This window comes from Diceros bicornis, chromosome 26 (assembly GCF_020826845.1).
Source record: "Diceros bicornis minor isolate mBicDic1 chromosome 26, mDicBic1.mat.cur, whole genome shotgun sequence".
Classification (NCBI taxonomy): Eukaryota; Metazoa; Chordata; class Mammalia; order Perissodactyla; family Rhinocerotidae; genus Diceros; species Diceros bicornis.
This window is the reverse complement of record NC_080765.1, coordinates 31158359-31288613: the sequence shown is the minus strand read 5'-3', so window position 1 is coordinate 31288613 and position 130255 is coordinate 31158359. Positions and strand designations below refer to the sequence as shown.

General features: G+C 44.2%; 2 protein-coding genes and 1 pseudogene across 3 annotated transcripts; 1 reads left to right on the top strand and 2 right to left on the bottom strand.

The window, feature by feature from the left end:
• Window positions 1-19567: 19567 nt before the first annotated feature.
• Window positions 19568-31134, bottom strand: LOC131422014 (acyl-coenzyme A synthetase ACSM2A, mitochondrial-like; annotated as a pseudogene).
• Window positions 31135-42159: 11025 nt separating this feature from the next.
• Window positions 42160-72955, bottom strand: LOC131422582 (acyl-coenzyme A synthetase ACSM5, mitochondrial). Of its 2 annotated transcripts, none has more exons than XM_058569929.1 (13): window positions 72761-72955; window positions 68906-69116; window positions 66111-66318; window positions 63823-63966; window positions 61507-61660; window positions 61255-61334; window positions 59645-59768; window positions 58862-58942; window positions 58616-58717; window positions 45024-45151; window positions 44839-44938; window positions 42864-42983; window positions 42160-42461 (listed from the first exon to the last, which is right to left on the bottom strand). In XM_058569929.1, exons 1-13 carry the CDS (start codon window positions 72953-72955, stop codon window positions 42378-42380), a joined length of 1731 nt encoding a protein of 576 aa, XP_058425912.1. In that variant the 3' UTR covers window positions 42160-42377. The 2 variants fall into 2 exon arrangements, with proteins under 2 accessions (XP_058425912.1, XP_058425913.1); XM_058569930.1 differs by having other exon boundaries at window positions 42160-42445.
• An 8166-nt stretch (window positions 72956-81121) lies between these two features.
• LOC131422584 (protein disulfide-isomerase-like protein of the testis) lies at window positions 81122-112301 on the top strand. The gene is made up of 11 exons (XM_058569931.1): window positions 81122-81323; window positions 90434-90640; window positions 96707-96840; window positions 97753-97890; window positions 100818-100928; window positions 101011-101136; window positions 103951-104148; window positions 108048-108168; window positions 110377-110555; window positions 110975-111064; window positions 112074-112301. The coding sequence occupies exons 1-11, from the start codon at window positions 81122-81124 to the stop codon at window positions 112299-112301; spliced, it is 1734 nt and encodes a 577-aa protein (XP_058425914.1).
• Window positions 112302-130255: the final 17954 nt, after the last annotated feature.

Below are 130255 nucleotides of genomic sequence, written 5' to 3'. Positions count from 1 at the left end.
AGCCCTGCTGACACCTTGATCTCAGACTTCTCACCTACAGAACTGTGAGAAAATAAATTTCTGTTGTTTAAGCCTCTCAGTCTGTGGCATTTTGTTACAGCAGCCCTAGCAATACACCCCTCTTTTTTTAAATTTATTTTGTTGAGATCACGTTGGTTTAATCAAATAAAAAAGAAATGACTTTGACATCATCTTACAAACATGTTTGCAATTCTAATTTAATCTTCATCACATGAGAGGGCCAAACACAGTGCCCCGCTGAGCACTGTGGTAGCTGAGAGCCTGCCCTTGGGAGTCACACAGCACAGGTCCCAGTTCCAGCCCCTTCACTCACCACCTACGTAACTTTGGGCAATTTTCTTAACATCTTTCTGAAACATGAACATACTGGCAGCACCTATTTCCTAGAGCTGTGGTGATGAATGAATGACATCCTGTATAAAGCATTTGGCACAGACAGCACAGATAAGTGCTCCAGAAATGGGAGCCACTGTCAGTTAGCACTCTCTCTGAGGAAACTGCCATTGAACAACTAGGCCTCACAAAAAGAAATGGCTGCTTAACCCTTGGAATTAGAGTTTAAAGAGAAGGATCAGGGATAAATTCCCAAACATGGACACTGCAGGATCCAGCTTCTGCACTAATAAGTAAGAACCTAATCTCACAGTGTGTTAAGAGGACTAAAAGTCAGAGATATCTATGTCTATATGTCTATCCTATAGGTACATCTATCTATAGAACTATATCTATTTCTATATCTATATCTATAATTATGCCAATATCTATAGCTATATCAATACCTGTCACTATCTAATCTATAACTACATCTACATCTATATTTGTGTTTATATTTATAACTATACCAATATCTGTATGTCTATCACTGTATATAACTATATTGATATTTATAACTACGTCTGTATCTATATCTATATCTATTCCACACAATACCTGACACATGATAGGTACTCAACCAAATGTTAGATTCTTCCATTTTTGTTGTAATTCAGAAAACGAGAAGATGAAAGTTGGGGAGAGAAAAGCCAGTGTGCCTGCAGAATGTGAGAATTATAGAAAAATATATTTTTCATTTATCAGCTATTTATTGAGGATCTGGTATACAGCATGTATGGTTTTAGATAATCAGAGATTAATTAGACTACAAGAGTTTCTACCCTTTTGGAGTTTATAGTTTAAGGACACCCTATGAAATAGTTTTAAAGAACAATCTTTTGAAGTGTTTTAAGGTGCATTTTGTAATCAATTTGGCATTGTGGCTTTGAGAGGTGGCTAGGCTCGCCACTCTATGCCCAGGTACACAGCGGCTTTAAGAATTCCTGCAACAGAGCTTTGATTTCACAAGAATTCGCACTGAAAAGACCATGTGTTTTATGAGGCAACATACCTAGTGTGCTTTGGAGGATCTGAGAGTTACAGAGCGAGGTTAGGCTCCACTGCCTACCAGCTCGGTGATCTTGGCCACTGTTTATGTCCCTGAACTTGAGGGCACAGGAATAATACCCACCACCCAGCTTTCCACAAGGATTAGTGAGATAATCTACATAAACCACTTTGCTGGCCCTGTGTCTAATCCACAGTAAGGGCTCAATAACTGTTGAGGTGCTCTCTACTCCCGGAAAATTCTGAAGCCAAATCCCCCAGTGAGATATTAAAAAAAAATTTTTTTTTAATGAAAGACATTCACTTTATATAATGTGAACCAACTTCTGCATAATGGAGTTTCTTTCACCTTCTGGGCCTCTTTTGCCCCCCGCTGTACCCTCCTCCCACAGCCCACCACATTCAGAGTTGCCTAAAATGAAATCAGTCATCTTCTATGTGCCAGCCACTGTCCTGGGCATATCACATATATATTCACATTTGTCCCTCTCCCTCATTATCACCATCCTCACTTTGCTATTGAGGAAATGAAGTGTCAGAGAAGTTAAGAGACTTGCCAAATGTCAGCCAACCTGTAAGCAGCATTGCCAGAACTTGAAACAGGGTCTTCAGATTTTAAGTTCAGCACTCTTTACTGCCCTGTGGCAGATACACATGCATACACACACACCTACACACACACCTCAAAGAAGCTGTCACTTACCTCCCTCTTACCTGGTAGTTCTAGGAAACTGTTGGGTTAGGTCTTGGATTGGTCTAGAAAAGGGGATTTTGCATGTCAGTTCTCTCTGATCAGAAGTTCCCAGGAATGTGCACACAACAGAACTTGTCTCCTGGCACCAGCTGGGGTGGAGAACTTGGCAGGAAGTGGATGATCCAGAAGGGGGAGGAAACACTCAAGTACGAGAGGGCAGAAAGCAATCACAGGCCTCCATGAAGAGACAACTGGTTAGAAAAAACTACATGAAGTCACCTCCAATTCTTGTCGGATGACTTACAGTGTGAAGGAACAAAGTCAAATGTAGCACTTTCACTAGTTCCCTGTGGCTAATCTGCTCACTTTTCCCAGCCCTGTATCTCCAATGTTTTCATTTAAATGACAGCCAAGTGGCAGTGTGGCTTAGTAGTTAGAGCCTGTGCTCTAGAGGTAGAAAGATTTGGGTTTAAGCCTCAGGTCTGCCACTTACCATCTCTTTGACCTTCATTGACCTCCTTTCTCTATGCTTCAGTTTCTTTATTTGCAAAATGAGAATGATAATAGCGACACCTATATCCTTGGCTATTTTGTTGTTGTTGTTGTTGCTGTTAGGATTAGATGAAACAATTCATGAAAAGCATATAGCATAGTGCTTGGCACAATCAATGTTGGCTGTTTATTAATTGGGATTCTAAGAGAAACATTTTGGCGTACTAGCAAAATGCAGGGTCTTTGGAATCCTAAAGTCTTGAGTTTATCCTGGCTCAGCCACTTACAAGATGGCCCAAGGGCAAGCCATTTACCTCTTCTAACCTTGGTCTCCTCATCTGAAAAATGGAGGAGTGGGGGGTTGTTAATAAGATTTGTCCCATGGGATCTTTGAAAGGATTGCATAATATAAAGTCTGTAAAGTACCTGGTCCAGGCATGTAGACGCTGGTTGATATTGATGTTGCATTGGATAAGCCCAGATTGTCATAGATAGTGGCTTCTACTGGTAGTTTTCCCCTAGAGCCATTATGGGCGTATTTGTTGGGTGATGTGGAATCTCTAATGTGCTGGCCCAAATTTCCCAGCACTTTTTCCCTCCCAACCTCCACAGAACCAGGGAGAAAAATACCTCTGCTCAAAGTCACCACCAGACATTGCTGGAGATACGTAGAACATCCCTGCCAGGACCGAGGGACAAGCCTGGCTTCTGAGAAGTGGGTCTTGCTCTTCCTGGCCGATTCATTCGTGATAAACTTTCAGCTCAGGATAGGCTTTAATATTATGGAATGGAGTGAGTGAGGGCTAGTTGGCTGGCCTCAGTAAGCTAAAGATTAAACACCAAAAGTCTCAAAGTACAAACCCCCCTCCTTTTTTTTTTTGTGAGGAAGATTAGCCCTGAGCTAACATCTGTTGCCAATCCCCCTCTTTTTGCTGAGGAAGATTGGCCCTGGGCTAACATCCGTGCCCATCTTCCTCTACTTTATATGGGATGCCGCCACAGGATGGCTTGACAAGCAGTGTGTCGGTGCACGCCCGGGATTTGAACCTGTAAACCCTGGGCCGCTGCAGCAGAGCGTGAACGCTTAACCACGACGCCACGGGGCTGGCCCCAAAAACTCTTTTACTCAAACAGAAGAGGCAGTCACTTTGAGATGAGAATAGGGACAGGAGGAAGAGTCCACGAGACACTCTCTGGATCTCAGTAGATCTCTTGTGTGAAGCTGTACAACCAGTGTTGTGGTCAAGAAGATAGGCTCTGAGGCCGGGCAGCCTGGGTTCAGTCTAGCTTTCACCAGGTACCAGCTCTGTGACATTGAGCAGGTTTCTTATCCCATTGTGCCTCAGTGTTCTCGTCTCTAGTAGGACTCTCTGAAGATTCCACGCACACTTCTCTTTCATTTCCAAGCCTCTCTTGTAGTAGGGTGAGACTGTTGAATTCCAGTTCTGGACAATGAACTCCAGGTGCAAGTGACACAAGTCACTTCTGGTCTAGGGCGTTTAAGAGCAGGTATGAGTTCTCTCTCTTCCTCTGACTCAGTAGTCCTGGAAACCATGTGTGGAGATAGTAAATCAAAATATGGCAGGGATTCTCTCAGCCTAGTTCACTGAGTGACTTTGTGTAGCCAAGTATCCTGTCAATTTGAGTATTTTACACCCATTATCCTCCTTAATCTTATAACAAACACATAGTACACTCATTCATTCAATAGATATTTAATGAGCACCCTCTAGGTGTGAATATAGCTTTCTTCATGTCAGACAAGGTTACTGCTCTCAAGGAGTTTACATTCGCCTGATAGGGAAGCAAAAGACAACATGAAAAAAATAAATTAAACAAGAGGATAAAACATTATGTGGAAGGTACTATTATTACCACCACTTTACTAATGAGAATATTAATGCTCAGAGATTCTAAGCTACTTCCCAATGTCACACAGCCAGGAATGACAGAAATAGCATTTGAACCTAGATCCACCTGGCTCTAAATCTTTGACCCTTACTCACCATGTTCATTCACCAGTGCATGTCGATCCTGGGGATAACTTCTAACTGAAAGAACACAGAGTTCTTTGCTTTGTTTTGATTTTTCGAGTTAACCTGTTCTTGATTCCAGGTGCAAATACCCTGAGAACAAAGCTTAGCTTGAAGCATCATGTATACTGATTACAATCCAAAATGTTCTCCCACGCTGTTCTGGAAACTCCTAATGCATATTATCATAAAATAGCATTTTGTGGGTTAATGTTTTTAATTGAATTAAAATGTACACACTCACAATGAGTGTGGGTGGGAGGCGGAGATTAATCAAATCATTCACAACTAGGAACATAATTACAGATTTTTCATTTCAAGTATAGCGTAGTATACCATAAGACCAACTTTCTGACAGATACCAACCATAAACCCTGGACAAAATATAAAAAACAATGCCAAAATGTACTAGAGAGCAACCAAAAGCAGTCAGAAAACAGAGAGAGGAGATTGGAGGAAATGAATGGCAGTAGGCGAGTTTCCTATTTTTATGGGGAAAATTCCAGAAAAAGAACAAGAAGAGGAGATTCCCCGATTCTGTGTATACATTTTGCCCAAATTTCTGGCTGATCCCTGAACTACACAGAATCCTTTCAGTCTCAGGCTAAAAGAACTGAACAGAGTTTTCAGTTGCTCGACACTGCAGGGGGGACAGAGTCCAGAGTTTGAGTACTGCCAAGTTAACTGCCTGCTAAAACAAAGAAACAAACAAAACAATCACTCTTCAGAAAAATAAAACAAAGTCCAGAATCTCTACAACATATTATAGGCAGTGTTCAGCATAAAATCCAAAATTACGAGACAAGCAAAGAAATAGGAAAACATGACCCATTCTCAAGAGAAAAAGGGCATCAGTAGAGAAAACTGATAACCCTGTTGTTGGAATTAGTAGACAAGGATTTTAATAATTATACTATAGCTATAATAGCTATGCTCAAGGATTAAAGTAAAATATACTCATAATGAATAAAAAATTTAACAAAGAAATAGAAATTATTTTTTAAAATTGAAAATCGTTAACTGAAAAATACATTACTTTAAATTAAAAATTCACTGAATGGCCTTTAACACAGAATGGAGATCACTGAAAACAGTCAGTGAACTAAAGTTAGATCAAAAGAAATGATTGAGAGAAGAATATTGAAAAAGAATGAACAGAGCCTCAGTGAACTGTGGAAATATATATATATTTCCACATACATCTTTTAATATATATAATATATTATATATAGCATATATAATACATATTATATTATATGTAAATTAATATAATTAGATGTACACACACACACACACACACACACACACACAGCTCCACCTTGGCTGAATGCCTTTTTTATTGGGGTTTCCCTATCCAAACTCTGACCTGAAATCCAAGTTCCTCTAAAAAGCAGACAAGTTTTTTTCAACTTCTGAGCTCCCTGAACTGGAATTTTACTGCTGAAAACTTAATATAACACAGTGGGTTAATAGGAATTCCAAATGCTGGAACATCCCAGGTCTCGCCTGCAAGAGCACATCTAGCCTTTGGTGACAACCCAGTTGTTCGAGTAAATATCAGACTGAGCCAGAGAAGCTTACCCTGGAGTGAGAAGGAAGGAAGGCAGGAACCAACATCAGTGGTAACCTAGAACAGTTTCCTCAACTTTGGCATTATTGACATTTTGGACTTGGTAATTCTTTGTGGGGGGGGTGCTGTCTTGTGCATTGTAGGATGTTTAGCAGCATCCCTGTCCTCCATCTACTAAACTCCAGTAGCAGCTCCCCAGTCGTGACAATTAAGAATGTCTCCAGACATTGCCAATGTCCCCTAGAGGGCAAAATCACCCCTGGTTTAGTCCACTAACCTAGAGTCTAGGTACAGACACTTCTTCCCTTCAGCACCTGCAATTCCTTCCCGTAGCTACAGCTGAATCCAGGCTGCCCTCTTCCCAGCACTTGCAGATGCAGCTTCAAGTCATGCCTCAACTAGGAGACACTAGCACAGCTGGCCTGTGCCTGTCCTCAGAAGTCTCGGCCGGCCCACAGGGCCCCTCCCCCGAGCTCAGAGACACCAGCCCAGCTGAGCAGTGCCCCTCCTTGGAGTTCTGAGTTCACACCTCCGCCCACCAATGGGCTTCCTCCTCTGATTTTCTAAGTTTTCTCCCTTGTTTCTTCAGCTATAGGAGTGGTAGCTGCTTCTTGCAACTGCTACCTTCATGATGCCTTAGAGTTCCTTTTAATCTCTCAGTCACTTAGTTAATGATTTTGTAACTAAACAATTTTTTATGTTAAAATAACTGATTTCTGGGCTGGCCTGGTGGCATAATGGTTAAGTTTACACTCTCCACTTCAGCGGCCTGGGATTCACAAGTTCGGATCCCTGGCGCAGACCTGTGTACTGTTCATCAAGCCATGCTGTGGCAGTGTCCCATATAAAGTAGAAGATTGGCACAGATGTTGGCTCACGGCCAATCTTCCTCAAGCAAAAAGAGGAAATTTGGCGATGGATGTTAGCTCAGGGCCAATCTTCCTCACCAAGAAAAATAATAATAATAATAACTGACTCCTGACTGGACTGACTGATGCAGTGTTCTTTTTCCCTCCCCCTCCCTTCTCTTCTTTTCCCTTCCCTTCTTTTCTTCTTCTCCACCTGCTAAACTTCTACTCCCTTTTAGAGACCTGACAAATACCATCCTTTTCTGGAGCTTTCTTGGACTCTGCTAGGCAGAGCCAGCCACCCTCCTCTGGTCCCCTGGCACTTGGTACAGTGCTTCTCACCTGTGGTAGAGCCCTGTGTGTATATCTCTGTCTCTCCTACTAGACTGTAAACTCCTGAAGGTAGGAACCACATAACATCATTTCTGCATTCCTGGCAGAGTGCTGTGCACATATTCAGGCTTGGTAAATGTCTGTCAAATGAAGGAATGAAGGAAGGAATGAATGAATGAAGAACTGCATGCCACAGGACTTCTGTTTCAAGCCCAGTCTGGTGCTGTGTTTTCCCCCTCCTAACCTTCTGCCTAGATTGTAGTCTCAGTGAACATTGGGATGGACTCTCTTGCTTTCCTTCCAATGCTGGCCCATTGCTTTGCAATGACACCATTACAGCACCCTCACTGTGTTGAGTTTCTGTTAGCTGGGTCTCTTGCTCAGTAAATATGAAGCTCCTTGTGTATGATAGCGTTTGTTGGGCATAAAGGCGATTCTTACTAAATATTTTATTGAATGAATTGCTGAAGGGATCTAGGGGAGATTTCAGGGAAAGCCCGTGAAGGATGGGGATGGTGTTTATAAGTGGAGCCTTCATCCCTGGTAGTGGTGATGGAGCGGGAATGGTGTGGGGAAATGCAGAGAAATTGTTTAAGGAATCATTGACTGTTCTGGTCTGGTAGAATGCAGGGCACATGGAGAGGAAATCTGGGAGACAAGGCTGCACAGCTGAGTAAGATACAGATTTGGGGTACTGAGAACCAGGTTAAGAAATGTGTGTAGTATTTTGGGGGAAAGACCAGGGGTCCTGGTGTAAGGGACTGGCATCTCCAGACCTCCATTTTTGGGAAAAGCCCACAGAGTGCTAGAGGAGAGACTAGTGGAGGGGGCCATTCAGGCAAAGCTGTGTGCTGTAAAACCCAACAAGAGGGTTAACACAGAGAGCAAGGCTCCCACAACTCTGACAGTTCTATTTTGTAGGAAGTGAATTCTCTTTGTGGAGGAAGATGAATGAACACTCCATGCTATAGACAATGGAGACTAAAAGGAGGTGAGAAAGGGAAAGAATCAGAATGTAATAATTATCCCAGGTGAATGGTTCAGCTTCAGGGTTTTTTTTTTTTTTTTTGGTCTAATTATCACAGAGTTTTTCAGAATCTGATGTATTTTGTAAGATATGAAAGATAAAAAAAAAGTGTCTATCTTGGCTTTAAAGCAGATGCGTGTGGCTGGGCAACAGCAGTGTGTGGAATTCAGCTGGGTTCTGCTGCAGCAGGGAATATGAGTTCATTTTAATTCTTAAAGAAAACAACGTCAGTTTGGGTGTGACCTGCACATCATCATCTGTTAAATGCAGTTAATGATAACAGCTTTCCTTTATATTCCGGGGCTTTTTGGAAAATTAAATAAGATGAAGGGTGTAGAAGTACTTTGTAAATCATTAAGTGCCTACAAACTCCATCCATTCATCCAGCAAACATGTATTGAGCCTGTCCGATCTGACAGGAATGGTGACAGGTCCGTAGGGGTGCAGGCATGAATAAGACCTGGTCTCTGTCCTTCACATGTCTACATGAACCGATGAGCTTTGACAAAGACATTCGCCATGCCACAGTAGAAGGTTAACATACTTTACAAGGGATTGTTACTAATACTACATTCAGTAAGGTGGGCTTTGTTGCTAACGGGTGGCAAGTTGACATGTTCAGTTTTGCTAGAAGAGTACTCAGAGGCAATAATGCCATGTGGTTAGAAGGAATTGGGCTTTGGAGACAAAGGATGAGCTGCAAGCTTATCCTCTGCCACTTGATGGCAAGTCACTTGTTTCCTCACCTGTGTCACTGACATAACTCCTTCTATCTAACTCGGAAGGTTAGCGAGATCACTGTATCGGCCACCTTAGAATCTCTTGTTCTCATCCGTTTATTCATAAAACTTGCAACTGCAGGTGCTTCCTACCTGCTGACCAGAGAGACACAGAGAATAAATAAGGAGACAAATAGGCAAGGTAGTTTTAGTTGGTGAGAAGTGCTATGAAGAAGATGAAAGAGCTGACGTAATGGGGAGTGACGGGGCGGGGGCTGCTACTATCGTAGGGTGATCAGGCAAGAACTGTTTGTGGAAGGGACATTTGAGCCCAGACCTAGATGACAAGAAGCAGCAGCCGGGTGAAGAAGTGGGGGAGGAGCACGCCAAGCAGTGGAGCACCTGGCACCCTGAGACAGGAGAAGGTCCGTTTGATGATCGGAGGAAGGTTAGTGGTCTAGTGTCAAGCAGAAGGGAGAAAGAGGCAGCACAAGGAGTCAGAGAGGCAGGTAGAGACCAAATCACACAGGACCTTGAAGGCCACGGAGAAGAGTTCGGAATTTATTTTAAGAGAGCAGAAGCCGTTGGCAGGTGGAAGCAGGGGAATAGCATCAGTTGATACATGTTTTGAGAGGATCAGCCTGGCTGCCGCATGGGGAATACTCTGTGGAGGTGAGAGAGTGGGAAAGGAGAGCAGGTAGGAGACGGACAGTCGTCCTGGTGACAGGCAGTTGCCAGCTGGGCTAAGGGGTGTGTGGCTAGTGATGGCGATGGGGGTTGCAGATGGTAGGTTCACCCTAGAATCAGGAGTCCAACCTGTGCTGGTGAGGCCATTTCATTGATATGATGACTCCGTAACACTTTCCCTGGCTTCTTGAACTTTGAACTCTGCTTGTCGTTGGGAGCAACAGTAGTGGTGGCTTGCTTTCTTCAGCACTTTAGACTTGGCTTTTCTGTCTCTGGCTCCACTGGTTCTTAGTGAAAGATCACGGGCTTTGGAGTGAGACAGACCTGGATTGGGATCCTTGCCCCAACACTTACTAGACGGCTGACTGGGTAGCTTTTTAATTTGATATCTGCAATCTTCAGTTTCTTCAGCAGCAAGAAGAACTTAATAATAATGCTTGCTTCTTTCGGGCTTATGCTGAAGCATCAAATGAGATAATATTTGTGAAACTATCCAGCATACGGTAGGTTCTCAATGAAAACTACTTGGCTTTCACTCTGAATTATCTCCTTCAACCCTCTGCCTTCCTAGACTGGGATGGGAGGCCAGATGTTTCTGCTGAAACTCCAGCACATGCCTGGTGGCCAAGACAAATTTCAACCTCAGGAGAACAACAAATTCCCACTTGACAAGCAAGGTCCCTGCTAGCCCTTAAGGCGCCCTGGTGAGAATTTTTAAAAAGTGACTCTCTGGGAGGGTGCACTTCTGCTGGGCGTGACCTGTGCAACCTTGGGCGACAGCCTCAATGAGGAGAACTGTGGGCAGATCAAAAAAAGAAGAAAACTGCCAATGTGATTATTAATTGTGAATGTCAAGTCCCTTCTGGATCATTACCGGTGGGTTTGGGCAAAAATAAAGGAAACCAGATAGTAAGCCTGACAGAAACACCCCTTTCCATAAGTCAGTGTGGGCGGACAAGGAATGAGCCCCTTTCTGTGCCTCTCAGTGACCCTGCATGACATCCCAGTGGCCCACTCAACAGTCTGCAAGGAGATAGGAGTGGTGATGGAATTTTGTTGTAAGTCGTCAGAAACAAAAATTCTGCCAGAAGTATATGCTTCTCTTTACTTCACTCCAGATATTTTCTATCCATAAAAATAGAAGAAAAATGCAATCCCTCTGATTCTTACCTGCTTAACTTTCTCCATACCAATCACCACCACACATCCTAATCCATATTTTGCTTTTTTATCTTAATTATTGTCTGCTTCTCCCTTCCCCTTCCCACAACAACTAGAATGTGAATTCCACGAGGGAGGGGACTTTCGTTTTAAAGCTGTACCCTCCCTGGGTAGGACAATATCAGCACTAGTAATCACTTACTGGCTATTTGTTGAGTAAATGAATGCAAGGCTTTGAGAGCCACCTGGTAGAGAGACCAGCTGTTATCCACACGCAACTGAGCTCTTCTTGTTTTTCTTTTGCATGCTTCTTGGTTTGGTGTGCTGGGAATCTTGGGGGATGGTGGCGGTAAGAACTAGGCCACACCCTTGCCCTGACGACTGAGCCGCACTTATCAGGTCTGGCTCTGCCCAAGCAGCTCAGTCTCACTGGTGCCATCCCAGAAGGAAATGCAGAACTTGGAAATCAGCTAGTCTGATGCAAACAAGAAGCCCTATAGCAACAGGGAACTCACTACCCCCTAAGGCTACCTGCCTTCATGCCATGTACCCTCCCTATTCCTAGATAGGTCCTGGAGCCACATAGAACCAGCTTGCTGTCCAGGCTCTTCTTTATTTTTTCCCCAAAAGCCCCAGTAGATAGTTGTACGTCATAGCTGCACATCCTTCTAGTTGCTGTATGTGGGATGCTGCCTCAGAATGGCTGGAGAAGCGGTGCGTCGGTGCGCGCCCAGGATCCCAACCCAGGCCACCAGCAGCGGAGCGCGTGCACTTAACTGCTAAGCCACGGGGCCGGCCCGTGTCCAGGCTCTCCTGAACCCTTCTAGGCTCCTTGAGAAGGGAATGCCCCTGGGCCTCTGCCCTCCTGAGTGACCATGCCCAGGCAGGAGGACCAGCCCCTGAACACCAGCACAGCATCTGGCTTCTAGGGTAATGTTGGCTGAAATGCTGACCCACGTGCACAAGGCAGGACCACGGTGATGGAGGTGCCTGGGGCTTTTCCTGTTCCACCCACACTGCTGGGGAGATGAAGAAAGGATCTGAGAGAGAGTGAGTTCTCTCTTGTAGGGGGAGGCCAGAGGGAACTGCAATGGGGTGCAAATCACAGCACGATCTGAGTGAAGAGGGAGAAAACCAACTAAACTTCTACCATTTGGCTCCCTCCAAATCTCCCCCCAGATACCATTGGAAGGATTCACAAAAAATGGGCATCATTTACCTCTGGGTAAGAAAACTGTGATGGCCGGGGGTGGGGGTGGTTTTTATTGGATACCTTTTAACAGCTTTCAGAATATCTTTCAGGTATTACCTGAACATTAAATGATAACATTAAAATGATAGAAGAAAACAACAAAGGTTCTTTCAGGATGGTGCTGCCACCTCTGTAGGGCCCTTTCTGCAGGACAGGTTTCAGATATCACATTCTCTCATCTTCTGCGGGGCTTGCTGGGGTGTCTGGACCTCCCAAACCATTGCAGGATGGGCTCTTTATCCAGCTCACAGCCCCAGGGATGTGTTTGTCTTATCCCAGCACTTTCTTCTTTTTAGAGCACCCAGACCCTGGAAGGACCAAAAAAACTCATGACTCCATCAAAACACTGGATCTTCGTTTCCATCAATACCCTGCTCTTCTGACCAAATGCTCTTTCTCTGCTCACTCGTCCCCCTCTCTCTGCCTCTGTGGGAAGACTGGCTCTCTTGGTGGACTGAGGGTTTAGTTAAAGGTTTAGTTAAGGGGCCGGCCCCATGGCTTGGCTCCACTACTGGCGGCCCAGGTTCGGACCTGGGCGCGCACGGACCCACCGCTTGTCCGGCCATGCTGAGGCCCTGTCCCACATACAGCAACTAGAAGGATGTGCAGCTATGACGTACAACTATCTACTGGGGCTTTGGGGAGAAAAAGGGAAAAAAAGGAGGAGGATTGGCAATAGATGTTAGCTCGGGGCTGATCTTCCTCACCAAAAAAAAAAAAAGAAAAAAACCTTTAGTTAAAATTAAATAAGAGGTTACCTCTGATCAGAGTTCATGCAGCTGGGCTGCTGAGCCCAGCCTGACTGTACCCTTGCTTGCTGAGGCAGCACTCATTCTCTGGGCCCCCGTCTCTGCCCCTCACACCTGCACCTCTCAAACATTAATCCCTGCCCGGTGGTTTACCTGAACCCTGTGAGATGCTTCCTCAGGCATGATCTCCATGGATCTCTACTGCATCCTTGTGGTGATGTTGGATCCCTCCCATTCTTCAGATGAGGAGACCGAGGCTGAGAGTGGACAGGGCATTCCTCTAACAGAACTAGAACTCAAACTCACAACCTTTTTCTGTGAAAAAATGTTGTTGGAACTTTGATAGGGATTGCATTGAATCTATAGATGGCTTTAGGAAGTATGGACATCTTAACTATGTTAATTCTTCCAATCCAAGAGCACGGAATATCTTTCCATTTCTTTGTGTCTTCTTCAATTTCTTTCAGAAATGTTTTATAGCTTTCAGTGTACAGATCTTTCACCTCTTTGGTTAAGTTTATTCCTAGGTATTTTATTCTTTTTGTTGCAATTGTAAATGGGATGGTACTCTTAATTTCTCTTTCTGCTACTTCGTTGTTAGTGGACAGAAATGCAACTGATTTTTGTATGTTGATTTTGTATCCTGCAACTTTACCATATTCGTTTATTACTTCTAAAAGTTTTCTGGTGGATTCTTTAGGGTTTTCTATATATAAAATCATGTCATCTGCAAATAGTGACAGTTTCACTTCTTCCTTTCCAATTTGGATCCCTTTTATTTCTTTCTCTTGCCTGATTGCTCTGGCTAGGACTTCCAATACTATGTTAAATAGGAGTGGTGACAGTGGGCATCCTTGTCTGGTTCCTGTTCTTAGAGGGATAGCTTTCAGTTTTTCACCATTGAGGATGATATTAGCTGTGGGTTTCTCATATATGGTCTTTATTATGTTGAGGTACTTTCCTTCTATACCCATTTTATTCAGAGTTTTTATCATAAATGGATGCTGTATCTTGTCAAATGCTTTCTCTGCATCTATTGAGATGATCATGTGATTTTTGTTCTTCATTTTATTAATGTGGTGTATTACGTTGATTGATTTGCGAATGTTAAACCATCCCTGCATACCTGGAATAAATCCCACTTGATCATGGTGTATAATCTTTTTAATGTATTGTTGTATGCGATTTGCTAGTATTTTGTTGAGGATTTTCACATCGATGTTCATCGGTGATATTGGCCTGTAATTTTCTTTTTTTGTGTTGTCCTTGTCTGGTTTTGGTATCAGGGTAATGTCAGCTTCGTAGAATGAGTTAGGGAGCTTCCCACCCCCCTCAATTTTTTGGAAGAGTTTGAGAAGGATAGGTATTAAGTCTTCTTTGAACGTTTGGTAGAATTCACCAGGGAAGCCGTCTGGTCCTGGACTTTTATTTTTGGGGAGGTTTTTGATTACTGTTTCGATCTCCTTACTGGTGATTGGTTTATTCAAATTCTCTACTTCTTCTTGATCCAGTTTTGGAAGGTTGTATGATTCTAAGTAGACCCTTACCTTACACCATGCACAAAAATTAACTCCAAATGGATTAAAGACTTGAATGTAAGACCTGAAACTATGAAACTTCTAGAAGAAAACATAGGCAGTACGCTCTTCCACATCGGTCTTAGCAACATCTTTTCAAACACCACATCTGACCGGGCAAGAGAAACAATAGAAAAAATAAACAAATGGGACTACATCAAACTAAAAAGCTTCTGCACAGCAAAGGAAACCATCAACAAAACGAAAAGACAACCTAACAATTGGGAGAAGATATTTGCCAACCATACATCTGATAAGGGCTTAATCTCCAAAATATATAAAGAACTCACGCATCTCAACAAAAAAAAAACTACCAACCCAATTAAAAAATGGGCAAAAGACCTGAACAGACATTTCTCCAAAGAAGATATACAGATGGCCAACAGACACATGAAAAGATGTTCAAAATCACTAACTATCAGGGAAATGCAAATCAAAACTACAATGAGATATCACCTCACGCCCGTCAGAATGGCTATAATTAACAAGACAGGAAACAATATGTGTTGGAGAGGATGTGGAGAAAAGGGAACTCTCATACACTGCTGGTGGGAGTGCAAACTGGTGCAGCCACCATGGAAAACAGTATGGAGATTCCTCAAAAAATCAAGGATAGAACTACCATATGATCCAGCTATTCCACTGTTGGGTATTTATCCAAAGAACTTGAAAACACCAATTTGCAAAGGTACATGCACCCCTGTGTTCATTGCAGCATTATTCACAATAGCCAAGACTTGGAAGCAACCTAAGTGCCCATCAAGGGACAAATGGATAAAGAAGATGTGGTATATATACACAATGGAATACTACTCAGCCATAAGAAAAGATGAAATCCAGGCATTTGTGACAACATGGATGGACATTGAGGGTATAATGCAAAGTGAAATAAGTCAGAGGGAGAAGGTCAAATACCGTATGATTTCCTTCATTAAGTAGTAGATAATAACAACAATAAACAAACACATAGAGACAGAGATTGGATTGGTGGTTACCAGAGGGGAAGGGGGGAGGGAGGAGGGTGAAAGGGATAATTTGGTACATGTGTGTGGTGATGGGTTGTAATTAGTATTTTGGTGGTGAACATGATGTAGTCCATGCAAAAATAGAAGTACAATGATGTACACCTGAAATTTTTACAATGTTATAAACCAATAAAAAAAAAAGAGTAAAAAAAAAATCTATGAATTCCAGTAAAAAAAAAAAAACTCACAACCTTCAACTCTAAAAGTCGGCTACATTCCCCACTCATCCTTGGCTACTTCCTTTTAGGAAAGATGACACTACTTGCACTTCCTTTTGAGTTTTCCTTTTGGTCCCATTCGTTCTCTTCTCCTCTGTAATCCTGGCCCATTCTTACTCGAATGTTTCTTACACTTCAGTCATTCATGCCTCACCTGCATTGTCTTTTTTGCTATAACCATGCACTATTAGCTCTAGTCTTATTTACTCAATATTTTCCTTTACATTGATTCTCTTCGAAAATTAAATAAAAAAACAAAAAACATACCAATCCAAATGAAACTCTGTACCACTACTATCATTAAGAAATTAATTTTACTTGCCACAATGGAAGAAGCTAAAAATGAATACAATGAAAGCACACATTGTTATTGTTATTAAATCCCATTGGGATATAGTCACCTGCCAAATATTTGAGACTAGTCTGTTCTCTTTCTGTTAAAAAGGAGAATTAAGGTTTTATCAGTTATTTATTGCTATGATAATGTTGCCTAACAAACAGTCATCAAGTCTCTATGATTTACAGCAACACACAGTTATTTCTCACAAGCCTGCAGGTGGTCTGGGAGGCTCAGCTTCAGCTGTGGGTTTGGGTTATGTCTGCCCCATGAGGCTTTCATTTCTGAGACCAGTGGCTCTCCAGGGCCTGCTCTTCTCATGGCAGATGACAGATGCACCAAAAACCAAGGCCAACCATGTAAGCACACTCGAAACTTCTGCGTGCCTCAAGCCTGCTAGTATTCCATTGGCCAAGGCAAGCCACACCACCAAGCTCAACCTCATGGAACAGAGAACTGTGTTCCTCCCTTGAGTAGGGATGGAGAGGGATGAGCAGAGAGTGAATATTTGCTAAGTCACAAATAAACTCCACCACAAAGTAGTGGAGACACAGAAGGAGCAAACTGATACTATCTAATTGACTTAATTGAAGAGAACTGGAAAAGGACTGGCTTAATCCAATCATAATTCATGTGGTAGTGGTAAGCTCACTCTGATTCCACACAAAATCTGGGTTCTTTTAGCGAGGAAGAGGTGGTGTGGAGATGGTGGTGGGGAATGGCCATTGGGCAGGTGTATTTGTCTCCTAAGGCTGCTGTAACACAATACTGCACACCAGTGGCTTAAACAACAGAAATTTATTTTCTCGCAGTTCTGGAGGCTGGAAGTCCAAGATCAAGGTGCTGGCAGGGTTGGTTTCCCTCTTGGCTTGCAAATGGCCATCCTCTTGCTGCCTCTTACTATGATTGCCCCTCTGTGCACACACCTCTGCTGTCTCTCTGTGTGTTCTAATCTCTTCTTATAAGGACACCATCAGATTGGATTAGGGCCCACCCTAATGGCCTCATTTTAACTTAATCACCTCTTTAAAGGCCCTATCTTCAAATACAGTCACATTGTGAGGTGCTAGGAGTTAGGGATACAACATATGAAATTTGGGGGACACAATTTAGTCCATGACAGTAGGAGACAAGCAATGTTTGCCACACTTGTTCAAGTCCCTCCCTCCTCCAAAAGTTGCTTCCTTGATTTCGTATCTTTCCTTTTGTTCCTTCCCCTTTCAATTAATGTTTATTAAAAAGAGTAGACTACATTAGCTATTTCCATCTCTTTCCATCCCTCACTGGATGGAGTGATAACACACAGCCCTCAGTTTTCTACTCTTAATTACTCTATCGATTTTTTGGAAACAAGTTCTCTAAGGTTCTTGCTGCCAAATGCAATGGATCCTTTTCAGTTCCGACTCTTGGCCATTCTTGGCAATGATAATCAACTTTTGAATTGCTCTCTTTCATCTTTCTGTTATCATACCCTGCCTTTTCTGAGTCTTCTTTCTCAACATTGTCCATGGAATTCTCTTCCTCTTCCTTCTCTTTAAATATTATTGTTCTCCAAGAACTCATCCTCAGCCAACAATTCCTCTCATTCCACACACACTCTGCCCATCTCTCTCTCTTTTTCTCTTGATAGTTTCCTAAACCACATTTAAAAGCTTGACCTCTCCCCTGAGTTCAAACTTAAATGCCCAGCTGATTGCTAAATATATGCTAATCTTGATATTCCACAGATAACATAGATAAATTAACATGACCACAACTTAATTCAATATTCTTGCCTCCAAATTTGTTCCTCTCAGAAAGTTTTATAACCACCTACCCCAGTTTACCTAATCAAAAACCGAGACCTCATCATTCAGTGCCTCCTTTCCCTTAATCCCATCTGCCTTATTTAGTCACTAAGTCATCAAGTTCCAAGGAGAAGGAATTCTTCTAAGAATTTCTCAAACTCTCCTTTAATACATTCACCACTCAGCTACCAAGGTAATCATTTAGAAATGCATTGACTGATGCATTTCTAAATGTTGACTGAGTTCATTACTCTCCAGATGAAGTCCCAACTCTTTAACATGTGATATAATGGCCACCCCTTCTGTCATTTCACAACTGGAACCTGATGTAGAAATAATATTGAACGTTAACTGAAATGACTCCCCTTCTCCAGGGTAAGTTCCTCTTTCTATCTACAGATAATTGCAGCCAGCCTAGGACTTTTACTAGACTAAAAAGGCTTTTACTAGATGAGGACAGGAGGGATGAGGTGGTCTATCTTTGTCTCATCCTGAAAAAGACAAGAGGTGGTGATTTCATTGTAGTCGTAGTAAGCCAATCTTTCAGCCAATCTGAAAAACACTGGCTGAATATTGTGACTGCTTTATACAAACCATTTGGAGAAGGGGATGGAGCAGAGAGAGGAGAGCAAGATCTTATTCTTCAGGTAGGTCATAGACTTCCCCTAAAGGTATGGGTTCCCATCATCAATCATTCCTGCGCCTGGAGAAGGTGAGGAGAGTGTGGACTGGGCACTGAGTAAAGGGATGTGACCAGAAACATTCTTGCTATAAAATAAAGATAGCAGTGCAAGTGTTAAGATGAGCAATCTGCTAGATTTTAAATTCTTGGAAGCTCCCATAAGAGGACCAGCTCTGCTTAAATCCTGAAATGAATCCTACAGAGACTCTGCTGTCCAAAGGAGCAGTCCCTAAACGTGGCCTCCTCTGAAAGGCTGGAAGCCCTTGCCACGACTCCACTGTCCTTCCCCACATTTGCAAGTTCTTCCACTTCACAGCCCTGCCATGAGCCTTCTCAGGAGTTCTGCCAGGGGACCCCTTAGCCATAGAAGGATATAAGGTAAAAGAGTGGAGAGGAGGAGGCAAGAAGTCCTGAGAGTCCTGAGAAGAAGCACTGGGAAAGGAGTTGGGGGGAAGGATTCCCCAGGTAGTTTGGGTAAGCGGTATAGTGTAGAGCAATGTGAATCCACATCGTGCTCACAGGGCCCCAAGAGTTCCAAGAAGGTCTCTCAGTGGGTGAGGTGGGGTGCTGGCGGGTTCCTCTCCCCACCCCTCAATTCAATCTGAGCAGCTTAGTACAGTGCCTGCATGTTCGATAAACTCAGGTCTCTGGGGAAACATTACCCCATTACAGGAGACTTTCCTGACCACCATACCTGAAACACCAGCCCCTCATCCCTCCTCACCCCATCTCACCTGCTTGACTTCTCTCCACAGAACTTCTCACCATCTGCCATGTCATACATTTATTAGTTTATGTCTCTCTCCCGACTCCCACTAGAATGTCATCTCCGTGAGAGCAGGAACTTTGCCTGTTTTGTTTCTGCTGAATTGTCAACACCTATCCCAAGGTAGGTGCTCAATAAATATTCACTGAATAAGTGCATGATAAATGGTGGCTCATGTTTTTATTATCAAAGAGCCTTTCGAAGCCCATTCACCAGCCCATGGTTCTAGGAGCAGGGACCATTTCTGTCTGGCCATAGGATTCTCAGATGTCCAGTCCTGCCTGGGCCCTCGAGCTCTCCAGAGTGGCTGGAAGGAGAATCTCCCCTCCGCCGAAGCAGTTCTGTAGATGTGGGAACTTGTACCTGAAAACAGAAGAGAGGTAAGTGTTCCCCCTGAGCTTCCCTGGAACCAAACTCTGCCTAGAGCTGGATTCCAGGTGCTTTGACGATGAAGTTAGCTTCATGGGGCTAACCATGCTCGGAGTGCCAGATAGAAAGCATGTGTGTATGTGGGGGAGGCAGGAGGAGGCACCAATAGACCAGAGGCTCTTTCCAACCCCCAAAGCCCCATCACCTGGAAAGATCCTGTTGAACCAACATCCAGTAAATGATGGGGGCTCCTACCACATTGTTGACTGGGTAGCTGGACAGGGCCTGGAGGGAGAGAGCCAGCTGACACTGCCCATCAGGTCAGATGATGAACTAACTGGTAGGCACAGTGGTTATGAGAAAGAGCTATGGAGGTGGGCTCTGGATTTAAATCCTAGCTTCTTTGCTGTGTCTATTTCAGGCCACATGAGCCCCAGTTCTCATTCACCCTCAAGCCAAAAATGATAGAGAAATGACCACCTATCATTATAGAGAAAAGGTCCAGGACTAATTTGAAACATTTTTGTCAGATCCTGGCTGCCAATTTAATGACTTGCCCCTGGAAGTCACCTCTAGACACACCTCTAGAATTATGTAAACCCCCAGTCACCAAGGGAAACAGATCACCCGTTGTCACAAACCGACTGTGTCATCTTGGTTAAGTCCCTTAACCTCCTGGGACTAGCTTTATAATAGATTAATTCCAGCCCTATTATCCCAAAAATATTTTTGGGACATAATTCAGGTAGAAAACTGCTTTGAAAAGTTAAAATCGCATATAGACAATTCAGAAGAAGTGCTACTAAAAAACAGCCAGTACTGAATACTTGCCAGGCCCTGTGCTATCTCATTGAATTCTCACAATAACCTCACAGCTCCTTATCACTCCCATCTTAAAGAGGGGAAACTGTGATTCAGAGAGTTGAGTAACTTGCACAACCAGCAAGTAGTGGAACCAGTATTTGCATCCTGTACTCTTAACTGTTACGTAACACCAGCCCCATCCCATGCTCTGCTTTGTGCAGAATTTATTACAAAGAATGGTTTAGGCAAAAATGTCTAGAAAAAATGATTAACATTAGTGCATGATGTAATTATTTCCTCTGGGTGCTCTCGATGAACTGGTACAAGCTATGAAAGTCATCCCATTTCCCTTATTGCCTTGCCTTACAGAAAAATCAACATAGAATTACCTACTTATTTGTTGTACTTCTTACTTTCCTTAGTCTCCCCCTCCCACTTCTCCTGTATTTTCCTAACAGAGCTTATAATTTTACATCTGTTTTCATGTTGGTGTTTTTTTCTATTTTGGGGGCTTAACAAAAGCCACTTCAAATCCATTTTGGAGGGAGGCAGAGTAAGAATATGTTTAAAACAGAGAATGACGAATCATCTGAAGAGAATCTCCTAAGAGAACCCAGACCATGCCTGATCTTTTGACCTTTAAGGATGTCATCCATGCCTCAGTTTGCTCCTGGGGTCTCGGTTGCCAGCCAAACAGAAGTCTGGGTGGGCCATCAACTGCTACAGAGACCTGGAGGCCCCAGGATGTCAGTGACCCAACTTCCTATCATAAATAGAGTCCAACGTAGGGCATGACTTTGCAGGCAAAATGAGCCCATTTCCATTGCTTTCTTGCCCCAGGGTAATGTAGTTTATAGATTTCATTTAATGGCTACCCCATCAAGTTCCGCTAGAAAAACTCCTATTTATTCTTCAAAAGTTCTCATGGATAATAGCCCCAAACTGGAAATAACACTGATGTCCATCAACAATAGGACGGAAAAAGAAATTGTGATAGATCCACAGAATGGAACACTATACAGTAACTGAAGAGAACAAACTTCTAACACATGCAACAATATGGACAGTATTCACAGAGAATATGTCTAGTGAAAGAAGCCAGACACAAAAGATTACATATTGTATGATTCCAATTATATGAAGCTTAAGAAGAGGCTAAATTAATCTGGTGGTAGAGGTCAAAAGAGTGATTAACTTATGAAGAGGTGTGGACAATGGCCTGAGGGGGGATGAGCACTGTCTACCGTGGTGGGAATGTCTCATGTCTTGATCTGGTGGGGGTTACATGGGTGTCTTCTATGGACTGAATGTCGTGTTCCCCGCAATTGATGTTGAAGTCCAACTCCCCATGTGATGATGTTTGGAGGTGGGGCCTTTGGGAGATAATTAGGTTTAGATGAGGTCACGAGAGTGGGGCTTCCATGAAGGGATTAGTGTCTTGATAAGAAGAGGAAAAGACACCAGAGTTCACTCACTCCACCGTGTGGGGACACAGGGAAAAGGCAGCTTTCTGTAAGCCAAGAAGAGAGTTGTCACCAGGAACCCAACCATGCTGGCACCCTGATCTCAGACTCTCAGCCTCCAGAACTATGAGAAATAAATGTCTGTTGTTTAAGCCACTCAGTCTATGGCATTTCAGCAGTTTGAGCTGACTAATAAAGTGTCTATCACGCATAAATTATTTTCAATCTATACACTTAAGATGACTGCACTCTATGCACACACACACATACAAACACACATACACATACAGATGGCACCACCTCCAATATTCCATTCCTGTCTTTTACACTTGATTCACCACCATCTATCTGATACTTGACACCAGGGCAAGAGACCATTGAATATGTGTTGAGTGAATGAACGACCCATGATGCCTGTCTCCTGAATATATTCCTTTTATCTGTAAATGGATCTGTCTCTTTCCCTGGACCATGAGCTCTATGAGGGCAGGGACCATTTCCATCTCACTTAGTGAACACTGTCCATCTGTGTGACAAGGGTTAGTCAAAATTAGATGAATTGAAAGAAACTGTAATAAATTGGAATGTGCAAACCTTGGCCTCACTCTGACCATCTTTTGCAAATTGGATCCTCTCTTACCTTTAGAATGACCAGTGGGTCAGACTTTGGTAAGAGATGGATAAATGTGCATGCTCCTGACATCCAGGGTTCCAGAAATGAGGCCAAGAGGTTCACTATCCAAGCTGTGTCTGAGATGGTCCATATTATGTCAGAGGCTTTCAGGTCTATCCACACGCTGAGAACAAAAAGGAAACACATGTACATATATGTGAGTGCAAGCTGGGGTGAGTGGAACATGAGTGTGTGCGTACGTGTGGGGAGGGGTAGGAGTATGTGAACAGGTCCGTGTGGACCTGAGTGTGTTTGTGTATGTTTGTAGGAGTGTGTGTAAGTGTGAGCAGGCAGGGAGAAGGAGAGGTTTTCTATCCACACATCCTGTATCAAGAAGGGGCAAGTATTCACAAGGTGTGACCCCAGCTCCCATGACTTAGGTAATTGGGTCTCACTCATTTTATCCCCAGAACGTAGTACAGTTTTGGCATGTGGTAACCACCCAGGAAACATCTACTAATGGAAGCTATCTAAGTGAATATTCTAACAAGAGGTCTTGCTAAGTTCAAGTTTGGCTGGGTAGATCTTTGGTTCTCTTTTCTTGAAGAATAATGAATTTCCTGAGCACAGCTGCGGGTCTAGTACAGGGCAAAACTTGTTCCCTTTCTTCAGGCTAGAATAAAAGGTATTAGGCCTGTCTTAAAGCAAAAATGATTTAGGCCAGACATGAAGAACTTTCTTGTGGCTGGGAATCTCCATAGTATGTGTCCCTTGCTGAAGATGATTAATGCTTTCAGCTCTGTAGGGAAATTGGGTCATAGCCTATTAGGACCAAATTTTGGAGGGGCTGGGAATTGAGTATCTTAGTTACTTTGAAGTGATTTATCTTCCCATCTTTTAGAAACTGCATTTTACTATAGCTCTACTACTAAATAATTTCTATTAAAAATTTATTTTTTTGCTACCACAGGCTCACAGGTGGGACGTTTAAGTTTTTGAGGTTTTTTGCATTAAAATATTTTTCCAGTTTTAATAATAAAATTAACATGGTAAGCAGGATCCACTGAAAAAGACCCTGAAGATCTCCTGTTATTATTGCATGACAAACTTGGCGTGGTATTTCCTGATTCCACTGACAGGGTTGCTGTAGAGTGGAAGGACATTCTGAATCATGAGATCTGAGATCCAGAAATTCTGAGACCTCAGTTCATCTAATTAACCCAGTTACAGATTCTACTTCAATGGATTTGAAAAGTAATTTGCTGCTGACAAAAAGGCCCTCTCGGAATCTGTAGCATCAAAGCAAATTACAGGCATCCAAAGGACAAGATACAGAGCAGTCTGGGGAGAAACGCATATAAACTTTACGTTCATCATTCAGTCTAGTAGACACGTGGCTCAAAGCACTGAAGAGATGTTGAGATCCCATGTTATCTGAAACAGAAATGTCCCACCAGAGGTCACTGGATACCCAGCTTGCTAAGCCATGCTCCCTCGTGTCCCCCTTCCCAACCGTCTATCTCAGAAGCATCAGATGGTAGCCTGCCCCAGTAGAGCTGGATTTGTGCTCCGGCAAGTCTCAAGGCCTGGTCGTGTAGTTCTCTGTAAAGAAAGAGCTCTTCTTAACCAGCATCCATCTTGGTCTTGATGCGCAGGCTTGAGTGGGAGTGTTGTGCCATCTTGGGAAGGTCACTGGTCCCGCTGGTGAAGTCGATGGCAGCTGCTTCTTGGCTTCCAGTCTCCACACAGCGATGTGTGGTAGATGCTTCTCTGACAGAGACACAGACTGTCACCTTCTCAGATCTGCCCTGGACACCAGATGTCCTGGTGACTCATCTCTTCCCACCTTCCCCCAGGCTGGCAAGGGCAAGTCAGCCAACCCACTTCAGAGGGGGGCTGATGAAAGGTTAAGATGATGAGATTCTGAGTCACTCAGACTTGGGCTTGAAAAACACTCGGGTTTGGCACTTTGTTAACTGTGTAACTTTGGACCATTTATTTAACTTCTCTGAGTCTCACTTCCCATATCTGTGAAATGGGATCAACAATACCTGTCTGTTTTATTGAGTTATTGAGAAAGTTAACCATAATATGAAGGAAATGAGCAAGAACTCAATAAATGTTGATCTGATTGTTGTTGGGAGCCCTAGCATGACACCAGGTATGACTTAATGGTGAACAGAAGGTGCTCAGTTAGTATGAATTTTCCCAATACACCCTCTTCCATTCCCATGAAACATCCGCACGTCTCCCAGAAATCTCCTCCAGGGTCCTGATTTGGAGTCTCAAAACTGGTCTCACGTTGTCTACTTCTCTGACAGTTGTCTTAAAGACCATGACATTAGAAAAGCTTTCATTCTCCCTGGGGGTTTCCTGAGGTATGTGTCTCTAGTGGAGGGATTTCAGACATGTGACAGGGAAACGCATTCTTCCAGCCAGTCCTGCTATCGATGGCTGGAAGGGCACACAGAGTCCTCTGTCTTTGAAGCAGCCTGGCTTAAGGATACAGAAGGTGGGAAGAGGAGCCTGGAAACTCAGTATTCAGCCTGCTCTTCTGTTTTGCCTCATACACTCTTGGCCTTACCTCTGATTCCAGCAATGGTTGCAGTGAACAGCTCTGGGTGAGTTTCAACACATGTGGTGTTGCTTCTAGTGTGGATCATGGATGATTCACTTTGTGCCCCAGGGCTTCTCTGTTGCCACCATGGCATGGGACTCTGAGCCTGCTCTGCATGCATGTGCAGCCCAGAAGTGTGAGGTAGATAATGCCCTCCAGTGCAACTCTACACCACTGGGGATCAGGTGCTGACAGGTCAATACTCAGTCCTTTAGTGGACAATCCTGAGAGGCATTCTGTGTGCTCCTCAGAAACTTCCTGCAGATCAAGCCCCACTTATCCCTGCAGTGACTCAATAATAAACTCTTGTATTAGCTTTTCCTTCTTCCCTTCTTCACTCTCCCCAGTCCCACACTCTGCTCCCTGGACCTCCCCAATAAAGCCCCTGCACAGAAGTGCTTGGTTCAGCTTCCACTTTTGGTGAAAACTCAGGCTAAGACATGTAGATACTCAACACAGTAGTGTCTTGAGGTCCAGCCACCCATTCCAGCTTTTTTCAGACACCAGTAGCTTTGTTTTCAGAGAAGGGCAATCAGGTGCCACGGTGTCCACTGCCTGGGCCACTTTGTCCCCAGCCATGATGGCCCTGGCCTTGGACACCTGTGCCCTATAGAGAACATCTTTGGCTTTCATCTAGATAGTACTGGGCATGAAGACAAGGCCTGGAGAAGCCAAATGGCTTAGAGAGAACTGGAAGGGAGGATTGTCTTCTTCCCCCAGAGAAGACCGATGTAAACAGCCAGTGGGGAGTAAATGGAGGAGGGGAGATTGGGTAGTCATGACCAATGGGAGTATCAATAACAAGGGGACCAAGGATCAGAGAGTGGTTTGAACCCAACTTTCCCTGGGTTGTCAGAGCTGTAAGGGGTCCACTGAGACTAAGGAGAGAAATTGAGTTGCCTAATGTCACACCATTGACAGTCTAAGGCCAACACAACCTCCCCCCATCCCAAATGCCCTGCAGGAGTTTCCCGTATCCAGACTCACACAGTCACTAAAACAAGGGAAGGCGCCTGGAACCGTCCGTGGTCCTGCAGCACCGTGGTGCTCTAGGTCCCGACTGTTTCTCCCAAACCTGGGACCTTGAATGCACTTTCTTAGCCAAGAGTGCACTTAGTTTTTCTTTGTTTTTTTTTCTATCTTGATGAAGCTCTTGTGATTTTGTTTTGTTCTTCCAGAGAATAACTAGATTTATGTTTCTTTTACCTTTTATGAAGCTGATTTCACATGTTCCTCCTGTTAAATAGCTCTTACCCCTGGCTCATTTCTTCCCATTCTCAACACTTCAGGAACCATAGAAAAAATACTTTATTGATAAAAAATGCGAAGTGTCATCTGAGCCTTCAGTGAGTTGTAATCTTTTTGCTGGTGGAGTGTCTTGTAAAAAACACATCTGTGATACAATAAAGTGAAGCACAAAAAAATGAGGTATGCCTGTAATTTGACATATATGTATATTGTGAAATGAACGCCACAGTAGATTAGCATCCATCACCACATATAATTACAATTCTTTTTATTATGATGAGGACTCCTAAGATCTACTCTGTTAGCAACTTTCAAATATACAATACGGTATTGTTAACTATAGTCCTCGTGCTGTACATACATCCCCAAGACTTATTTATCTTATAACTAGAACTTCTCATCCCTTCTTGAACATCACCACGGGTACCCCCAACTCAACAGTTACCAAATTGAACTTGTCATCTTTCCCCAACACCCCCATGCCTGCTTCACCCTGTGTCCCTCACTCCGGTGAAAGAGAGCCACATCCACCCAGTTGTCTAAGTGTCTGTGACTTCTCCATCTCCCTGGCCTCTTCCTCTACCATACGTCATTCATCAGAAAATCCTGCTATCAGTTTCTTCCTCATTGTCTCCTAAATCCATCCACTCATCTCCACCTCCACCACCCCAGCCAAGTTGAAGCCACCATCATCCCTCGTCTCCCATCTGGGTTTCTCACCCCCATTCTTGTCCTCCTTCATCCTATTGCCTACGTACCACCCAGAGTGACCTTGTACAAACAGAAAATGAGCACATCACTCAATCCGTCCACGGTTTTCCATTCCTCACTGGATAAGGGCCAGAACGCTTACCACGGCCCCTAGGGTCTGCAGTTCAGCGCCCACCCACCTTTCCAGGCCCATTTGCCACCCTTCCTCCTCACTGCCTGGACTCCAGGCACACAGACGTCCTTGCAGCTTCTCACATAATTTTTAGGCTTCTCTCCCCTCTGCGTTCCCTCTGCTTGGAGCACTCCTCCCTGCCTCTTCTACTGGCCAAATCCTACTCATCCTTCAGATCTCAGCCCAAATTTAACTTCCACGAGACTTCCATGACCCCCTCAAATTAGTCAGTTCAAGTCTCTTTTATAGCAAGGATTGGTGAACTTTTTCTGCAAAGGGCTGAACAGTAAATATTTTAGGCTTTGTGGGCCAGACGCTCTCTGCTCAAGTCTGCCACTATCATGCAAAAGCAACCAGAGAACATGTGAGCAGGGCATGGCTGTGTTCCAATAAAACTTTACAAAAACAGGCTGTGGGCTGGATTTGGCCTGCAGGTCACAGTTTGCCAACTTTTCTTTAATAGATTCTTATAAAATTCTCATGTCATTTATCAAAATTGTGATTAAATAATTATGTGTGCAATTAATAGTTTAACAGCTATCTTTCTCCAAAGACCTGTAAGTCACATGAGTACATAGACCATGTTTTGTTCACCCTGTACTAGCAACCTCTAGCATAGCGCTTGGCACATGTTTTGCTTAAATAAGTGAAAGAAGGGTAGTATTTCCATATGAAGAGGGACGGCATGTTATGTGGAGGAGGCATCTTTTGGGAGTTGCATTTCTCTGCCATTAGTTTCCTTCACAAGGGAGACAGTGCCCAGCCCAGATGGTCAATTACCAACCTGCTTGCATGCAGCCCAGGGTCACCAGCCACCACTCAGACACTCGGGGCAGCACCACCGCCACATGGTCCCCACGCTGCAGGCCGCACGCCCCCAAGAGGACATCGGCCACCTGCTGGCTGAGTTCACGCAGTTGGCTGAAGTTCCGCATCATTTCATCCCCATCACTGCTCACCCACCACAGGGCTGGGCTGGGGGGCTGCTTGCCAGCCTGAAGAAAGAGAAGGCCTACTAATTAGGGTGGGCTGGTACGTGAGCATACAGAATAAATGCCAGTTTTGGGACTGCCCCATCAAGCTTAGTCAGCTTTTTAATCTCAGGACCCCTGCACATTCTTAAGAAGTATTAACAACTCTAAAGAATTTTTATTTTATATGGATTCTGTCATCAACATTTACTGTGCTAGAAATTAAAACTGAGAAGTTTTATAAATGTGTGCTTTTTAAAATAATGGTAATAAACCCATTATATACTACCACGAATAAGGTACATTTTGATAGAGGTGAGCATACCTTCCGAAACAAAAAAATAATGAGAAGAGAGGCATCATTTTACATGTTTGCAAATCTCTTTAATGTCTTCCTTAGCAGAAGACAGCTGGATTTTCTTTTCTGTTTCTGCACTTACTTTGTTGTAGGATCACCCATCATGGAGCCTCTGGAAAATGCCACTGTGCACTTGTGAGAGAAGGAAAGTAAGAAGGCAACTCTTCCCTTGGATTGATGTACTTATTTGTTTATTTCTTTCTCTCTGTGTTTATGTATTGATTTCTGTTTTCCTTTTTTATTGTGGTAAAACATGCATAACATAAAATTTACCATATTAACCACTTTTAAGTGTACCGTTCAGCGGCGTTAAGTACATTCACATTATTGGGCAACCATCACCCCTATCCATCTCCAGAATTTTTTCGTCATCCAAAACTGAAACTCTGTAGCCATTATACAATAACTCCCCAGTGTCACCTCCCCCCAGCCCCTGGCAACCACCATTCTACTTTCTGTCTCTGTGAATTTGACTACTCTAGGCACATCATGTAAATGGAATCACACAATATTTCTCCTTTTGTATCTGGCTTATTTCACAACATAATGTCTTCAAGGTTCATCTATGTTGTAGCATACATCAGAATTTCATTCTTCTTTAAGGTTGAATAATATTCCTTTGTATAGGTACATCAATTTTGTTTATCCATTCATCCATTGATGGACATTGGGCTGTTCCTACCTTTTGGCTATTGTGAATAATGATGAGCATGGATATACAGGTATCTCTTCAAGACTCTGCTTCCAATTCTTTGGGATATATAGCCAAGAGTGGAATTGCTGAATTATATGCTAATTATTTAAATTTTTAATTATTTAATTATTTTTAATTCTTTGAGGGACTGCCATATTGTTTTCCATAGAAGCTGTACCATTTTACATTCCCACCAGTGATGCACAAGGGTTCCAATTTGTCTTAGTTTTGTTTTGAAATAGTTTTGATTTCACGGGTTCCCCTGAATCTCTGGTATCCTCAGGGGTCCCCACATCATAGTTTGAGAGCAATAATGCAAAGTCAAAGAAAAATGTATTGGTAATTGTGTTATGTATTTCAAAATTCCTTTCCATGGGAGTTGTACCATTTTGCACTTTGACCAGTAAGGTGTGAGAGTGTCTATTTCTTCATAGCCTTGTCCACAGGCTATATTGTGAAACTTTTGTGTTTAACTAAACTGGTGAGTAAAAAATAGTATTTCAGTGAAGTTTTAATTTGCATTACTCTCCTTATGAGTGAGATGGGGCATTTTTTCTTACATTTAAGGGTCATTCGAGTTCACTCTTCTGTGAACTGTCCTTTCATCTACTTTGACAACTTTTATGTTGGGTTGTGTCTTTTCATTCTTGACTTCTAGGAGCTCTTTCTGTGTTAGGGATATTAACTCTTCTGCTGTGGTATGAGTTGAACATTTTTCCTCTGGTTGTCATTAGTTTTTTTATTTTGCTTACAGTGTTATTTGTCGATGGAGAGGTTTTTTGATGTTTATGTAGCAGATTTATTAAATCACTTCTTTTATGGATTCAGGATTTTGAGTCATGGTCGTAAAGGCCTTCCTCATTATTCCAAGGTCTTACTTTCATAGAAAAGTCAGAAATTTAAATTTTTATCTGAAATTTTTCAATTTTAAAATGTTGACCAAATTTTTTTAGGAGCACTCAGCACCACGAGCCATCTCCAGCCTAGAGGCCCAGCATTGGTGATTTCTGCACTAAGGTTGTGTCGTGGTGTTGGGACCACATGACAACACCATGGTTATGGCTCCCTTTGAGCGCCATTCTTCTAAGCCCATGCTGGCGGATCCACCTCTCTCCCCATCCCAGCCAAGATGAATCCTTCCACCCTCCATAAAAGTGCACAGAACTTCAAGTGAAGGAGTGGCGGGATCAGCAGTAAACGGGGTGGAATTTTAGAAGTCCAGGGCAGGAAAGGAAAATTAGGAATTTCCACATCACTCTCTTTCTCCGATGTCTCATGGTGGAGCCCTTTTAACAATCCCTGCCTAGTGGCCATCCTGCTTACACACCCTTGATGACAAGGACACATAACTTTCTGAGAAGACTGATGCAGTCTTTGGTCAGTGCTGATTTTCTCTTATTAAACCCAAATCCACTTCCCCTGTGACCCCAACACACTAGTCCTTGTTTCATTCTGGGAGGTCACAACAGAGAATGTGCAGTATGTGCAGGCAAACTGTGTGTCAGCTGCCCGGGGTTTTTGCTCCACTCTGCACCAGTCTCTTAGGCTCGTCTTGCTGCCAAGTTCATGCTCTGTTGCTCCCGCCCCGTGCTGCCTTCATGGAAGATAGACATCTTCATAGTTCATCCTAGTGCCTGACACATAAGTGCTCAATAAATATATATTGAATGAATGGGTGATTAATGAACTCAGCCAATTTGTCCAACTCTGTGCCTCTTCTCCACCCCATTACCTTCTCCATGCCAGACCAGTGATCCACCACATCACTAGCAAAGTTGAACCTGGCAGGGACTTCCTGGTGGAGTGAAGATTTCGTTACCAGCTCCTGGGCAGGAATATTGATTGCCTTTGTTCCTGCCGGTCCCTCTCTCTTTCCACGGCTGGCTCTTTCTCATTCTTCTGGCCTCACCTCCTCAGAGATGCCTCCTTCCCTGATCACCACCCAACTCCCATCCCCCTTTGACAACCCTTCTCCCAGACACCCCAGTCCCCTGCTTTTGTTGTGCTAAAGGCCCTGTTTCCTTTGCCCAGTGCTGCCTCCTCACTGAGACCTTGCAGATACTCCCTTTTGAGGACCCTAGAGATTGCAAACTTCTTTCCCCTGGGGATTTTCACTCGCCTCAATGGCCCTGACTTCTAAAGATTGGTTAGTGCCATCACGATGCACGGTCCCATAAGTCCATTCCTTGCAACAGTGCTCACCTTCCAAGTCCCTTCAGGAAGTCTGTCCAGGGATCTCTTGGTCCACCCTCCTCCTGAGCAGACAGCTCCAGAATCCTTGCAGCCTTGGAGGAGAGCACAGCTAATCAAGCAGACAGCTCCAGAATCCCTCCAGCCTTCAAGGAGAGCACGGCTAATCATTAACTGTGGACAAGCCAGATCCTTAGTTGGGGTAATGCCTGTCATCCATGTTGTGTTTGTGAATTGCACAGCCCTAGAACCTTGGGGGCCAGCAGGGACTGTTCTTTTAATCCAGGGGGTATAAAGGAGATTTATGCCCAGGACTGACAGCAACTTCATGCTCCAACCAGGGAGAGAGAAACAGAGCTCCCATGGGCTTGAGGTAGATTCTCTCACCTCATTTAGCCCTTTTCTTTACCTGATTTTCCTCTTACTCCAGTCTCTTTGGATGATTCCTCCTTGTCTCCTTTATCTGCACTCACTCCACACGTGATCTCCTCCAGGATGGTAGCTGGGTCTTCAGCTCCAGTGGTTGGCAACTTCTGCATCCACGACCATGCAGTAGAAGCTCTTGGTTCAGGACTGAGGGCCTGAAGCCTGTCTAGATTTGAATTTGGATTTTCTTGCTTTTGAGCTGTGCCCTCTTGAAGAAGTTATGTTACCCCCACTCCAAGCCTCAGTCTTCTCACCTGGAAAGTGGGGGATAATCCAAGAACACCTCTTAGAGGTGTGAGGAGTAGACTTGAGAATGAGCATCAAGCACCCAGCACATGAAGATGCTTCAAATAGCTCTAGAAAGGTGCATTAGAGCTTCAGCTGCTTCTGGAGAGGGGAGCTAGTTTGATTTTGAAACAAGTCAAAGTGGGTTTTTTAATTAAATTATTCAATTCAAATTTTATTTACTTATTCAAAGAGTAAATAAGTAAAAGTTAAAAAAAAAAAACCAAATGCACAGCATACGGTAAGCACTCACTAAATTATAGTGACTTCAGTCTAGAATGGGGGACTTGTGGGGGGGGTCTTTGCACTCAAATTCACATACCTGCGTGGATGGAGGGTCTGGGGGTTGTTGACTATTCCTGCTAGTCACATGGACACAGCAGATTTGGGGAATAAGGGTCGTGGTCCTGGGAACAGTAATTAGGGCCCCAAAAATAGAAGGAAACTCAAAAAAGTCATTTGTTCCCCAGAAAGTGAGGCAAAAGGACCCAGAGACCCATTTGGTTGGGAAGCTCTGGAACCGAGTTCCCCAGGACATGCCATGGAATGCTGTCCTCCCTGGAAATGTCTGTCCTGTCAATTAGTCAACAAGTATTTATTGACTGCTGCTCTCAGATGGACATGGAGGTGACCAAGTCAGAGCCCTTCCAGTTTGGAGGTGAGACAGCTAATAACCTGTAGAATGCTCAAGTTCACCTTAGATATTGTTAAGGGTAGATCAGAGGTCAGGTCATGTCACAGTTCTGCTCAGCACCCACCAGTGAATCCCATTTCAGGCAAAATAAATGTCCAAGTGTTGACCACGTCACCCAAGACTCTACATGGTCTTCACACACACTCCCTTCCTCTCTGGCTTGATGTCCTGTCCCTTTACCACTCACTGCACATCAGCCCCACTGGCCTCCTTGCTGTTCCTTGAAGGCACATCCTGCCTCAGGCCTTTGCCCCTGCTGTTTCTTCTTCTCAGACCACTTTCCCCAGGTCTCTACATGGATAACCCCTTCTCTCTCTTCAAATCTTTGTCAAAGATTTTTGTCACCTTCTCAATGAAGCTTACCCTGACCATCTACTTAAAATTGCAATCCACTTCCAAACTGGTTCTTCCTCCCCCCCTACCCAGTACTATTTTTCCTTAATACTCATCACTTTCAAACATATTAAAGAATTTACTTATTCATTACTTTTTCTCTGTCTCCTTCCATTAGAATGCAAGCTACATGAGGGCAGAGATCATTGCCTGTTTTGTACATTGATTTAGCTCACGAACTTAGACAGTATGCAGCACAAAGTAGATACTCAGTAAACATTTGACTGAATGAATAAGGGCTCTGAAGAAAATGAAACACGTTGACATGATAATGAGTATGACTGTGTGACGTGTGTGGCTGTGCATATGAAAGCTCATGTGCATGGGTGTAAGTGTGTGTGAATGTGTGAGTGTGTGCATGTGACTGTGTGTAGCTTTTGTGTATGTCTGGTTCTGTGTATGAGTGCCTGTGTGTGAGACTGTGCATGTGAGTTTGTGCATGTTTGTCTGTGTGTGTGAGTGTGTGGGGGTGGGAGCATACTTATATGTGTATATGGGGGTTATGCGTACTTGTATGTGTGGATGTGTGTGTGCTGTGTGTTTGTGTGTGAATGTGTATGTGACTGTGTGTGACTGTTGTGTATGTATAGCTCTGTATGTGAGTGTATGTGTGTGTCTGTGTATGAGTTTGGAACATGTGTGAGTGTAGGTGTGTCTATTTGTGTGTGAGTATGGTTGTGAGTGTGTGTGTGTGCATGCTACTTTACTTAGGATGGTCTGAAAATATCTCTTCCAGCGCACTTTGCACCTGGCCCCCTGGGCACATTACAAAGGCACAGTGCTGGACTTTGATGAGCTTCTCATTGCAGGCTTACTCTTTCCTTCTTTTTAGGAAATCTTGACCTCTGCACACAGTTCAGAACACCACAGTGCAGTGGGAAATCTATGAGGTGGAAAATCAAGTTTTTCTTCAAAAAATTTTTAAAGGATAATGGCTACTTCATGCTTTCACTGCTGTGTAAATATGCTCACGTGTAATCTTAACCAGAACTCTACGCGGGACGCATGTGCAACACCGTCTTATAGATGAGGAAACAGGCTCCGAGGAGGAGGCCCCACAGCTGGCGGGTGCTGCAGTGGAACTCGGGTCTGACTTCAAAGTCCAACGTCTTTCTTACAGGCAACACTGTGTTTCTGAAAAGTGAGTTTAAAGGAAAAAGATATGAAATGGTCACTGTTCAAGGCTGTGTCTGATCAGCTGGCCACTGGACTGAGTAACAGTGACTGGAGATTACAGTTACCGAGGGCTTGCTCTGGGCTACAGATGTTAGCACATTCAGGTTTTGCTGTTGGCAGACCTGGTATTTAAATCCCAGCTCTGCCACTTATAGCTGTGCAACTTTGGGCAAGTGACTCCACCTCTCAGAGCTTCAGTTTCCACCTCTGAAAATAGGAGCCATCTGGAAAATCATTTCTGCCACAAGCTCTTTGAACTTGCTATTCTCTCTGTCTAGGCACTGTCCTCCCCACTCCCCATATCTGCACAGCTCACACTCTCACCCATTTCAGTCTCTGCTCAAATATCATCTTCACAACAAATCCTTCCCTGGCCATCTTATTTAAAATCCCACACCCCCCTCCTACGGATCCTATCTACCTTCTCTACTTTACTTTTCTCCTTTGCACTGACACCATCAAACGTACTCTAATTTTTTTTGTTATTTGTCTGTTGTCTCTCTTTCCCACTGGGATGAAATTTCCAGAGGGGAGACATTCTGTCTTTTTTCTTCCCTGGTGTATCCTCAGTGCCTAGAACTGAAAGAATAATTTTTGTTAAATGAAGGGATGAATGAGACATGCCTCCTCTGTTGCTTTTTGTGGGGCTTAAATGAGATAATGTCCAATAAGTCCTCAGCACAGTTCAACAGTTAAGGAAAAGCTCAACAAATGGTAGATGTTCGTCATCACCACCACCACCACCATCATAGTCCTCATCTTCAACTTTATTAAAATAAGTATACGTGATGGGCTGCAGACCCCAGGGCAGAGAGAAATCCAGAAGCAGAGAGGAAGAAAATACTTCTGTCCGGGCATACCCTGGACGAAACTGCTTCTCTCCGTAAAGATGCTGCTGTGATTGCAATATTGCACAACATGTCAGGCTCTTTCTAGCTAAGGATCATTTCCCAAACTCATGATAAATTCTGAAACAGGAAAAAGATCATCCTATAGCGAACACGCAAGCATTATTACTCAGTAAAAGCTGACACCACCTCAAATTGTACTGAACTCAGTGGGCTTAGAAGAAATGCCAGTTGGAAGACAAAAATCTTTCAAAACATGATTGGCAGAATGATGAAAAGGAGTCCTCAGCACTGGGAAGGTTGGGAAGAATAGATCTCCAGCAACGTCAAAATCCCAATATATAGAAGGAAACAAAGAAGCCCAGAGAGGGGAAGTGACTTGCCTGGGGACAAGTGAGGACTTCTCTTAGAGACTTTTCAGTGATCAAGAAAAGAAAGAGGCACATTAATTTAGAGAAAAATATGAGGTGGGCGGTCTTCAGGTATAATCCTTGCTTGAAGCTTCCTCAGTGCCCTATTCTTCTCTGAAAAGTACCTTATTTTCCATCCATTCATTCAATGACTATTTACTGATGCCCACCAGGCAGCGGGTCCTAAAACGGGCACTGGGGTGGCAAACAGGACTCTGATTGACTCATGATCCTGAAAAGCCCTCAATCTACTGGGGAAGATGGGCAAAAACATCAGACAATAGCAGCCCAGTGTGACGCTCATGAAAGAGGATGTTAAATGGACTTTCCCTGTTCTCTCGGAACTTTGGCTGAAGCCCAAAGCCGAGACTAGGATGACAAATACACACAGTTTAAAGAGAGGTTTTCCACACAATGTGCTCAAAGGTGGCCCCGAAGTTTGGAACTTTACCCACCTCCAGCCTGTATATGACAGAACGCTACCCACAAGCCAGCAGGTGGACTCGGAGGAAGGGAACTGCTGATGTTTTAGGAAGATAAGATAAGCAAGTACCTCAAGAAAATGACTTGTCCTAGTAACTAACACTGTGCCAGGCACTGGTCTACGTGCTTTACAAATACAAACTCACTGGAACCTCAAAACCCTCCAACGGGTGGGTGTCGTTTATTTCCCCATTTTATAGACGGGACAATGAAGCACGAAGAGGTCAAACAGCGTACTCAGTGCCGCACAGCCAGACAGCGCAGGAGCCGGTATTCAAACATCAGGCAGTCTGGCTCCAGAGTCCACGTTCCTGCATTGAGGAGGGGAGACTCCATTTCACCCAAATTCTCCCCTCACCTCTGCTGGATGTTTTCTGAGTTCCAGAAACCTGTCCACTCACTCCAGGATGTCACCAGAGAGTGGAAAGGCTCTTGGAAGGGACCTGCACTTTCAGAATTCCAGCATTCAGAATGTGGAATGCTTGGCCAATGGGCCAGTGGGCATTGCTGAAGACCACTATGTCTGAGCTGATTCGAGGGGGCCCCACCCAACACGGCTGCCTACCCAGGCAAGGGGCCCTCACAGGATAGAGGGAAGAGGGTGTATCATTGGATGGAGATCCAAGAGCGGAGCGGTGAGAGGTTGACGACGCAGTCGTCCGCATCAGGGCAGCATCAGGAGGGACCATGCTAGCACCAGCCAGGAGTACACCTCACCCCTCTACCCACCTTCCCCTGACCTGTCGGACCCTGGAAGAGGGGAGCGGACGGCCGCCTGAGGAAGTGTGAGAGGACACCGCACACAGCTGGGCGAGGCTGGCTGGCGGAAGAGGGGCAGCTCTAAGCTGGAGTTAAGTGCTGATGTGGATTGGACTAAACACTTAATACCTGAAAAGGAGGCTTGAGAGAGAATAAAACGGTAAGGGATCTACCCAGGGATTTACAGTCCTTTGGATGAGTAAGAGAGAGCGACATAGTGGCTTTGAACATCAGCGGTAGGAGGAAAAAATATAAAGTTCTTTTCTGACCGCAGCCCATCAAGCCCAGCCCCCTCAATGTCTCCATTATCTCTGCCACCACGTGGTTAGGGAGGGTGTCCTGGGATCCCACAAAAGTCAGGAAAACTTTACAGAAGAAACAACTTAAAAGCTGAGCCTTACCTACAGTTGAGCCCTCAGGCCAGGAAGAGGCAGAGAAGCAAAGCAAAGGGAGCAAAGGGAAGTTCGGTAAGAAAAGGAATGGGGTCAAGAGTGAGAGGGAGGAAGTGTGACCCTGGAAAGTGGGGCTGGGGTCTTGGCAGGTTCTCCCAACTCCAGACAGGAGAGGGGGTGGAGACCTGGGGAGGGGCTGCTATGCAAAACCCCCCTGAGCTTCAGTCTTCTCCTCTGTTCAATGGAGATAATAATACTTTCTTCTTAAGATTACAGTGGGAATTCAGTTAGATCAGTTTTCCCCAAAGTGGGTTTTGCAAGGTGATTTTATTTAATTAATTAATAATTAATTAATTAATTTTTTATTGAGGTCACATTGGTTTATAACGTTGTGTAAATTTCAGGTGTACATCATTATATTTCAGCTTCTGTGTAGACTGCATCGTGTTACCACCAATAGTCTAGTTTCCATCCATCACTGTACACATGTGCACCTCTATCCCTTTCGCCCTCCCCCAGCCCCACTTCCCCTCTGGTAGCCACCAATCTGTTCTCTGTATCTATGTGTTTGTCTATCTTCCACATATAAATGAAATCATACGGTGTTTGTCTTTCTCTGTCTGACTTATTTCGCTTAGCATAGTACCCTCAAGATCCACCCACGTTGTTGCAAATGGCATAATTTCATCTTCCTTTATGGCTGAGTATATACATTCCATTGTGTATATGTATCACATCGTCTTTATCCGCTCATCCACTGATGGGCACTTAGGTTGCTTCAAACTGGTGCAGCTGCTTGGAAAACGTATGGAGATTTCTCAAAAAATTGAAAAATAGAAATACCACACGATCCAGCTATTCCCCTTCTGGGTATTTATCCAAAGAACATGAAAACACTAATTTGAAAAGATATGTGCACCCCTATGTTCACTGCAGCATTGGTCACAACAGCCAAGAGCTGCAAGGTGATTTTAGACGAGCAGTTTTCATGTTTGTAGGTATTTTGATGTGTATTGGGAAAACATGAACAGAACTCCAGACTCGTCGTTTAATGAGTATTCTATTTCTTAGGGTGAAGATAGTTTCTTCTAGAAGTGAGTTGATTTACAGCACGATGGTCTGTGGATAGAGCTACAATCGTGAGAGTAGAATGGGAACGAGTGAAGATCAAGAATAACAGAGGATTTCAGCAGAGCATTCAGCACGATGCCTGGCACAGAATAAACTGGGAGTAAAGGATGGCGGTAGCACTCGTCCTTGCTGCTCTAACTACCGATGACGTCTAGGGCTGGGGGTGCAGCTGGGAAGTGCTGGGTGGTGGTGCTGGCTCCCTGTGGCTGCAGCTGGGAGTTTTGTCCTTTCCTTTTGGAGCTGACCTGGGCTGAAGTGACTGTGGGAGAGCTGGCTGGGAGTCACGTGTGTCAGCGGGGCCCCTCGGGGGAGGGTGATTGCGTCTCCCCCACCGTTTATCATCCTTGGCTTGTCACGACTGAAGTCTGAGCCAAGGCCCCTGGTGGAGAGCTCTGACTGCAGCGGGAGAACAGACTTGTTCAGCCCAGGGGGGAGTGGAGGGGAATCCAGACAGCATCTGCCCTGCAGACAAGGCATCTGAGGCTGAGAGACGGGAGCAGTGTGACCACAGCACAGTGACCGCAGGTGCCGCTTCCCCCTGGCGTCATCTCCACCCAAGCCACGGCTTTCATGGAACTGACATTTTGAGGGCTCATTAGGAATCCCAGCAGCGCCCCATGCCACGAGGACAAGCCCCAGCCCAAGAGCACTAGTGATGTGGAGTCAGACCTGCCTGTTTTCCTGGCCTCTAGCGCCCCCTCCTGTTAGGCCTGGGCAAACCCCCTGTCTGAATTTCCACCTTTAAAACGAGGAGAGCCCAGGAAAGCATAAAGATAAACGGCATAAAGAACAAGAGAAAGACAAGTACTGTATGATATCACTTACATGTGGAATCTAAAAAAGTTAAACTGGGGCCGGCCCCGTGGCCTAGTGGTTAAGTGCGCGCGCTCTGCTGCCAGCAGCCCGGGTTCGGAACCCAGGGCGCGCACCGACGCACCGCTTCTCCAGCCATGCTGGGGCCGTGTGACATATACAGCAGCTAGGAGGGTGTGGAACTATGATATACAACTATCTACTGGGGCTTTGGGGGAAAAATAAATAAATAAAATTATTAAAAAAGAAAAAGTTAAACCTGTAAAAAACAGAGAGTAAAATGGTAGTTACCAGGGGATGGGGGGATAAGAGTGATGCCATTTAAGGGTACAAACTTGTAACAAGTAGCAAATAAGCCGTAGAGATCTAATGCACAGTATAATGAATATAGACAACAATATTGGGCCATAATGGTGTAATGTGATAAATATCGCTACATCGGCAATCATATTACAGCGTATAATGTATCAAAGTAACACACTGTACACCTTAAACTTACACAATGTTACGTCAGATTTATTTTTAAAAAAAAAGAATAAGTAAATCACTTTGACGCGATTTTTTCTTTTTAAGGGCTAGGAAACCTTAAGGGGGTCATTTCTGTCATTTCCCTGGCACTCATTGGAGAAAGACAAAATTGCGAAACCAGGCCATCGCGAATCAGTTGTGAAAGGCGAAGCATGTGTGGACACTGGGCTGGGTCCCCTGGGTTTGAATTCCAGCTCTGTGAGATACTAGCTGTGTGAACTTCAGCAAACTGCTTAACCTCTCTGCTCCATCTGTAAAAAGAGGATGTTATCAGTACCTGTCCAACAGGATGGCTGAGAGGTAACATTTAGAGCTGTGCCTGGACATAGCTGGCGCCGAGTGTGAGCTGTTCTTAGAAACACTGACTTGCCTTGCCCACCTCAGGGTCTTTGCACGTGGGTATCCTTTGTTCAGAAAGCTCAGCCCCAGTCTCTTGGTTTACTGTCACCTTTCCTTCAACCCCAGCTCAGGGGGGACCTCCTTATGGAAGCCTCTCCTGATACCCTGGGTCCCCCCAGTCTCGATCAGCCCCCAAATATGTTTTAACTGTACTGTTTCCTTCATAGCATTTACCTCAGTTGGGCATTATTCACATTATTCTTTGACGAATAATATCAACCTCCCCAATAGACCGTAAACTCCACAAGGCTAGTGTCATGAGCTGAACTGTGTCCCCCCAAATTCATATGCTGAAGCCCTAACCCCCAGTACTGCAGAATGTGGCTGTATTCAGAGACGGGGCCTGCAAAGAGGTGATTAAGTTAAATGAGGTCGTTAGGGTGGGCCCTAACCCAATGCGACTGCTGTTCTTATAAGAGGAGATGAGGACACAGACACGCACGGAGAACAGGCCATGTGAAGACACAGGAGGAGACAGCCGTCTACAAACCAAGGAGAGAGGCCTCAGAATGAAACCAACCCTGCCAACACCTTGATCTTGGACGTCCAGCCTCCAGAACTGAGGAAATAAATCCCTGCTGTTAAAGCCCCCCAGTCTGTGGCACTCTGGTTGGCAGCCCGAGCTGGCTGATACAGGGAGGGACTGGGCTGGCTATTGCTTATGATCGTATTCGCAGAGCCCAGCACTGAGTAGGTGCTCAATAAATCACGATTGGTGCATGAGTGGAGGTGCTGGGTGTCGGGTAAGCAGCACTGGGTTGACTCTGAGTTTCCATCTGCTTCTCCTCCGCCTGGCTGGTCTCAGCTGCCCAGAATCATCCTTTCTGTTTCTGGGCCTGGGATGTGGCTTCAGGTCCTCGTATCCTTCCTGGGTAAGACGTACTACACTCGCATCTGGGGATGATGACTTAGGATGTGGAGGAAGAACCAGACACAAAGCAGAGTGTGATTTGGGGGGATTGTTTCTTTAAAATAATTTTTTCATTAAAATAGTTATACAGACTCACTGAGAAAACCTGGAAAATAGAGAAATGTAGAGGAAAGGAAAAACTATCATCCATTATTTTCAATACCCAGGAAAATTATTATTAACATATTAGTATATTTCCTTCCCATCATTTTTCCATCTACAGTTTTTCTTTTATCTTTCAGACCTGTGACTCTCCAGTACTCATAATATTTTTATTCTGATTTAAAATTTAGATGTGTATGTTTTCCCCAAGGTGCATATATATAAATATATATTTTGTTGTTGCTGTTGTTGTTGAGGAAGATTGTCCCTGAGCTAATATCTGTGCCAATCTTCCTCTACTTTGTATATGGGACGCCGCCACAGCATGGCTTGATGAGTGGTGTGTAGCTCTGTGCCCAGGATCTGAACATGCGAACCCCAAGCCACCAAAGCGGAGTGTATGAACTTAACCACCACACCACCAGGCTGGCCCCCTCAAGGCATATTTTAAATGGCCACATAATATGCTATCAAGTTAATCTACTACAATTTAGTTAATCATTACCCTATTGTTTTGACTTTGAATCTTTTCCTTTTTTTTTCATGATTTTAAACAATGCTACAGTAAACATCTTTTGAATCCTTCTTTTTGTAGTGAATCCCAAAGATGGAATTTCTGAACTAAAGGCTATGACCAATTTTTTATGGCCCTGGATATGATTATCAAATGGCTGTATCAAAAGAGTCAAGTGGTTGCACTCCCATTGGCAGTGAATGAGATCACAAGTGCTTGGATGCTGTGGTGACCCGTCCCTCGGAGGGCCAGCTGCAAGCTCTTAGGAAGTGAGACCAGTGGGCAGCTGCTGAAGATGCCTCCAGACAGAGGGAGAAGTCGAGCCACCAAACATCTGCTAGGCTGGGCAGGGGCCATGCACTCTGGGTCAGTGATGTTCTTCTCTTCCAGGGTCATCCAGTGATTCTGGAGATGTCCATTTGGAAGCCGAGAGCCTTTGATGTCACAGGGTTGAAGGAATGATGCTCCAAGTGGGGACTAACCAGTGACCCCACCACTTCCCCTTAGAACCTTCAGAGGCCTGTGGGGCCCTTCTGGGGTTGTTTCTCATCTCCTCCACTCTTGGCTTCTCAGTTTACTCCTTTGGATCTTTCCAGAAGCCGTCTTTGGCAGTTCTGAAACAAAGGCTACCTAGTGACCATAAAACAAAAACAAAATCACTTTGAAATCATCATTTCCCAGAAAGACTTTTGTCTCGAAAAGAGTCATTACCATCGGCCACTTCGTCAGAAAGCCTCCATGAATCATGGTTTTCTCCAAATGGCAACAATCAAATCAGCCAGAGCCTGGAGCACGTGATCTTTCCCACAGTGTTTCAGCACCACCCCCTGAATCTGATTTAGTCACTTCTTAGAGGAGGAACAGAATGTGCTTTGGGGAGGCCCCGTGAACAGACAGGGAGAAAAGGCTGCAGCAGCTGCTGGGCCTGTTTGTGCCTTCATCTCCCCAGAGCCGAGCCCGGAGGGGGAGCCCAGGTAGCGTGTTCCCTCCTGAGTCCCCAGCTCATCGTATCCTAGAACCCCCGATGTTTACCTTCCTGGGGTACTTGTACGGAGCAGTCACCCTTTTCACGTGCTCCTGGAGCTCCCGGGTTAGTTCCTCTGGATCATGAGAGGAGTAGGCTGGAGAAAGGACTATAAACGCCTTTACCACCTGTCAGAGAAAAATAACCAATCAGGCCTTGTGTAACAACTCTTTTCTCCCTAACCTAGCCTTGTGAATAAGCACTCACTTTCACCAGCCCAACAAGAAAGTTCTACAATTCCTTGGGCTCAGGCAGTGAAATGGACAACACCAACTTTTTCTGTTGCCTGCCTTTCCAGGACCAACTCTCGGGAGCATTGGCTTTTGTGGAATGATTTCAGACTCCTACCTATTTCCCAAACTAGTCTCCATACCTGAAGTGACAACCTTAGGAGCCAACGTGCTTCTCTTAGGATGCAAATACTTGGGAGAGAGAAGCTTCGCAAACTCCTTAAGGCCCATTATGTCCAGGTTTTCCTGACGAGGAAGGTAACTAGGCATAGGTTTGGAGAGGCAGGATTGGGGAAGAGTGCAGACCACTTTCAAGGGGAGGGGGCTCTTTCTGAGACTGCATGTGTGAGCGTCTGCAATCAGCAAACATTTTGCTGCACAGCCTCTATTCCAGGCATCCTGAGGGACATGCTGCACCTTGGCGCTCTCTGCCCACGTCTTTCTTGCAGGCTGCCTCCTGCCAAGGAGGAGGAAGTGTCCCAAACTCAGGCACAACAAAACGTGGTTTCTGGTAGGAACAGAAGAATCCAAAGGCCAGGAGGTTGCTTGTTCATACCAGCATACAACTCTGTCAACACATCCTGTTAAGCGGTGGTTCACTGTCTTTGCATACTTCCAAAGGTGGGCATCTCACCACCATTTCATGTTCAGACAGATCTGGCTTTTAGGAAGGGCTTTCTCTTATGTTTGCTAAAACTACCAAACATTTATTGAGCACTTTCTACGTGCCAGGCTCTGTTCTGAACGCTTTACATGGATTATCTGTGAGCACGCAGCCATTTGTCACAGCCCCAGCTAATTTGTGGCATTCAGAACTAGGCATACTTTTCCAGGTGTCATTTCTCCAGCATACAGATGGGATTCTCACCTCCCTCATTCTACATTAATGGCCTCAAATTTTAGTGGGCATCAGAATCAGTTGGCTGGGGGCTTCTGGTCAAAATGAAAATTCCTTGGGCTGCATCCCCAGTCACTCAGATTCAGCAAGTCTGACTTGAGGTCTAGAAATCTGCATCTTAAACAAGAATCCCAGATGATGCAGCTGTGAGCAAGCCAGGGCCCAGACTGAGCATCACTCCTGTGGCCCCAGTGCTTCTGAGAACGTAGCTTGATGTTGCACCAACTTTCATAAAGTAACTACATACAACTTCAGGATTACATTTGATTTACAGCCAGTGAAAAGTACACAGGTCGGCTTATGAGCTTATCTCTCCCATTCTATCTGTTCCTTTGGGACCCTGGGAAGGAATTGGCATTTCTCCTGAGAAAGGCTGGCTTATTGAATTTGGCCCATATTTCTGATAGATCAAGGTCACTGCAGATACTTATTCTGTCATCCCTCGAGTTAGCTGTTCCCTCCAGGTTAGAGCCACTAGCCACTATGTCTGGGGCACTTGCTATGTCCTCATCTGCAAATGGAAAAGGACTTTCTATGGGACAGGACAGATGACAAAGCCTGCACCTACCACTACCATCTCCCACCCAACAGTCAGCCTTTTTTGGACCCAGTTCTGTCTCTAGTTGTCACCAAAGTGTTGGTATCTTCCCCTGGTGTCCCTCTAGAAAGTATTTATAGCTCTAAAGACACGAGGGCAATGCTCAACCGAAAGGAATGTGTGTCTGATGGTGGCATTTCAGACTCTATGGTGCCTGGATGGCAGAAAGATGGGGGGAATCTGGGCCTTCCAGTTTATTCTGCTGGGTGCTAATAGGCAGAGAATCAGGGGGCAATGTTCTTGGCTGGACTGGTTACCTCTCCTCTGATGGGGTCTGGGCTGCTGACCACAGCAGACTCCAGGACAGCTGGGTGCTCGGCAAGAGCACTTTCCACTTCAACCGGCCCGATCCGGTAGCTGGAAGAAAAAAACAAACTCTTCCATATGACCTCCCCTCGCCCATGAAGCTTCAAAGGGAGAAGAAAAGAGCAGGCAGCTTGACCTTGCGGAATTGATCACATCGTCGTTTCTTCCCATGAACCAAAAGTAGCCATCCTTGTCCATGTGGGCTCGGTCCCCCGTGATGTAAAAGTCCCCTCGTTCTGATGCGGCCGTCTTCTCAGGATTGTCCTGAAAGACGAAGAAAGCCCATGAAGGGACATCGGGGCACAGCCATTCAGACCAGCTACAGCCCGAGTGGCCCCATGCAGGAGGCTGGAGACTCCTCAACAGGAAGTACAGCAGTCCCCAAAGCCCAAGCTGGCCAGAATTTCCCACTGGACAAGGGGTCATGAATTTGTGGGGTTTCTCTCTTTTAGTTGGAAGGAAGCTGTCAGGATATGATTAAGGACAGCCACCCACTACCATCCTCAGAGGGGTCCTGGGAAGCATAGTTGAATGCAGGAGGGAGGGCACAGGCTTGGTTTTTAGGATAAAAAATCACACTGATACTCTGTGCTCAGGAATCACTGAAGGTAGAAAGTGAGAGGCTAGCCAAAACGCAAGGGTAGAGGAAAGAGAAAAAAAATCAAACTCTGATTCTCAAAGTTTTAAAGAAAAAGCTATTACTCAGCAAGAAAAAGAAATAAATCACTGATATATGCAACAACATGGATGAATCTCAAGAACATTATGCTGAGTAAAAGATGCTAGACACACACAATGTAATACTTTATGATTCCATTTATATGAAGTTCTTTATAAAAAAAGGCAAAATTACTCTATAGTGACAGCAAATAGTTTAGCAATTGCCTGGGGCTTAGGGATTGGCTGCAAGGGGGCACAAGGAACTTTTAGAGGTGATAAAAATGTTCTATATCTTGACTGTGGTGTGGTTACACAGGTGTACACATTTGTCAAAAGTCGTTGTCCTGTACTTTTAACACAGATGCATTTTATTGTATGCAAATTATGCCTCAATTTAAAAAATGCATTCTGAGAAAAAACAAAAAAGCTAAGCTATCAATACCTAAAAATAAATCTACCACAAAATCTGTAAGAAATGTACACAGAAAACTTAAAATTTTACAGAACATTAGAGAAGATATAAATAAATGGAAATATGGAAAGATTTAATATCATAAAGATGTTAATTTTTCCCAAATTGATCTATAGACTTAGTACAACTCCGATTAAAATGCTAACAAACATTTTGCATGGAACTTGACAAGTTGACTCTAAATGTATATGAAAGAGCAGAGGGCCAAGAATAGGTTAAACACTTCAAAGAAGCTGAGTAAGAAAGAGAGACTTGCTGTACTAGATGTCAAGACTTATGAGAGAGAGGAAGTCAAGATGGCGGCATGGGCAGACTCTGAACTCACCTCCTCCTGCAGACACAGCCAATATACAACTACTCGTGGAAAAATTACCCCTGAGAGAACTGAAAACTGGATAAGAGGAACTCCTGCAACAACAGACAATCCTAACTGAGGTAGAAGAGGCAGAAACTCCCTTCTGGAGAGGAAAAACGCCGCCTTCACAAGCCGCAGCGCCTCACGGCCGCCCGGGAACAGCCAGAGGTACGCAGCCCTCCCTGGAGGTGCGGGGCCGAGCCGGGGAGTGTCCCCGCTGTGAACATTTTGTGGACCCAGCACAATCGAGACGAGTGGCATAATATCTGACTTTGCCTGCTACTGAAACATTGGGGAATACCCCCAGAAAAGCTGGTTCACAAAGAAATTAAAATCGGCTCTTAAAAGGCCCACGCGCAAACTCACCTGTTTCGGAAAGTGACCTAAAATCATCAGAAAGAAAGGTGCACAGTGCTTTGGTGAAAGGAGACTCACCTAATAGGCCCTGTGTGCATCTCGGTGAGGGGTGAGACCTCTCCAGGGACTGGGACATTGGCGGTGGCCATTGTTGTGGCCTGGTGTGGGCGTGCTGACACAGACTCCATTGGAGTTCTCCCTGGGGCCTGCTAGCCCAGGGTCTGCCCCACCCACTAGAGCACCGATTTAATCCAGCTCAGCCAGGGCAGGCAGCCCACCCTAGAGACTGGCCCCACCCAACAACAAGCCCTCGGGCAACTTGTGGACCTGCATAGATTGGTGACTGGATTCTCTGCAGCCTGGCAACTGAGCGGACTTCAGTGGGGCAGGGCGTGCACAAGGAGTAGGTGGAGAGTGTGGGGCAGTGGTGGAGTGCGTGGGGTTCCCGCCATGGAGAGACTGGGTCCACGTCGGGAGGTCGGGGTGCGCACACGGGGCAGGACTGAGTTGACTGTGTCTGTGGACCTGTGGGCAGCAGGGCTTGTCTGCTGCAGAAGACTTGTGCTTCTCAAAGACCCACATGGGGGTTTGCCCCACCTTCCAAAGCCTGAAACAATTTGGTGCTCCCGTGCCTGAGGCCAGCCCCACCCAGCTGCAATCCTCAGAGAGCTGACAAGAAACCTAAAGGCTGGAGGCTTACAGCAATTGTAAGGCCCTGAGCCTAACAACCTGCCACGCTGGGGGCCTACTCACTTAAAAGAAATACTGCAACACAAATGTAGTATTAGAACTTGCAACCAACTGTGCTGGGGCTCCCCACACCTGATAAAGAGACTGAAGGGTCCACAACAACTACAAGCAGCTGAGCATTACAACAGCTGGCCAGGAGCATAACTCGGCCTCCCTGGGCGCCTACAGGGAGAGCAAACAGGCCACAACAGCAGGACACACGTAGCCCACATAGGGGTCACCCCTGGAACATTGAGAACTGAGGGAAGCACACTGCAGGCCTCCTAAGCCATCACTTACATAAGGTCGCCTATCCAAGAGCAGAAGTCGTAGCTGACCTACCTAATACGTAGACACAAGCACAGAGAAAGAGGCAAATTGAGGAGGCAAAGGAATACATTCCAAGTAAGGTAACAGGACAAAACCCCAGAAAAGGAACTAAGTGAAACAGAAATGAGCAACCTACCCGACAGAGAGTTCAAACAAAGAGTGTTAAGGATGCTCACTGATCTGGGGAGAAGAATAGATGAACTCAGTGAGAATGTCAACAAAGAAATGGAAGATATAAAAAAGAACCAATCAGAAATGAAGAATACAATACTGGAAATGAAAAATTCACTAAAGGGACTCAAAAGCAGAGTAGAGGATACAGAAGAATGGATCTGTGAGCTGGACGAAAGACTAGAAATGACCCAAGCTGAACAGGTAAAAGAGAAAAGAATTAAAAAGAGTGAGGACAGTCTAAGAGACCTCTGGGACAACATTAAGTGCACTAACATCCGTGTTATAGGTGTCCTGGAAGGAGAAGAGTGAGACAAAGGGGCAGAGAATCTATTTCAAGAAATAATACATGAAAACTTCCCTAACCTAAGGAAGCAAACAGACATCTAGGTACAGGAAGCACACAGAGCCCCAAACAAGATAAACCCAAAGAGGCCCACACCAAGAGACATCATAATCAAAATTTCCAGAATTAAAGATAAAGAGAGAATCCTAAAAGCCGCAAGAGAAAGTCAAGTTACATACAAAGGAAACCCCATAAGGCTATCAGCTGACTTCTCAGCAGAAACCTTACAGGCTAGAAGAGAATGGCATGATATATTTAAAGTGCTAAAAGGAAAAAATTTACAGCCAAGAATACTCTACCCAGCAAGGTTATCATTCAAAATGGAAGGAGAGATCAAAAATTTCCCAGACAAGCAAAAATTAAAGGAGTTTGTCACCAAGAAACTAGTGCTACAAGAAATGTTAAAGGAACTGATTTAAGGGGCAAAGAGAAGACCACAAATAGGAAAAATTATCTATTTCCATGATAAGAGGGTAATGGATACAAATGCACAAAAAAGAGGTTAGATATGATACCAAAAACATAAAAGGAGGGAGGAGGGGAGTTAAAGAGTAGAGCTTTCAGGCAGAGGTCAAACTAAAGAGACCATCAATTCCGTATAGAAGAAGAAATAAAATAGATCCCTACCTCATACCGCACATAAATCAACCACAAATGGTTACAAACTTAAATGTCAAAAGAAAAACTTTAAAACTATTGGAAGAAAATGTAAATGAATATACATTTCCTACCCCAGGGTAGAAAATGACCTAATAAATAAGATACTAAAAGCACTAACCATAGAAGAAAAAACTTGGAGGACATCAGCAACATGGTGCAGTGAGCTGTTCCCTTTGTCTCTCCCCGTTTGAACTACAACTAAATAAATCTTCATTGACCAACAGAAGAAGCCTACACAGCACAACAGGACACCTGAGAGACATACACAGCTATACACCTGAGGGTGGATGGACCCACCCGCTGGGAAGTGGTGGACTTGGGGAGCGCTCCCTACCCACCCCACAGCCCTGTGCGCACACAGGATCACTTTCCAGCCTGATTCGAGCACCCCACAAGTGGGAACCAAACGTGCCCTGGGGCGACTGTGGGAAGAGACAGCGGCAGCCCTTAACCTGCTGGTGATCGCTCTCCCGACGAGGGCAGGGGAGCCCACCATGCCCCTGCAGCCCCAGAGTGGCCTTGACTTGGTCCACACAAGAAGCCGTGCCCATCTAGCACAGCAACCTGCTGGTCTACCAGTGGAATCTGTGGCACGTGCCAGCGCCCACAGTGCAGCTAAGCCTCGAAAGAGGGAGTGCCCCGAGGGGCGACTGCCAGGAGGAGGCGGCAGCCGCCCTTGACCTGCTCAGCTGCTGCTCGCCGGCTCGTACTCGCTTTCCGGGCGAGGGAGGGAGCCCACCGTGCCCCTGCGGCCCCCAGGTGTGGCGTTGGCTGGTTCCACACGAGAGGCCCCGCCCACCGAGCACAGCAGCCTGCGAGTCTGCGAGCAGAGTCCGGCGCCACGCCTGGGCAGGCAAACTCTGGCCCACCAGTGCCCACAGTGCAGCTGAGCCTTGAAGGAGGGAGTGCGCCCCAGGGGGCCTACAGGAAGAGGCGGCTGCTGTTAACCGGCCCGCGACCGCTTTCCAGGCGAGGGAGGGAGCCCATGGGTGCCCCTGCAACCCCAAGGAGTGGCCCCAGCTGGGTCCCACGCGAGGAAGCCCCGTGCGCCAAGCACAGTCCACACAAGTGACTGAACGCTCTCCAGGCCGGTGCAAGCTCCTGCAGCACCCACACGACTTCCAGCAGACTAGAAGGGACCAGAGACTCTGCTCCTGCTCCCCCTAGCGGTAGCAGGTGGAATCTGCAACCTAATACCACCACCAATGCCCCGACAAAAGATGAGTTCATTAAACACCATGAGAAACCACAGGAACAGTTCAGACCAGAAGGAAAATGACAATTCTCCAGAAACCAACCCTGAAGGCACAGAAATTTACGATCTAAATGACAGAGAATTCAAAATGGCTGTCATAAAGAAACTCAAGGAGATACAAGAGAACACAGAAAAACAGTTCCGTGAGCTCAGGAATAAAATGAACCTATTCACCCAAGAGGTTGAAATTATAAAAAAAAAATCAAGCATAAATTCTGTATATGAAAAACATAATCAATGAAATAAAAAATAATATAGAATCCTTAAAGAATAGAGCTGATGTTATGGAGGAACCAATTAGTGATTTGGAGGATAAAAACATAGAAATGTTATAGGTGGAGGAGGAGACAGAAATAAGATTTTTAAAAAATGAAGAAATTCTTCAAGAAATATCTGATTCAATTAGGAGAAGCAACATAAGGATTATAGGTATTCCAGAGGGAGAAGGGAGGGAGAAAGGAGCAGAGAGCTTGTTCAAAGAAATAATAGCTGAGAACTTCCCAAACCTGGGAAAGGAAGCAGATTTACAAATACATGAAGCTAATAGACTACCTACTCACATCAATGCTAAAAGACCTTTCCCAAGGCATATGATAGTAAAACTGGCAAAAGTCAATGACAAAGAAAAAATATTAAGGGCAGCTAGACAAAAGAGAATAACATACAAAGGAACTCCTATCAGGCTTTCAGCATATTTCTCAGCAGAAACTCTACAGGCTAGGAGAGAATGGAACAATATATTCAAAATACTGAAAGACAAAAACTTTCAACCAAGAATACTCTATACAGTGAAACTTTCCTTCAGATACAATGGAGAAATAAAAGCTTTCCAGATAAACAAAAGCTGAGGCACTTCATTGCCACTAGACCTCCCCTACAAGAAACAATTAAAGACACACTCACACAGCAAACAAAAAGGCAAAGGCCTACAAAGCATTGAGCAAGGAGATAATTAGACAGACAAAATCAGAAAACTGTAGCTCTCTATCAGAACAGGGAAACAAATACTCAGTTATAACCTAAAGATAAAGGGAAGGAAAGCATCAAAAATATCTATAAACACTTCTACTTAGTCACAAACTCACAGCATTAAAAACAGAATAATTTGTAAGAACAATAACTCAGAAGGGGAAGAGGTAAGGGATGGAACCTACTTAGGTTAATGGAGATACTAGGCAATGAGAAAATGGACTATTTCATCTACGAGATCTTTTATACAAACCTCACAGTAACCACTAAACAAAAAATCATAGCAGAGCTACAATTGACAAAAAGAGAGAAAACTGAGAAAAAACCTCCTCAGAAAACCACCAAAATGAAATGGCAGTCAGAAATACAAAGGAAGAGGAACAATGGAAACATAGATCAACCAGAAAACAAGAGATAAAATAGCAGTATTAAGCCCTCATATATCAATCATCACTCTAAATGTAAATGGATTGAATTCTCCAATCAAAGACACAGAGTAACTGGGTGGATTAAAAAACAAGATCCAACAATATGCTGCCTCCAGGAAACACATCTCAGCTCTAAAGACAAACATAGGCTCAGCGTGAAGGGATGGAAGACAATACTCCAAGCTAATGGCAAACAAAAGAAAGCAGGTGTTGCCGTACTTATATCAGACAAAACAGACTTTAAGTTAAAAAAGACAATGAGAGACAAAGAGGGGCAATATATAATGATAAAAGGGACATTCCACCAAGAGGACATACCACTTATTAATATATATGCATCTAACACAGGGGCACCAAAATACATAAAGGAACTATAAACAAACCTAAAGGGAGAAATTAGCAGCAACACAATAATATTGGGGGACCTCAACACCCCACTGACATCAATGGACAGATCATCCAGACAAAGAGTCAACAAGGAAATAGTAGATTTAAATGAAACACTTGATTAGATGGACTTAATAGATATATACAGAGCATTCCATTCAAAAACAGCAGAATACACATTCTTCTCAAGTGCACACAGATCATTCTCAAAGATAGGCCATATGTTGGGAAACAAGGCAAACCTCAATAAATTTAAGAAGATTGAAATCATCCCAAGCATCTTTTCTGACCACAGTGCTATGACACTAGAAACCAACTACAAGAAAACAGCTGGGAAAGTCAGAAATATATGGAAACTAAACAACACGCTACTGAATAACCATTGGACCAATGAAGAATCAAAGGAAAAATTTAAAAATACCTGGAGACAAACGAAAATGAAAATACAACATACCAACTCCTATGGGACACAGCAAAAGTGATCATAAGAGGGAAATTCATAGCAATACAGGCTCACCTCAACAAACAAGAAAAATCTCAAATAAGTAACCTTAAACTGCACCTAACAGAACTAGAAGAAGAAGAACAATCAAAGCCCAAGCCAGCAGAAGGAGGGAAATAATAAAAATCAGAGCAGAAATAAATGAAATAGAGACTAAAAAACAGTAGAAAGCATTAATGAAACCAAGAGCTCGTTCTTTGAGAAAATAAACAAAATTGACAAACCCTTAGCCAGACTCACTAAGAAAAAAAGAGAGAAGGCTCAAATACATAAAATTAGAAATGAAAGAGGAGAAATTACAACAGATTCTGCAGAAATACAAATGATTATAAGAGAATACTATGAAAAACTATACACCAACAAATTGGATAATCTAGAAGAAATGGATAAATTCTTAGACTCATACAACCTCCTAAAACTGAATCAAGAAGAAATAGAGAATCTGAATAGTCCAATGACTAGTAAAGAGATTGAAACAGTAATCAAAAATCTCCCCCAAAACAAGTGTCAAGGACCACATGGCTTCTCTGGAGAATTTTACCAAACATTGAAAGAAAATTTAATATCTAGCCTTCTCAAACTATTCCAAAAAATTGAAGAAGACAGAACGCTTCCTAACTCATTCTATTAGGCCAACATTACCCTGATACCAAAACCAGACAAGGACAACACAAAGAAGAAAAATCACAGGCCAATATTGCCAATGAACATAGATGCAAAAATCCTCAACAAAGTTTTGGCACACCAAATACAGCAATTCATTAAAAGAATGATACACCGTGATCAAGTGGGACTTATTCCAGGGGCATAAGGATGTTTCAACATCCGCAAATCAATCAGTATGATACACCACATTAACAAAATGAATAAGAACCACATGATCATCTCAATAGATGCAGAGAAAGCATTTGACAAGATCAAACATCCACTTATGATAAAACTCTCAACAAAATGGGTATAGAAAGTACCTCAACATAATAAAGGCCATATATGACAAACACACAGCCAACATCATTCTTTTTTTGTGTGTGTGTGTGAGGAAGATCAGCCCTGAGCTAACATCCATGCTAATCCTCCTCTTTTTGCTGAGGAAGACAAGCTCTGAGCTAACATCTATTTCCAATCCTCCTCCTTTTTTTCCCCAAAGCCCCAGTATGTCATAGTTGCACATCCTTCTAGTTGCTGTATGTAGGATGCCACCTCAGCATGGCCAGACAAGTGGTGCATCAGTGCGCGCCTGGGATCCGAACCCAGGCCACCAGTAGCAGAGTGTGCGCACTTAACCACTAAGCCATGGGGCCGGCCCCTCCAACATCGTTCTTAATGGTGAAAAACTGAAAGCCATTCCTTTGAGAACAGGAACAAGACAAGGATGCCCACTCTCGCCACTCCTATTCACCATAGTACTAGAGGTTTTGGCCAGAGCAATTAGGCAAGAAAAAGAAATAAAAGGAATCCAAATTGGAAAGGAAGAAGTGAAACTCTCACTGTTTGCAGATGACATGACCCTATATGTAGAAAACCCTATAGAATCCATCAGAGAACTATTAATAATAATCAACAACTACAGCAAAGTTGCAGGGTACAAAATCAACTTACAAAAATCAGTTCCATTTCTATATACTAACAATAAACTAGCAGAAAGAGAAATTTTAGGAATAAACTTAACCAAAGAAGTGAAAGACCTATACACTGAAAACTATAAGACATTATTGAAAGAAATTGAAGAAAACACAAAGAAATGGAAAAATATTCCATCCTCATAGGTTGGAAGAATCAACATAGTTAAAACGTCCATACTACCCAAAGCAATCTACAGATTCAATGCAATCCCAATTAGAATTCCAATGAAGTTTCTCACAGAAATTGAATAAAGAATCCTAAAATTTATGTGGAACAACAGAAGACCCCGAATAGCCAGAGCAATCCTGAGGAAAAAGAACAAAGTTGGAGGCATCACAATCCCTGACTTCAAAATATACTACAAAGCTATGGTAATCAAAACAGAATGGTAGTGGCACAGAACAGACACACAGATCAATGGAACAGAACTGAAAGCCCAAAAATAAAACCACACATCCTTAACAAAGGAGCCAAGAACATACAATGGAGAATGGAAAGACTCTTCAATAAATGGTGTTGGAAAAACTGGACAGCCACATGCAAAAGAAAGAAAGTAGACCACTATCTTGCACCATACACAAAAATTAACTCAAAATGGATTAAAGACTTGAATGTAAGATCTGAAACTATAAAACTCCTTGAAGAAAATATAGGCAGTACATTATTTGACATTGATCTTAGCAGCATCTTTTCAAATAACATGTCTGACCAGGCAAGGGAAACGAAAGAAAAAGTTAACAAATGGGACTACATTGGACTGAAAATCTTCTTCAAAGCGAAGGAAACCATGAACAAAATGAAAAGACAACCCACCAACTGGGAGAAAATATTTGCAAATCACCTATCCAACAAGGGGTTGATCTCCAAAATATATAAAGAACTCATTCAATTCAACAACAAAAAAGCAAATGACCCAATCAAAAAATGGGCAGAGGATATGAACAGACATTTTTCCAAAGAAGATATACAGATGGCCAACAGGTACATGAAAAGATGTTCAACATCACTAATTATTAGGGAAATTCAAATCAAAACAACAATGAGATATCACCTTACATGGGTCAGAATGGCTATTATTACCAAGACAAAAAACAATAAATGTTGGAGAGGATGTGGAGAAAAGGGAACCCTTATGCATTGCTGGTGGGAATGCAAACTGGTGCAGCCACTATGGAAAACAGTATGGAGATTCCTCAAAAAATTAAAAATAGAAATATTGGGGCCAGGCCCACGGCTTAGTGGTTAAGTTGGGTGCGCTCTGCTTCAGCGGCCAGATTCACTTCCCAGGCGCAGACCTACACCACTCATCAGTGGCCATGCTGTGGTGGCAACACACATACAAAATAGAGAAAGATTGGCACAGACATTAGCTCAGGGTGAATCTTCCTCAAGCTAAAAGAGGAGGATTGGGAACAGATGTTAGCTTGGGGCGAATCTTCCTCAGCAAAAAAAAAACAAAGAAAGGAAATGCCATACGATCCAGCTATCCTACTACTAGGTATTTATACAAAGAACACAAAATCAACAATACAAAGAGGCTCATGCATCCCTATGTTCATTGCAGCATTATTCACTACAGCCAAGATGTGGAAGCAACCCAAGTGCCCATCAACTGATGAATAGATAAAGAGGATGTGGTATATATATACAATGGAATACTACTCAGCCATAAAAAAAAGACAAATTCATCCCATTTGCAACAACATGGATGGACCTTGATGGTATTATGTTAAGTGAAATAAGCCAGACAGAGAAGGACAAACACCAAAAGACTTCACTCATATGTGGAAGATAAGCAAACACATGGATAAGAACAGATTAGTGGTTACCAGAGGGAAGGGAGTCGGGGAGTGGGCGTAAGGGGTAAAGGGGCACATATGTATGGTGACAGATAAAAACTATGCTATTGGTGTGCAGCACGATGCAGTCTATACAGAAACTGATATATAATAATGTACACCTGAAATTACACAATGTTATAAACCAATATTACCTCAGTTTTTAAAAAAGTGCGTAATACAAAGCTGTAATTGTGGTATGGTGCCAATTATGCATGAAAATATATGTGGAGGGCTCTTTGCTTGCATAGATTTCATTTAAAAACATTTTTATTATTTCTATATTATACAGTTACAAATCTCATATAGAATAAATATAAAATAAAACTAAAGGATGACAAAAGAGCAGTCCCACTACTCAGATAACCAAGGCTAAAAATTTGATCTCATCTATAGGACTTTTTCATTGCCTATATGCAACTTTATGCATATACACACTTGTATGAATATGGAACATACTATACATATATTTTATAACTCAATTTTAATTCAGTTAACAATATTCTGTCTCCTCACAAGAATAAAAGTCCTATGCAATATCATATTAAGTGGTTCCATAATACTCCCCTGTGTGGCTGTAATATTATTTATTTAAACAATTTCCTGTTGTTAGAGATTTGGGCTCTTTTTCTTTTTAGTCTTTTCCCTTTCCTTTTTTCTTTCTCTCTTCTTTGTTATTTTTTGCTTTCATACCCAAGGCTGTAATATCATTTGCATAACTAATTTCCTGCTGTTCGAAATTTAGATAGTTCCTCCACCTTTTTTGTCTGTTTAAACAACACTGTAATGAACATCTGCATATTTGACAGTTTGCTGTCAAGTATATTCTTTATACTGGATATAAAATGGACATGGGCGTATTAATTTAGTTGGCATTGCAATTTCAGCTGTTTCAAGTGGTCACTGTGCATTTGAAACATGCATGCTGATGCGGGGGTTGGGCTTACCTGGTCAGTCCTGCTGACCACCCGTCATTCACAGAACAACTTGGGGCTAACATCGTCTATCAATTTCAAATATCCCGTGAGTCTCATGAAGAGATTTGATTTTTTTTTCTTAGTTAAAAATGACCTAGAAAGAAAACTAACTGCTGGTGTTGGTGATGGGAAGAAAAAGTTGAAGAAAGTGAAGGTTCCTGTCCAGCAAATAACTTTACAAATTACTTTACTCTCTCAATGGGATGACCACAGACCCAGAGAGGTCCTGTATGCGAGCTCTATGAGGACCAGTGCCCTGTCTTTCCTGTCCACTGCTGTATACTTAGTGGCATGAAGTAGACACTCAATAATGAATGAATGAATAAATTCTTCAGGAAAGTCAAGGACTTACTATTGCTTACAAAAATGATTAGAAGGAAATACATTAAAATTTTAACATTATCTCTGCCTGGTGCAATTACTACGTTGTTGTTTTGTAGGTAAGTTTCTGTAACTTGAAATAAAATACTGTGAAAGATATTTCTCTTGTAGTCACAGAAAATCCACTAAAATACATATCAACATTGCAAAAACAAATGGCCTGATTTTTTCAGCTCCTTCCAACATCGTAGCTGACTGATGGCTTCATATACGCACCAGGTAGAATTCCTGTAAAGCCGTGGTTCTTAACCTTGGCTGCACATTTGAATCACCTGGAGAGTTGATCCACACCATCAGAAAGGTCGATCTCATTGAGCTGGGGCCTGAGTATCAGAAATGTTCGAAGCTTCCAAGGTGTTTCTAATGTGTAGCCAGGGTTGAGAACCACGTCAGTAGAGTTTTATAGAGAAGAGTTTGGAGAAAAGAAAGCCCATGAAAACACCAGCCAAGATGGGTGTAAGGGAGAGGTAATCACTGGATTATTGCAGAAACTTGGACTGGAGTCTTAGGACACAGCCCTGCCAGCAAACTCCTATCCACAAAAGACTCAAGACAGAAAGAATCCTGAAAACAAATCTCTGACTCGAAATTGCAGTTTGGTAAGTTGCTTCCCTTCTTTGAACCTTGGTTTTCTCCCCATTAAAATGATGGAGTTGCCCTTATATTATAAGTTTCCACTCTCAGACACACCCATAGTTGATTGACATTGGATAAGTCACTTCATCTCCCTAGCTTCCTTATCAATGTGTTAGTGCCATGGAGTTAATTCCAACCCCTAGGACCCTGTATACAGCAGAGTGGAACCCTGCCCAGTCTTTTTGAACCATCTTCTCACCTTCTGGTGCTGTATCAGACAATGATCCACTGCTATTCACAGGGTTTTCATGGCCAATTTTTTGGAAGCAGGTGGCCAGGTCCTTCTTCCTAGCCTGTCTTAGTCTGGAAGCTCCACTGAAACCTGTCCACCATGAGTGATCCCGCTGGTATTTGAAATACCAGTGGCATAGCTTTCAGCATCACAGCAACACGCAGCCACCACAGCATGACAACTGACAGACAGGTGGTATGGTTCTCTGACCAGGAAATGAACCTGGGCTATGGCAGTGAGAGTGCTGAATCTTAACCACTAGACCACCATCCTTACCAATAATAGCACCTTATCAATAATAGTACCAACCTACCTCACACAGTTATTGCAAGTGTTCAACAAATAGATGTTTATAAAGTGTGGAGCACAATGCTTGACACACAGCAATCACTGTGAAAATGGCCAATCTAGGCTACTTACCAAATAGCAATTGAAGAAACAGAAGGGCCTGATGGGTCTGACACGGACAGCAACATTCCCCTCTTCTCCTGGAGGCAGGATGTTGCCCTCATCATCCACAATCTGGCAGAGAGATCATAGGATGATATCTGGATGTTTGCAGAGCCAGGACACCCAGTCAGCTGAGCCTGGTCTTGCTGACCCAGACATGGATTTTGCTCTCCTCTTCGAACCAAGCCTCACCAACAGTTGGGAGAGGCTGCCTACCTGCACATCGTAAGGTGGGGATGCTTTCCCCATGGATCCTGACTTGATTTTCGTGCCTCTTGGATTGGCACAGATTACAACCTGGAGAGAAACCAGTACCAATAAGGAGGAGACTTATCCCCTTAGCTTCCTTCCTGGTCCATGCCTTTTCTCTCACTCGGCCTTCCAACTCTTTCTCCCTCCCTCTTTCTCCTACCCTCTTTTCCTCACTCCCCTTCCTTCCTTCTTCCTTCCCACTCTTCCTTCCTTCCTGTCTTCATTTCTCTGTTTCTTTCTTCTTTCTTCTTTTACCCTCTTCCTTCCTCCCTTCTTCCCTTCCTTCTTCCCCATCTTCTTTTCTTTCTTCTCTTATTTCCATAATCATCAAACATTTATTGAACACTCTAGTGGGCACTCATACATAAAGAACTTAACATGTCTCCCAAAAGACTCGGCAGCCCAGATGGCATCTGTCTGCCAAGAGGGCTGTGGAGAATACTGTTTAAGATCGTGGGCTCTGGCCACAGACAGACACAGCTATCCTGGTGCAGGCAAACACCATCCTCAGCCATGAGAGTTGGTTTGCTGGCCACGGTTTCATTGTGAAATTACTTTCAATTGCCTTTAAACCATAGGAGAAGAAAAGCTGATGGAGTTTTGTTACCAGTTTCTCCCTGTGGGCAAGGCAGTTCCGACAGGTGTCACAGAGATGACAGCCAGAAAGGCAGGAGGCTCTGCTGCTGACCGGCTGAGGGCTCAGATGGAGGTGACCTGGGGCAGGGAGCCTGGCCCTGTGGTACTCACTGTCTCAGACTGGCCATAGCCTTCATGCAGCTCCAGGCCCGTCTGGCTCTTCCACTTCTCCCTCACGTCAGGATTCAGGGCCTCTCCTCCACTCAAACAGTGCCTCAGGCTCTGAAACTGGTACCTTTCTCAGCCAGGAAAACAGGGTTGCCTATGTCAGCATCCCCATCCCCATCCCCACCTCCAGCACTGCTGCCCAGGTCCAGACACCTAAAGGCACTAGAGAGTAATCTTCCAGGCTGTATCATCTGCTCCAAGAGCCCCATTCTCTGGCTTTACAGGCATGTTCCTCACGGACAGATAATTTTCAAAAAATCAATTCTATCTGAATTTGGAATAAAATCAGAACCTCATATATCAGGTTTTGACATAACATGGTGAATTCCAGGCGAATTGGCCCAAATCATTTAGTTGGAAACAAATGGATTGATAATAGATTTCTTGGGACAACCACCTGGTTGAAAAAGATAAATCAATTAAAAATTTAAAAGACAGAAAGTAGCCCTCTAAGAACCAAAAAAAATCTGATATAGGGACCAAAAGTTTTCACAGATATTATATATGTTGCAAAACTACCCCTCCATTCAACAAATTATCCAAAATGTGAAAAATCAGTGATTGCAAATACATTTTCAACCATTCTTCCCTTTGGATCAAATTGGTTTGACTCTTTCTTAGTATTACTGAGTATCTTTTAACCAAATTTTTCTTGAACAAATCATTCAGAGTCTGCTTTCGGTCAAAATCATGACGTAGAGATAGACAAAACAGATCAACAAATGGGATGAATTCTTACATTATAGGAGAACTCACCTTGAGACAATCATATAAGAACACACCGTTTTAGGCACTTCATGGCCAGATACATGGGATTAGGGAAGATGGGGGGGGTGGGGACAACCCCTGGCAACTTGGGAGAGGACAGAAGAGGGAGTCGTAGACCAAGGTCAGTAGGTTACTCAAGAGAGTCAGGTCTCTCTCCACATACGCCAGCAACTACACTTGTGCTGCCAGCAGAGTTGCTTTGGATTCACCCAGGACGGGAGCCATTCACAGTGTCTTGTCGCCTTCTGCTGGGTGCCCAATGGCATTCACTCAGAGAATGGCTGGCTGGAGTTAGTCTGGGGCTGACTGATGGAGCATCTACTGTGGTGAGCTTGTTAGTCCCACCAGACCTAAGGCCTCGGCCACAAATCCCATCCAACAAGTGGCTAGCAAGTATCCAACAGTTTCTCTCATCTCATAGAAGTAGCAGATACTTCTAAGGGAATGGCCCATGGGTGTATGGTGGGGAGACAGCCCACCTCAAGTGCCGAAATTTCAGACTGTCTCAAATCTATTCAGTTCCATCTGGATGCAAATTCCTGGGGGGTAGAAGTTCATTGTCGAGGGGCATCTGCAGAGGATATGGGTGTGTATGTTTGAGTGTGTGTGTGTGTGTGTGTGTGTGTGAGAGAGAGAGAGAGAGAGAGAGAGACAAAGAAAGATATATACAGAGAGACAGAAACAGAGAGACAGAGTTGGAATAAGGGCGTGGGTGTGTATGTGTATATATACTGCTGTATAATCACATACTTAGGCCCCCAAAACACCAAGCAGATGGGCTGTACCTGGTCAGATCCTCCTGCACAAGCAGCCGGAAGATGGTGGGGACACAGCAGAGGGTGGTGATGGGTCGCCTGCAGAGAGTCTAAAGAAAAACAAAGGGTGGAAGATCTTCTTAGAGTTCCAGGGTGGGACTTCATGGAAATGGAGCAGGTGAACTGGTTACTTATTCAAGCCTTTTCTCCTGCAAACTCAAAACTTATACTCCACTCATCTCATTTACACTCAACAACATAAGAGGTGTTTTTGTCTCTTACATTCAGGATAACCTTGGCATCAACTCGGGGAAGCTCGTGCACAAAAATGCAAGATCCGTTAGGCCAGGCAGAGAAGAGGGTCCAGGGTGCCTTTACCCAACCAGTGTCAGTTGTGTTCCAGAAGATGTCTGATTCAGTCAAGGCCACCCATCGCCTGCCAACAATTAGAGAAAGTCAGAACCTTCAGCAATGCTTCTACCTTTAAAAAGGATTACACTATATGTGTTACCTTATTTGGAGCCCTGCCCACAGTGGGTACTCACTTATGCTTCTCAAATCTGTACAAGCACCATAAAGTCAACCTTTGTTTCAACAAGTATCTATTGAGCAACTTCTATATACCTATGCCCTAGGCTAAGGATACAGAATTCAAAAGACAGATCCCATGATTTCAAGGGGTTCACAGGCTAGTGCAGTGCTATTTGAGGGAACAAATGATCTTAATACAATGTGATAAGGGCTCTTTATTCAGCCAACATTTATTCAGCACTTATTCTAGACTTAGCATTAGGGATATAGAAATGAATGATTAGTCTTGCTTTGAGGGGCTTGTGGTTTAATAAGTATGAACATCTAGGAAGCCCCTGGAGAGCGGCTTTAATAGAGTTAAACGCAGAGCCTTATGCAATTGCAGAGAATGGGCACCTAACCCAGAGAAAGGATGGAGATGGGGCCTGAGAAAGCTTCCAGAGAGGAGGTGATGCCTGAGCTAGATGTAAACAATGCGTAGGCATTACAAAGGTGAGGCAGAGAAAAAAGAACATCTTGGGATGGTAAACAGTGCCTGCAAGCATGGAAGACAGAAAAGTGGTCGTGTTCTGCACTTGGAGTCTGGGACACATGCTCTCCTGGTCCTCATCCTACTTGGCTGCTCCTTCTCAGGCTCCTCCGCTGAATTCTCCTCACTTACCCCCTCAATGTGGAAATGCCTCAGTTCTGAGACTGCTTCTCTTTTCAATTTTTATTATTCTTTGCTGATCTCATCCAATCTCCTGGCATTAAATACCATCATTATGCTGATAACTCCAGCACGAGTCTTTCTCATTAACTCTAGGCTTGTATAGAGTTACATGTCCACTGCCTACTCAACATCTCCACTTTTAACTCAAGTATAGAGATGTCTAATAAGCACTTCAAACTTACAAAGCTAAAAATTATCTCCCCCTCTTTCTCCCACCAGACAGCTCATCCCACAGTCTTCCCCCTCTCCGTTAATGCTTCTGGTTGTTCAGGCCGTAAAACTTGGCAACACCCTTGACTCTTCTCTTTCTCTGTCACCTCACTCAAATCTGTCAGCAAACCTTACTAAGCGTACATTCAAAACACATTCAGAATCTCACCTGCTCTCACGCCTTTCCACTGCTACTCTGCTGGGCAAGCCTCCACCCTTGCCTCTTAATGCACTGACCTCTTTAGTGGTCCTCTGCTTCATCCCTTGCCCCCTACAGTTTATTCTCAACCCAATATCCTGAGTAATCCTTTTAAAAATACAAATCAGATCATGTCACTCCTCTGCTCAGAATACTCTGATGTTCCTCAAAAAATTAAACATAGAATCACCATACAATCCAGCAATTCCCCTTGTAGGCATATGTCCAAAATAATTAAAAGCAGGGTTTTGAACAGATATTTCTACACCCATGTTAATAGTAGCACTATGCACGACAGCCAAAAGTGGAAGCAACTCAAGTGTCCATCAATGGATGAACGGATAAATAAAATTGCTATATACATACACTGGAATATTATTTAGCCTTAAAAAGGAAGGAAATTCTAACACATGCTACAACACGGATGAAGCTTGAAGACATTATGCTAAGTGAAATAAGCCAGACACAAAAAGGAAAAATACTGTATGATCCCACTCATACGAGGTTCTCAAAGCAGTTGAATTCGTAGAGACAGAAAGTAGAATGGCGGTTGCCAGGGCCTGGGGTAAGGAGGGAATGGGGAATTATTGTGCAATGGGTACGGAGTTTCAGATTTGCAAGATGAAAAAGTTCTGGAGATAGACAGTGGTGATGATTGCCCGACCATGTGAATGTACTTAATGCCACTGAACTCTACACTTAAAAATGGCTAAAATGGTAAATTTTATGTTGTGTATATTTTACCACAATTTTTTTAAAAAAGAAAACCCTCCAATGGCTTCTCCTCTCTCACAGAGGAAAGCCCAAAGCCTTCAGCTCCCACCTGATCTGCCCCCTTGTCAGCTCTCTGCCCTCAACTCCTGCCCCTTTCCCCTGGCTCACACTCCTCCTGCTCACGCGCCTGCTGTCTGTCCCTTGGACCCGTCAGATGAGCTGTCCCCCGTACCTTCCACTGGCCACAAAACCCAGACCATAGCTGGCCTGGGAGTGCTCCACCATCTTGGGGGCCCCAGTGGTGCCACTTGTGAAGTAGATGGCCAGTGGGTCTTGACTCTTGGTCCTCACGCAGTCGTGCTCTGTGGATGCCTCCCTGTAAAATATAAACATACTGGGTGGTACTACCGGTAGTGAAAACAGTCATGGCAACAATGATATTTACAACAGCAATGCTGGCCACCGTTTCAATCAATGCTATGTACGAGGCACTGTCCTGGGAGCTCCAGCTTGCTTTATCTCTGATCCCTGCAATCACCTCCCAGGGTAGGAACTCTCAGTATAACCCTTTGCAGATAAAGAAATTGAGGCTCAAAATGCCTAAAAGACTCACTCAAAGGAGCCTGGGCTCTTTTACTGGGACATGAGGACTTTCTGGTGAAACACACACAGATCCATGTCCACACATCTGCACGTTTGGCTGTTTTCTAAAGGGTTCCCTAAATTTGGAGTTTTGAGATCTGGGTAATTCCTAAAGTTCTGTGATCTGGAGAATCTTCTAACCCACTGGTTCTCAACCTTGGCTGCACCTTAGGGTCACCTGGTAAGTTTTTAAAAGAAATACCGTTGCCTGGGCTCCACCCTGGAGAAAACGAAATCAGAACCTTTGACGGTGGGCCTGGGCATTGGCATTTTTTCACAGAGGTCCTCAGGTAATTCTAATGACAGCCACAGTAGAGAACCACTGGTCTAGACCAACCTGACAGCTCATCAAAATCACCTGGGCAGATCTCTTATTTATTTATTTATTTATTTTTCCCCCAAAGCCCCAGTAGATGGTTGTATGTCATAGTTGCACATCCTCCTAGTTGCTGTATGTGGGATGCGGCCTCAGCATGGCCGGACAAGCCATGCGTCAGTGCACGCCTGGGATCCAAACCCGGACCACCAGCAGCGGAGTGCGCGCACTTAACCGCTAAGCCATGGGGCCGGCCCTGGGCAGGTCTCTTAAAACACAGATTCCCAGGGCCCTTGCTCAGATATGTCTCATTAAGTAGGTCAGATGTGGGGCCTTGAAACCTGTATTTAAAACAGCACCCCAAAATAAATAAATAAATTCCCATAATTTTATGGCAGAAAGTTTATATTCTAGTGTAGGAAAGAATAATCTAAAAAATATTTACCATATCCTCAAACTTTTAAATATATCTTTTGTGCCCAACTTTATTACTTAAATATATTGAATATTTTCTGTTTAAATTTCTGCTGCTAATCATCAGTTTGAAATATAACAATGAAAATGCATTATAGAAAAATACCATATGCTGGAAATATATTTTGGAAAATACAGGATACATTACTTATAATGCATGCCTACAGGTCTTATAATCCTCAAAATTATAACACTTTTAAATAAAGGTGACACATAGTTCTCTTTTAAACAAAGCTCCTGATAGAAGACAAATGTTGATATTAGTCAAAAAATAGAGTCAAATAAAGTAAACAGCACCTGGGTGAATCTGACACAGTTAGTCTGTGGGACGGGCATTTGTGACTCAACAGTGCAGGCCCCTGAGAGGACCCCTTTTTGGTTGTGCCCCCATCAGGACAAAGGCTCAAATTCCCACAGAGGTTTGCACCAGGGTCTTGCTCAAAGGCAAATGGCTTTGGTTCTGTCCCAACCTTGACTTGACTACTTGTTATCATCTTGAGCAAGTCACTACTTTTCCAAGTCTCAGTTTCCTCATCTGTTGGGTTAAATTGGGTTAAAGTGCACTTCATGGGGTCTTTTTCAAGGATTAAATAAGATGATGCCTGATTCATTATTGTGTTCTGAGCACCAAACACAATGCTTGTCACAAAATAGATGTTCATTAAATCTTTGTCCCGTGAATGAATGTAGGTGAACACTTACATAACACAATGTCTAGCATACACTAAGCACTCAGTGCATGGTAGCTATTATTCTATTACTAACTGACCACCTACTATGTACTCATTGCATCATATAGCTTATCTCATTTACTCTGGCTAATCGTTCTGGAACCACTATCACCATTATAGAGGCAAAGGAGGCACAGAAAAGCTAGTGATGACTCCAGTACTGACTGAATGAGTGACTTTAAGGATCTTAAGGTGGTCACCAGGATTATGGCTCAGCTCCATCTTGCTTCCAAAGTGAGCATTCCTTTCTGATTCACTCCCTTCGTGTGCAGTCACTCATGCATTCCATCTCTCATTGCTTAAAGGGGAGATGCCACGGCCTCATTTCCATGCTGTTCTCTGAGAGTCCCAACTTACCGGAGAAGTTCCCTGAAGTTCACCCAGCCTGGCCGACTGCTGTCTGACACCAGCAGCTTGGTCTGGAGGGAGGGGCAGTCGGTGCTAATGGCGTCCACCCTGGGAGCCAGGGAGTCACTGGTGATGATGGACTTGGCCCTGGACGCTTGCAGCCGATACTTGAGGTCCTTCTCCGTCAGCTGAGTGACGCCTGGAACCATGACGACCCCTGAAACCACACAGAGAAGGGATGTTGGAGGCAGCAGGGGAAGACCCCTGTGAAGAGATCCAGACCAGATATCCCCATCAGAGACGGGAGCAGGAAGGGGCTGGACAGGGTTGGAATGCCTGAACTGGAAAAGGTAGCAATTATTATTACTAACTATTCTTATAATAAAGGTAACAATTACATTTATGGAGCACTTACATGGGTTAAGAACTTTACATGCATTATTTCATTTAATTCTCAGAACCCTGGAGAGCAGATGCTATTATTATACCCGTTTTGCAGACTTAAAAAAATGAAGACTTAAACCTTTATACCTTAATTAAATGAAATAACTGGCCCAAGATCACACAGCTAATATGTTGTAGAGCTGGAATTGTGAACCCAGGCAGGGTAAACCTGAGAGTCAGTGATCCTGAACATTGTATTATCTTGTCTTAGAGATTACCTAGCTCAGTGGTTTTCCAGGCCTTTCAAACAAAAGACTACAACGAATCCTAGTGTTGGGTGTGGGTGTCTTGGGGCACCGGGGTAGATATAGCATATGGGGGTCCAGGACCCCACCTAACTTCAACCAAAGCCACTCTCAGGGTAGCTGCATTCATTTCTTCCCAAGGGGAAGAGATGAGGAAGCAGAAATCAGGGCAAATTTTAATCAGACACTTGAAAAAGCACTTGAGCATCTCAGAATGCAGGTTGTAAACACTCCATTGAGCCCAGCACTCTCATTTCACAGACAGGAAGAAAGAGATCCTAAAAGAATGAATCATCCTGCCACAGCCAGTGAGTGAGGACAGAAGACAGAGGAAGGGGCCAATCCCAAATAGTGTGGGAGCCAAACTAAAGTTCTCACTGCCTTCGCTCTATCTCCTAAACTTCTACAGGGTTTAAACCCCAGCATGAACAATCTTGGAGCTGAGTGGTGTGTTTCTTCACTCCATCTCTCTGTTTTGGCTATTTTCAGAAGAAGTCTGTTCCACCTGGAGTTGTGTGTGGTGCTTTGGGGGCCCAGGCAGACGGTGGACAGCCAGAGCCGTCAGCAGGAGAAATGAGTTGAACACCGTAGACTGGAAGAGAGGTGACAAGTGCATATCAGGAGAATGTGGGAATGTGAGAATGTAAGGACATCCAGCTTGAGTATCCTCTAAAATGGAGAAGACGCTAGACTTAACACGGCAATGTGGGACATGGTCTTCAGTTATTTTATTTGGACAGCAAAGAAATGGGGGAACCTGTGTAATTGGGGGAACTGGAGACATTTAGTTAGAAAAAATAATGATAACAATACCCCAAAGGGAAGGTCTGATCATGCAAAGTACCCAACACAGTGCCTAGCACATAGTAGGTCCTCAAAAAAAGTGCAGGGGCTCTCTTACCTGGGCCCTCATTTAAATGGACCTCATATGTCATGGCAGAATACGGAGAACTCCCCAAACCTGTATGTCCCTTTCTTTTCCTCGAGCTGGATACACCATGATGGTGCTCACTTTTATATATTGTGCAAAAACATGTAAAAACAAAATTAAAGTTCCTGCCTCTTTTTATTCTGTTTTTTGTTTTTTTTTTTTTTTGGACAATCCATTCACAAAATGGGAATAAATCTTGTTCATATAGAAAGGCTAATTCTCTGGTGTGAATATGTATTCCTCTGTTTTGCAAACATTATTTATAAAAACACCTGTATTTCAGGATCGGGACACAATTGGAAGGAGGTGGACAACATTCCAAGTGGTGGAAAGTTCCCAGGGGATGAGAAACCAGCTCTCCACCAAAGCAGTTGTGTTGCTCTTGTAAAATCAGCGTAAAACTCCAGCCCTTTCAATAAATACATTGGACAGGGTCAGCAGAGGCTCTCTGGGCTCCACGGGCTGTCTCCTTTCACCTCCTCTGCTCCTCTGCTGGAAGAACCATCCCAAGAAGATCAGTGGTCCACTGCCCTGGACATTCATGACAGCAGGAGGAGGATCCCTCCAGCGCTAATCTTATTGTTTGATTATTTTGTCCTTCTCTTTCTTCGCTGGGCGCTGGAAGATGCTGGGGTGATGAGAGCCATAAAGTCTAAGAGTGAAGCTACTGTAGATTGCTTATGTAGGTCTCTCATCCATAACTGCATTATTCTTCACACACTGGCAGCTCCCAAACCACAACCAGCAGAAAATATGCTTTGTTTGTCCCACTCAGAATTTTTTAAAAATTTATTTAGTTGTCAACTTTTAAAGACTGGAAGTTTTTTCATAAAAGTCCAGAATTTTCTACTACAAAAAAGAAGTTCTGGAAACACTAGCCCTCATTCACACACGGAAACATTTGGTTGAAGTTGAGAAGCAGTTGCTTGTTTGATGAGGCATGTGCTCTCCAGTTCACCACAGTCCTCAGCACTCCCTAGTGCCTCACACTGGCCTGCTTTCATCAATTACATTGTTATCTGGCCCTTGTATACAATCAAGTTTGTGATTGTTGGGCAAAGAGGAAGTAAACAAAACTCCACATAGGGTACATTTTGCTCCATCTCCCCAACTTTGTACATTGCAAAGCTCTGACAGATTGTGTTAGTCCCAAGTGGAAGTCTTAGCCCTGCTCACTCACTAACCTGTGCGCATACAAGCCACGCTGACCAGCCACCACTCCGGGAGCCGCGGGAGCACCAGCATCATTCTGTCCCCGGGCTGCAGGCCACACATGCCCCCCAGCACGTTAGCCGCCTTCCTGGACTGCACTCCCAGCTCCTCAAAGCTCCACTTGACCTCTGCCCCCATCCCATTGACCCACCAGAAGGCAGGGTTTGGGGGCCGGTGCCCAGCCTAGACAGCAGCACAGGCAGAAAAGAAACAGAAAACATTTGTTGAAGGTTCTTGTTTGCTTGTTGTTGTTATTCATTTAATTTTATTTTTTACCATAGTTATTACAGTCCCAGGATTCAAAAATCACAAGAGTATGAGGCCGGCCCAGTGGTGCAGTGGTTAAGTATGTGCACTCAGCTGCAGCGGCCCAGGGTTCGCAGGTTCGGATCCTGGGCGTACTCAGGCACACCACTTGTCAAGCCACGCTGTGGCGGCGTCCCATATAAAGCAGAGGAAGATGGGCACGGATGTTAGCCCAGGGCCAATCTTCCTCAGCAAAAAAGAGGATTGGCATTGGATGTTAGCTCAGGGCTGATCTTCCTCACACACACACAAAAAAAATCACAAGAGTGTGAAAAGCCATGCACTGAGAAGGCTTGCTCTCATCCTGCTCCTCTCTACCCTGTTCCCACCTCACCTGCCTCAATGAGTCACCAATATTATTAGTTTCTTGCATATCCTTCCAGTGATTCTTTAGGCAAACATAAGTATTTTTTTCCATACCACCTTTTTAATGCAAAAGTAGCATACAATTTACACTATTCTGTGTCCTCCCCCTTTTTTATGAGCTATAATTCTCATACCATAAAATTCACCATTTTAAAGTGCACAATTCAAGCATTTTTTGTATATTCACAAAGTTGTGTAACGATCACCACTATCTAATTCCCAAACATTTTCATTACCATAAAAAGCAATACTGTACAGACTATATTCTCTCCTTTTGCAGCCCCTGGTAACCACTAATCTAATTTCTGTCTCTATAGATTTGCTGATTCTGGATATTTCATAGGAATGGAATCATACAACATACAGCCTTTTGTGTCTGGTTTCTTTCACCTAGCATAAGGTTTTCAAGGTTTATCTATGTTGTAGCATGTATCAGTGCTACATTCCTTTTAATGACAATAATATTCCACTGTATGGATATACCACATTTGTTTATCCCTTCATCAGTTGATGGACATTAGAGTTGCTTTCACTTCTTGGCGGTTAGGAATAATGTTGCTATGAACATACGTGTGCAAGTTTTTGTATGAACATATGTTTTCTAGTCTCTTGGATATGTACCCAAGAGCGTAATTGCTGGGTCATTTGATAACTCTATGTGTAACTTTTTAGGAACTGCCAAACTGTTTTCCACAGCACCTGCACGATTTTACATTCCCATCAGCAATGTATGGGGGTTCTAATTTCCCTACTTCTTTGCTAGCACTTGTTGTTGAATTTCTTTGTTTGTTGTTTGTTTTTGATTTTGGTATTAGCCATGTTACTCTGTGTGAAGTGGTATCTCATTGTGACTGAGACTGCATTTCCCTAATTAATAAAGACGTCGAGCATCATCCATGTGTCTATTGGCTATTTGTTTATATTCTTTAGAGAAACATCTATCCAAATCCTTAGCTCATATTTTAATTGGGTTATTTGTCTTTTTGTTGTTGAGTTTGAGTTCTTTATATATTGTGGATACTAGGTCCTCATCAGATATGTGACTTGGAAATATTTTCTCCCATTCTGTGGCCTATCTTTTCACTTTGATATAAGAATGTTATTAATTTTCATGAAGTCCAATTTGTCTATTTTTTCTCTTGTTGCTTGTACTTTAGAAACCATTGCCTAATCCAGAATACACCTATGTCTTCTTCTAAGAATTTTATAGTTTTTACTCCTTCATTTAAGTCTTTGATCCATTTTTGAGTTAATTTTTGTGTGTGGTGTAAGGTAGGGGACCGGATTCATTCTTTGCACGTGAGTATCCAGGTGTCTCAGCTGTCCCAGACAGTTCTTTCCCCACTGAATTTTCTTGGCACCTTTGTTGAAAATCAGTTGACCATAGATTTATGGGTTTATTTCTGGAAATTTAATTCTATCTCATTCATCTATGTCTATCTTTATGCCAGTGCCACACTGTCTTTTTTTTTTCCCCACACAATCTTGATTACCATAACTTTGTAGTAGGTTTTAAAATAGAGAAATGTGAGTCCTCCTGCTTTGTGTTTCTTTTTCAAGATTTTTTTGGTTATTATGTGTCCTTTGCATTTCTATGAAGTTTTGGACAAGATTTTCTATTTCTGCAAAGAATTCTACTGGGATTTTGATAAAGATTACATTGAGTATGTATCAATTTGGGATGTAATGTCATTTTTCAGCAACCTTATAATTTCTGCTTTAATGGCAATCAAGTTTTTAAAAAGTACAGTTCAACTTATTATGCTATCCCTTTATAAAAGGCAGATTTCAGGTAAGCTTCTAAATGTGTGCATAATGTAGAAGCTAATATTTTCTGGCAGTTCTTGGTTCCTGAAAGTTGAATTTCATCAGATGTGTTTTAAACTTTAGTTAAAACAGTCATGAAGGCTAGGTTATTTTTGGTAATGGTACTTGGTATTTTTGGTTATATGAGATAGTATCTCAGGGACATTCTTACTGAGATTCGCCCAAATCTTTAATAAGTGTTTCTTTAACTAACACTCACTGAGTTACTCCAGTCTCTGGTTAGTTTCCAGAGTTCTGAAAAGTTGAGTCTAACAATTTTTCTAAAGTTTTTGTTGTTGTCGTTGCTTTTATGGAGGAGAAAATTTTAGAAAGTCCTTATTCCATCATTTTTGTGACTTAACTCAACTCTGCTTGTTTGTTTTTATCACTAGAAGAAGTCTTCTAAGGAGGATCCCAGTGTGGTAAAAAGAGCTTAGACTTTGTAGACAGGCATGGAGCACCTGGTTCCACTTCTTACACACACTTCTCATTTAATTCTCACAACAACTCCAAATGGTGTAGATAAGACTCCCACTGCATAGATGAGGAAACTGAGATCCAAAGAGCTTAGGGCATTTCTCCAAGGTCACACTTCAAGTGGATGAACCATGTCTATATCTGACTGCAAAGCCTGCTTTTACATCTCAGTCATTCTCACCCACCTTCATAAACTTTACCATACCCACTAACACTATATTTACTAACAGTATTATTTACTTCATATTTTTCTTTAAAATTAGCATAAATAAATTCCTTTGAAATAAAGTTTATATTCCCCCGCTATAAATAAAAGGTTAGCATCTTTAACATAAATAAAAGGTGACTATAAAATACAGAGAGAGACACAACAGATACATGAGGAAGGAGAAATAAAGAAGGAAACATATGCACAGAGACACAAAGAAATCAAGATACATTTAATTCCATTCTAGGTACGTATCTGCTGTGATCCGTGCAAAGCTTTGAGCCAGAGCCAAACTCTCCTTGTTTAAAAGGGAAGTGCAAGACAGTGAGGGAGATTAAGGATAGAGGAGCAGCAATAGGAACTTTCTTCTTCACTTGATCAGAATGATGGGCAGGGAATCGAAAGGGATGTAACTCTCTCACCGTGTGATTTGGGCTCAGGAATACGAGACACATCAGGGATTGGGCAAGGGTGTCTAAGGCTCACATAACTTGGTCATAATTTTTTTCTAAGGCTTAAATGTTAACAGTTTCAATTTTAGGACTTGCAAAATTCCCAGGTCAAAATGTCCACCTCAACAGGACTTGGCCCCTTGAGTCTCTTTGGGGTACCCGAGGGCAGCCTCTGATGCCCAAGATGGACACTAGGACACAGTGGGCTTCACCTTTTCCAGCTGGCTCCACACGTCCAGCACGTCATGGGCAAAGTTGAAGTACTCAGGCACTGGCTGCCTCCCCAGGCTGACGGCTTCCCAGGTGGCCACAATCTTCTGAGGGACAGGTAGAGGTGGTGGCTGCCTGCAGAATCCCCGGGTACTCCTCAGAGCCTGGAGAACCAGGCTTCCTAGCCACAGCCTCATGTTGTTGCCTCCTGCCTGTCACCGAAGAGAGGAGAGAGAACATCGTCCTGAATCCTGGGCTTTGGGGAGAAACTGAGGTGGGAGAGAAGCCAGTGGTCAGCCCTGACGGAAACTATAGGACATCTGACTTGTAGAACAGAGTCTTGGGCTGTAGTCTTAGTTCCGCTGTGGGATTTTGGTCATTTGTCCTCTCTGAGCCCGAGGTCCATCCCTTCCATCTCTCACTGCCTGTGGATCTCTGTGGGTCTGAGGTCAGTAACTCAAAGTCCATTTCCCAAGGCTCAGTCCTTCCAAGTGAATCCCTCAAAAAGCCTTTGGTGAAGCCTGAACTGGCCTGACAAAGCCAAAGAAAGCTCTAGGGTAGCACCATCCAACAGAAATATAACGTGATCCACACCTGTAATGTACAATTTTCTAGGAGCTTCATTCAAAAAAGTAAAAAGCAACAGGGGAAATTAATTACAATACATCTTATTTAGCAGGTATATCCTATAATTTTAACATGTAATCAACACAAAAGGAAATTATTGAAGAGATATTTTACATTCTTTTTTTTGTACTAAGTCCCTGAAAGTGTATTTTACACTTAGAAGAACATTTCAGTTTGGACTAGCCGCGTTTCAAGTGCTCAACAGCTGCTGGTGGCTGGTGGCTATTGCAGTGGACAGTGCAGTTTTAGTGTCTCGCTGCTGAGAGTGTGGTCTGCGGACCAGCAGCACCAGCACCCCCTGCAGAACCTCAGACCCCACCCCAGACGTGTGGAATCAGACTCTCGGCTTTAACAGGGATCCCAGGGGATTGTGCGCACGTTACAGCTTGAGAAGCAGTGGCCCAGGGCCTGCAGCCCCAGGCTGTTTCCTTCCACCAAGTTCCTCTTCGTGATAATACTAACAGAAATGATGATGATCACTGCCAGAGACTCAATGTTTGTGTTCCCCCAAAATTCATATGTTAAATCCTAATCCCACTGTGATGGTGTCAGGATGTGGGGCCTTTGGGAGGTGATTAGGTCCTGAGAGTGGAGCCCTCATACAAGAGACCCCAGAGTGCTCCCTTGCCCCTCTGCCTGGTGAGGATACAATGAAAAGACAGCTGTCTATGAACCAGGCAGTGGGCTCTCACCAGACACTGAATCTGCCTGCGGCACTTTGATCCTGGACTTCCCAGCCCCCAGAACTGTGAGAAATAAATGTTGTTTAAACCACTCAGTATATGGTGTTTTTGTTATAGCCACCCAAACGGACTAAGACAATAACCAACAATAATAATGTGTCACAACAACAAGAAACACAATGAGAAGAGCCATTTATGGAAAGCTTACTGCACACCAAGCATCTGGAAATTGCTTGATAAAAGTATAAGTGTTATTTTCCCCACTTTACAGGTAAAAAAAAGTGAAGCTTGAAGGGGACAAGTGACCTCCAGATCTCACTTCCCGGAAAGTGCCAGGCCCCAGCCTCTGCTGTGGCCACCAGCTCTGGGGCCTGTGGCCTCAGACTCCCCTCTCCTGACCGCCCTCCCCCACTCCTCACCTCTCCCGAATTCTGGCCCGGCCTTTTCCTCCACCTCCCACGCTGGATTCCCTGGCCCCTGGACAGCTGAGGATTAGAATCCGCAGGCCTTCTCCTCAAGCAAGGCCATTTCAGGCAATGCCCCCTTCTTGGCTTAAGCAGCAAAGGCCTCGGGGGCAGTTAAACATGTCACTGAAGGATTTCCCTCCACATTACCTTGTTCTTGAACCCGGGAAATGCAAAAGACTTCTAGGTCCTGCTTCAGCTGAACACAGGCCTTAATACTTCCTGCTGGTGAAGGCAATTTGCTGCCTCAGCCTCCCGTGGGGAACTTTGGCCCCAAAGGCAGCCAAGAGTGGGCAGAGCCAGAAGCCAGCAGAGAACACAGTGGCTTCAACTGGCTGGCACACTTTGAGCCAGTGAGCCAAGCTTTGCTCACAGCTCACAGTGGCTGGGAGATTAAATTCCAACTCTAGTACCTCGTGGGTGTCTTGGAGCTGGTAGATGTTTTCCCCGAAAATTCAGGCCACCACTTCATCTGAAAAGAGAACAGAAACTTTATTATACTGTAGCCGAAAGGATACAATCGTGGCAATAATATAAATCAAACCACGTCCCTTTCTGCTCCAAACCCTCTAGTACGTAGACAGAAAGCAGATTAGTGGTTGCCTCAGGCTGTGCACGTGAACAAGAAATGACTGCTGATGGGCACAGGGGAGCTCTCTGAGGTGATGGAAATGTTCTCAATTTAGATTGTGGTCACCGCTGCACAACTCTGTAAATTTACTAAATAGCAATAATAATAATTATTATTGCACACTTAAAATGAGTGAATTTTACGGTGTGTAAATTGCACCTAAATAAAGCTATTTTTAAAAACCCTCCTCTGGCTCCCTATCGCCCTCAGAGTCAACACCAAAGTCCCGAGAGCAGGCTGCCAGGCCCCACATGATGGCACAGCTCTCCCTCCTCTCACCCCCTCGCTTGCTCTGCTCCAGCCACACTGGTCTCCCTGCTGTGTGTTCTTTGAAATTCCAGCCTGCAGCTGAGCTGCTGGTAAACCAGCTCTCTATGTGAACAACAGCTAAAATGTCCCCACTTATAGTGTTTACCAATATCTGTGGTTAAATATTCCCACCATGGCCAATTTCAAGCTACCAAAGTTACAACCAGCTTGCAAAGTTCCTGAATGTTCAGTCTCTCGTGTGGCCTTGCAAGCCGACTCCAGGCAGTGCTGTTCATGCCTTTGCACTCGCTGGTTTCTCTGCCAGGACGCTGCTTCCTCAGGAGTCACTGCCTCACCACCCGCAGGTCTCAGCTCAGCGTGCCTTCGACCACCTCCCAACCAAGATCGGATCCCTCTCCCATCTGACGTTTCCTACTCTCCAATCTCTGCCAGATGTTCCTGCTTAGGATGCATCACTGTCTAACATTCAATACATTTTTTAAACAGATTTTTATCTTTATTTTTTCCAGCTTCATTGAGGTTTGTGGACAAATGACATTGTATATATTTAAGGCTTACAATGTGATGATTTCACACATGTATACACTGTATAAATGATTATCACCAGGAGGTGAGGCCAGGCAGGGCTTGCTGCCTTCAGGTGCTATGTGGCTGCTCACTTTACATGAAACATCTCCTTTAACTCTTCCAACACCCCTGTGAGTTGTATGCCATCTTACAGGTGAGGAAACTGAACCTCGGAAAGCATAAGTGACACACCCAAGGCCACACAGCTGTTTAGGGACAGAGGTGGGTGTTTATCCAAAGAACACGAAAACACTAATTAAAAAGACATAGGCACCCGCATGTCCATTGCAGCATTATTCACAACAGCCAAGACTTGCAAACAGGTTACCTAAGTGCCCATCAACAGATGAATGGATAAAGAAGATGTAGTATATATACAGTGGAATACTACTTAGCCATAAAAAAGATGAAATCTTGCCATTTGTGACAATACGGATGGACCTTGAGGGTATTATGCTAAGCAAAAGAAGTCAGACAAAGACAAATACGACTTCCCTCAAATGAGGAAGATAAACAACAACAACAACAAACACATAGATACAGAGAAGAGCTTGGTGGTTACCAGGGGGAAGGGGGCAGAGGGAGGGTGAAAGGGGTAAAAGGGCACTTGTGAATGGTGATGGATGGCAACTAGACTTTTGGTGGTGAACACCATGTAGTCTAGTCAGAAGTCAAAATATAATGATGTATACCTGGAATTTATATAATGTTATAAACCAATGTTACTTCAATAAAAGAAAAAAAACTGGGATTCAAATTCCAATCCATAGGCACCAAGTTCAGGAACCTTCTATGCCACAGCCAGTGCCCCAAGGTGTTTTGTTCCTGGTCCTCCGTGTGACCTCTACCCCCCGCCCTTGTCCATGGACAAGCTCCTCTCAGCAGGGGTAGGGCGGAGCCCCCCTTACTCAACAATGGCCCATTCTTCTCCAGGGCCACCCCCGGGCCTCCAGCACCCCAGAACTCAGAACATTGCTGCTGAGGCTGCTGTGGCCTCAGTGTGTCCTGGAAGGGATCCCACTTCTGCCTCTGGATTTCTTTAGAACACCCAGCTGCCTGCGGGTCCTGCTCTGGTCACAAAGGGAAGCCACAAGCCAGCTTTTCAGGCCAAGACTTCCGTCCTCAAGTGCCACAGAGTTTACCAGCCCGGCCCTGGCTTGGCCCCAGGGGGCCTGAGAGGAACCAGGCTTCCTGCAGGTACGAGCTTGAATAAAGTGGCAGTTCTGACTGACGGGCCCTGCCCTGGCAGCCGTCCTTCTGCCAAGGTGGTTACAGATTTAAGTGTGGATTTCAGCATAAACGGCCACACATTAGGATCACCTAGGGGGCTTAAAAAAAAGATGCCCAGACTCACCTCACCCCAGACTAATGAAACTGAATCTAATGGGTTTGGGTTTGAGCATCAGTATTTCTTTAATGCTGCCCAAGAGATTCTAATGTGCAGTCATGGTTGAGAATCACTGAAATGGACCGTGGGGTTTGCGTGAGAATTAAACTAGGTCATTTATTCATTCATTAATTCAAGAAACATGCACTGAGCTCCAAATCCAGGCCAGGCACTGTCCTAGGAGGGGGGAAACAGCCAGAAACAAAGGCATTTACATTAAAAAGGTTAGAAATATAAACAAGGTACACTCAAAAATAATGATACACAATTTGAAGCAAACAGGTGATGGGGCCAAGAGTGCTGGAAGCAGAGGTGGGGGAGACAGAGCGGCCTCGGAAGACCCCTCTGAGTTGCTGCTGTTTGCACCGGAACCGGAATGACCAGAAAAGGCTGGAGATCAGGGCAAGGGTGTTCCAGGCAGAGGCAAAGGCCCTGAGGCAGCTGTTCTTGAGGAGAGGGAAGGAGACACACATGGCTGGTGCGCTGTGAGTAGGACAGCGGATCCAGAGTCGGCCAGTGCGGCCTGATAGAACACAGCACAGGGTGGGATTGCACATGATAGCAAGCCATGGACCTTTTAACAAAACAGCAATGTGATCTAAGTCATGTTTAAAAAGGAAACTGCTGGGGGCTGGCCCGGTGACGTAGTGGTTAAGTTCCCACAATCTGCTTCAGTGGCCCCAGGGTTCACAGGTTCAGATCCCAGGCATGGACATACGCACTGCTCATCAAGCCATGCTGTGGCAGTACCCCACATACAAAATAGAGGAAGATGGGCACAGATGTTATCTCAGGGCTAATCTTCCTCACCAAAACAAAAACAAAAATAAAAAGGAAATTACTAACTGCTGTGTGGCGAATGAATTGGGGAAAACAAAGAGAATAACCAAATAGAAAGTTAAAAAAAAATAAGAATCCTCTGGGGAGCTTTTAGAACATATAGATGTGTGGACCCCACCTTGAGCAATTTTGAATTAACTGGTCTGGGGTCAGACCAAGAGTCAATATTGTCTTAAAAGCTCCCCAGAGGATTTTAATGTGTATCCAGGTTTAAGAAGTGCTCATGGAGCACAAGATCTTCATCACGTCCTCACAACTACCCCGTGAGGCAGGGACTATTCACCCATTCTACACATGGGGATGCTATGCTCAGAGAGTGGACTTCACCAATCTGAGGATCTGTGAACACCGCCAAAGTCCAAGATCTGAGGTGTGGGCATGAGGGCAGTGTGGTGTGGTGACTCAGACCCGAGGTTAGCACACTTTTCCTGTGGAGGGCCAGATGACCAAGATTTTTGGCTTTGCTGGCCACATGTAGTCTCTGTTGCAACTGCTTAACTCGGATGTCGTAGTAAAAGCAGCCACAGACCATATTAAAGGAATGGGCGTGGCTGTGATCCGATAACACTGTATTTACAAGAACAGGCAGCGGGTCATAGTTGGCTGACCCCTGGTTTAGACCGTGGGCATCAGGCTTAGATATCCCTGAGCCCAGGTCTTGCTCCTTCATCTACCAGCTGCGTGATCTTAGGTGGTCTCCACCTTTGTAAAGCTGGCATCATAGTTGTGCCTCCCTCATAGATGTGCTGCGAGGATAACGAGATGGTGAGAGCAAAGCTCCAATGCTAGCTTAATACATAGTGGTTGATTTGTTACTCCGGGCAGGCACGGCCCTGGGCACTGGGTCTGCAGTGGTGAGCAAAGAGAGGCGGGGCTGGGATTTCAGCACAGAAAAGGGATGGCGGGTGGGACCCCTTTCTCAGGACCCCAGAAGCACCAAAGCTCTCCCCACTCTTCCCTATCCTCCTCCTCCTGATGGGAAGGCAACCTTTTACCTCCTTTGGGGCAGGTAACTGTTCCTTCTGACAACATGTCCTTCCAAACCCAGAGTTTATACATCAAGCTCTGGGTACTCAAAAGCCCCTTTCTTTCTAAAAAGCCCAGTTCTCACAATTTGACCCCTGACTTGCAAGTGCCTTGTCCCAGCTATGAGTTTCAAAGGCCTGCTTTGCAATCCCAAACCAAAAATCTGATTTTATTCTCTGTTGCCAAATTCAGCCCTCCCCTTCTGAGGCAGGATGTGATTGAATGGTGGAGAGAGGGTAAAGGATACCAGAGTGGGGGGATGGGAGCCTCAGTTAATGTCTCTAAACGCTGTTCACTGCATCCACTTTGCAGTGGGGCACTAGAGAGGTGGTGCATCATTGTGGTCAAGGGCATGGAGTCTGTAGCTAGATTGCCTGGGCTAATCCTGACTCTGTTAGCTATGTGACTTTGGGAAAATTACTTAACCTCTCTTTGCCTCATTTTATACTCTCTAAATGGTGATTATAATAGTACTATACCTATCTCACAGGGTTGTCATAAGAGAGGTGATGACATGGAAAGTGATAGAACAGTGCCTGGTACCTGACAAGTATGTTTAGCTACAGGTATTTATAAAATTTAGCACTGAGAATTGGTCACAATCCTCTGTATATTAGGCCAAAAAATTACATTAGAAGATTTATTTTTAAAAAACCTTCAGACAGTTTGCCAAATGTATTTCCCAGGTAAATATCAAGTATCCATTCTCCATTCATTCGTGTTCATTTTCCCACCATAAATGCCAGGTGCTAGAAAGGCAGCAGTCAACAAAGAAGTTAAGGTCCTCATAAATTTACCTGAAGGAGGGACCTAGAATATACCCGTTGTCTGTCTTCTTATTTAAGACACTCGTGCAGTCTGTATGCTACACAGGGAAACGGCTCTATGCTGGAGGAGGACATGCAAAGATCTGAGGAGCTGACTCTATGCTCTACGTTGTTAGGAAAGAATATGTTATTAGGGAGAGTGGAACTTACAGGAAGGCAGCAGCTTCCAGACCATTCTAACAGTTAAGAATGGCCAAATAAATAATAAATAAACGAAGGAAAGACTGAGGACAAGAGAGGAAAGAAATCTTGTTATAGATCGAATGTGTATTCTTATGGGAAGGTATCTAGGACATTTTTCATGTTATTGAGTAAGAAAATCAGAACACCAAATGACACATATACTGATTCCATTTATGTTTCAATGTGCACATTCAAATATGCATTCATACAGGCATTTGTAATCATCTATGTAAGGATTCATTCCAAACTGCCAACAGTAGCTTTCTCAGTAATAGGATTAGGGGAAAGATTTTTGTTTTCTACTTTACATATTTTTATTGTACTGTTTGGAATTTTCAGACGTGTGTATTATGGTGATGACTTTCAACAGAAATATTTACCCTTGAAGATAAAATTTGATCAAAAATCAAATGGGGTACACTGTGAGGTGATGAGCTTCCCATCATAAGAGGCATTCAAGCAGGAGCTGGAGGAGCGTGAAGCAGAGGCTGTGATGGGGGATTGATCAGTCATCTCTGAGATCCAGAGGCTCACCCCAGGACTCTGGAGTGGGACTCATCTCTGAAAAATTCTCACCTAGTGTCTGGGAGCCAGTGGGCTCAAGAGGCTAGTGTGTGATTCGGCTTCAGCTGCTCCGAGTGGGACCCTGCTGCCTGAGCTACCCCTGCGCGGTTTCCATGGACGCTGAGGTTAACCCAACACTTTGCCTCTCCTCCAGTGCCACTGCTAGGGAGGCAGCGGCCGTGCTCAGGCCCTGTTCTCCCTTCAGGGACTGGCCCCGCAGGGAAGGAGACGGGAGGGGCTGCCACCCGTGTTGATAAGGGCTCCTGTTCCTCCTCCCGCCCCTGCAGGACAGCCATGGAGCGGCTCTGGAGGTCTCTGCTGCTGGTGGCCTCTTGTGTCTCCACTGTCCAGGGCTCTCCAGAGCTGGACGTCAGGGAAGCCAGCATCAACACGTCCCAGCCTGTGCACATCCTGGTGGAACGCAACCTGCTGGTGCTAACATCCGCCGGCCTCACCCACATGCTGAACCAGACCCGCTTCCTCATGGTGCTTTTCTGTGAGTGCCCCCCACCCCCGGGTGGTGGGTGATGGGTGGGCTGAGACCTCCTGCCTTGCCCCTGGGGGCCAGAGGAGTTTTATATATTGCTTAAACATATGAGAACACATATTATTAATATTTTATCACCCCCATTTCCAGAGAGAATACTCAGGTCTGGGGGTTAAGCAATTTGTAAGATACTACATTGCCGTTTTAGTCTTGATTTGTGTGGGTCCTCTGTCCCACTGAAGGCAAGGAGCCAGGCTTTACCCTCAGGTGTCTTTACCATTCTGAACCTCAGTTTCCTCCTCTGTAAAATGGGCATGAACATAATGACCACACTGACTTATTGTGAAGATTAAATGAGATCATATGTTAAGTTGCTGGAAAACAACTAGAGAGCAATGAATGACAGAAGCTATGGGCAAGCTCATGAGAAGCAATTTCTAGACCATCACCTGTGTCATCAGGATTTTGCATGCCCACTTTTATTCTTGGGACTGATGCTCTGCATCAACAGACACTTTGGCAGTGAGAACAGGCTTCTTTTTCCTGAGGCATTGGCACAGACCTGTCTGTGGCTCGGGGTGGGAGGGGTTTCCCTAACAGCTCTCACACAGCGAGCACTCACTGTGTGCTGAGCACTGTCCTTCGAGCCTCATTAAATGTGAAATCATTTAATCCTCACGACAGTGTATTGTCGCTATTCATCTCCCTATCTAGGGACATTTCATAATTAAAAATGGATTTACATCTGCTCTTAAAAAACCAGAAGATCCGGAAGCCCTGGCTCACATTTCTGCAATGTGACAATTGGCCAGAGCTGAGTAACGACTTCCCCTTTTGGTCAGAAAACACGCTTGTCAGTTTCCCCAGCCAGCCACCCCCACAGTCACACCCCCGCCTCATCCCAGGAACATTTGAGTTTGTGTCCGCTGCCTGGAATTCAGGCCTCCCAGCTCCTTCCTCCACTCTTGTCTCTTCTCCTTTGATACGTTCTTTCCGAGCGAGGCCACTTCACTAGGGGAGTTGAGGATGTGACAGTGTCAGCTTGCCCCGGGCCTCACTGCCTCCTCAGCTGGCTCATGCAGCCACTTCATAGCAACACAGAACAAAGAGATTCTCTTCGTGCCCTTCACCTGACAGTTCCCAGAAGGGAAAATCTGATCGGGTCACTTTTGCCTCCATCCGGTATCGAGCGTGCCTGTTGGGTAAAGTTCCATCAAAATGGTTCCAAGCCTCTGCCCTCCGTCTCGCCCAGTCTGTTAATGGTTTCCTTCAACCTAAGTGCCAGGGGGCATCCTTGACTTTACTTCAAGCCCATGGAGGCGGAGAGATCCAGTTGGGGCTATGTCCTTTACACGAGCCTGTGAGCAGGGCAGGCCTTTCCGCTCTGCTGAACGACTCCTCCAGCTGGTTCCCCACAGCCCTCATCCACACCAGGACTTGGGCCACCCCTTGAGCATCTGTTTCATGGTTCTCTTCTCCAGGAAGAACTGAGAACCCTGCAGCCCTACTCTGCCTGCTGTGGAATTGTAAGCTAATGATTTGCACCCGTCAGACATCTAAGCCAGCTTCTCTTTTTTGCTGCAGTCCTAATCTCTGAATCCCAGACCCAATGGAGGTGTTGAAGGATTAGAGCCACACACTTTGCCTGACACAACCCACATCTCAACACACATTTACCCTTCCAAAAATGGCACAGCAGGTGGACAGGACCGGGAAGCTGTCCTGTCCGTGTGAGAATGCAAGACTGGCCACTGACTACTCTGTTTCAATCGGGGCAGAAGGGCAAGTTCATGGCTCTTGGGGGCTTTAACTGACGTTTTATAACTTAGGGACTGACGCTGATTGAACCTGGGGCTGCAGAGGGAGCCCATCCATTTTACATTCTCTAATTGCATTTGATAACCACCCATTTGAACACTTTAAACATAAAGTGTTCCCACGGAGGGTATTTCAAAGCAGTGAACATCAGCAGCGTTCTTATCTAAAAGAGATGCTCAAACTCATTGCGTTGGAATATTCCATTCCTTCCAATACAGAATTTAAATCAAAATGAGTTCTCAAAAACTGGCAGGCCTTCTGAAGTGACCTTTGGAAAAATTAATCACTTGGGGAAACATAATAAAAGCTTTTTTCCAGGGGAAAATTGGCTCTGTACAGAAAGGATTTTTCAAATACCGTCCCCAGGGAAATACCGCCCCGGTAACTCTCAAATCCTTGCTGCTGCCCAGTGTCCTATCTCTCCGAGGACTCCAGGCTCAAGAGCCAATGGTCAGCGGGACCTTTCCTCTTGGATGTCCCTCGCGTGTCTCAAAGGCCACACGTGTCCAAAACGGACCTCAGCATCTTTGCTTCTCTCCCACCGACCTGCTTCTCTCACACCCTGCCTTACCTGGCAGCACCGCTATCCACAATGTCAAAGTCAGAAATCTCAAGGCCATTCTTGAGTCCCCTCTCTTCTCACCTCTCATCCGCCACCACGCCCTGTCGATACCTCCCCCTGAGCCCTCTGCAACCCCCCATTTTCCCCGTCCCCCCGCCACTGCCTTAGTTACGGCCTCGTTATTCCCCATCAGAACCACTGCAGCACCTTCCTACATGGTCTTCCTCCCCCTCCAGTGCCGTCTCTACAATGTTCCCAGAGAGATTTTTTTCCAAAATGCAAATCTGATTGGGTCACTCCCTAATTAAAAACCCTCGAAGATTCTCTAAGACCCCAAACTCCTTCACATGGCTTCAGTGTCCTCTGCTGGATCTAGCCTAGGCCTTCTTCTTCACTCCACCTGAACTCTATGCTCTAGACCCTGAGTCATCTGCGGTTACCAGAGAGATCATATTGACTCAGGCCTCAGGGCCTTTGCACTTGCAGATCCCTCTGCCCGTAGCGTCCCTCCTGAGCTTCTTCACCTGGATTGTGAGGTTTAAGCTCAGGGAGTCACCTCGTCAGGAGGCTGTGTTCACCCTCACTTCCACCTAGACTGGCTAGGAGGCCCTCCCACGTGCTCACACAGCCCTCTGCACCCTTCCTTTCATAGCATTTGCCACACTGTATTGAAACTGCTTTTAAACTTGTGAGCTCCATGGGGGACAGGGTCCAAATCTGATTCACCTCTTGATTCCTAACATCTGGCACTGTGCTTAGAGCACGGTAGGCCTGCAGAGATGTTGAATGAATGAATGAATGAATAAAATGAGCTCTCTTTTGGTCCATAATCTCCATAAATGAGACCAGGAGAAAAAGGAAGGTTACATTTAGTGGGGAGAGGCCAAAATGAGATTTCTCAGGAGCTGTCTCTAGGATCATTTAGTAATTGTCCCTAAGGCAGAGGTGGCAAGAGTGCTCTGGGAGCAGTTGAGACGATGAGTGTGACGATGATGAAGATGGTAATGTGGATGAGGACGGTGATGAAGACACTTATGATGACAATGATGATAACAACAACAATGGTGATGATAATGACTTTGCTATTTACTGAGACCTGTATTCCAGGCACTGGGCTTGGTCTCATTGTTTCCATCTTACGTCGGAGCGAATAAGTCTCAGAGAGGTTGGGTAATGTGCCCGAAGTCACACAACTGGTAAGTGATGAGGCCTGGATTTTAGACCCAGTCTGACACCAGAACTGGTGCTCAATCCCTCTTACAAAACTGTGCTGATAACCAGAATGTTCAATCATTCATTAAATATTTGTTGACTACTTATTACATGCCAGATATAGTCTAGGCACTGAGTGGCGAACAAAACAGACGACATCCTTGTTTCATGGAACCTACATCCCGGAGAGGGGAGACTCGAGACAAGTGGATAAAGGAATAAAAATGCAGTATGTCTTACGGTTAAAGGTACTACGGAGAAAAACAGAGAAGGGCAATAGGGGCTGCAAGGAGTGGGTGGAGGTGGGGCTGCGATTTCATATGGGGTGGCCAGGGAGGGCCTTCCCGAGAAGGTGACAATTCAGCCAAGACCTGAAGGCAGTAAAGCAGCAACCCACGCAGATATCTGGGAGGATATCTCCCTCCGCATGGCAGGCGGAGGGAATAGCAAGTGCAAAGGCCCTGAGGCGAGAATGCGCCAGGGTGGCTAAAGCTGAGTTGCTGAAGAGAAGAGTGGTAGGAAATAAGATCAGAAGGACGAGGAACAGAACTTTACAGCCTTGTAGGCCGTTACACGGTCAGAGAAATTTGTTGGCTGGCCCCTGAGGAACTAGAAGCGGTTTCTGACCATCCTGATGTTCCTATCACCTGTGAGCACCTCTGTACACAATGGCCCTATGAAATGGGGAGAGGGCTGTTCTCAGAAGTCTTTTCCATGCTTGATCTGGAACTCGGCCTAAAGTAGGGTTTCTCATCCTCAGCACTATTGACATTTTAGCTGGATAATTTTTTGTTGCGTCGGGGGGCGGGGGGGAAGAGGTTGTCCTGTGCATTGTAGGATGTTTAGCAGCATCCCTGCCCTCTAGTCACTAGGTGCCAGTAGCACTCCAGTTGCGACAACCAGAAATGTCTCCAGACATGGCCCAATGGCCCCTGTTGAGAACCGTGATCTAAAGAAAGGCACTCCAGCTCCCTGTGTTGGGAGCTAATCTCCAGTCCCTACACTCACACCTCCTCCTCCAGCCCCTGCCCTGACTCACACTGGCTGCTCAGAAAAGGGAGCCTGCCGTTATTTACTAAAGACCCAGGCAAACACTGATTCTAGGTCCATTAGCCATTAACACGTCTACACACCAGACAGTCAGTCAGAGGGCCTCTGCCTGTTCTAATATGACCTTGGGTCCCATTTGCTTACCCCCAAACCCATATGAGAGCCACACAATAGGCCTAGGCCTTGGGTCTGGTGACTTGGTGCTGGTCACCTCTGTCTTCCTTTCCCCAGGGACTAGAAGATCTGCTGAGGATCCTGACATCTCCATAGGACCCTTCCTTCCCAGCGAGAACTTGGTCCAAGCAAGACCAAGAATTCCTCACCTAGGTCATCATAATAGTTAATGTTTATCAAGCACTTCTGTGCCAGCGCTTGGCACACCTTGTCTTACTATGCAGGATGATCCTAAGGTGTGGGATCTATTAATATCCCCATTCTATAGATGAGGAAACTGAGGCACAGAGAGGTTTACAGAACACCTTGCCTGGGCCACAAGTGCTGAACCAACAGCACTGTCTCTGTTTTGTGAGATAACCTGAGGAATTCCTGCTCAGTGAGTACCCGGTATGTACCAGACAGGGAGCTCGGTGGAGCTCAGCACCTGAGGAAGGCTGCACCTGTAGGAGCCCTCGGCCTCCCAGCAAAGGGCTCCCTGCCCACCCGCAGCCCACTGGGCACTGCTCCGCTCAAGCGCCAACGTCCGTCTGAATCGTCTCCACGCCCCGACCCAACTGGCACTTCCAGTTGGGCAGGGCAGGACCCAGGCACTGAGGCCTGAGGGGTGTAGGCATCCATCTCACTTTACAAACTCAGAATTGAAGGTTCTGGAGCCCCAGAGGTAAAACAAATTTGCAAATTTTAAAAAGACAGAAACCAGAACATAGGACTGTCAACCATAACGAGTGGATTTGCCTCTATAGATTCTCTCTGCTCTGATGAGAACCACCCAGAGCAGGGTGGGTGGGAAACTTGCCTCCATCACTCCCCTCCAGGAAAAAGGAACACTTTCCAGACCAGCTTACGTAGAAGGTCAGTTGGAGGGTGGATCTTGGAGTCAGCCGGGGAATTGAATCTCAGCCTAACCGCTTACTAGCTGCAAGACCTCTGAGCTTCTGTCTCCTTGTCTATAACGTTAGTTGCCTGTAATAGTAGATCACTCATAGGGTTGTTCTGAGGATCAGCCAAGATAATGCATGTAACACTTGGCAAAGTGCTTGGCCTAGTAAGTGCTCAATAAATGTTGTTGTTGTTGTTACCTTGTTACCATTACTGTCATCATCATCATCACCATCATCAGCATCCTTCCGGTTGCTCCTGTCAAACTCTGAGTCATCCTTGACTCCTCTCTTTCACTCACACTCCACATCCAATCTATCAACAAATCCAGTCAATCCCCCTTCAGTGTCTCTCTAGACTCTGACCACTTCTCGCCCCTCCATTGCCACCACCCTGGTTCAGGCCGTTGCTCTCTCTCCCCTGGATTATCGCAGTGGCCTCCCAGTGGCCTCCCTGGATCCACTCTTCTTGCTCTTTGGTCTAAGTTCCATATAACATTAGAGAGTAAGTCAGATCACATCGAACTCTGCTCCAAACACTCCAGCCCCTTTCCACAGCCCTCAGAGGAAAGTCTACTCAATGGCCTACAAAGCCCCACGTCACCTGACCCTGTTGTGTGCTGGCCTCAGCCTATCCATAACTAGTGTTGCGGTTGGACCAGCCCTGGTGGTTCTGCTTATTATTGTAAGATGCCCGTCAGCAATAACTATCAGGACACTTTGAAAAAAATAAAGGTTTATTACGTATAAGACCTGGAAATTACACAGCACATCTGGGGCCACACAGTGAGGCCGCAGGTAGAGAGAGAGAGAGAGCACACGGGCCTGGGGTTCTGCTTTAATTGGGGTCAAAGGTGGGGGTCTAAGGTTTCTCAGGCCCACTCTTTATTGGTGACTTTAAACCATAAGAGCAGGAATTCAAAGCAAAGGGAAGAGAAAAAACAAGTGGTCCAAACGGTCAGTTATTGAAATCACCCAGGATCTCTGAATCAAAGGAGCCTCAGTGGGGGAGGCAGCCTGGCTCTTCACCTAGTGTGTGGCTGGCCATGTGTCTATGCCAGATAGCCCTCTTGAAGTGGACGCCTCTTTGAAATGAATGCCCTGGCAATCAAAGCTTAAGTCAGGCGCTTGCATTACAAAACAGAAAAAAAAAAAACAACTCTCAGGGCTTATACTATAGACCTCGCCCCAGCTCGCTCTGCTCCAAGCTCAAAGGACTTCTTGTCATTCCTCAAAATGTCACACACACTCCCACCTCAGGGCCTTTGCACTTATGGTTCCTCTGCCTTAAATGCTCTCCAGAGATCCACATAGCTTGCTCCCTCATCTCCTTCAGTCTTTATCAAAATGTTCCTTCTCAGTGAGGCCTCCTTTAGCCTCCCCACTTACTCTCACAGTTCCCCTGACACTCCCAACCTCCAGCTCTGCTGCTTCTTCCTCCATAGCACTTAGCATCTAACACGGCATAGATTCTACTTCCTTATTTTGTTTGCTTTCTGCCTTCTCCAGTGAGAACAGGGATTTTCGTCTGTCTGTACATTGTGAAATCCCCAGCACCTAGAACAGTGCTCAGCACATGGCAGATCCTAAAAAAGATTTGTTGAATGGATGAATGAATGAATCCTCATTACTGCTATTGTTAGCTCCCATCTATCTAGCTCTCAGGTCCCAGCATTCCAGCTGTCACACCTTTCTCTCACTTCCTGTTTGGACACCCAGGAGCTCTGGGCTAGGTGTGGCACCTCTAAAAGCCCCACCATTTGGACAATCATTCCAAGAATTTCTCTTGCTCTGAGCTTCTTCCTTAGAAACTCAGATTTGGACGCTATGTCAATCAGCAACGCTGAGCCAGGCATGAGTGAATCCACAAGGGAGCCGCGGAGAGGCCCAAGGGACAGAGCGGCCAGCCATAGGCCAGCACCTGCTGGTGGTGATGGATGGGGGTCTCGGAGGCAATGATGGTGACAAAGCAGGCAGTGGAGAGGCATGGATCTAGGAAAAGCCCCTCCCTCCGTCCATTGATCCGGAGTTTAATGAAAATGATCACTCACTTTCAGGTTCCGTCACAGGAGCAGGAATGCTGACCGGCAATGGGGTGTGTGCCAGCCGGGCGGGCTTTCTGGGTTTTCCTTTACAGAAGACCTCTCTGTTGCACTTGGACTTGCCCACGGGAGTGGAGGTCATTTGCACTTTCTCCAAGTGCTGCAGCTGGACAAGAGGGTTGAAAAAGATAACGTGTTCTGGCTTGAAAGGGAATCAGTGACCCCCTGCCCTGGCTCCGCCCAGCTGTGGCAGACGTCAGGGGCCAGCTGAGGGACCTGCCGGCTCACAGTGTATCAGGGGAAGGAAGGCAAACTGGAGCGCCTCTTAGTCCCCTCCCGTTTAGACCAGGAAGGCCTCTCCCGCTGCCGGGATCACGAGCCAGCTCCCTGAGGCTGTTTCCAGAGAGGGGCCCCCACTCCTACCCCCACCCCACTTGGCCCAGCAATGTAAGGGGTCCAGGAATCTTAATCGAGAATGTCAGGTCTCTTCAATGCTCTTCACAAGCGGGTGGGCTCAGAGAGGGTGAGGAGCATCATAACCTCCCCCGACCCCCACCCTTCACACACCTGGCCTTCCTTACTTGAGGGCTCCCTGACACATTATATGCAGCTAGAGGGCAACTGGCGGGGCCCAGTTTGACCTGTTAGCTCCAGAACTTCCCACCAGATGGCACCCTGCTCTCTTCTTCTTCCCTCCCTCTCTCCCCCATTCTCTCTCTTCCCTATGAATTCTCACCATGGAAATTTTATTATAATAACCGTAGTAACAATAATGTATGTGTACTTACTATGTGCCAGCAATTGTGCTGAGGGTTTTACACACCCAGTGAGATGAGAGAGCAGATTGAGTTGGTCTGGATCCTGGCTATACCACTTACTGCCACATGGCCTTAGGTGAGCAGGTCATTTCATTGTGCATCAGTTTCTTTGTCTATAAAATTGAGATAATAATAACAATACCTACCCCACAGGGGTACTGGGGTGACCAAATGACTTAATACATGTAAAGCTCTTAGAAAATAATAAGCACTGTATAACTGATTGTTAAATAAATCTCATTTGACTGTAACAACTCAATGAGATAGCTGCTATTATTTTTCCCATTTTACCTGTGAGGAAAGTGCAGCTTAGAGAGATTGAGTGAGTTGCCCAAAGTTGCCCAGTGTTGCTGAACCCAAAGAACCCTGATGTGTGTCTTCCAAATTGGCCAATTCCATGAACGTTATGTCTCACATCCTGTCACATTTCTGAAAATTTACCCATTAGCAGCAGAGTATGAGAAAGGCCCAGGAGCTAAGCAGACCAAACAAAGTCTCCTCCTTGGGAGAAGGGGAGGGGGAGAGGCTCTAGTGAGCTCTGTCTTCACATTGGCTCTTTCAGACAACCCGTCCTCAAAGAAATCCAGGAACATGGCTGAGGAGCTAGGCAAAGCCGTGGAGATCATGGGCAAAGGCAAGAACGGAGTTGGCTTTGGCAAAGTGGACATCACTGTCGAGAAAGAACTTCAGAAGGAGTTTGACGTTAAGAAGACCCCCGATTTGAAGCTGTTTTTTGAGGGCAACAGATCAGAGCCCATCAGCTGCAAAGGTAATGGTGCTTGGGCATCAGTCAAGGTAATGCTAGCCAAGGAAACGTATAAACACTGGCATTTCAGTGGCTTAACACAATTACAATTTTATTTCTTGTTTGTGCAAAGCCCAGTTGGCAGCCAGAGAGTGGAGGTGAGGGCTCTGCTCCACACAGTGTTTCAAGGACCCAGGCCCCTTCCAGCTTGTGGCTCTGCCGTCCCCTACAGCCTCCCAGCCACCTGCTGTTTCCTCTGTATCTGGCCAGCAGATGCGGCAAGGAGACAGAGGTGGTGATGTTCATGGCCCAGGCCTGGAAGTGGCAAACATCACTTCGATTCTCATTCCATTGACCAAAATTCTGTTACATGTCCCCACCCAACTGAAAGGCTGAGAAATATGACCCTGCTCCTTGTCCATAAGGAAAAGAAAATAGATTTTGGTGAACATGTGGCTGTCTTCACCACAGCTTACATCTCAGCTGGTGGGCCCTAGAGGTGGAAAGGTGAGGTGCAACCTACTACCAGAGACCAGAAAGTAAGTTCCTAACTCTAGTTCCCACCTCCCGCCCCAATCTTCTACTTTAGAATGATTCTGACAGGGTCCTAGGCCGAGGAAGCACTGGTTAACCAGAAAGGAAACTGGGAGATGGTGGAACAAGATGGGTTTGGGACAGGGTGGCTACCAAACCCTTTAGCTTCTGTCATCAACCATTTCATTCATTAACTCATTCATTCACTTATTTAACACTCTTTTATTGAGAACCTACCATGTGTCCAGTCCTATCTTGATGTCAAGGATGCTTGAAGAATTATGTGCCTTGGTGGGCACATAGTAGGTCCTAATTTTAAAATGTTAAATATATGAATGCACAAATGTACGCATAATGAATGGACGGATGGAATAAAGATGATGAACACAGAAGTGCCCAGCACAGCCCCTGTTATTCTAGAAGAGTCATGTATGACTTGACAGCAGGGGTATGCTCTGAGAAATGCAGCATCAGGTGATTTCGTCGTTGTGCAAACATCACAGAATGTACTTACGCAAACCTAGACAGTGTAGCCTACTACACGCCTAGGCTACGTGGCACTAATCTTATGGGACCGCCGTCGTGTACGTGGTCCATCACTGACCAAAATGTCGTTGTGCGGCTCACGACTAGAGTGTTCCCGTTATATACGTGCTGGATGATTGAATCTCAGGAAACTGAGATTGCCTTTTGTGGCTCTGGTGCTTAGCAGGTTTGTAAGAAGCTGTTTGAGTGTTACGGCAGGAACCAAAGGGGCAGGGGTGGGGAGCGCCACCCCCTGCAGGCGCTGCAGCATGCCTTGCAGTTCTCAGAATGGACACAAGGGGGCAGGAGACACACAGGCCACATTTGCAGAGGAAGTTGCAGCAAAAGCGCCCACCTCAGGGCAGGTTACGTGAAAGGCCTGGCAGTGCTGCGGCTCCCGGTAGGCCTGTGGGATGGCGGCGCGTATGGGGGGAAGAGAAGGGATGGGGAGAGAGGGCAGGAGCAGTGACAGAAGGGACTGCTGCCTCCTCTGGATGCTGAGTGACACCCTCAGCCATGGTGACCCACTGAGCCCAAGCAAGGAGCCCTTGGTGAGTGTTGGCTTTGAGGAGGGCTGCGAAGAAACGAGAAGCCCCAGGTTACTTTGGCAAAGTCCACATCTGTTCATGGAGTGGCTCAGGTTCTGCGATGCCCTCACCTCCTGAGGGACAGGTGAGACTTGACTTCACTTAAAGGAAACAAGGTGACAATGTGGCAACTTCCAGACTGTCTGAGCCCCCTTTGTGGCGGGAGCCAGTGCCTGGGACCTCCTCCACCATGGAGGAAGCTTCATTATCACCTGCTCCAAGAAGTCTCCCTGACTGCCCGGGTCGGGGTGCCTGTCCCTCTTCTGTGGTCCCACAGCACCTGTGTTTCCTCCATCAACGCCCTCACCTCACAGAATTGTATCTGTTCCTCACTGTCTACCTGACTGAGAACACAACGAGGGCAAGGATTTCACTTTCTTTCCTGGGTCCTCTGAAGAGGCTGCCAGAACTGGTGGACACAGCCTGGCTTCAAATCCTCACTAAGCACTACTTGTACTCTGCGTACCCGTTCCAAGAGGAACTATCATTTCCTCTGGTTGAATTTCGGTCTCCTCATCTGTAACGTGAGGATGGTGAAAGGATCTACCTCGTAGGCTTACTGGGAAGATGAAATACGTTGGCAAGGCACAAGGCTTGGCACATATCTGAAGCATTCACTGTGTTCCAGGCAGTTCTAGTCCCTTCTCACATGTCACAACAACCCAATGTAGGAGGTGCTTTTACAGATGGGGAAACTGAGGCATGGAGAAGTGGAATAACTTCCTCAAGGCTCCCCAGCTAATAAGCAGTGGGATACATAAATGTTTTCTGTAAGGAGCCAGGTAAGATTTTAGGGCTTATGGGCTAGACAATCTCTGTCGCAGCTACTGAACTCTGCTGGTGCAGTGTGAAAGCAGCCAGACAGAGACAAATGGGCATGGCGGTGTTCCAATAAAACTTTATTTATACAATCAAGTGACAGGCCAGATTTGGCCCACGAGCTGTAGTTGACTGACCCCTATTCTCCAGTGTGCTGCACTCTAAGGAAATGGCATATGTGGTTATTATTACCACTAAACTATTAGTTTCCTGATGCTAGTCCAGTGCCTGGTACACTTAGGTTCTTAATGGTTTTCGAGTTTGAATGGGATGGAATTGCAAGGACCCGCTGCAGACAGGCGTGAGGTAAGGAGCCAGCCCATATTTCTGCTGGGCTTACCCATCCCCCTTCTTCCTCAGTATTACTGCCAACCAGGGAAAGAGACAGTGGGATGCCAAGACAGGAGGGAGAAAGGAATTTAGGACAAGCACTAGCTATGAGACCTTGAGTCAGCCTTCCAATTTCTCATTTCCTAAACAGGGTGAATAGCACCAGTTCAGTGGACTTGACAGGGCTTCCCTGAGCTGAGAGGGGCAACAGTGCTTTACTGGTCTCCTGCACTGTGACTTTTATGAAAACCTCCCTAGGTGGCAGGTGGGTCTAGTCCTTGTTGGTCAAAGCCCCAGTCCCCGTTCTCCTCTAATCTCCAAGGACTGATGGTGAGAGCCTTGGCCTCGGCCATCTCCCTGGAGGGAGGGAGACTCAGGTTGCCTCCAGGTCCTCAGTTAATGATGCATTCACAGCTTGTGCCTGGAAATATGCAGCAGAGCAACAGTCCCAGTTAATCATTGACATAGCGTCCACACTTCAGTTGTCACCATGTCCTCTGGCTCACAGCCAAGTGCCAGGGGAGGCACCTGCCCAAAGGGGCTGTGCCCAATTTGCAGGCACTCAGGGACAAATTATATGTCAAGTTGAGAGCTGCCTCAGTCCCACGGGGTCGAGAGGGCCAAATGGAGCCCCTACATCCCAGAGGAGAGGGCCCAAGATCAAGTTCCTTCAAGCCGACTTATCTAATGATTCACTCACCTCATTCATTCATCCTATAATTATTTCTTGAGCACCTAGTATGAACCAGACACTATAGGAGCTGCTGAGCAAGTTAGCCAAAATCATAATTCCAGAAAGAGATAGACTCAATGGAGAAATTACAACAGGTCATAAAACAGAGACCGATGGGAGGGGTGTTAAGAAAAGACCGGATCGATAACTGAATAAGCAGGAGGAGACGCCCTTGAGAGCTGAGGAAAGGGCAGCCCAGAGGGAGGGACTGGCGGACGCCAGAGCCCGGTGTGCTGGAGGATAAGGGTGTGGCTGGAGTGTGGACAGAGGGAGAGAGTGGTGTGAAGTGACAGCAGAGCGATGGTTCTGATGACCTGAAATTCTAACCTGTTTGGAGGGGTTTGTTCACCTTTTTTGATATTTACAGAATGTTTAAACCAATTCCTTTCGGGGCACTTACAACGTAATTTTTTTCAGACAAAAGCCTGTGAGAGAAACTTTGTTCCCGTGATAACATGCCTGTTCCTTCCTTAAGGTTGGCATGGAACACTGTGAAAATAGAAACTCAACCTGGGGCCTGGAGTCTAGTTGGAGGGGGTGACTGCAGTTGGGTGGAGTGATGTGATCTGAGGGTGGCATGAAGCCTCCCAGCCCTCTCTGTCCCTTGAGGCCACCTCATCCTCCTATGAAATTCTGTAGGCCTAACTCACTGTGGCTTTTAAAATGGATTCATCTGTACCTATTAAAGCTGAACACAGCATCCCCTATGACCAGAAATTCTACTCTGGGCATGTGCTCAACAGAAGTGGGTACAATGTGCCCCCAGAGACATGCACGAGAATTAATTCTTAATAGCCCCAAACTGGAAACAACCCATATGCCTATCAGCAGAAAATGGATAAATAAATTGTGGAATGTTCACACAATGGAATGCTACACAGCAGTGGGAAGGAATCTACAAGTACACACAACAACACGGATGACTCTCACAAACATAACAAAGCCAGACCCAAAAACACACACTGTATGATTACATTTATACGAAGTTCAAGAGCAGGCCGACTAATGCATACTGTGGGAAGTCAGGACATCCGTTACCCCTAGGTGGGGCTGGGCTGGGAGGGGGCACACCCGGGACTGCTGAGGGACTGGTAGTGCTCCATTTCTGATCTGGGTGGTAGTGTTCATTGTGAACACGTCAACACTCTGATGTGCTCATTTTATGAAAATTCATCAAACTATACATTTTAATCTGTGCGCCTTCCTGTATGTAAGTGTACTTCATTATATGTTTTTAAAATGGCCTAATGTTCTTAGGAAATGTAAGCAAAGACACTGAAAATAGAGTCCTTCCCAGTTGACTTACCAACTCAGTGTGCATTCACTAAGCCCCATGCAGAAATTTGTCCTGCTCCAGGGCCTTTGCACAGGCTATTTGCTCTGCCTAGAAGCCTTTCCCCTCTCCTTATTGCCTCCTGATTAACTGCTATGCATCCTCCAGTTTTCAACAGATAAGTGATTTCCTCCAAGAAGCCTTCCTTGACTTCACAGTCTAGGTCATGTATCTATACTACAGGCTCATAGAACTTTGCTTTTGAATACTTCCTTTGGGTGTAATTATACACTTGTTTGTGTAATTATTTGATGATTTTCCTCCTTAACAGAATGAAAGCTGCAAAACAGTGGCACAGCACTTGATGACATAATAGGCACTCAATGCATATTTGTCAAATGAATGAAGGAGCGAAGGAACAAATGAATTAGTGAAGGAATAAAGGCCTGTATGTGTAGTCCAAAGCTACTCACAACACACATTGCTTTATCACATAAACTCATTCTAAATGTTCCATTCTATTCTATAGCAGGCTTTAAATATAAAAGAATGCTTTACATTACCTGCCCTCATGTGAAATTGATCATCCTAGCAAACACAGTCCATCTGCAGCCTGATGGACACTCTGGCACACCATTATGCCTCCCCAGACATGCTATATGTGTCCCAATTTCAGAAGCTAAGATTTTTGTGTGCTTGGCACCTCCCACATGATAGCTGAGAAACGGAAGTCGGGATCCATGACCTTAGCAGAGATTTGTGTCTCAGCTGAGGAACAGGAGGCACAGGGAGATAATGGAATTTTCCCAAGGTCACAGAGCCAGCTAGTCTTTTGATTTACATTTTATTTATTTATACATTTTTTAAATAAATCCATCTTCCTGTCACGTTGGAGAGGAGATAAGAAAAGAAGGCTGGGCATGCTTCCTCCTGGGTTTGACTCCCAGGTTTGCTAGTGGGGTGGCCACTGGCAAGTTGAACCTCAATATCCTCATCTGCAAAATGAGGAGAGTAAGACTATCCCATGGAGTTGTGGGGATGGGATACATGCGAAAATCTCAGCACGCTGCCTGGTCCTCGCAAGGCACTCAGTGAAGTCTAGCTGCTGCTGTTAATGTTCCTGCCGTGGAGCTTGGGGTGGGGGAGGGGGGAGTGGAAGAACTGACCTTGGCCTTCAAGGGGTGGGAGCCCAAGACAAGATGCTCCCACTCAAGAAACTTGGGGAAGACAGGCCTTGCTCCAGCTCAAGAGGAAACTTCCATGGGACCCCTTTAACTGTCTCTCTCCAGGAGTGGTTGAATCTGCTGCCTTGGTCGTTTGGTTGAGAAGACAAATTAGCCAGAAAGCATTTTTGTTCACGGACACCCAGCAGGTGGCAGAGTTTGTGAAATCCAGGCCCTTGGTCATCATCGGCTTCTTCCAGGTACTGGATTCAAGAGGTGGGAGGTGGCTTTGTGACTGGTGAGAGCCCTGTGTCTGGGAAGGGGGTGGAGGGGGGAGAGGTCTTCACTTGGATTAATTGCATACCCCTTCTTCCTTTTCCGATGAGCTGGTTTTCTGGGGGAACTGCAGGGTTAAAATGAATAAAGAAAAAATGAGAGCTGAACTGGTAGGAGAAGGCTAACCAGAAGGTAGAGAGGAATGGAGAGAGAGGAGAGGAGGTTAACATATTCATTAAATTGGTTTTGATAGTATAACTGATCTTTTTTGGGGTCTGTTTAGAACATCACTGGATAACAAATGGCAAATTGTTTTTCCTTTTGGAGAATGAGTTTCTTGTATGTCTTAACCCATTTTCTGTAACTTTGATGACTCCACCCCTTCTCCCAGGCAGTCAGAACTTTGGTGTTATATTTATACATGGGGAGAGTACGTGCCTCTTTCTCTCCCATCCCAAATTTTGACAATGTTTCAGCCCCAATTTTCTTTCAAGCTAAAGAATGAAGGCTGAAACTACACCCATATCTTGATACCAAGTTCGTATTTGGTACCAAATGGGGTCAAATCAATTGCCTCTTCTGAAAGCAATAATGGAATAAATGTTAAAAAGTCTCAACCCCTGTGTTAGAACAGCCTTCACTGTTCTAGTCAGAAAAGGTCAAGTTGATCAATTCTCTCCATCCTTCTCTGTGGATTTGCCTATTTTGGCCTCAGTCATAGCCAGAGAAGCAATCTGGGTATAAAACATCCATGAAAGGGGATTTAGGTGACCCAGCAACACGCCAGAACTTGGAAAGGGGAGGAGATGAATTGGTCACCATTTCTACCTTGCCCTTAAATAAGCCGGGCATTCTGCTTTCTAGCAAAGCCTTACCATACACCCTTCCCCAAACAGGATTTAGAGGAAGAAGTAGCAGAGTTGTTCTACGATGTGATCAAAGACTTCCCAGAGCTCACATTTGGAGTGATACCAATTAGCAATGCCGTTGGGCGTTTCCACGTCACCCTGGACAGTGTTCTGGTGTTCAAACAGGTAGGACTTTGATCCTATTGCTAGTGAGGGGTCTCTAGTTGAAAACAGTGGACTATGCATGTCTGTAAGGGCTTTGGGTACCAATTCTGGTTCTGCCACTTGTGAGCTAAGTGGTTTCTGCAAAATCACAGTCTCTCAGTGTTTGTCTGGCCTTTCTAACCATTCTCCATTGTAAGCTCCTCCTCCTTTCCTTAACCAGTAAATGTCATTCATTAAGGCTCAGTCCTCTGCCCTGTGTTTTCTTCTGCTCCATGCTCTCCTTCCACACCCTGCATCAGCAATTATCATCCATACACCCATGACTTACAAATCTCTATCTCCAGCCAGACTTCTCTAATCTCCAGGCCTTTATATCCATCACCAGATGTCTCAACATTCCAAGCCTAAAGTCATAATCTGCCCTCCAAATCCTTTTCCAGCATTTCTTTCTCAATGAATGGTGCCACCATCTCTCCCATCTCCCATCTGAGCAAAGCCAGAACACCCAGGCATCATTTTAACACCTCCCTCTTCTCCACCCCTCATAACCAATCCATCACCCCAATCCTACTGATTTTAAATCCAAAATATCCCTTGAGTCTATCCATTTCTCTCTACTGCTACCATCCTAGATCAAGTGATCATCATCTCCCACAGCCTAATGCAGCATCCACCCTAATGCAACATGCCACATTCTCTCTTGTCCTCTAAAGAGCAATCTTTCCAAAACTCAAATCTGATGGTCACTTTCCTCCTTCCCACTGAAAGCCTTTAATGGCTTCCTATTACTCTTAGGATAAAGACTCAAGTCCCTAAAGAGGCCCACAAGGCCTTCCGCAGTCTAGCCTCTACTACACACCTTCCTCCTCTCCCTCTCTGGGATCTAGATCTGACCTGTCAAATATCGCAGCTGCTAGTTACATGTGACCATTTACACTAAATTAATTAAATTAAAATTTTAATTCCTCAATCAAACTAGCTACACGTGGATAGTGGCTACTGTATTGGACAGCATAGATTTACAGAGCATTTCCATACTCACAGAAAGTTCTACTGAACAGTGTTAGTCTAGATATTGTGGTCTGTTTCCTGGAACATGCCTTACTCCCTCCCCAAACAAAGCCAAATCCTTACAATAACCGTGTTACTGATAGATATGGCTCAGAGAGGTTAGGTTGCTTGCTTAAGGCCACACAGGACATAGGTAGAGTGATATCCAGATCTGCTTGACATTCAGAGAAGACTGTGAGCTGCTGCATTTTTACTTGGGCCCGTGAAAATCACTGACAGGTTTTAAGTTGGAGAATAACCTGATTTGTGTTTTTGAATGGAACATGGAGTCTAGAAATAGATCCAAATATATTTGGAAATTTAGTATATGATAAAGATGATATTTTAGATCAGTAGGAAAAATTTGTGTTATTCAATGACTATTGTTGAGAGAATTGGGTAGCCATTTGGAAAAAACAAACTAACACTAAATCCATATATCAGTCTTTCCATCAAATTAAATTCCAGATTGATCCCTGATTTAAAATTAAAACACTGAAACCATGGAAAAACTAGAAGATGCCATGGGAGAGTTTGCTTTCTAAACTTGGAGCAGGAAAGCCCCTTTGTAAAGCATGACAGAAACTCTAGAAACTATGAAAAGAAATACTGATAAATTGGGACCACACAAAATTTTAAAAGTTCTGCAGAATAAATCCCATCACAAAAGCAAAAGCCAAACAGCAGACTTGGACCAGGCATTTGGGAGAGAGTTGGTCTATTTTAATGGTTAAGAGCATGAGCATTAGATCAGACTGTCTCAGTTGGAATCTTGGCTCCACCTCTTACGAGCTTAGCAACTTTGGGCAAGTCACTTCACTTCTCTGTGCCTCAATTTCCTCAGCTGTAAAATGGGGAAATAATAGTACAGAGCTCAAGGAGATGTTATGAGTTCATGCATATAACATGTTTAGAGCTGGGGCTGGTTCAACATGAGCTCTCAATAAGTCAAATGCATATTATTAGACTATTGTTATGACCAGAAAAGAGTTTGGACTTTATCCAGAGGACAATGAGGGCTATGAAGTGTTTAAGCAAGAGAATGACATGATCAGATTTGCGTTCTAACATCATCACTCTGGCTGAAGTGTGGGGGCTGGAGTGGAGAGAAACAAGGGGAGAAGTTGGAAGACCATTAGGAGACTTTTGCAGGAGTCCAGGGACGAGGTTTGGACTACAGGACGGGATTGATGGAGATGAAGAGAAGGAATGGAGTATAAAGAAAGTGGCAGACAGCTGCTTCTTTCTCCCTCCCTCAAAACTTTGACCTTGGGCTACGGAGAATTATGTCATTCCCTGTGTTAGTCCTCTGGTCTTCCTGAGAACCAGCCACCAAGTAGGATTAGACATGCAAAGATTTATTAGGGAAAATGCCTGTGAAGGAAAACAGAGAGGATGCTGAGGGAGACTCAGAGAGCCCTCACGCTATGATGTAGGTCTGACCCTTTGGAAGGAAGGACGGTTGGGTGAAAGAGTCCAGTGGAGTTGTTAGAAAGTCCATCAAAGTCATCCATCAGAGAAGTCCTACAGCTCCCAGAAGTGGGCTTGCCTTAGCATCCCTGACACATTGAGTTATTTGTTAGGAGCAGTGTGTGAGAAACTGCTCAGCATCAGCATGCATACGTTAATGGATTTCAGAGCAAGGCAGCTGCAGCTGTCAGTCAATTACACTCCCTGTCTTTGTAGACAGGAGACCTTCATGGCAGCCACATTCCCATATTCCACCCACAGGCTAATCTGCCCAGCCACCCATAATTATTAAGTACCTAGATTATGGATTACACTTGTCACCATGGTGTGTTCCTTTTATCCAAGAGGAAAATTGTGCTATTTATATTTATTAAGTGCCTACATCACAGAGGCGACCGCCCTCCAATGTTTTTCTTCTTTTGTCCAAGGGAAAAATTGTGAACCGCCAGGAGCTTATTTATGACACTACTAACAAACAAGTCCTCAATCAAGTCATAAAACAGCACCTCACGGATTTTGTTATAGAATTCAACACTGAGGTCAGTGAGCAAAGGTTCCCGGGGAGAAGGGGAGCTGGGGCAGCTGTGTGCATGGAATGACCGCTTTTCCTTGCAATTTCAGAATAAGGATCTGATTTATGATTTGAACATCCTGAATCATATGCTGCTCTTCGTCTCCAAAAGCTCTAAGTCATTTGGCACAATAATGCAGCATTACAAGTTGGCACTGAAGGAATTCCAAAACAAGGTTTGTGGAAGATGCCGTGGTCTTCGGGGCTCTTAGATGGGGATCCAAACGTGTAGAACCTGATGCCACTCACCTGCCCTGCTGACTATAAACTGAGCCAGGAAGGATTTGCATTTGCATACCCATTTCCTGATTTCAATATAGATGCTGTATATTATCCACCATTTAATTTTAAACCAGCCTCTTCCCTTCTTCCTGTCCAGTGTCTCTTCCTTTCTTGCCAAACCCATGCTCTTTCTTATTCCACCTCTCTCATGTCTACTGTGCGAACATGACAGCTCAGCTGCTTTTCTGATGGGCTGAGCGTGGGTGACCGCATTGTGGGTCGCATTTGGCCTGAAGGTGAGAAGGACGAAAGACCACTCCTGCTTGAGGTCAGGGAGTATGAAAAGCCTGAAGGGGTGACACAGCACAGATGGTCTGAAAAGTAATTGCTGAGAGTCTGGGCTTTAGCATCGCACAGACCTGGGTTCAAATTCTCCTCCTCTTACAAGAGATTTTGTCTTAGGTGAGTTTCTTAACCTCTCAGTCTCAGTCGCCTCATGTGTAAAACGGAGAGTTGTGGTAAGAATTGGAGGTGCTATATGTAAAGCAATGAGCAAATGTACAATAAACAGTGCTTCTTCTTATTGCTACCATTATCATCATTAGAAACAGATCTGTTTTTCCTAAGCGCTATACCCAAATTTATGTAGTTATCACCACTTGGGCTATGGGGGCTGTTTACTTCATTCTTCTCTTTATTCTTATAAGTAGTACAGTAATGGCAGATTTTTTTCTTTTGAAGAAAATTATTCTAAAAATCAAATGAAACAATTAAAAATGTTGAAACCTGGGGCCGACCTGGTGGCATAGTGGTTAAGTTCACATGCTCTGCTTCAGTGCCCAGGGTTCACAGGTTTGGATCCCAAGTGCAGACTTGTATGCACTGCTCATCACGCCATGCTGTGGCAGGCATCCCACATATAAAATAGAGGAAGATTGGCAACAGATGTTAGCTCAGGACTAATCTTCCTTACTAAAAAGAAAAAAAAAGTTGAAACCCGGAATAAGCACAGAGTAAAGCCACTAGAGCATCAACATATTTAATGTCCACGCTATATCCCACCACATTGTTCTCCAGGAAGGTTGCTCCAATTACAGAAATAATTGCAGTGAATGTATTTCCTGGTTTAGTCCATTTTAAACTTTAATATTCTTGATGTAATTAAAGTGATCACAATCTGACTGCTTTCCCTCTATTTCTCCTGTTATAACAGTCAATATTCAGCCATATTTCCTTCTTGATTATTTTTTTTTATTTAACTCTTTAATCTAGGTGGAATTTATTCTGGCATATACTCTGACATGAGGTTCTAAATTGCCTTTACCCCCCACTAGCAAGCTTCCCAAATGCCATTTATTGATCGGGATCCATTTTAGAGCCAAAGATAAAGAGTTGGATGAATATTATTCCAACAGGCCATATCCCCCATGTCTTATCTTGTTCACTTCCAACCAATATTTGTTGAAAGTATACAAGACTGGTTTTCATAGGTCTGCTCTGTTTTTCATAGTCTCCTCATCCCCTAGAAGAGCGTCTGGCACACAGTAGGGCCGTTCATATTTTGATCGGTGAGTGACCTGAGAGTGTCTGATGCCAAGTGCCTGCTGCAGCCTCTAACTGGTCTCCCTGCTTCCACTCTTGTTTCTTCTCTGCAACCAGAATAATCTTTTAAAAATTATCATGTCACTCTCCAGCTTCCTATCTTCAGTGGCCTCCCATCTCGTTCAGACAAAACCCAAGCTCCATGCTGGAGCTCTGACTTCATCTCTGACTTTGTCTCCCATGACTCTCTCCTTCACGGTGCTAAAGCCACATTGGCCTTTCCTTTCTATTCTAGAACATTCTAAGATCCCTCCTCAACACCCCCTAGGCTCTCGCATTGACAATTTCCACCGCCCGAATCAATGTTCCCCTGACTTGTTACTCATCGCCCAGGTCCCAGCTAAAATGTCACCTCCTCAGATGCTCCTCCTGAACTTCCCACCTAATACTGAGCCCCTAGCTCACCCCATCTGTGCAGTCACTCTATCACAGTGCCCTGTTTTATGGTCTAGTTGGCACTCACTGTTATCTGAATTTATTAATTTGTTTACGCATTTTGTCTGTCTTCTCCACTAGAACATAAGCTTCATGAGGGCACGGATTTTGTCCGCCTTGGGCAGTGTTGTACCCCCAGCGCTTAACAAAATGCCTAGTAGGCACTCCATGAATGTCTGTTGAATGAATGAGTGAATGAAGTCATGAATTTCCTTGATAGAAGAATAATTCAGAATAATAATAATAATTGACATGTATTGAACATTTTCTACAACCCAGTCACTGAGCTAAGCTTTTACATACCTTGTCCTGTTTAATTCTTAGCAACGCTATTACGTGGGTACTATTATAATCACCACTTTATAGATAAGGAAACTGAGGCACAGAGAAGGGGAGTTGCTCTTTTGCTCAAGGAACTGGGATGAAACCTCAGGACCTCCTGACTTGCTACGGTTGTGTGGCTGGTGCCCTGCACAAGGATGGTGACACCAGGCTGATGGCTGATGCCCCTCTGTGCACTGGGGTGCAGGGCTGCATCTGCCTGGTGGAAGGGACCTTTGTCAAGTCTTTCAGACGCACCCCACATACCCTGCTACTTGTATTCCCTTAGTGCCCTCCCACAACTTCCCAATGCTTTCTCTCCTTGGTAAGGGATTCCTTACCCAATTTCAATTCCTTACCTTTTCATGGCCTGGAATCCAGAGAGACACAGGTTTCACTTGATTTGGCAGATCCTTTTCATCCTTGTGGACGCAGATGAACCCAGAAACAGACATGTCTTCAAACACTTCCGGATCACAGAGGTCAACATCCCATCTGTCCAGATCCTAAACTTAAGTTCTGATGCAAGGTATAAAATGCCTTCTGAGGAGATAACCTATGAAAACCTCAAGAAATTTGGCCGGACCTTCCTGAATAAAAGTGCCAAAGTAAGTTTGTTCTTAGACAAGGTTTATCCAGAACCTGAAAATTGCCCCTTTTTGGTAATTCTGCTGGTGTTAGTCATCAGAATTGGGAAGCAGGGTAAAGGTCAACCTCACGGTTCAATGTGGGGAAATACCTCCATCACCCCACCTCAAATCTATTCAACTTTTGACCTGTCTTTACTCTAAAATTCCACCATAATTCTTTATTCTTAAAGTAAAGTTATTTCCTCTGCAGAAATTTCCAACTGAAATGCAGGCACTCCCAGGGCTAACATCCTCTGAAAGGAGGCTCTTATTATCTTTCCAGATTCTAATGTGAAAGATTTACTTAGCCCAAGGGGAGATGCTTGCTTTGGGGGAAAAGATGGAGTGGAATGGATTCAGCAATCAGGATTTAACCTCACAGGCTTTAGGGACCTTTTGTTTGAGGGGTTAGAAGGGAGCCTGTTTTGCTAAAAGGGAGAAGAGGCTGCAAAAGGATGGCGACGTAACACATCACCTACTGTTTATTGAGCACTTACTGTATCCCCAACCAGGCTGCCTCAGTCAGGTGACCAGATTTATTATTTTCTAAATGGGGACACTTTTGAGAGTAACGGGGCATTCTTTACAAGTATTTCTGGAACACCAGGAATAAATTGGGTCTCTCCAGGGGCCGGCCCGGTGGCGCAAGTGGTTAAGTACGCATGCTCCACTGCGGCGGGCCGGGGTTCTCTGGTTCGGATCCTGGGCGCGCACCGATGCACCGCTTGGCAAGCCATGCTGTGGCGGCATCCCATATAAAGTGGAGGAAGATGGGCACAGATGTTAGCCCAGGGCCAGTCTTCCTCAGCAAAAAAAGAGGAAGATTGGCAGATGTTAGCTCAGGGCTGATCTTCCTCACAAAATAAATAAATAAATAAATAAATAAATAAACAAAAATAAACAGTTGCCTGTTAAAGAAATTCAAAAAAAAAAAAAATTGGGACTCTCCAGACAAACCAGAATGTATGGTCACCTTACCTCTGAGGGCTCTCATTACCTTCCGTCTGCTCCCCCACAGCCACTGCTTCCCCTGCAGCCTTCTCAACTGAAAGCTGTTGTTTCTCTTATGCACATCATCACAAGCCAAGTGGTGAGGTTGGTGTCCTCCATGCTGCTTCCAAACCATTTGTCCTCCTCCTGCCTTCAACAACTCCAGATCCTCTGGAGCCCCTGCCTTTGGAGTTTAGATCACCTGATCCCACCCCTTGTTGCTGTCCTCTGATCACCTCCCTTTCACCCCCTGAGGACTTAAGCTCCTCACTTGCCCTTCATCCCTACTCTGCCATCATTTCCAGGGATGTCAATATCCAAAACCCTGGTCTTTTCTCCCACAATTGGTGTGTCCATGCCATCTCAGCCACTCGCTCTCATGGCCACACTCTAGAGATGGCAGCCCCTCTGAAAGCATGGTTGCAAGCTTCCCATCCTCTTAGAGCTCTTCTCTAGTATCCACACTGCTACAATTCCTTACTACTTTCATGACCTCCAACCTCCTGATCTCATTTCACAATCTCGTTAGTGCCCTCCTTCGTGAACTTGGATTCCATGGTTCCTCACTCCAATCACGATCCCCTTAGCTCCTTTATCCCCTCCACCTTCTACCTCCTCTACATCCTGTAGTATTTACCAGGCAAAATCACAACCCCGGTTGAACCCACTTACTTTCCCTACTATCGATGCAAATAACCAATAACCAGTCTATAGATAAGAGAAATAAGGTGAGTTTTACTTGAGCCAGAGTGAGGATTATAACTCGGGAAGGCCTAAGAAAGCATTCCAGAGAAGCATGGTTTTCAGTACAGTCTTCTATCTTTTTAGAACAAAAAACACAGGTAGGATACATTTTCATCAAAGTTTCAGAGAGATATTTAGTTGCAAATTAGCAGGTCAACGTGACCCTGATGTCGTGAAAGGGGCTAATCAGGGAGTTACCAGTAGGGCATTACCAATAGGGTGTTCAACCAATAGGGCCTAGGAGGGGAAGTATGCATTCTTATCTTAAGACGGTGCATTCTTTACTTTAATGGTTAAAGCAGATGTACAATGTATGTTTGATAGGCCATAAGTCAGGCTTCTTTACTTCAAGCCGAATTAGTTTTGAACCCAAATAGTGACCCCATATATCTCAATATGTGAAAATCTCTTGTCACTACTGTTTCCAGGCCTATCCTAGAGAAAAAGAACATCACTGTGAGGCAGGCTGGCTTCATGGAATCACAAATTAAACCTCCTATGGGCTCCTTAGAAATGTCCTAATATCTCTATGTAAGTTTCTCTTAGTGTGTTCATTCTCTTAATCTCTGAATCTATTTCTCTTCATACCCCATTCCTACTTTCAGTCGCAGCTGAGTACTTGACTCATGTATCATTAAGAAAATAGAAGGTTCAGACAGGGTCCCCCTCACTTTCCATAACTATATCTACAAACCTACCTGGAGCTCTACCCTTCCTCTCTCTCTTCCCTCCAGTTATACCTCAGAAGGTGTCTGTCTCCCTCTCCAGGGCCAACAGGTCCTCTTGTGCTCTTGAAATAAAGATGAGCATCCTTCACATGAGCAATGAGATCTGCCTGATCTGATTCCTAATTCTCCATCATGTTCACCATTTCCCATCACCCATGTCCAGCCCCAACTCCCCTTTATGCTCCCTTGGAAAGAATCTTCAGGTCATTTCCAGAGGCTGGGGTGGGAATGTGGGAGGGCAATGTGAGAGATAAGGCTGGTGAGCTGAGCAGACCAGACAGCAAGGACTTGTACACATATTAAGGATTTGGTACCCTAAAAGCAATGGGAAGCTGCATTTGCATGGGGAAAGCAGAACCCTGCTTGTAGGAGAATAAAGTTATGGAGAGGATTAGGAGGAGATGCAGAGAGAACACTAGGAGGCTAGTACAGTGATCTAGATGAGAGAGGAAGGCTTCCTGGACTGGGGTAGTAGTGGTGCAGGGAAAAGAGATATTCAGGAAGCAATTGCTGTAGAGAAAAATATAGGTTCTGAAATTTATACCACTTCCTTCAAAGAGAAGCAAGAGCTTGGTTCATTCATTCACTCATTCACAAAATATTTATTGAGGTCCTACTATGTACCAGGCAGTGGATACTCAGTGACGAGAGAAGAAAAGTCCCTTGTGACATTCTGTCTGGTGTGGTAGAGACACATTAATCAAATAACCAGAAAAACAAATATAAATGATAAACTTGAATAAGTGATACAAGGACAAGTACCAAGTGTTACAAGAAGATAGGGGAGCAGGATCTGACCTAGTCTGGGTGAGAGTCAGGGAAGTTCTCCCTTGAGGTCATTCTGAAGGATAAATCTAAGTTAACCAGATGGAGAAGGGAATGTAGGAATGAGGAGTGGGGGAGCCCTCAAGCAAAGGCCTGAGGTGGGAGGAAGGCTGGCCCTTTGGGGTATATAAGACCAGTATGGCTGAAGGAGGCAAGGGAATGGTGATGAGCTTGGAGAGGTTGGCAGGAACCAAAGTGTGATAAGGATTTTATAGGTCACGTAAATTATCTCGGTTTTGATGCTTGGAGTAACTGGGGACAGCTAATTTTTTGCAGGGGGAACAAACTAGGTAAGATGTTAAAGACGTGAGCCCCACTCTCATCTAAGAATTCCCAGAATCGTGTATTTGAAATGCTAGAATCCATCCCAGTTTGGAGCCCTGTCTCCTCATCAGCCCTCTGATCCCAACTGGCCCTGGACAATCCAGGCTTGACATCAAGCTCATGATCTGTCTCAGCATTTCAAGCTCCTTCCCAAGTCTCTTCCTGTAAGAACAAGAGAAAACTTTCCATTGTTTCTGGTCAGGGCTGGGAGCCCCAACTGCCAACCTCTTTCTGGAGACTCTTAGACCTTTCAAATTTGCTTCCTAGAAACATCAATCCAGTGAAGAGATTCCAAAATATTGGGACCAGGGGCCGGTTAAGCAGCTCGTTGGGAAGAACTTCAACGTTGTCGTCTTTGACAAGGAAAGGGACGTATTTGTGATGTTCTGTAAGTACTTCCACAGAGGCCACGGGAAGCAATGGCCCTGACATTACAAGTGTGGCTCCTGAATTCTTGGGCACCAAAATATCCAGTATCTATCAAAGCACCATGCCACAAATGGTCTTCAGACATCCAAAGAGTTTGGATCAAGATGCTAATCAGCTACAATGCAACTCTCCTCAAAAATCGAATTCTTGGAACGTGTAGAACACCATGCACATAATCCAGGCCTGTGGCTATTTATAAAATAATAATGCTGATGGCCAACATTGATTGAACACCATAGTACACCAGGCCTTGTGCTGAGCCATTCTATACATTACCTCACTTAATCCTCACAACATAGTTTTGAAAGTAGCTACTATTATTGCTCCCACTTTACAGATGACTAAATAGAGTCCCAGGGAGGTGAAGAAACTTTTCCAAAGTCAGGCAGCTAGTAAGTGCCGGAACTGGGATTGAAACCTAAGCACCTGACCCCAGGGCCTCTGCTGGTAACTGCTGTACCGAATCCCCCTGCTTCTGGCTTTATGTGACTTACCAAATGGCCTGTATTTAACCTACCGGAGTTGGTGTGGCCAAACTGGGGACCCAAATCATGCATGTAAAGGACTTAGCACGGTGTCTGGCATATCGTAAGCACTTGACAAGTGACAGCTATTGTTGCTATTATTATTCCCATTGTTATAATTATTTCCAGTGCTCACCTAAAGACTCTGGCCCTTTCCCCACTGTTTCTGATTTGCATGTGAGAGCCAAAGCCAGGGACCTTGTCTCCCACCCTGAGAGAAGGGTGACAATGAAGTTACCTCAGACATCTCTTTTATTTAATAGGCAGAGTTACCACTTACTGAGCACATACCATGATCCAGACATGAGTTTGCTGTTGACACACCTGCTCTCATCACCTCCTCAAAACAAGCCTCTTAGGAAGGTGCAGTGGATCTCCGCACAATACAGATGAGGGAACCCAGCCTTAGAGAGGTTAACTACCTTCCCCAGGTCAGACAGTCAGTAAGCTGCCAGGCAAAAAGTTCAGTTCGAGCTCTGATCCCATCCTTTCCTGGATGGTGAAACAAGGGCTGGATTGCATCATGCAGGCCTTGTAAAATCCCACTGAGATGGACTCTTATCCACAGGGCGAGGAGCTTAAGGTCTGCGTGGCTGAATAACCATGATCTGCTGCCTTTAAATGAGAGGCTGGGGCAGCCTTCCTGTACTTACCTGACACCCGGAGCTACGAGAGTGCCCATTTGGCTCTGGAAAAGGCAAAAGCAGCCTTATTTTCTTGGAAGCAGGGCTGTCAGATTGGCCCCCTGGGACTGCAGCCATTATGCCCCCTCCTGCTGCAGCCCAGGGCCCATCCGGCTCCAGGGAGCTGCGGGGGCTCTGCTGGGAGAGCAGGGGGTCCTGGAGGCACTGGATTTGTAGACGGAGGGCTGATCATCCAGACGTGGAGTGTCTGGGGCTGCTGAGGCCACTCCTCCCACACAGCCAGAAATGTCAATGGAACGATGAGCAGGCAAGGTTCAATTTCCCTTCCATGTTGGAGCTGGTCCCTGATTTCTCTCCAGAGGGCTAGGTGCCTGGGCCAGAATCAAAGCTCAAAGAACTGTCCACAAGGAAGTCCAGTGTCCCCTTTCTGGGGGTAGTGGTACTTGTCACAACCTCCTGTTCACTTCATAGGCACATTCTCCTCCACCAGATTGACAGGCAGTGTGGTATAATGGTCACAAGTCAAAGCAACCTGTCTTCAAACTCCACTTCCTCTGCTTAACTCACTGGGTGACCTTGGGCTACAAGTTTACCCTCCACTGGAAAACCTGTGCTGTCACACACAGACACACACACACGCTTTCTGGCAGAGCATGAGGAAGCATCTAGCGTAAATATTTTTCTTGGTTTTCTTCTTCAACTGGAGTGGAAAGCTACGTTAAAGGCAAAACAAAGAATAGGAGAAAACATCCCAACATGCTACAAGTGCTAGTGTCTGGGCAAAAAGAGAGAGGGTTGATTTTTTTCTAATTTATTTAATAACGATCAGGTACCATGTTTGAAATGTAAAATAACCTAATATACTATTAAAAGAAAGGAGGACTCCAATTTGCAAAGCAGCAGAAGCACTAGTAGAACCCAGTGATGGTGTTTATGGGGGAGTGCCGGCTTTCAGAGTCCTTATTACTGTGAGCATGAGCAACGGCCCTTCTCTTCCAGATGCGCCCTGGTCTGAGAAGTGCAGGGCGCTGTTCCCAGTGCTGGAGGAGTTGGGCAGAAAGTATCAAAACCACTCCACAGTCACCATCGCCAAGATTGACATCACGGCAAACGACATTCAGCTGATGAACCTGGACCGGTACCCCTTCTTCAGGCTCTTTCCCACTGACTCTCAACAAGTGAGGGGCTCTTGGGACTCACATAACTGGAAATGTTGTTGTGTTATTAGCACAGACTCGGTTTCTCCCTGTTTCTAGCTCTGCCTTCTACCAAATCAGCTTCATTCTCAACTCCAGCTCCTATTTCCCTCTCAAGTTCACGTTAAAGAGTGTCTCCCATTAGCTTCCACAAAAGTCTCAAGACTCAAAGTGGGTCCAGCTTAGGTCAGTTGCCCATCCCTGACCCAGTCATCATGGATGGAGGAATTTTTATTATCCTTCTCTTAGATAATAAATGGTAACGGAGGCTCAGAGAGGTTAAGGAACCTGCTCACTGTACTCAGGTTGTTAGGAATGTGACTTTGGGTTTACCTGAAGCAATCCCTGAGTATTCTGCAGGAAGAGGCTACCGTTTTGACCCTGTTCTGTTTTCTTCCTAGGCTGTACCGTATAAGGGAGAACATACCATGAAGGGCTTTTTGGACTTCCTAGAAAGCCAAATCAAGACCAGGATTGAGGATGAATATGAGGTAAGGCAAAACAGCAGTACCCTAGGTTATTCTGTCCCATACAGAATCATCAAGACCTCAATGGACTAGGAAAGAGTGTGCCAAGAGTTCCATATTCTTCTGTACTCTGGAGATATTTGAAGACGGCTGAACAACCAACCAGTTTGGAAGATTTTATTTCAAAGGCACTTACTCCAAGGAAGCAGAAATGGCAGATGTTAGAAACACTGGGAGGGGCAAAGGCTCTAAGGTCTCACACAGCTCCTAAGGCTGCTTCCCTGGGTCCACTGTTCCTGACTTGGTAACCAGATGTCTTGCTGGGATCCTACCCTGTGGCATTATTCTCCTGATGGACGGGATGACAATCTCCATTCTCTCCTAGTCCTGTTCACGCCTCAGTGAGGTCATCTGCTGGAAGATGCCATCTGTGTTAGCTAGGACCCTTCAGTTGCCAATGTCAGAAACACTACTCTTGGGCTTAGGCAACAATGGGAATTTATCCTACATAACTGGTAGAACATCAGGCATGGGTGGCTTCAGAAGCTCAAGCTCATTTTCTATCTCCCTATCTCTGTTTTCCTCTATGTTGGCTTCATTCCCAAGCAGTCATTTACACATGGAGAGTCAAAGATTGCCCCACAGCTCTAAACTAATATCCTCCCAGCTTAGAAAGAAAGCACCTACTTCTTAGTAGTCACAGCAAATGTTCTGGACAGATATCTCATTAGCAAGGCCTGGGTCACATGCCCAGCCCCAGAGCTAGGCGTGGGGGCAGCCACATCTGTGAACTCAAGAGTGAAGGAAGGGTGGTTCCCCAAAGGTTCTGTTATTGGAGGGGCAAAATCACAGTTGAGAATGCCCCCACTCAAGCCAAATGGACCTTTGCATCTAAGAGGATCACCCAGGTGCCTCTCTCTGGGCCCTTTCAGAAAAAGTGGACTTGGCAATTACAATCACAATTATCACACATTTCTTACCTCTTTCTTTATCCTCCTTCTTCCTTCCCTCTCTCCCTTCTTTTCTTGAATAGCTATTGTCTGTTGAACAAACTGAAGTGATAGAAGAGGAAGTATTAGCTGAGGAAGAAGAGGTACCTTTTATGGAGAAAGAGTCACCTGAGCAGAAGTTGCCTGAGCTGGACAATGGGACCAAGCTGGAAGAGCCAGCTGGGCAGAAGGAAACAGCTGAGGAGAAGGTGGCTAAGCCAAAAGGACCTCTAAGACAAGAGAGGAAACCAAGAGTTAAGGATGAACTGTAGCTTCTCCAAAGCCAGGAGGGAAGGTGCCCATTTTCCAGGTCCTGGCATCATTTACTGAGTGGATCTACTCCAATAAAATTATATATCATTGTGGTGGGTGGGTGGGGGCTGAATAATAAAAGTCACTGAATGTCTTTGGCCCTGTTTTACTCATTCCCACTTTTTCCTGGTTGGCGCTGCCTTAGAAGAGCTGTTTGGCCTGGAATTCACACACGGCTGCAAGGGAAGCCATAATAGCAGCATGTGATGAGTGTTTATGACAGGCTGGGCATTCATCTAGTTCTCACAACATCACTGGGAGCTAGGTTTCCTTATCCCCACTTTACAGATGAGGAAAGTGAGGCAAAGAGAGGTTAAGCAACCAGTCAGGATCACACAGCTAGAAAGCCCTTGAGACATAATCCCAGGCAATCTCACTCTGGAGACTGCACTTAACAACTATGCACACCACCTCGAACAGGTTGGGGTCCCCAGAGTTTGACTAAAAAATGAGGTGGATTGATTTGTTTACACTGTATTTTGGCACAGTAAGAAAGAGATCAACCCCCAAACCTGTCCCTAGTCTTCCTCATCTCAATAAGTGAGATGTTGCTCTCAACCAACAATGTGCTAGGATAATCCTCAAGTCCCTTCTTTCCTTTTACCACCATAAAAGTAACTCCACCAATCCATGTGACTCCACCCACTTCCTTCCACTGACCCCACCCACTTATCTCCAGATGACTCCACCCACTTCCTCCCATGTGACTCCACTCACAATCTTTCAGCAAATGCTTTCTGGACTGGCTAGAAGGTAGTGGGTGCATTGTAAGGTGTTGAGGATACAGAGGGAAGCAGGGCACCAGCCCCACCCTAAAATATCGCATAGTTTAATGCAAACAAGATGGCAGTGAGGACAGAGCAACCTACCCTAGGCTTGGGCAGGGATAACACAAACCTAACTCTTGAGGGAACATAAGAAAAGTTTTGCCTTTGAACATGGCTGAGTGGGTCTGAAGTCCCTCATCTCCCCCTGAGAACCATAGGAAACATTGGCCAAAATATGAAATTCATGATAGACTGCACCAAATTGCTAACAAGTCAGTAAAGAGACATGAGGCCAAGACAGAGAAAAAGGAAGCCCAGGATTAAGGTCAGCCTGGCATTTGGGGCCACTTTCTCCAAAGTTCATCAACTAATTCCAGAGGAGACTTCTGAGATGCAAAGAGGTTGAGCCACATTTGCACACATCCCTGGGCACAGAAGTCAAACAACTGGAGTTCATGGTCAGTCAGCAAAGGTCACCCCAGAAAATTGCACGGGCCTTAACTGGGTCCCAGGAGACTTACACACTAAGAACAAAGGCAGACAGAAAACACACTGGCCTTAGGAGGGATTAAGCCTGCAGTGAATGGTCTCAGTCACTAACTGGATTAATAGGATTCAGTACTGCTGGTGTCCCTGATCACCTGCCGGGTGTAATCTCTCATCTTTTCTGCAGCAAGATGACATCATACTAGGCCTCAATTTTTCTCTAAATATTTTCTATCCAATGTTTAGAATGTAATAGGAAATGATAGACATATGGCAGGTCAGGACAATACGATGGGATTGAAACCTAGAGTACAATGTAAATGAACCCAGAGGGTTCCAGATAAGGAAGTGATTAAAGCTGGTACCAGTACGCCCTCCAATCTTAAATTAATTACAAACAAGAATCTCTGACAACCGGTTAGAATGGAAAGGAAGATGCAGATTACAAAAATCAAGGCAGAAAGGAGAAACACAATTCTATACTGACTGAATACGGCAAAAATACAGTGATAAATATTCTAAAAAAAATTATAGTTATCTACACTGGTCCACACATTCACTAATACAACGGTATTTGTAACAGTCAACACATGAATAGCTTACTCTTCTGTGACCATCTTTCTTTGTCCACAGATTTCAACAATAATGCCTATGTTCTTTTCTAATATTTTTAATTCGGCTTCCTTTGCCACTTTAACAGGTCTCAATGCCTCACAGTTGTCTTCTAGTTTCTTTCTCCTTTCTGTAAAGCATAAAACAATTTTCTTTGTGTGTGTGCACGTGTTCCCAAGAACTTGGTTGTGGTGGGGAGAGGAGAAAGGAGATAATCCTGAAGGCAAGAAGCCATGTTTCAGCTTCCCAGTGCAAACTCATTTTTACTATATGGAGTTTTCTTTCCAACAATCAACATACCTTCCAGGTTACATTTATTAGACGTCGAGGCTGTCTGCTTCCAATCCTTGAATCCTCCACTCATATCTCCTGACTTATTTTGCATCAGGTTCATTTCCACTCATTCTCCACTGGCATGAGTGGCTCCCTCTACTTCATACTCATAACCCATGGTTGTGACACACTTTGCCTGGGTTCTTCTCTAAGCCACAAGCTTCTTGATAGGCTCCAATAGTGTTTCATTGTCTCTACATTTCACCAAGAGCCAGGTCGCGTCAATGTACTCACTGCAAAGTTCAGACTCATCCCATCACTTGCTTCCTAAACCTTTCTGTGCAAAATTAAACTCATCCTATTGTCCCTACTCCCGAGATCTGTTCCTCCTGCTCGTCTCTTATCTCAATAGATGTCAACTCCCTCTACATTGTCATTTAGACTCCAACCGGGAGGAGTAAAAATGTCAAGCATTAAAAAGTCAATTAGACATCAGAAGTCACTGTATTTACTCCCAATTGAATTAAAAGCCACATCAAACACCAGAAATGAGAAAATATTACAAAGAAAACTAAAGCCTAAAATTTTACCTTGATATACTCGAGGCTTTATCTAGGAGAGGAAGAAACAAAATTAAATATGATGTTGAACATATTATTAGTAAAAATCTATAGTTCCTGATAAAATGTCAAAATAATAATCCAATGAAACTATAATCATCATTTTGTTCAGCATAATGATTCACAGGATTAAAAATAAGAAAAATTATAATTTCCTGTTTGTCATGAAACTTCACAAATCATCTCTGATAAAGAGCACAAAGGTAAATAACTTATTTTTGACAAAAAGATCTGTGTACCTTCTGTTAAATGAACACCAGTCATTTCATTTTCGTAATGAATGTGGCAGGCATTTTTATAAATACACTAATGCATTATTTACCTGATTTTTTGTCAATCCCAATATTCACACTGAAGTCCAGAATCCGGGATTGTTTTAAAAGCCTCCAAAAAAATTTAAAAAATAAAAGGAAAGGCAAAATCTTTGTACTAGGATGCCTCTTTCAATCAATAGAAAGCTTTTCTGAAATATTACAGCATTTACTATTTGCTGAATTGATAAACAATTACAACACATCAGGTCCTATGATTTCCCCAGACCACTAAAAACAGAGGGTCATCAAATGAGAAAGAGAATGGGAGATGGCTAGAGAACAAGCACAATAAACAGCAGAAATGACACCTAACATTGCAAGAAAGAGTGCTTCCCACACCTGAGTCATCCCCTGTGCAATTATAGCTCAGTAAAATTCGGGCAGGACCCCATTTTAATACCATGGAAAGACACACTTTCTTGACTCCTAAAACACATTTCCCCATTCAAGAGTTTTAAATGATGATCAGATGCTGAGGTCAGCCCAAAAAACTTGCCAAAATATTGGAATATCATTGCAGTATCAAAAGCCAGTCATAATAATGTGGTTACAGGAAAATGCATCCATGGAGGGCAAACAGAAAATCACAGATATTCCTTTAACTTCACACAATGCTCAGGAGACAGTGAACTTCCCTGTCCCTTGTCACCCAACCCCACAGGCAGGGGCAAGTGGGAAGAGAGATGGGCTCACCAATGACTTAATATCTGTGTTTTCTTTTTGAAGGGACGGGTTTATAAATGGATATTTAAAATTTATAATATAAGTTTTTGCATTGAAAATATATTGTCTTGCTCACTAAGTTCTTTACTAAAACGATTAGAGCATTTTACAAAGTTAACTTCCATTTCACACATTAATTTCTGTTCAAGATAGTGATCTAAAGGAAACAAATAAAAGATATGGACTCCTGGATTCTGATCCAGCTTGTAAGGAGCTTGGAAGTTGTCACTCCTGTCCACATAACACGAAAAACACTGAACAAACTGAAAGTCAAAAACTCTCACATCATGATATGATCATGATAAAATGGTAACAAAATATGTCTTCTTCTGCCCTGGATATTACACTCTGTGTGACAAGATTGTATGATCTCAAAATCACCCTGGATTAAACAGACATCTTCACACCTGAAACAGTGGTGAATATGTCACTTTTCTATGTCACCCTGCTACCTGTTAGCATGGGCTTTACATTATGAACCTCAGTGGGGGAAAATCCAAGCTAACTCTCATGATTGATCTCCCAGGATCTCCAGGAGAGTTAGCATTTTAAGAGAGAAAGTTCATCATCTTCTCTCTTGGGGGACCTGGGGACAAAGCCTAGAGCGCTTGGCAGCACCAGGAGTGATGGGCAGGGAGAGCCAAGCAAGTGGGTAGGGGCCCAGGGACGCAGGTGACTGGGACAAACCCCACTGGTGATCATCTCTCCTGGGCCCCATCCTGAGCTTCCTAAGGTGCTGTTCTGCATGACTGCACACTGTGTTTCCCCAACTCATTCAGGCCCAAGGCAGCTTAAAATCATTGCTTTAAATCCCACCACTTTTTATTATTATATAAATTTATACCAAACAGGAAATATTCTATTACTGTTATAACAGAAAATCAATGTCTTTTACCATAAATATAAAGAAACCGTTAAAAAAAAAAAAGGACAACAAAACAACAGTGCATACTAAATTCTGTTGAGATGCTGTTGCCTGCCTGAAGAGCCCCAGAGGGGGTCTGTCCTGGTTATACAAGGAGAGATCAGTACAGAAGGGGTGGAAGTCAGACTAGCCCAGAAGTGAATGGGACAGAGGTCCAGCCTGTCAGGGGCTGGGGACTTCCAGGAAGGGTGCCAGGGTCACCCAGATCATAGCTCCAGCAGGGAGGAGGGAAAGAAGGAGAAGTGACAGAGCTTGGGGGCCTGGAACAGGTGAGATCTTTCCTGCAGCCCAGGAAGTGCCTGCCCTCCAAAGGCAGTGTCAGCCTCTTGCAAGGGAGCCCCTGATGACCCCTGGAGGCCAGGCCAGGAGCCTTGGGCTCAAGACCCAGCTGTGCTGCTTCCCACTGTGTGACCCGGAGCGGGTTTCCTTCATTAAAATGGGAGTGTCCATGCCTGTGTCCAAAGACTGTCACAAAGACAAGAAGCAGCCACGTGCTGAGCCCCTGAGCACATCAGCAGCATCATCTCCCAGGGGCATCTGTCCTCCCAGAACTGGCACCTTGAAGGTGTGCAGCCATTAAAGGCAATAATGATACAACCAAAGGCCCCTCCTGTTAGCAGCCTGTGCTAAATGCTGTGGGTTTTCTGCAGAGGAAAAGGCTAGTGCTGTTGGCTACCTAAGCTTCACCCTGTTATCCTATGAGATTTGGGGCAGCCGAGCACTGTGAACTGCTCAGGGGCAGTGGCTCCATCCATCAGGCCTCGCTCACCTTCCTCAGATACTTTTTGGGCTTGTCCCTGACTTCACGTGCTGCTGCAGCTCCTTGGTGAGCTGGTCTCAGTCCTGGGACAGGAACTACAGGGTAAGGACAATAAACGCCTTCACCACCTGCAGTGCAGAACCACATGGGAGGCTCAGGTTGAGCGCCAACCACTTATACAGTTTGAAAAGTAAATGTTCATGAATGAATGAAAAGACAAGTTGACTTTTGAGCCTATAGAGGTTAAGAGCTTGGCAGCTTTGGAAAAAGATAGGACCAGGCTCAAATCCCAGTACTACCAGTCTTCACTCTATGCCTTGGAAAATTACTTAAGCTCTCTTAACCTCAGTCTCCTTCTCTGTGAAATGGGGGCAGGAAATGTTCATTCTTCATAGGGTTTCTCTAAAGATTCCATAAGATAATGCAGATGAAACATCTGGCAAGTTTAAATTTATTACTATTCTTATCATCATTTTTCCTATATATAGTTTTCATATATACATATTTATTATCATTGTATATACAGTTTTTTTTGGCTGGAAGCTAGTGGGCATTTAGTAAGTAAATCACCAAATAAATGGGTGATTTATTATTTTTATATTGCTAATTACACAGTCCCCATATACAGAAGATGCTCAGTAAACACCTGCTGAATCAATGAATGCGTGCTCTTGAGCAAGATTGCTTAGATTCCCATTCTGGCTCCACCACTGTGTCATCTGGGCAACTTATTTAACTTCTTTAGGCCTCTGTTTCCTTATCTATAAAAGGGAATAATGAGAGTCCTGAACTCATTAGGTTATTGGGGGAATAAATGAGCAGGCACATAATAAGAGCTCATTAAATATTAGATAGCAGCAGCAGCAGCAGCACCATTTTCAGTCACAGATGAGGCCACAGTGCCCCCTGGTGACCAAATGGTGTAAGTGCACCCACACATCAACTGCGCCCCCCTCTCCACCCTAGGTCCAAGGCTGGGTGGACATGGCCTGGAAGTTTCCCCGGCACCTGCCTTCCCAGTGCCTACACACAGACACGATTACCTCTATGTCCTCATTCTCACCTCCCCTCAAACTGGGTCTGGGCTGCTAGGCAAGCTGGGAGCTCTACCAGTGCATTCTCCACCTTTGCTGGCCCAATGAGATACCTAGAGGATCAATGGTTCCCTTACGGTTTCTGAGCAGATGCCAGGCCTGGGGGGACCTGGATGTTTTGGAGGGTCACATCTTCCCTTGACACAGAGGGTAACTGTCATGAGAAGCCAGATACTTTTGACCTGGCTTTGTCATGGGTCCAAAACGTGAAGACCCAAGCATTCCATGCTAAGAAATACAAGACTCATATGCTCCCCAGAGCTGCTCATCTCACTGCCTCTGATGAGGGAGGAGAGCGAATGTTCTGTCTTCTCTGAGCTCTAAGGCTTGGCTCAAGCAGCTTCCTCCAGCATGAAATCTATCGGAAGCCTCAAATTTTATCTGAAACATTCATGCAAATTCTACATCCTACTCCCCATTGTAGTAGCATGTTTTAGAAAAAGACCCTCAATTTCCTAAATATAAAAGGGAACATGGTGCTGTAGGATAATGTGACTTTTGCTGTTGTTCTTGTTTATTGTGGTAACATTGGTTTATAACATTGTATAAATTTCAGGTGTACATCATTATACTTCTATTTCTGCATGGACTACATCATGTTCTCATGTTCACCACCCAAATACTAATTACCATCCATCACCACACACATGCGCCTAATTATCCCCTTCGTCCTCCTCCCTCCCCCCTTCCCCTCTGGTAACCACCAATCCAATCTCTGTCTCTATGTGTTCGTTTGTTGTTGTTGTTGTTGTTGTTATCTACTACTTAATGAGTGAGATCATACGGTATTTGACCTTCTCCCTCTAACTTATTTCGCTTTGCATAATACCCTCAATGTCCATCCATGTTGTCACAAATGGCTGGATTTCATCGTTTCCTATGGCTGAGTAGTATTCCATTGTGCATATATATCACATCTTCTTTATCCATTCGAATGTGACCTTCTTTAAAAAAAAAAATCATGTTATTTTAAAAATCTTTCCCATCCCTCTTTCTGCCCTCCTTCTAAGACTGCCGAGTATTTGTTTAACAAATGTTAAGTGCCTTCTATGTGCCAGATATGATTCAAGGTCTTGTGGATACAGCAGAGAACAAACATCATCCTTGCTCCCAGGTAACTTACATTCTCACGATAATAATAAGGGTTAACATGAATTAAGTTGTTACTGTGTGTCAAGCATGGTGAAAAGTCATTTCCACACATTATTACACTTAAACTTCACAACAAGCTTGGAAAGTAGATAGTTGTTTTTTCCCAGTTTTTCTCTTAAGGAAAAGGAGACTCAAAATGGTGACATACTTTGTCCAATGTCACACAGCTAGTGTTGGAGCCTCGGGGGTGAATCAATGCCTGTTTCATTCTAAAGGTCATGCCATATATTTTCTGGCACAGGGACTGTAATTTTGACACGGTCAATGAGGTTTTCATAGGATGATTTTCCTATCTGATGTGGAAGATTGCCTCCTACACGTCCTATCGTATTACTGCCTCAGCTCATGGGGTTTCTGTGCATTAAGATGCCACCCTAATGTGCAGCCAGGTGGTACGTGGAGGAATGAACAAGGTCAACATTTCTGAGATTGAAATTTTTAAAAATATGGATCTGGTGATACTTTGAACTAGAAGTGACGAGTCATAGATTCCAAGTCTGCTAAGGAACAGCTGAAAGAACTTGCAAAGAGGCCTCTGCATCTCTGTCTGTGTCCAGGTTTCTGATTCATTCATTCATTCATTCTACGAATATTGATGGAAAGCTCCCACTCTTCTACGCAAAAGACATGATGGTAAGCCAAAACACACAGCCTCTGCCTTCCTGGGGCTTATATATAGGAGAGTAAAGAGATTTAATCAAATAATAGTGTAATAAAAATATAGCCACAAACTGAAATAAGTGCTCTGAAGTGAAGGACTGGGATTCTGTGAAGATATATTTTAGAAGGAAAGGAACTTCTTTTATGAGGGAAGCCTTCCCTAAGAAAGCCCTGCTTGCCCTGAGACCTGCAGGATGAACAGGAGTTTACCAGGTGAGGGGACATCCTGGGTGGAGGGAGCAGGTCGCACTAGAGGAACTCTCAGAAGGTTCACGCACAGACTACAGACGGTCGGGGGTGATGATGCCAAGAGTCATGGGAGAGGTGGGCTTGGTCCAGACCTTTCAGGCCATTTAGAACCAAGACAGTAATTGTCACCTAATATTGATTCCCCCTTCTCTGCCATAAGAAGACAACAAACTGAGTTTAGGATGAATAAGCTGAGGCTTAGAGGAGCTAAACAACTTGCAAAGATCACAGAGTCACTTTGGGCTGGATTTTTTCAATTGAGGTATTATTCAAATACCATAAAATTTACCATTTTAGGTGTATAATGGGTGGTTTTCAGTATATTCATAAGGTTCTGCAACCATCACCACTAGAAGCACTTGCTTTTAAGCACCACCTACTTTGGCCTCTTTTCATCCTTGGAAAAATTATTTAAAATAATATTTTTAACTGAGCTTAAAAAATACACGTTTTAAATTGCACACGTCTTTTTAAAAAGCTCAATAAAATTTTTACATGTGTATTCCTCTGTGGAACCACCTCCCAGATCAAGATGCTCAGGACATCTCCAGCTGCCTAGCTGGCTCCCCATGTCCCCTCCCACTCGGTATGCCCCCCAAAGTAACCACTAACCATTCTTAAAGCCCCGTAGTAGGTAACAGAAAGGCAATGACTTAGAAGGGTCAGGGGTTGATCCCGCATATTAAGAAGCAAAGAGGCCTGACCAGATCCATGCTTGCTCCCTAGTACAGGCCTCCTCAGAGGTGAGCAGAAAGCTGAGAGGCTTGGTCCATCTTGGAAGGGATGGTGGCCACAACTCTCACAGCCCTGGTGGTGTGGGGACTAGAAGACTTCATTCCTGGCCCTAAAAGATTCAGTTGGTTCAGACTGAATTGTGTGGAACAGACCATTGGGATCTCACTACCCCAGGCCCTCTGTGGGTAGGATGATGCTGAGGGAAGTAGCTTTGGCCATTAACACAATTATATTCACTAAGGACCTCACCGCTTACATCACTGATCACTGTGACGGCTTTGTCATGTGTCAGCATGGCACCCACACACATTTCCTATACCCGTACTTTACCTCCACATAAAGACAATGACAGAGTCATACTTCCACCCATGATCCAATTATCCCTTGTAGAACTGAAACACACTAACCCTTTCCCTAGAGAGGTTTGTCCCTGGGTGATGTTCTCAAATATCCCTCCCTGCTTCACTCAGGGTGTATATTCCTGACCCTCCTTTCAACAGTCTTGTTGCTGGCATCTGTTGTTGATTGTCAATGAATATAAGATTTCAAGATGCCAAGAAAGTTGATGCTGGAGATATACTCAAATCACTCATGAGGGCCGGCCCCGTGGCTTAGCGGTTAAGTGCGTGCGCTCCGCTGCTGGTGGCCCGGGTTCGGATCCCAGGCGTGCACCGAGGCACTGCTTTTCCGGCCACGCTGAGGCCGCGTCCCACATACAGCAACTAGAAGGATGTGCAGCTATGACATACAACTATCTACTGGGGCTTTGGGGAGAAAAAATAAACAAAATAAAATTATAAAAAAAAAAAGAAAAAAAAATCACTCATGAAATGGCAAAGGAGAACTTCAGAGAGTTAGGCTAGTTATATTTGAAGGAGAGAAAATAAACAGAAGTGATGTTACAGGCCCTTCAAAAAAGAAGGATAATTAACAGAGTCAGTCACCTGGGAAAGTTTTTGAAATCCTCCCATATTTTTCATCAAAAAGAAAAAAAACCTGACCATCTTTATGATGGTGCTGTACAATTATGAGGGAATTAAAAGATGTCATTATAGTTGACATACAATTTTGTCATAAAATTCATACCCAAACTCCTCTCCATCAACACTTGACTCATTATTTCTTTATTCCAGGAATGAGCACATAGCTGTAATTATAACTTAAATGTTATTAAATACAAAGTAAATGTAATTTTACATACTTTAGATTTTTTCAGGGCAAATTCTCAACCAAGTTTTTTTTTTTTTCAAACCATACTATTAAGTTTTGGACTCCCATCTTTCAAATCAAATACTAAGGAGCAAAAACAAACAAACAAATCATCCTCATCAAGAGAATAAGTAGAGAAGCCACAGAAATATTTGCAAAAGACATACCTGTAAATGACTATTATCCATAACATACAAAGAACTCTTCAAACTCAACAGTAAGAAAATAACCTGATTAAAAAAATGGGCCAAAGACCTTAACAGACACCACACCAGAGAAGATACACAGACGGCAAATAAGCATATGAAAAGATGTTCTACATCATATGTCACCAAGGAAATGCAAAAATAGAACAACAGTGAGATACCACTACACACCTATGTATGTGTGTGTGAATGGCCAGATTCCAGAACACTGATGACACCAAATGCTGTGGGGTATGTGGAGCAACGGAAACTCTCATTCACTGGTGGTAGGAATGCAAAATGGTACAGCCACTCTGGAAGAGAGTTTGGTGGGTCTGACAAATCTAAACATACCATTACCATATGATCCAGCAATTGTGCTCTTTAGTATTTACCCAAAGAGTTGAAAACTTTTATCCACACAAAAACCTACACATAGATGCTTATAGCAGATTTATTCATAATTTCCAAAACTTGGAAGCAACCAGGATGTCTGTCAATAGATGAATGGATAAGTAAACTCTGGTACATCCAAACAATGGGATATTATTCAGCACTATAAAGAAATAAGCTATCAAGCCATGAAAATATGTGGAGGAAACCTAAATGCATATTATTAAGTGAAAGAAGCCAATGTGAAAAGGCCACATACTGTATGAATGCAACTATATGACATTCTAGAAAAGGCAAAACGATGGAGAGAGTAAAAAGATCAATGGTTGCTGGGGTTTAGAGGGGAGGGAGGGATAAATAGGCAGGGCACAGAGGATTTTTAGGGCAGTAAAACTATTCTCTATGATACTATAATGGTAGATACATGTCATTATACATTTGTCAAAACCCATAGAATGTACACCACCAAGAGTGAACCCTAACATAAACTATGGACTTTGGTGATAATGATGTGTCAATGTAGGTTCAACGACTGTAACAAATGTACCACTCTGATGGGGGACGTTACTAGCAGCTGAAACTGTGCATGTGGGAGGGCAAAGAATACATAGAAACTCTATACTTTCTGCTCAATTTTGTTGTGACCCTAAAACTGCTCTAAAAGATAAAGCCAAGTAAACAAACAAAGAAATTCTCTATGCCTCACCACTTCCCTCACAGTAAAACCAAAGTAAAAAGGAGGGCTGCAAGGACCTAGGAGATCTGGCCTCCCTCATGCTCACTCTGCTCCAGCCACACTCGCTGTCTTCCTGTCAGCCCTAGAATGCCAGGCGGGCCACACTCAGTCTGCTGCACTTGTGTCTTCTTCCAGGCACACTCTTCCCCACAAGAGCCGCCATGGTTCCCTCCCAACTTCCTTCAGGTCTTTACTCAAATGTCACCCATCTGGCGGGCAGCGTTCCCTATCACCCTATTTAAAAATGCAGCTTTCCCCAACACTTCCTGTTCTCCTTCTTGTTTTATTTTTCACCAGAGGACTTATCACCAACTAACATACTATGTGTTTTACTTATTGAGTTTCTTGTCTGCTTCCTTCCCACTAGAATGTAAGTTCTGTGAGGGCAGAGATTTCCGTGGTTTCAGTCACTGCTCTTCACCACCCTATCACGGAGCCCAGGATGTGGCAGACTCTCAAGAACATCTGTTGGGGCCGGTCCCGTGGCATAGCGGTTAAGTGCGCACGCTCTGCTGCTGGTGGCCTGGGTTCGGATCCCGGGCGCCACCAACGCACTGCTTGTCAGGCCATGCTGTGGCGGCGTCCCACATAAAGTGGAGGAAGATGGGCATGGATGTTAGCCCAGGGCCAATCTTCCTCAGCAAAAAAGAGGAGGATTGGCATGGATGTTAGCTCAGAGCTGATCTTCCTCACAAAAAAAAAAAAGAACATCTGTCAAGTGAATAAATGAAAAGCGTATTGAGAGTTCTCTCCTGCTTCCAGACATTTGCCATGCTGTTTTCTCTGCCTGGAATGACACTCCTCTGTGTTCAGGAGAGGAAATCCACCTTGGCCTTTAAAACTCAGCTCAAGAACCCCCTCTTCTGTGAGGTGCACCCTAACCCAAGGCAGACCAAGGTAGGAGTCTCTTCTGTGTATTACCACAATGCCCCATTACACTTCCGGTGGGGCCCTTATCACAGTGTTTTGTAGTCTGTGGGGTGTCATGGAGGCCCCCTACTCATCTTGTATTCACCTTTGAATCTGGCAGATAATAGCAGACCCTCAGAAACATTTGTGGAATGAAATAATTAATGAATGAATGAAATAAAGCAATTAATATGTAGCTTAATGTGAAATATACAGACATGTGTAGTATACATAATTTAAAGAATACTCTTAAAGATACTCCTATTAAAGTTCCTTTGACACTAATACTTTTTATTATAGCTTACTCAAGATCTATAATTTAATGACTCATAATATTCAAAGTCCAAGATAATTGTCTAGTAATCAGTGTAAAAGGCTGAGTTTGCGTTCATATTTCTTTTACATTATTGTAAAGGTTTTTTTACTCTACCTTTTGTTCGGGTTTCCATATCCATACTGGTTTAGCCTAGAGAGTATCACCATGAGCTAAAGACTGAGCAGGTTTGATAAACAAAGCATTGATGCCAAAAACCACTGAAGAAAGAGGTGACCTGAAACAGAAAGCGTGGGTCTACATCACACACAAATTACATGTGTGAATATGCGTGTGCCTCTATATGAATGTGTATATCAAAGACCTTTGTATCAATTAAGTCCTCCTTGACCCTAACTAGACTATAATAGAAACTGTATAGTAATTACAGAATTTTAACCCCTTAGTCATAAGGTGTCATAGAACTAGAAGAACCTAACTCTTTAAATGAAGAAACTAAGATCAAAGAGGACACACAGCTAGTCTCCTAAGTGCTCAATAAGTGAGAGCTATCTGTGCCCTGTACTGTATTAGGTCATTTAAGCCCCACAACAATCCCATGAGGAAGATATTATCACTCCTATTTTAGAGACAGGAGAACAGAGGAACTTGTCCACAGTCACACAGCTAGTAAGTAATAGAACTGGGATTCACACCTAAGCCTTTCTGCCCAAATTTCATTAAGGATTACTTTAACGTGTTCTTAGTAAGAATCCTGCCATATCATTTTTTCATAATTAAGTTGTGTCATATAAAATAAATCAAGTGCATTGACTGAAATCTTGCCGTATTTTAACTAACGATGGAAACCTTGCAACTAAGAAGGAGAGAGAGGAGAAGAAAAGGGAAGAAAAAGAGGAGGAAATGAAGGAAGAAAGGAAAGAAAGAAAGATGAGGCCAGAGAATTGGAGGAAGTTTGATTTGATGGTAAGAGCTTGGGTCTCATTCTTAGTTCTTCAATCTGCTGGTTACATTACCTCGGGAAAGGTAACACCTCAAGAGTCTTAGTTTCCTAAAAATGGAGATAATTATGATTGTATGATAACATAATAATATAATTGCTGTCTCTCTTTTCCCGTAGACTGTCAGTGCCACAGGGCAAGGGCTACATCTATTTCCTCACTGTATTACGTTCTTATCTGACATGATCAGGATGACAGTTGACTAAAGTAAAAAAATCATTCTTAGAAGAAGAGACATTAACCATTCTGTTTTAACTTAACTATACTCATCATCAATCTTTTCTTTGGGTTCTTCTTCGGGTACAGGTCCACTGATGAAAGTGCTGTGCCATCTTTCTTGCATGTACTGTACCCATATTACAGGATCCTCAATTTCTATCAGTTACAGAGAGAATCTAAAGCTGTTTACATGGCAATCTGAGTACAGAATATCTTTAGATTTTTATGACTTTGCCCAAAAACATGTACAGTTCTTATCACACCAGATTTGATAGTAATTTTTTTACAACTTATCTTCATCATGTCTTTCTAAAGCATTCAACTCAATTTTCATAGAAATAACTTTCATTTCACACGTATATTTCCTAAGTTTATAAAATATAAGTGCAATTAAATGTTGTAATTATTAATAACGACTGCATATGATATCAATACATTTGAAACGAAAAGTACTGACTCATTGTAAGGATACAAACTATGCTAGCAGAAAAGCACAAGTGTCTTCCAGAGGAGCCATTTAGTCAGAAGCATATAGCATGGCATGTGCGTGAGAGGGCACGTTTCAGAGGGAATCTGTTACAAGATCTGCTGTATTGTGTCCCCAGCATTTACCACTAGGCCTGACACACAGGAGGCAATCAATAAATACTTGTTGAGTCAATAATATCTACCACACAAGGCTGGGGTAAGACCTGAATGAGCAAAAGCCACACGGTGCTTGCACACGTTGGCATTTGATAAATGTTGATGCCCTTCCCTTTCCAACCATTTGAGACATTTTATTTATTTGTACTCAGTCTTATTCAAAAGAGAATTTGAGAGTTGTAAGATGTTTACTGAGCATTCTTCTTGTTAACTTACTCATTTTAAAAAAGTGATTTGAGCCAGTCACTTTTCTAGGCATGAGGTATATAGTCCTGAACTGTAAGGAGCTCACCATCTTATTCATCACTCCAAATACAACTTAGTAACAAAACCTTGTTAAACAGGAAAGGAACTATCTAAAGAGGAAAGCAAGAAGCTGGATTGGCAAAGCATTCCTCGATTTAAGTTGCATTAAAAAACAAAATGAGGCCATGAAGTCTGAATGTTTCTACATAGCTAATAAAGAACGTGCTTGTCTTAAAATAATACATTCCTCTCTAATCCATAAAATTGGGTACATATCAGAAAATATTTGCCAATCAAGTAGATTTTATAGCTGATCTACAATACTTATAGCCATACCAAAGAACAAAACTTCTCATCATCAGCTTACCCTTTTTGAAGTAAAAAAGAATAAGATGGTCCTTGAATTTTAATTTTAATTCTTGCAATGTCACAGAGCAAAGGTCATTTTGCCTTATCATCCAGTGTAATACTGCATGCTGCAATACGTAGAACATAAAGCTATCTGAGATTTCACTTTGATTTCTGAGATTTAACTCTGTTATAGCATTGGCTGTGTGAACTTGAGGGATAAAAAGTTATGATGTCTTTTCAGAAGCAGGGAAAAGTTGCCCAGGGCAAACAATTATGAATGTCCAGTTACATTCAGCTCTCTGATCCCAGTGATGCCCCTTATGATCATCTCTCCTATATGTGATTTTTAGTGGCAATATAACTGAGATATGGATACTCTGAGAGGTCCTATCTCCATGTGATATTTTTGTAGTTAATATTTGAATAATGTACTTACTGCTAATTGAACTTCAATAAATCTGCATCAACCATATCAGCTGGCAGCAGGTTAAACAAGCAAAAAGAAGCTTGCACAGTCACCCTAGAAACAATTTCAAAATACACATATGAAAATTTTATAAATAGCGGGCACAGATTTTGTTTAAAAATCCAAACATCAAATGAAAGTTGACATTTGGTTTGCAAGAAGAAAAAATGAAAAAATATACTATAAAAGTAAAGATACATTAGGCACACATTTCTATCCCCTCAAAATATTATATATCTATGAATATATAATTCTCTTTTTAAAATGAAATAACTACTTTCACTTGGGACTTTTAAAAAATGGTTTTTATGCTTTTTCTTCATTCCCAATGACTACCTGCTCATTTACTATGCTTAAATTATGAATAGATTCTAAAGAACAAAACATGCCAGTGAAATTCATCAGACATTTTTCTTTTGATAGTAAGAACAGGATAAGTTAAGAACTGTAAAAGGACATACAACATTTTAATTATGGTAGAAGAATGAAAACAGAGGGATGGTTTAAGTAAAAAAAAAGCAAACAAAGAATTTTAATTCTAAAAATCACTATAAAAATATCATTTTAAATATGATATAGCCAGGGCCACCACTATAGACTTATACAATAGTTGTCTATGTGGAGTTCTAATGTCTTAAAGTTTCACAGAGAGTCAATCCTTTGAGTTAATTACTATACTCTCCCCAACTAATTCATCCAAAGTACAAATAAATCTTCATGAAAATTTTCTCAAACTGTTCCAACAAGGACCTGAAGTAGAATTTATTAACTCATTCACCCAAAACACATTTTGTAAGGACCAACTATTTGCAGGAACTGTAGAAGATAATGGGGCCACAGTGATAAGAAACTGGACACTATTCATGATAAGCTCAGTCCAGTGGGGGCCACAGATTGTCACAGGCAAGGGGATAAATGCTACAGCAGAGATAAGCATCGTGCATTGCGGTCATGTAGAAGGGACACCTAATCCAGATGTGGAAATCAAGGAAGGCTTTCCAGAGAAGCGTATCCCTGAGCTTCAGCCTAAAGAAACACAAGAAGAGAGCCAGGCAAAAAAAATGATGAAGAGCTTTCTAGGTACAGAATCCTGCATGTTAGACACAGAGGTGTTTGAATTAGGAACTGCAAAGTATTTCTGTATGATGTGCAGTACAGTGTAAGTGGAGGAATGATAAGAAATGAGGATGAAGAGGTAACCAGGGCCTACATAACAAAGGACCTCATATGTCATCATTTGGATTATACCCTGAAAACAGTGAGAAGCCACTTAAGATTATTAAGCAAAGGAATGACACATTATTCTAGAAACAATGTGGAAGAAGGGGTTGGAGAGACTGAGGACTAGAGGTAAGGGGACCATGTAGGAGGCTATATAGCAGTCCACATAAGAGATGATGAGGACCTGAGCTAAAGGAATGGCAATGGGAATAGAGAAGGGATGGATTCCGGATATATTAGGGAGGTAAAACTACTAATAATTGGTAGCATCTTGGATGTAGGAGACAAAGAAGAAAGAGCAGGCAAAGACAACTTCTCAGTCTCTGACCTGGGCAACTAGATAGACGGTAGAGCCATTTCCCAAGATGGCAAAGAACATGTTTTGGAGGCAACACACTTATTCAGCAGCAGCATTTATGAAATGATGTACCTGAATAGGCTAGAAAGAGGAACTTTACTACAAAATCTAGTTTATGAAATCTCTTCAAAAAAGAAGCTGTTAACATTCAGACAATTTGGCAGAAAGGTACGACTCTGTCTAGAAATGAATATTAAAAACAGCTCAAAAGCAGTTCTAAGAGGGAAGTTTATAGCAATACAGGCCTATCTCAACAAACAAGAAAAATCTCAAATAAACAATCTAACAATGCACCTAAAGAAACTGGAAAAAGAAGAACAAACAAAGCGCA

Excerpts from the sequence above, each read along its gene's own strand:
- LOC131422582 (XM_058569929.1), bottom strand. The coding sequence starts at position 72,955 with ATGAGGCTGTGGCTAGGAAGCCTGGTTCTCCAGGCTCTGAGGAGTACC. Across the intron at positions 66,319-68,905 it reads CGTGGCTTGTATGCGCACAG|GGGTCGTCATGGTTCCAGGC; the intron begins GTTAGTGAGTGA and ends GTGTGGTTTCAG. Across the intron at positions 42,462-42,863 it reads CGTACAAGTACCCCAGGAAG|GTAGCCTTTGTTTCAGAACT; the intron begins GTAAACATCGGG and ends TATGGTCACTAG.
- LOC131422584 (XM_058569931.1), top strand. The coding sequence starts at position 81,122 with ATGGAGCGGCTCTGGAGGTCTCTGCTGCTGGTGGCCTCTTGTGTCTCC. Across the intron at positions 104,149-108,047 it reads TCCTGAATAAAAGTGCCAAA|AAACATCAATCCAGTGAAGA; the intron begins GTAAGTTTGTTC and ends TTTGCTTCCTAG. Across the intron at positions 111,065-112,073 it reads GGATTGAGGATGAATATGAG|CTATTGTCTGTTGAACAAAC; the intron begins GTAAGGCAAAAC and ends TTTCTTGAATAG.